Source organism: Drosophila elegans, unplaced genomic scaffold, assembly GCF_018152505.1.
Source record: "Drosophila elegans isolate 14027-0461.03 unplaced genomic scaffold, ASM1815250v1 contig_468, whole genome shotgun sequence".
Classification (NCBI taxonomy): Eukaryota; Metazoa; Arthropoda; class Insecta; order Diptera; family Drosophilidae; genus Drosophila; species Drosophila elegans.
In genome coordinates, this window is record NW_024545855.1 from 4,340,835 (window position 1) to 4,463,980 (window position 123,146).

Genomic DNA, 123,146 nt, shown 5'->3' on the forward strand with positions numbered 1-123,146 from the left:
CCCGATTCAGACTAGAAGTAATATCATAATTTTCATGTACCAATAACTCGACTAAGTGCGATCTCATGGGCAAAATTGATTTTCCCCCTTATTCTAGTTCTCCATCAAAGCCCTCCCCCTCCCCTTGTGAACTGATTTCAATTTAATTAATGATATTGAACGTCGTGTGTGCCCGTTTTGAACCTTCTCGGTTCTCGGTTCTGCCGGAGGATTTGGTAATCGAAATTATGAATGGACCATGCCACATTTGCCTCAGAAGAGATCAGCTAAAGCGAAGAGAGCCCGAGAAGAGCGTCTTCGTCTGGCCGAGTGAAATGCAAACAAAAGCCAGCACAAAGTACTCGCTTTTCCCCCAGAGAAACTCACTCAAACTCAAACTGAAACTCAAAACAAGAGTTTGGCTTTGAGTCTTTTGTGTTTGCGGCTCATTTCTTTGGCTTTCTTTGCGGGGCCGCTTTGTGTTGTGGCTTTCTTTTGAGCTCCATGGTCTACAGCAGTTTATAACGTTGCCCATTGTCAAGGCGAACGCACGCGAGCAGCGCAAAAGAAATATCAGCAGCAACTTCAGCCCAGAAGAACTCAAAACTCCTCCGAGAGCAACTTATATAACGACTGATTAGCCCAACGCTTACTTTAGTTATTCGGTCAACTCCCGACGGTCAAGTTCGCAGCGATCGCGACTTGACAAATAAAAGAAAAAATTCACAAAATATAATAAATCCGTGGCTTTGACAGGAACAACCAAAGTCAAGTGCAACATTCAATACCCACCAAATGTGCAATGTGTGTAATCAGCAAACAGTGATCATTTGCATACATGAAAAAAACTCATCTCGAAAGTGAAGCGTGACTCAGCATCGATAGCCAAAAATCTTGGAGGAACAAGACAATCCGAAAGGAAAGGATACTTTTCGGTCACTACTGAAACTACTCACGAAGTCACAGTTGCACGTTATTCTTGCTGAGTGAGTGTATATTAACTTTTACCATTTTACCATACACATGTAATGGGCAATGACAAAACAGAAATCCAGAAACAGTGATCGGCAAGAATTTGAATTCTTGTTCGAACAATCTGCTCTGGGAATAACCTTTAGTCGATTGATTACAGAATTTCCTGATCCTGGTAGAGTTCAAAATAAATAATTTAAGTGTTTTTAATAGCGGTTCACTTACCGGTATCTTTAAACATATTTTTATTGAAGGCTTTAACTCAAGTAAATTATTTCTTTTTCTAAAAAAAAAATCAAATCATTTTAACTAACATTCAAATTCTTGTCTACATTATATTTTGTTATATTTATTTTAGTGTATTAAAAAATAATTGTATTCAGCAAAAAAATACAAAAAGAATATGTAATAGTATTTTTTTGGCTAACAAAATATTATATTTAAAGGACTGGAGTGACGAGTCTTCTCTTGCTTTAGCATTCCTGTTGCAATCAACGATAATGTATACAGATTGTAATTGTGATGGCATCCATAACATTTGCATTAATTGGCAACGGATTCATTAAGTTACCATGTCTTGTGCTGTCTTTTATAGATCATCTAGAGTCCCCACAATTAAAAGCAAACACAAGTCGGGCAATTAAAATAATTAAGCTCCAGATGTGGTGTGAAATGCACAATGCAACGTGTCAGAAGAGCAGAACCCGCATCCAAAGAGTGTAGTATAAAAGATAATAGAACAGGACTGGGACTCTGATAAAAGGGCCATCTGATGATGAAGGCCCAGGTTAAAGCCAGAGAGCACAGATGAGACCACCGGTTGAAATGATCCATTGAAATTCAGCTACCGTGTTGTCTGGGGAGTTGGTATTTAAATTTGCCCGCAATAATTGCACTGGCCATCACTGGGCTTCGAAGTTCCATCTACCATCTACCATCAAGCCGAGGAAGCTAGGGAGTTGGCATCATCACGATGACATGACAGTTACAACACAGCCTTCTTTCGCCTGGCAGCTATTCATTTACTCAGCCTGCCAGTCGCCGTTGATTAGACGAAGCGTGCGCTTTAATTGCCGCCAAATGGGCAAAAAAGAAGAGAATCTCCAAGAGCCTTAGCCTTCGGCTTGGCAATTTGTCATGTACATTTAATATTCTGGGACCTGGACCTGGGCTTCCGTGCCTTGGAAAACAATTTACGTTTGTTTGTCCAGCTTGTTTGTTGCAGTTAGCGTTGATTAGCCTTCTGCAAAAAGTTCTCCCATTGCAATTACGAGCAAGCAACATCAAATGCCACAACACCAGGTAGCAAGTAGCCAGTAGAGCAGCTGTGCCTTAGAGCCATCTAGTTTCTAAAGCATCTAGCATCTAGCATCCACCATATAGCCACTCCCCACACACTTGGGTGTCAGCAAAGCAATTTCAAATGTCTGCTCAAGCGGATTTTATATGGACCCCCAGACCCACCGCATTTGGGCGTTCATTCTACTGTGAAATTGATAGATTTAATTTGACATTTGGCGCAAGTCCGCGCTTTTGATTTCTACCTTCACGGCTATATGGTTTTTTTTCTATTTCTATTCCCTCCAGTTTATAATTTACTTTTGCGGCTTGACAGTGGTCATCAATGGCTAACCAAGTTGTCGTCGAGAAGAAATCGAGAAATAGATTCTAAATAGCGAGATTGCGATTGTGCTGCTGATTGTCAGGCAGAAAAACCGCTTCCGTTTCAGTTTATCCAAGAAAATTGATTGATGGACCGCCGCTAGAGTTGTCATGGCCAAGAAATCTCTGCCAACCGCGACTATAAGCTTGCCATCTGAAAGCCTCATTTGGGTAAACGGTTTTACTGTTTGGTTTTTGGCGTGCCAAATTTCCATTTTTGTTTATTTGCGATTGTCAACTTTTGGGTCAGTTGGCTGTTGGGCCCGGCAATTAGCAGAGATTTAACCAACAATGGTCGACGGATGATGGGAAGTAACATAACTGTTTGGATTACTTTGCATTTGGGATTTTGGCACCTTTTGAGGCTAATGTCGCTTTATAATTTATACACAAGACGCAAAGAAATTGGGTTAAGAAATGATCGGAGGAAATTGGCTGATGATATCATCTAATGAGAGCAGCTTTCTACACATCAGATTTTCCCTAGAAGATTATCTAGCTGGCATAGTTTAGTACAGTTTATCCCATGATTTTTTGGTAGCTGTTTTGACAATGTGAAATATACTTATTAGGTAGAAGCTTAAGGATAGTAGCCATATCTCTAAAGGCTAATAACATGCTGCAACACAACCTGTCGTCCATCAAAATCTTAGCTTGTTTCGCTTGATTAGCTTTCATTGAAAAATGTCCGATTTGAAGACATGCAGTGTGGCTAATTTATTCAGAAGTGCTGCTCGAAATAATTTGCGATTGTGTGAAAGTATTTTGCTGCCGTTTTTGCTGTGGTAATATTTTAATTGAAAATTAATTGAAAAGTAAAAGACTTTCGCATGCAGTTGCAGCGTTGGCAGTTGCCAGAGGCTAAAATATCTGAGCCAAGTTCAGAGGCAGAGACATCGGACATTGACAATTGAGAGTTTCACTTTTCGCACACTCGAAATATCAATGAACCCAAAGTCAAATCGAAGACAATGGCAGGAGTTGGCATCGCCTCCTGCCGCCTGAAGGCAATACAAAAACCAAAAATACGAAATACGAAAGAAAAATGAACTCGAGGTGGGGATAAATGACACCAAAGTTTGGGCAAACGATTTCAGACAGAAGAAGCGTCCGTTGAAAATCAGCAAGAAATAATCGTTGAAGAATTTGACTTTCGCTTGTTTGGCTTCCTTGGCCATAAATAAAAACGTCCAAGCCCCTTCCTTCCCCCCAAAAAAAGCCTTGTGATTGTCGCCGATTAAATGCGCGAAAACGAAGCAGAGGAGGCCGAAAACGCTTTGGGTGCAACTCGAACCCATCTGGCACGACCAAATGGCAATCGCCATCGCAATGCCAATGCCAAGGCGTTTGTATTTGCTTAAACTTTGACATTTGCCAGCTGGCTGTGGCCGATGGATATGTGAATGCAGTGCCTCATACATATTTGTCTGACTGCCGCCAATGCCAGAAAGGAAAAGCGACAATTTCTGAACTGAGTGGAAAAGTAAAAGCATACTACAGGATGATGAGAATGGGACATCTGCTGACCAGAAAGAAAATTTAATCACCACAAAATAGTCAGCGATCACCAAATAGAGTAGAATAAATTAAATCATTAAGTTAATCGAAAAATAAACTGACAAAGATAAGTTTAGTCAAAAAGGTAACGAAATCTTTATTTAATAATGCTTACAGTTTAGAGATTAGGTGATTTATAACGAAGGATAACAAATTCATTTCATGCCGTCGGCCACAGCCATTACATTCATTAAACAAATGAACAGGAATAAACACGAAATAATAAAGTTGATTGGGACAATAATTAAATAAACATAACGACATCAATAAAGACAAGTGTAAGTCAATCAAGAGATTATATTCATAAAAAAATGAATGAATTCAGTAAATTTAAATTTACCTCTAATAAGTAATTAATTTACATAAGATAAGTTCCTTAAAATGGGTCCATACTCCGTTCAAGTCCTAGCCTTCTAAATATCCAATAAGTGACCCTTACCCAAGGTCACTGCAAACCGAGTAGCGCCTCTTTAGAGATAACCTCTGACTCGTGGCGAGGACTGCCCTCCCCCAAACCCTCTATAGAGTTTCTCCCCGTCCGTGTTTTCGCTTTCAAGACTTTCCGCGAAACCAAACAAATTTAATGACAATAATCCAATAAACGTTAAAGCCTGGGGATCGTGACAAAAATCTTGGCTGGGTGCACAAAAGAAAGCGCCGCAGACCGACCTACAGACCCCCCAAAACCCCTATAAGACCCATTTTTCTGTGAGGCGGAAAAAAGTCGGTGGATGCCATTGAATGCTGTTAACATTTTGACATTGCCTGCGTTTCAGATCGGGAGTGTACATAAAGAAGAGCCAAGAGATTGAAAGAAAAATTACACTAATAGGTTGAATTTTTGGTGTAAGTGGGTTGTTTTTTTTTCGTTTCTGTTTTTTGTTTTTTACCGGTACGAGAACGTGCCTGGCATTTTTTGGGCATTTCCATTGTGCTTGCCATGCATGCCTCTCCGCCTTTATGAACCACGAGCTTTTCTAGCCGCATCTACACCCGTTCAATGCCATTTTATTATTATTTCGTTGGCTGTTTTTTTCGGCCGACCTCAATAGAAAGTGTTACAGTTCAGTGTCTGTGAGGCTTAGGCTTCCGCCTGCCGTCGTACTTATTTTCTTTCATCGCCGCCAGCGGAAACCTCTTGTTAAACTTAAACTGCTGACGTCAGCGCTGAAGAGGGGGCAACTTGATACAGATCGAAAGTAAGAGTTTAAGATCTTGCAGAAATCTCGAGTTGATTAGAATGCTCGGCACTCCATCATCAAGACAATTTGCATTTTAAGACTGCCAAAAGAAAGTGGCCAAAAAGAAACGAGCATCGGGATCATCGTGCAATGCATATTTAATTGTGCAAATGTTTTCATTGCCAGTTGGCAGTTGGTAATTGGTAGAACACAGTGAAGATCGGCCAGGAACACACTTTTCGCTTGAGGATTTACATGAAGGAAGCTTCAAGCTGAGGGCTGCCAAATAAATGTGTATGGTTATACTTTAAAAACTTTGTTTTGATGATTTAAATCAATTAAAGTTCAATCGTATATATTTTAATGCATATCAAATGGTATCGCTGGTATCGGCTAAAAAATGTTTTATAAGTCTACCAAGAACTTTGTATTTTTGTTGTTCTTCAGTTGCTAGTTAAGTTATTTGGCTTTTGGCCATATTTAATTTCGTTGTTTATAGGCAAATTTTCACTGCCTCGGCTGGATTTGCAACCCCTGCCGCCTTCAACGAACAAACAACAAAAACCGCGATCGTCGACTAGGTCAACTTTCGCTAGCATGGAATGCGAAATGCAGCAGCAACGTTGCCACAACAACGACAACCACTGCCACAACACAGCACAACAACGACACTACTGTCAGCCAATAATAAAGTAAGAAGCTGGAGAAGAAGCTCTGGCTTTTTGCGGGGAAAACGAACGAAGTTCTCTGAGTGACTGAGACTCTGGCTAATAATACTTGGTTTACCAGGCCTGGCTTTTTTACTATTTATTTTTGTTGTTTTTTGTTTTTTGGTCGGGCCACGACGGCCTGGATTTCTTGGCTTCCTTCTTCTCTTCGCTTAAATAGTTGCAAATAAATTGTGTGGGTAGCGGTGGAAACTGGCAACAGCAAGTAAATTACTTCAATGTCACCTGCTGACGATTCAAACTCCAGATAAGCGCTCGACGTCAAGACGGATACACCATCCATTCCATCCGCTGCTGCTGCTGTCGTAGTAGAGCTGTAGATCTTCCTAAGTTTTCTCCTCTCTTTTAATGAAATTATCGCTGCATCTCATTGTTTGTTTGCCTTGCCTTGCCAGTGGTAAAAATTATTTATTTAGTTCTCGTTTTCACATTAAACGTTGTCACACTAAACTCAATTGCCGCAGATGCAGATGCCCAGATCTGTATCGCATCGCCTGTACTTTAAGTGGGTTTGTGGCTCAAAAACCGGCTCCATTGTTGTAAGCAAATATTTAACTAATTTGCATTTGTTTGCCTTACAGATACGACGAAGGAAGTAGACCCGATTTGAGAGGATTGAAGCCACGAGAGCAAACAGTTAAGGTATGTGCCAAATCAAATATGGCTAGGGGTTATGTCAAGTTCAGAGTGTCATTTCTTTCCCTCAGAATCGACAACGGAATGAGAATTCTATTTAAAAGCCGGCAGGATTTATGTGTACTTTTGTATTCCATCAAGTTAAGTCAAATTATTCATAGGGAAATTCACTGGAAACTCAATCGTTCTAAAGTTTTAACCCCTTAAGGCGGGGAGCGGAAGTTGGTTGTTACTTTTACAACGGGAACTATTTAAATATTCATCAAAATGAAGTGAGAACGATGAAACAGAACCGTAGAACCAGAAAAATTTAGTTTAATGGGGGAGCCAAGGTGGAAAATGGAAAACTGCAGTGCGGCACTTGTTCGGTCGTAAACTTTTATACGAACTGGGAGATCTTATCCTCTCTTCAATTGAGAGCCGTAATGGGTTTCAAATAAATTAAAGAAACCCATGGTTTTGGAAAGGAAGTTTGGATTTAGTGCGTTTAAAGTATTAAAAGAAGCCCGTAGTTAACATAATGAAGACTCAGGTGCAATTAATGCAGAGGTTCCCCGAATCGGTTGTCAACAAAGTGTAAATCGTTTAAGCCGAATTCAGCTACTGCATTCCAGTGCATATCATCGACCCAGTTTCGGGCTCTCCGCTTAAATAGCAAATAATGTGGCGTGGGTTGACTCTACACTCATGGGTATACATGTACCTCGCACCTGACTGACGTGCAGACACAGCATAAATTAGCTATCTATATAAAGCATTATGATCTGGTATAAGAATCAGGCAAGGCATAATTGTGCAATGAATATTGTTAGCCAAGAAGCCATGAATAGAGAGGGAGCCCAGTTCTGTTGCTGTTTCTGTTGCCGTTGAGTTGCATGCCGTTGGCCTGTTCCACTTTTGAGATGCAGCATTTTCGCGTTGTACGCTGCCTATCGGCAGATACAATTCCACGGCAGCGCGAATAAACTGAATAAATTGCACGCAGAGGACTAGACCAGCGGCTTTAATATTTATTGCGTTTTAAAGACGGATTCGAAATGGAAGCAGCCACAATCGCATCGCCACAAATGGCAAATGTGCCCCGAGTCATAAATCTTGGCCAGTGCAAATTATATAATGTGAGTCGTTCTATATATAAACGTGGCCAATTGGGCTACTGACTCTGTTTTTGGTGGTTATTTATGGGTCCATAGTCTCAGCTTCCTTTCCAAAAGGACTTGGTTTCTCTTCCTCTGGCAAATGGATGTAAAAAGCTACAGCAACAGAAACAGAAACACCTGAACCGGAAGTCCAGCTAAGATGCTGAGATATTGATTCTGATTGCCCGGCAGCAGCAAAAGATCAGCGGCCATCGAATGTGTGTAATGATGGTTAATAAATCAAACGGAGAATTACCTGGAATTCTGCAGACGGCAGCGGTTGTCTGTGGCGGCAGCGTTTGTCTGCTTCTGCCTCTGCCAGATTCTTCTCTCAGCTTTTTTCTGCCTTCCTGTCTTGGCCAATTCCACTCGCTGGATGCCAACAAATTAGCGCAGCGTCGGCAAAAGGCGAAATCATAAGGCTGTAAAAGCCAGTGGCCAGTGGCCAGTCATTCGGTCGGTCAGTCTATCAATCAGTCAATCCATCTGGCAAACAAACAAATCCCATTCCAGCGCCAAACTAAAATTGTTTCTGCTTCTGTTTGCTTAGGCCAGTGTCTTTTTGAGCAACACAAAACTTGTTTGTTTCCCGCGATGTTTGTTCGTTTGTTTGTTTGTTTGTTGTCTTAGCTGCCGTAAGCCGCTTTTAACCCCTTGAGTGCCATATATTTAAGTGCCTGCCATTCATCCTTTGGTCCGCCTGTACCTGTTGTGCATACAGAACTTGTTGACAAATGATTGGACGGAAAGGTATTTCAATCGCGACAAAAGGAATGGAAAATAGCATTGTGTAAATATGATTTCTAGTTGCAAGAGAGGGAAGGCTTTATAAAGCTATATCTAGCCTACAAAAGCTAAATTCCGAGATTGTATCAAAAACAAAACATATTTTAAGTGTTTTATTTTGTATCTGAATAAATAAAAGGTAATCATAAGAGATAAACCACCTTCCATTTTATAGAATACTATCACAAAAGCACAAACCAAAATAAATTGGCTATCTAAGTATTTAGTCGTCAACTCATCAATTGTGTTATCTCTAATGGGTTAATTGAATTTGTCGTCTGCCTCGTACCGCATTTAAATTGCACATTCTGTAAGCATTTCACGCCAAAACGCCAAATCGTCGAAAAGTCGCTCGCCAAATGGGTTAATGGCACATTCTAATCGGAGATATGGCTGAAAGTCGAGATCTTGGCCAGAATTCTAGCTTCGAGTCTAGATATTTAGATGGCAGCGGTTTTCCAGCAGCCAGACAGGCAACAATGTGAACGCAAATTGGCTTGAATGCAAAAAGCGTCGACAATTAGCTGCGCGGTCGGTTCAGTGGCAAAAGTGGTAAGGTGGCTCGGTGGTTCAGTGGTTCAGTGGCTTCTCCTGCATTTTCTGCAGTGGGTGGGTGGCTGTTGGCATATGCAGTTTACAGTTAGTTTGCGCCATGTTGACAGTTACGTGCGCCGACAGCTTCCACCTGCCACAGCGAACAAATGTTGCATAAATTAGCCAGCAAAACTGGAGCGACCAATTCACATTGTTGCTTGGCTGTTGGCAGTGGATGATGATGTTGATGCCACCATTCACAGCCTTTTGTACTTGCGTAATGCATTTTCACGCAATTTATAACCGTTTTTCCATCGAATCTGGGTCACACTGGGGAAGCCGGAAAAGACCCCCAACAGCAGGTGCAGCTTCAAAATTCTTGCAATTTGCATTTGATTGAGTCGTAAATTTGCAACGCACACATGGGTTGGTTAGTTGCCTGGTTGCTTGGTTGGTGGGTGAACAGCTAGCCGGGCATAAATCATACGACTGTGGGAGGCCCACAGACCGCCAAGCGACCTGGTTTCCAGTACAGGTCCAGTTTTCTGGCTCTCGATAATGATGATGCGACTTTGGCGTGCGCTTTTCAATTTGTTAAGATTTTTTACGGATAGTTTTTCCTCTTGTCGTTGTCGTCTCCCAGCAAGCCGTTTCCTTTTTCGGGGCTTTGTCGGGATTTATGTTTTAGCTGTCAGCGGTTTTTGGTTTTTGGTTATGAGGCGTCTCGGCCCCAAGAATTTCCCGAAAGAGAAAAGCCAGCGAGCCAGCGAGCCAGCGACACGTGCCGCCGCCTGAGCATTCGATTTCGAAAAACCACGCTTTTTCTGTTGTTTTTCGCCTGGCAGTTTCCATTTAATTTACGTCTGACCGGCTTTCTTTCACTTCTGCGTGCTTCTTTAAGCCAGTTTGCTAGAATTTCTAATAGCTGGCCGCCAGAGCAACTAGCATTCATTATTGTTTGCTTTTAAACGCTTTTTTATTGACTCGAATTAGCACTCAAGTAGAATTTGATGCCATCGGACAATGGAGCCGAAGAATGGCCAGGTGAAGGCCAGAATACTAGAATACTAGAATGTGGGCTGCTAGAAAGCGAAACGCACTTGGCCACACGTCCCAAAGAACTCTCTATTCTGCGGTGCGGTCCCTTCTTGGATTCTTTGCTTGCACTGGCCATAAAGTTCTGTTTGTCACGTAGTTCAAATAAAATGTGTTTTTATGATGTGATTAGTGGACGCTGTTGTGACGGACCTAAAACGTATCAACGACCGACAAAAAGTGAAAAGAATGTCAAGTGTTAATTGCCAGGCTTATGACCATAAACTGTTTTCTAGTGTTGTCTGCTCTGATGAAGATTAAGTTGTAGCCGGTGATGTGTGTTTTCCAAGAGACATGTTCGTGGTACTCCTTGGGTTGGTATTATCGCAAAGATATTTTATGTCATATGAACCATAAACGATTATGGATGACGGTTCTGGGATCTGAGTTTAACAGTAAAGGGTTTGAAAATTGTCTATTAAACACTTTTCATAGACAAATAAAATTATGTTTTATGTCATATGAACAAATTATGAGTATAAATGACCATCCTGGAATCTCAGTTTAATAGTGATGGTAAACGCTTTACTTAGAAGTAGATACTTATGTTGTATAATACAAAACAAGTTAAATTCTTATTCCTGGAGTTCTTGCTAAAGATTTCTGACTTTTCTTTATGAGCATCTTAGTGCCTGGTTTATGGTTCAACTCTGGCGAGTCTTCCAAATTTTCTGTATTTTACTGACCATTAATGATTTAAGATGGTCGTCAAACTGAATGGTGAAGGGTTTGGAAACTGTCAATCTAACTGATCTACAAAGCATACCACAGATCGTAGCTCAAACTAATCAAAATCAGCCGTCTCTGGCTAGAAGAATGCTACCCGTACATTGACTCTGCTTTCCATGCCAACTGTCGTTCTAGAGCCTTATCACAGGCATTTATCGAGTGGCTTTTGGCAGCAAACTTGTTCTGTATCGCACGAAGTTCCTTAAGCATTTCTGTGATACTTGTGCGAGAGCATTCTGAATGACATTATCTATAAGCTAAACAACGCAATTTGCATTGCTAAATGGCTGGGGATATATCCCGTCGATTCTAGGGGGAAAAAAACGCCCCGCATGGGCGGCCCAAACATAACTGAAATTCCTTTGCATGTCATGAGCATTTGTACGGGACTCCGTTACTCTGAATGTTAGATGTTAGATGGAGTTCGCTTCGATGCGGTGCGCTGAGATGTTCTTGCGGCCGTGGCCATGTATTTATGCGCTCTAAACATTGTTAGTTATGCAACAGGCAACAGGCTGCAACCAGTCCTCTCCACTTATGCAGCATGACAACAGAACAGAACAGAGAACACAAAGAAGACAACAATCATTGGCGGGCATCGATGATGGCAAGGCCTACATTTCAATGTCAGCTTGCCCAGTGCTACCAATCAAGTTGTTAACTATGCAAAAGTAGTAAATTGCGAAGCGGACAAAGCATCAGATCAGCACCACTTCGCCACTGCAGCACAATTGTTATGAAATGAACTTTAAATAACAATCAGCCAAGTGCCGTTAAATGAATGCGACATTGTTCTGCAGTTGCAGCAGCAGTTGCAGCTCCAAGCTGAGCAATATTAATTTGCGGTCTTAAGTTGAGGCTAAAATATTTGCATAATAAACGCCAACGCCTTGGCAAAGCCGGCTGTTTATCTCCGGTTACCGCTTGCCCATCGGCCAAAAGCGCATTCTCATAGTCAAAGCATTCTGATTTCCATCCCATTTTTATTAAAGGTGGTAAAGCTGATGGTGGTGCTGAGCCACTGCAGTCGCTCACCTCGTACATTTCCGAAAAGTAATGGCTCGGCCAACAGTGATAATTTATCACTGGCCAGCAGCCGGACATGCGGCAAAGCCGAACGGTACTTGCTTGGCCAACACAATGCCTGTTTCAGCCCGGTCTTTGGTCTTTGGTCTCCAGTCTCCAATCTACAGACTTCAGCGTGCAAGTCTTTGAACTGAATCGCCATTGTGCACCGGTCTCAATTTGTGCGCTCTCGGCCGACACAATCAAATTGATATTTGCTGCTATATTTAGTTTATGATAATGCCGTCGACTAGGCGACTTCAGTGCTAATATGCTGCTTCCTTCTAGTAGAGTATAGAGCACTCATTTCATGGCGGGCCACATTTATTATGCATGCTCAGGCTGTCTTACAGCTTACAATGCCTGCAGTCAGGTTCTTTGTTTTTGCACTGAGAAAGTGTTTTGTTTTTATGGCTGCAAAGTCAATTAGCATTTGGCATTTAGTTGGCATAAATTCAAATCGAACGATCTAAAATATTATGCCTTCTGTGGGAACCTGCATACGAAACTAGAGAAATTTTTATTGAATATATTCAGAGAGCTGACCTTTCGGTGAGTAAGTTAAGCAAATCGAATTCAATTTAAACGTTTTCAATTAGATTTTCATCGGCAAATGAGTTCATCTTTTGTTTTCACTTGCTGGAAAACTCAGACGGGGCAAAAAGCCATTAGCAAATTTTAATGGAAACTCTGCAGGCCGCAATCAAAGCCTCGTACATATATGGTTAGTTCGTTGCTCGAGTCTTTTGTTTATGGGCCAAGCATTAACAAGGAAGAACATCACTAGGAAGCAGCTGCGAATGGCCGGGTCTCACCTAATAACTAACCAAATTGTATCTTTCTCTTCGATTGGAATCGCTGCCGAGTAGTTTACATGATTGATAGATGGAAAAACCGCTTTCAGCTACAATGCGGCGGCTTGTTAACGTTCAATTAGTGAAATTGATAGACATATCTTATAGCTCGGCGAGGGAAAATCATCAACTGTTGAATCATAAGCCAGAAATCTGGGACTAAGAATCAGAAAAACAAAAGAACGTTTGGCTGGCCACAAATTACAGCAGCGGTTTAATTAAAATGTAGCCGGCCTTTTTTCGGAGGTTCACGGTTTCGGTCACGCTCACATGGAAATTCTAAGTGCTGTGCTGAAACCAAAAAACGTTTTTCTTATTTCCAAATCCAAAATTTCAAACTAACCGCATGCCGCACACACGCATATTTACCGTTCTTCTGGTTTGGGCCATTCTTCTCTTGGCTTTTCTGTCCACTTTGGTCAACGGCTCATTACATTTGTGGGTTAGCAGGTGAAACTGAACCGAATCGAAAGAAAAACTTGGAGGAAGGGCCAGGCCGGGCCAGAGAAAAACCGAAAAAGACGGCAGATAAGAATGGGACTGAAAGCACAGTCAATGTTTCAGCCCGCGGTGGCTTATTAAAAGCGCGTTGCGTTGCCTGTCGAGGCCTATAATTAGCATAAATTCATTCATACAACTAATTGCAAGTGGAAGTGAGCGTTCCGTAATGAGTTCGCCTCTGGTTCCTACTCTTGTCTCGTCTTCTTTTCTCTCCTCCGTATTTTTTCCCCGTTCAATCGAGCACAGGAATGGTGCACACTGCGCACCACCGAGATGATCAAGGGGTTCCAGCCAGCCTCATATTGTTTTTAGTGCAATGTCTTAAAGCATGTTATTAACATTAACGGTTCTTTCCACTCCACTCTTGTTTGGCTTTCATAATTTATGTGTGAGCTGTTGTTGTTGCAGTCGCAGTCGCAGGAGGCTGTACTGTATCCCAGGCGTGGGCGTAGCCCTGGTTTTGCATGCATCCCACCTGCCGGCGAACCCCATACCCCATGTCATAATTAATTATGTAACTAACGAAACATTAAACAAGTGCCCAGCGATAGAGCTTTAAGAAAAACAAAAAAAGTACTAAAATCATGAAAATCCGAACGAAAATCTTTTCTCACGCAGCCGCTTATTAACCGCTAAATCTTTTTCGCTGTCTCTCGGGCAAAATAATGAGCCACACTTTAGATTATCTCACAGGTGGTTCAGCAGTGAATCTCTGTTTTAAAGCGGCTTCGGCTTTGCCTTTTTTTATTGCCAGCCAGTGAAACTTACTTTTTACGCTCTAGCCGGCGATCGACAGCCGAAACGCATTAAAATATTTAACAACATGAAAATGTCTTTTTTGTTTGTCTTTTTATGAATGGGGCACACACAGCTTGAATTCACTTTCACGCCGAAATGCGGGAAAAAGTCAGTTATTCGCCAAAAAAAAAAGAAGAAAATACTGCTGTAGATCTGAGATTGCCAGCTTTAGTGTTAATTGTTTAGCGCGTTTGAAGAGAGATTGCATAATTGGATTAGCAAATTGTTATGACAGAGGCAAGGAACTAAGACGACAATATGTTTGTTATGTCAATGACTTCTTATAAAGTTGGCATATTAAACTGCTCGCAAGAAAAAATAAAAAACTGAAAGAGGGTTCAAGTTATCGCCATTTTTATACCCTTGCAGAGGGTATTATAATTTCAGTCAGAAGTTTGCAACGCAGTGAAGGAGACGTTTCCGACCCTATAAAGTATATATATTCTTGATCAGCATCACTAGGCGAGTCGATCTAGCCATGTCCGTCTGTCCGTCTGTCCGTCCGTCTGTCCGTCTGTCCGTCTGTCCGTCTGTCCGTCTGTCCGTCCGTTTATATGCAAACTAGTCTCTCAGTTTTAAAGCTATCTACATGAAACTTTCCCAAAAGTTGTCTTTCTATTGCAGGTAGTATATAAGTCGGAACGAGCCGGATCGGACAACTATAGCATATAGCTCCCATAGGAACAATCGGAAAAATAAATGAAAAAAAATTATAACTTTGCTGTTTTTTAATTTTTTGTTTAGTTCTTCGACATATAGTAATGGTTAAATATTTCCGATTTACGTTTTAAATTTCATCAAAATCGGTCGACTATAACATATAGCTCCCATAGGAACAATCGGAAAAATAAATGAAAAAAAATTATAACTTTGCTGTTTTTTAATTTTTTGTTTAGTTCTTCGAGATATAGTAATGGTTAAATATTTCAGAATTATGTTTTAAATTTCATCAAAATCGGACGACTATAGCATATAGCTCCCATAGGAACAATCGGAAAAATAAATGAAAAAAAAATTATAACTTTTCTGTTTTTTAATTTTTTGTTTAGTTCTTCGACATATAGCAATGTTTAATTATTTCAAAATTATGGTTTAAATTTTATCAAAATCGGACGTCTATAGCATATAGCTCCCATAGAAATAATAAAAATATATAAAATAACTATCTAATAATTGAGCTGCAAATCATCATAGTTTCAATGTTTTTCAGCATATACTCAAGTAAATCATAATTTAAATGTTTTCAAAAGTATTTAATTCATGCAATAGCTGCAAGGGTATATGAACTTCGGCTTGCCGAAGTTTGCTTTCTTTCTTGTTTTAAACTAGTTTTGGGTTCCATACATTAGGGAATAAATTTACCTTTAAATTTATTGTGCAGTAAAGGAAGGCAGGATATTTTTTTTGTAATTACACTAGGCTGAAAGCACCGATATAGTGTTTCTCTAAATCATTGAAACCAAAAGAATGCTTTAAAAATATATGGAGTAGTTATATGTTTCCGGTAAAGTTTTCAGTCAGTTTTCGTTTTATTATGCAGTAAAAAGCCAGTGCTAAAATTTTAATAATAATGATTATTATCACACCTGAGACTAAAAGCGCCTATATAGTATGAGTATCTGGAACATCAGAACACCTATACTTACTAGGGGAAATCTAGGCCCATGGGGTCTGGGATCTATTGGGATTTCCCCCAGCACGGTGCCACCTACGCCTCTCTATCCGTTCCGCGCACCCAAAATAGTTCCCAGACAGCGGTTTGTTTTAATATAAAGCATCACACCACTGAGGGCCTGAGCAATGTTTTTGTTCTGATTGTCGGTGGTGCAACTGTTGTATATGCACAATGGATAGAGCCAAGTTTGCTTGCGGCTTTAATTAAACGCTGCGAACACACGGCCAACAAGTCAGACAATTAAAGCTCGAACATAAAGAAACACCTGGGGCATACCTTAAATACCATCCAAGACACAGAGTTCCGTTCCGTTTTCATTCCTGGGCGAGCAAAGCCCCCGTGGAGGAACCCTAGTCGTTGGTCTTCTAAGACTAACGCCAAACTAATAAAGTGCACACCAGGAATTACATAAATTGCGCGTAATGTGAAATTAGTTGCCTAATTAACATTTAGCTTTTTCTCCCGGGGGATAACTCTGATAAATCTATGTACTCACACCGTCTAACCATTTCAATTGCAGACAAAATGTTTCTACGCCGCTGCACGTTTCTGCTACTGATCTGCCTAATTGCGAGTGACGCCGCCAGCGCCGCACGCAAAACAAAACGTCCTGTCAAGCCGGTCAAGCAGACCAATCCGCGCACCAATGTAACGCCTTCGTCGCCGGCAGTAGCACCATCTGGTGGCTCCACACCCGCCAGCACCACCAGCACCACTAGCAACACCAGCACCACGGAGGGAAACGGCGATCTGGAAGCGGCCACAGTGGGATCTGGATCTGGGGCTCCAGCTGGTGGCAGCGGAGAGCTGCCGAAGCCCCTAGTCACGCCCATCGAGCCTCAGCCGGAGGCGAAGACGGACAAGGCACCAGTCGGAGTTCAAGAAGAGGAGTGCGATCCAGATATGATTGGATTCGAGATCATTACTGGGTGAGTTTAACCCAAGGCTTTTCAAGTTTTGAGTGAGGTTTTGAGTACAGAAATATTAAATTTTTTTATTAATTCATTTGACAATGATGTAAATGTAATGCATTTACAACAAGTAGGATTCATTCAAAGTACTATATTTTTTACATTAATTAAAATGTTGTAATTTTAAATCGTGCCTTTCAATATTAACTTTAAGGATTTTATATTTCGTTAAAATATTTCAATTTGTTTTTGCCAGTGCAAGTCAACCAACCGCTTTATTAATTTAAAATATATTTTAGCTAATTATCAGAGGAACAGAATTTCTTGAGTTTTTCTTCGTTTAAAGAAGATTTTTAATTATTTAAGTTAATTCAGCAAAACCCTCTTACGTAGCACCCCTTCTTAATAATACTTTTATTATTTTACTGAGTGGGTTGATAACCTATACAATACAGTTGACCTTGTTAAATAGACATTTTCCAAAAGTAACCCGACTTTCCAAATATTGTATAATCAAAGATAAAGATGTTCCCCTGATCACCGCTACCTTTTCAAAACTGTCACAAAACAATAAAGAGTTACACAACCGCCGGCATTATAGAAACCTGATTACATTTTATGGCCACTTGTTTTCACTTTTGCTTTCCTTCTAATATTTGAATTTTTGAGCGACACAACAATAGAGAGGCCGCAAGTTCATAAGTTTTTAATGAAATGCAACTCGACAACATCTGGGCCAATTAACATTTTCATTTCCGTAAGAAGAGAAGAAAAGAAGACGAGATAGCGGTGAATCCAGCACCACCGCAGTCGAACATTGCTAACTGGCAACTGTCATATGCAAATTTGTGGTTTCCTTAGGAGTGACACTGTTCGGCAAAAACGTGACTAATCCCATGGCTTTGTTTAGAAGTCATCGCCCGCGGCAAGTTCGTTGCCAGAGTCTTTTGTTCGGCATGGACCTAAGATCGTAGAATGTCCGACCACTTTCGTTTTCATTCGCTGTGGATATCTATTAGCCGGTTCGGGGATCATAAATCATCGGGGTATCGCGGTATCGATCTCATTTATAAATCATCTCTCCACACTTTTCAGCTACGTGCTTTCGGCTCCCTCCAAAATGCTGGACACTTTGCCCGGGACTCTAATGCTCACCGACTGCTTGGAGGCCTGCCAAAATAACGAGTCCTGCAGCGCTGTCAACTACGAAACCGGATTGTGTGTGCTGTTTAAGACGACCGCCGATAAATTGCCAGGTGAGTTAGAAAGTGTGAGAATTCCGTTTTATATTTCTTCCTCTGTTTTTGTGCCAAAGAAAGCTCAATAATTCAGGCGACTCTGAGTTGTTCGTTCATTCATTCATTTACTCAATTACTGAGTTCTAGTTCATGCAGGTTGTGGCTTCGGCTGTCGTGGCCTGGGGGCATAAATCACCCGCGTGTCCGCTCTGCTTCGCGAAAAAGCAGAAAACAGAAATATACAAACGAACCTACAGCAGCACACACCTTTTGCTTTACGCACGACGCGGTTTTTGGCCCGGCCTGCAAACTAGATTTTTGCCCATTCTGCAGCCAAACTGGCTTTTGGCACAGTAACGCATAATTTCTGCAGCCTTCCCCAGTCGAATCTCGAATGTCGATGCAGTTGTCGTGGCTCAGCGCTCAGCTCCAAAAGGCTGGAGCTTTTGCCCGTTTCTCAACGCCTGTTACTTTGCAGTGAAGGGGCGTGTGCGTAAAACGCATAAAATACGCACACCACCGTTGCCGTTCCCGCTTTTCCCGCTGAAAGCACCACTTTTCATTTCGCATTTTCTGCGTTTTCTGCATTTTCAGGTTCACTTTCGCGCTCGCAGTTTCCGGTTTTCACCATCTACGCACAAAAATCGTGTTTGGGCGTGCGTCCTTGCTCAAAGGCCTGGTGCATTGATCGCGTTCAAGGTTACCGCCTCCCAGAGCACGTCAAATCTAGTCAGACGGTTCTGTCGCGACGGGACTGTTTGGAACTCTGCCTGGGCGAGACCGAATTCACATGCCGGTGAGTGTTAAAGCAATCAGAATGGATTCTAAATGTAGAATTCTAGTTTCTTATGGGTAAAACGTGATGCTAAGGATAAATACAAGTTAGATCTGTAAAGTGATTTTTGTGGGTCATTAAGAATTTATAATCTCTTCATATTTTTGAGAGAAACTTGAACTCAATGATGTAGTATCGTGCTAAGAATTGTATATCCTTTTACCACTAGCATTTTATAAAAAATAATATTATTTACTTTTTTAAGACAAATTATTCCTAAGAACTTAATTTATAAAAACGTGTTTATTTTATTTACTACTACTAACTTCTAAAGATTTGGCTGTAATGCAAACGCTTGCATAATTGTTCGCATATTCCACAATGATGTGGGCTATTTGAAAATTGAGATATTAAATATTTGATAATACTGAATTTTAATAGAAGTAATGTTACCCACAAATAATGCTTTATTATTTTACAATTTCGAGCGGCTTACCTTGCTCTCATTGCTCTCGTTTGGACTTGCGACTCTTTCCTAATATCTATCTAATATCCATTCCGCTTGCTCTCTTCCACTACATTCGCCACTCGCTTTCCGCCCTTCACTCTTCCGTCCTATACCACTCAATCCTCGCAGATCGGCCAACTACTACCGCCACTCGGGTCTCTGTGAGTTGTCCGACATGGACCGCATTACCTTGTCCGCCGGAGGAAGCGTGGAGCCCTACGATGGAGCCGACTATCTGGAGAACAACTGCGCCGAGGAGCCTAGCAAGCTGTGCGAGTTCAAGCGGATTTCGGGCAAGATCCTGAAGACAGTGGATTCGGTTTACCAGGACATCAATACCATTGACGAGTGTCGTGATCTCTGCCTGAACTCCCCTTATAGGTAAGGTATTCTCAGGGTCTAACAATTGGATTTCCGTTTGATTTAATTTGATTCCGGATAGATGCCATTCGTATGATTATAATGATACTGGGGACATGGTCTGCCGCCTGTCGCATCACAGCAGAGCTACCCTAACTGATGTAATGGATCCCTACTTGGATGTTCCCGAGGCAGCCACCTATGAACTGTCCGCGTGTTATAATGTCTCCATTGAGTGCCGTTCTGGGGAGATGATTACCAAGATAAGGACCTCTAAACTCTTCGATGGCAAGGTTTATGCCAAGGGAGCTCCCAAATCCTGCGCTGTGAATGTGAATAACTCCCTGGAGTTTGATTTTCGTATGGGTTACAATGATCTGGAGTGCAATGTCCGACAGAGTGCGTATGGCAGATACATGAACGACATTGTGATTCAGCACCACGACATGATCGTCACCTCTTCCGATCTTGGACTGGCTGTCTCCTGTCAATACGATTTGACGAACAAAACGGTACTGAATGATGTCGACCTGGGTGTAACTGGAGAGATTGAGTCATCCCTGAGTGAGGAGATCACCATTGATTCGCCCAATGTCATCATGAAGATAACCTCGCGGGATGGCAGCGACATGAAGAGGATTGCCGAGGTTGGCGATCCGCTGGCCCTCCGCTTCGAGATCGTGGAACCCAACAGCCCGTACGAGATCTTCGTCAGAGAACTGGTGGCCATGGATGGTTCCGACAGCGCTGAGATAACGTTGATCGATGCTAATGGCTGCCCCACCGACCAATACATCATGGGCACCATCCAGAAGCTGGCGCACAATCGCAAGGTGCTGCTCTCGCAGTTCGACGCCTTCAAGTTTCCTTCAAGCGAAGTGGTCCAGTTCCGCGCCTTGGTTACGCCCTGCATTCCACGTTGTGAGCCCGTGATTTGCGACAGCGAGGATGGCGCCAGTGGAGAGCTCAAGTCTCTGGTTTCCTATGGTCGCAAGAAGCGATCGGTACTGAATGGAACTGATGGTGGTAAGTGTCATATTTAGTGTCATATACAATTTCGAAATTTGTAACCTAACAATGTCGATAACATTTCGATATTTGTCGTCTTGCAATGTTGATAATACTTAGATATTTGTAACCTTTGTAATCTTACGAGATTTTTAATATTTAGATTGATAGATGAATAAAGCATTCTTACACTTTTCCCCGTTCCTTGCAGCCGAGTTCTTGCTCAGCACACGCCATCGACGTGATGTGGGCCCTGTGGATGATAACATACTGCTCATGCAGTCCATACAAATCACAGACAAGTTTGGCTTCCAGCCAGAGGATGGAACAACCACTACCCATGAAAATGACAGCGTTTCTGGTCCCCATGAGAAGGCCTATGCGGGCGTGGCCCAGGACAAGCTCACTTGCCTTAATGGCTATGGTAAGTTTGATTTTTCGTTCCGGGGGCTCTGTGAAAAAGACCAATCAAGCTCAAATCCAAATCAAAGCCAGCTTGATTTGCATAGACAAGCAAGCAGGAGCTCGTCTGCTCCTCCTTCCTGGACGACATCGTGTCGTACTCGCATCGTGAGGCGCTCAGCTTGTTCTTGGCTCGCTAATTTTTATAATGAATCAATTTTTCATCATTGCCGACTTGAGCAAGGGGCCTTAAAATGGGTTCTTCGTTGTCCAGAACGTGTTCTGTGTTATGATGTTGGGCTGTTTGACTGGCTTTTCCTTGGTGTCTCTGCTAACTCACGACCAGGTCAGTAGTTCATCCGAAGCTGTGCACCAGGATTCTGCACGCCTCGTTTTCGTGCGGCGCGAAAATCTTTCTGCACAGTTTGTTGTCCATCGGTGAGATGCTGGACTGGCTTTCCAGCTCCTGAGTTTCTACATCTCCCATGTGTCACTGCTTTTGTGGAGCAATTTCCAAGCCGCGTTGAAGCGTTAAAATGACAGCTCGTTAGACAGATGAAACTCCACTGGACCACCACCATACACCATACATCAGCCGTAATTTTCAGGGGAAATTACGCTCTGCATTTCAAGGCAGATCAGAGGCGAACAAGCCGAAGCAATTATAGCAACGCGTTGCAACGGTTCTAACCGTGCTTAAGCTCATTTGCCGCACACATTGCTCTGAAATCACCTGGCCAACTGGATGCGTGTGCACCCAGAAGATACCCAGATGAAACTTGGCCTTCGTCTTTGGCATGCAGAGCGCCAATTTAACGCCGCATCAACAACACCCTGTAATTTGTCAAAGTTTATGAGCATTTTACATTCTTCGCTGATATTTATTTAGAAATGAATCTCTTCCATTATTTCAATCACTTTAATGACTTTTAATTTACGATAGTTCAGTTCTTTAATTTCTGGTATTAATTTGGAACAAATCACTAGGAAGTTTCCTCAATTTAAATGCATATCAATTACTTTGTTTTAGAAATTGTCTAATATTTACACAATTGTGCAATATTCTATTTACGTAGATTAACAACAATTCATAACTGGCATTTTGCTTAAGAACCGACGAGTTTTACATGAAGAAGTTAGCTACCAAATTACCGATTATTTTCTTTTCACTTTGAAATGGTCTTAGTCTTTTAAAAGGCGTAATTCTTAAGCAATTTTACTTGTATACAGGCTGGCTAGTTTTTGGCATAAATCTTTCAAACGTTTACTACTTGTTGTCTATTATAATGAAACTTTGCCAAAATCAACATTTGCATTTATTTTTTTCCGTTTTAAAAGCTCTTGGAATAATTACATTTGTTACTTATCGGCAATCAATTTTCTGAGAGTCACATACATAAGGATTTTAGTGCTCTTGATACCCAGTAGCTCATGTTGGTCGTTAAAAAAACATACATGCAAATGAATCTTCAATTTAGTTTCTCTTCAAGTCACACTTCACTTTTATTCGACAACTTAAAAATGTTCACAGGCAGTGTATGTTCTAAAACGTTTTCAGATTTTCGCAATCAACATAACTTAAAATTTTTACAACTGATCAGATATGATTTTGCTTTAAGTGTGCTTAATTTTGTATACGTTTTCATTTAAAAGGGAAATCTTTAAGCAGATAGATTACTTCACTTTCATTACTGTGCAAGTTTTCTCAGCGCTTTTCTTGGCTCTTTGTTCTGGTTCGGGTTTCATCAAATTATTTACCATTTTGTGGGCGCCACAGTTCAGTTATTGCCCCCCTGAAACTCCCACAACTCCGAGGACCGTTTATAGTAATTGTTATAATTTTGTATATTTTTGTTGTTCCCTCTTTTGTTACTGTTATTGTGGTCTTCTTGTTGAGATAAAAAACCGGAGTCAAATACATAAATAAAAGACTCAAGTGCGTGCACTTTGTTATTGAAACTCATTCAAGTCATGGCGATCGCGATGGCGATGACGATGATGATGATAATGACGATGTTGTGGCTCTTGGTTTGTTTGTTGATTTGTTTTCGGTTTACTTTTTATGGTCATTTGAGGAACGAACAACCACAACATTGTTACAAAGTAATCTCTGATAGTCATCTGGCATGTCGTCGTCTCTGTTGTTGCTCTTAAATTCTGATTTCTGGACAACTGGACAAAAAACTGAACGCATGCAAGTTGAGCTGAGCACTGCAGCTCGACTTTGACTTTGACTTTGGCGGCACGGCACGGCACTTTCACCCGATTTCTACCGGCTTCGGATTCGGCTTCGGTATTTCGAATTTCCTCCACCGAGGTCCGCCGCTGGCTTATTTATGTGGCATGTTGCACTTTTAAGAACCCAGACCAGGCCAGGCCAAGCAGGCAACATGCGATGTCTAGGGTATAGAAAGTGAAGCCAAGAGAGTCCAATTCCAAGTCCGTGCCGAAATATGCAACTCATGCATTAAATTGTCGCTGTTTTATTTCTCATTGTTTTTGTTTATCTTCAACTTGTTGCTGTCAAACTTGGTCACTTGGTCACTTCGCGTCTTGGGGCCTTCAAGCTATATTCATTGCTCTTTTCGCTCCTCTAGTTTTGTTTCAATTCACGGTCGGTAAAGTGGGTCAAGTGGCGCCCACTTTTGATTTCTGTGATAACCAAGCCGATCCGAGGTCACTTCTGCCTGTTGTTCCTTGTCTTCCGCCCATTGAAGCGATCTTATCGAGAGTTTTGCTGGGTTTGCAACCAGTTTCCACCGAAATTTTTCGAACTAGATCGGTTACTCGAGATAAACAATTGATTCGACTTCCTTTTTAAAAAGTGCGCAATCTGGAGCAACATTTTTATAATGTTTTTGAAGGGTTTAGATTAAATCATTTAATTTAAAAAGTAAAACAGTTGTTTGAAGAACATGTACTATTTTGTTAAGTTGGGGTTTAGGCTTCCATTAGCACATGTTGGTATTGATAAGTTAAAAAATAAGTCATACATCAAATTATTAAAATATGTAGAAATAAAAAATATACAAAGTAAAAGTATAAAACTTGAATAGCCCTCAAACTAACTTTAAACTATGCCCTAAACTATGCACTAAATTAAAGTGCATCTTCAATGTACAGATAGTTTTACAAGTTTAAGAAATAAACTAGCACACACCTCATTGAGAAAATGTTTTAAACATGTTAACTAATGAAGTATGTTTAAATTTGTTCTTATTTGTAGGACTTATTATGGCCGGAGCCCTCTTTCTGCTGGCTCAGTTGAGCATCTTTGGGATTTGGAAGACCGTGCAGCGTCGCACCAGCAAGGAGCGCTACCTCTATCAGCACGAGCCCACGCCCACCATTACCTACGGAGCGCCCACCATGTTGTACGGACCGCCTCCGAACTCCTCCGCGGGATCCTCGTCGTCGGGAGCGTCCTACGGAGGCAGCGCCAAGGACACGCTGAGCAAACTCTACGACAGTGGCATCAACGGACGCTACGGACAGCAGTTCTAGGGAGATCTGATCTGGGTGGCTCTCGCACTTAGCTGGGAACACTTAGCTGGGAACAAACGCAATATGCCTCGAAAGCTTCAAAAGATTCGATGAGACTTGAATAGCAAATATTCGCCTAGCAGCGACACACACATGAAAATCAATGGAAACCCTAGATTAATTGCAGCCTAGAATAAGCCTACGATTAGCTTACTCTTAGTTTTTGATTTGCGAACACACACCATTTTTTATCTGTCACGAATGCGCGCTTTTAAATGGATTGGATATCGAGGTTCCAGCATTTTAAATCTGCGCATTGCCAAGCAAAGAACGGAACATTTCTACCGCTAAATTCGAATTAGTTTAGAGCTATAATCTCTCTAGCGAAAGTTAGGCTAATTATAATTATATGTTTAGTGAGAAATCTGCTTCAATGTCCTCGAGCGAATTGCATTTATAACTATTACACTATTTATTATTAACTATTGAGCTGCTGACATTTTCACACAAAGTTTGCCAAATAATTTTGTATCAAAATGTTTTGTGCCAGGCTTCTGTGCAAGGCGATATTTCCTAGTTTCCGAGGTCCCACAATTTAAAACTATTACCCTAACTATTTATTTGCTATTCGTACTTTATATTATTTATTAGCCGAAACGTAAGGCGGTGCTAATTATTAGGAGCTTCTTCAGAGCACAGGAGATGAAAATTAATAAACAAAAATTTGATAAACGAATTGTACTGATTAAGTAAAGCAATAAAGTCTACGCCTAAAAAAACATATTAATAAATAAATGTCTAAAACAAAAATAGTTGAATTTAAATTTATTTACGAAAAGGCTCATGCCATTCATTTTCTGTTGTGTTTAGGTAAGCATGTCAAAATGTATTAACGCCCAAAAACCTCTAATTTACCAAAACCCAGACCTTTTCATATTAACATTTCAGTGAGAAAACTTGGTTAACCGCTTAGCCAAATTGATGTTTGTCAAAGCGAAAGACAACCGAAGAAATTATGATAATTTCACGGCACTTTGAGCAGTGGAAAAATAAGTGGCATACGAGTATCTTTCAGTTGGGGCCGTCCAACAAAAGTGTTAATCAAATTAAGAGGCGGCATGGCAATGAGTTTAACCAGGCGTGTCATGATCTCTTTAACGCTCCAGCTACGCACGCCATTAAAACCATTCTCGATTCCCGACTCGAGTCTTGTGATGTTGTAGTGGGGCACATCATAAATTCTGAGCCACTGAAGGCGTCGATTAATCATGATCACGTTGAAATTGAAATGTGCGAAAAGCTGAGTATCGCTGCCGACGTGTGCCGCCTTTCTGAATTAAGATGTCTCCATGAGTCGGGGCTCGTCTCCTTCTTTATAACATCGATGCCTCCCGGCGCGTCCCTCTGCCACTGGAAAGGTGTCAGATACGCATGTGCGTCGTGCCCCATGTTGAATAAAACGCCCCTATTAAGCTGCAGTTAAATGAAAAATATTTTCCGAGCCGAATGTGGCACACACTGAAATAAGGTTTTTCTTTCATTTGGCTAAATTCTTTGCCATCGGAATATGAAAACATGAATGTAACAATGTTTCGTTTCTTGTTTGTGAGGTGATAAGCCAACAATAACATTAAGTTTTTTTTTCATCGCCAATCCGAATGCAATTTATTTTTCTCTTTTGCTTGACTATACACTTTTGCTTTTTTTTAAGAAAACTAAAAAAATGAATTTAACAGGATTTAACAGGAACCTTAAGAACCCGCCTAAAATATTTATAATCTTCAGAAATTGCACATACCTCCAACATAAGTTAGAGTAAACTATCGAAGCCACGAGTTGACAATTTTTATGGCCGGTTCTAGTACGCATTTGGCTTGGACACGGCTATGGAGTTTTTAGTTTGGAGTTGGGGATCGAAATGGAGTTGGTATAGCGACACAGGCGTTGCCCATTCGATCCGGACCAGCGCTGCGTGAGCTTTTTGCTTTCGGTTTTCTCACCTTTAAGCGAGCCTAGAATGAACGTGGCCAAGTGTGGGCATATTGCCGTTGACAGCTATGCAAATGCCTTGCCATTAGTCGTTGACTGTTAGCAATGGCTTCTAATTAGCGGCTTGACTTTGTGCTGGCCTGGATAGGACCAAAGGCTGGCCAGAATCGTTCCGAAATTCCAGAGACAATGGCGTGGCGACACCTACACTCGATGCCACTTTGACACTTTGACCATTGAGGAAAACGTTTGCTCGCATTTCGCCAATTTCCATACATAAAGTTCGCATTGAACACCCTCACGCTTCGTGGTCATTTGCATTTAAATGCCATTTGGCTCTGCCCTCGCATTGAGATTCGGACTGGGATTGGATGAGGATGAGGTGAAGATCTCGTCTGCAGCACTTCCCATTCGGGTTTGCTTTTCTTTTCTAGCCATGTTGGCCTGCTCACGATTTCTGCCTCTTGGCCTCTGCATTTGTTTGTTTTACAGCTGCTTGCTTTGATTGAAAAATTATGCACTTGCCATGGCAATGGGCTCCGCCAAATTTCGCCTCCAATGCGAGTAAGAAAAGAAGAAATCGAGGGAAAAGAAATTCCTAGGACGAACCATAGAGCCAAAATAAGACCGGCTGCTTAATTAAATTATTTAATGCTCTTGCTGAACGAATTTTGTGAAGCTGCATAAAAGGATCCAAATGTCCAGTTAAAAAACGAATTCAATTTGCCAAAATCTAGCCAGGAAAAAGTCCCAACAAAACAATGGTTGCAAATAAATTGACAAATTAATGAAAATCAAAAAAAAAGTATACATGATTTACTATACTCTTGTGTTACAATTATTAATATTGCAACAAAATTGCGTCCGAAAAGTTTCACACTGTTAAAAATTCACAAATTACAATTTGTAAAATATTATAACTATAATTTAGCAACTTAATTTGTTTTATTTTTTTTTTTGACCTAACCGAAATACCCAAACTACTTGTTAGTGCATCAAGACTGACTGACAAAAGTTGGAATTTAGCACTTGAAGCGACGATAGGCAAACGTTTCCCGTTTACCATTTCCCATTTTCCGATTCCAAAGTGGCAAAAGCCTGAAAGCGAGGACGGTGGCTTGTTACTTTTCATTTCGCCAACTCCTTCAGCTTGTCCTGCTCATTAGCAATTGCCCGGCATGGCGAAAAGCGAACAGCGAACAGCTGTCCCTGTTAGCCAGTTTTCACCTAATTAAGCAAACAAACGTGTGGGAAACTGGCCGCGCAGGCAGATAGATAACTTTCCCCGCCCCAGAAAAACACGCCCATGTCCTCGAAGTCGAATATCCCATATCCCAAAGGCTAATTGCCACGAACATGGGGGCTAAGTAGCCGCTGGAATGCAGCCGAAAACATTTGTCTCTAATTGCGGCTCAGCCCAATTGGGCAGGCCAAATTAAATTAAATGCAGCCGAAAACAAACAAGAGAAGCAGCGAGATCACCAGGAAAGCCAGAGAAGATGCCACGGCGGCCCACAACAATTTGTGCAAAAATACAAATTGGAACATTTGCAGAGGCGCAGGCGTGTTGTAGGCAATACTGTGAGAATTTATGGCCCTGCTCTGGGGTCACTACCGGGATAAAATCTGGTTGGTTAGCCAAGTCGGAGGAGCTGGCGGAGCCGACGCGTCGTGCGCAATGCGCATGCAAGGTAACTTGCAACTTCCAAACAAATTCGAAATGTTAAGGACATTGACCAGGAACGATCCAAGCAAAAATCAAGGTGGACAGACCGTTTGTGGCAGTCCGCGATGGAAGGCCATTAGAAATTAGAGAAATGGTTCAGTACCGTTGAGGACTGGCAGAAAAACAATTAATAATTGAAAAATGTATCTCTAGAATCTTGGGCAATTGCAATTACCGCAGGGGTCATGTCTTTTCTCCTTAAGACATTGAACTTTGACTGCCTGCGGGAAAATGTGCCCAACTGACTTACATAAAGATGATTAGCACGTGTTTATATCTCAAACCTTAACGACCCATAATAATGGTTTATCGGCAAACATTTTCTTAGACAAGGAAAATTGTATGCAAATGTTTATGATTTACTTTACTGGCTTTTCAACTAATGGTCATATTTTGCACGTTAGAGTCGTTAAACGGTAGGTGTTAGTAGTTACCTGAAATCCTGTGACTGGGTTAATAGGTAAAGTAGAATGCTCAAAAAATATGGGGAGAAAGCGTCTTAAACTGCCAATGTGATGGTTATACATTATGTCTTAATTTCCGTAATGAACGGCAGTCTAACCAACTTAATGAAGTGGTGTAGAGTAATAACAACAAAAATTGTAGGCAATAAATAAATAACAGACAACAGGATCATATGTTTGCAGTTAATTAAAAAAGTTAGTGGGATTACATGGTTGGCTGCTGCCAGCTTAAAGCGTTTAATTAAAAAATCTTTTTAAACAAGAAAGGAAGCAAACTTCGGCAAGCCGAAATTCATATACCCTTGCAGCTGTTGCAAAAATTAAATATTGTGTATGTTTAAAAGTATTGAAGCTAAGATGATTGGCAGCTCAATTATTTGTCATAGGAATTATTGATTAATTAAGCTGCAAATCATCATAGCTTCAATGTTTTTAAACATATACGCAAGTAAATCATAATTTTAATGTTTTCAAGAATATTTAGTTTTTGCAATAGTTTCAAGGACAGCTATTCAGCTTGCCGAAGTTTGCTTCCTTTCTTGTTTTTATTTATTTTTCCGATTCTTCCTATGGGAGCTATATGCTATAGTCGCAGATAGCTTTAAAGCTGAGGGACTAGTTTGCGTAGAAACGGACGCACAGGCAGACAGACGGGCTTGGCTAAATCGAATCCTAGTGATGCTGATCAAGAATATATTACTTTATAGGGTCGGAAAAGTCTCCTTCACTGCGTTGCAAACTTCTGAAATTACCCTCTGCAAGGGTATAAAAACATTTTATCACATTTGCAATAATGACTTTTTTACATAATAAGTAAATTATTAAGTTAGTCAAAAACATTTCTCTACAACCAATTCAACAATCTTTTCAAAATTAGTTTTTGTTTTTTAACTGGGTCCTTTTTGGGGCACATACTCTTTAGTTAAATGCAATAAGAAAAGATAAAACCTAATTTTAATAACACTATAACTGGGACTTTTGCTTTCCACATGCGATTGTTGCGCATTCAACGCGCCTTCTATTGCCTTCCATTTAATTTTTGGGGCTTAGTTCTGGCTGCGTGGGGGAAAATGGTATGCGGTTGGGGGCGTGCGTTAAAATTGCTCGGGTGCACAAGGAAGGCCGCCGGCTGGCCTCTCTCACGTTGCAGGACAAGAACCGCGGTAAGTGATTACGTAACCAGCGCATTCGCATTGTTTGCAGCATCTGTTTTGTGGTCCTTTGGCCATTTCAATGGATGAGTCTGCAGTCGTAGTCGAAACCGGAGTCTGCTGCCTTCTTATCAGCTAATCAATGGGCGTGAGGAAGCTGCGGCAAAATAATTTATTCACAGCCATTATGCGCTGCGAATTTATGCCACTTCCTGGTGGAACCACTACAAATAGCCTTTTAAAATGCGATAAAAATAGCGCCAAGGGGTCTGCTCTGCAGAAACACTGCAAGACAAGGAAGATCCACCAGGGCCAGGTCTTTGGGTCTCGCAGATGGGGCGTGGCCACTTGGCAATGACTTTCAAGCATGAAACCGTAAAATGGTTTTTCAATAAGCCCGAAAGGAGCATGAAGGGGGAAACTGAAAAATGAAGAGCTGGGAAACTGAGAAAATGGCGAAACAATGCGACAAATATTTGAATATGTTAATTAGTCTGTTGTGTTGTTCCTGCCGTTGCCCGTTTTCTTGGGCACGATCAGTTCTCGTTCTTCTTCTATCGCTGGACGTGCATCGGCGCAGTCTAATTTCATGTGTTGCCATCTTGTTAGCACACCGGTGAGTCGTTCGCCAGGTTAAGAGGAGCATTTCGACCTAAAATCGGAGGAGTTTGCAACCGTTTTGCATCTTCGCACCAGGCGGACTAACGAATGCAAGTGCCTTCGAGATTCATATTCATACTTATGATTGGTATGCAGGTTGGTTGGCCCACACACACACACCGTTCGTCAATAAAGCTGCCAATGAGCCCGGCTAAGAGCAACTGACAGCATCAGCCTTATAGAGTCACAGGCCACCAGCGGATCGGGATCTTTACTCCCAGATCCCCGCCCGCATTCCTCGCCAGTTGCACGCAAAGGTAATTGGGGATAGAGTGAACGGTGGGCTTCAAAGCATTTATAGCAGAGACACGTATTTTTAAAAAGTTTGGGCTCTTAAATATTAAAAATTAAACCGTCATAAATTAGAAATTTAAACTCAAGGATGGTAAAACTTCTACACAGTACTTTTTGGAAAAAAAAAATTAGACACTTTAAGGATAGCCTAAGTATTTCTGCTTTTTAAAAATTAAGCTTACATTTGCTTGAAAAATATTCCTAAGCTAAAGTAAAAACATATTTCTAAACTGCTTACAAATTGCATATAAGGGGAAGAAATGAATGGTTGGTAATTCAACCCAGAAAAATAATGACACCATAAGTTTAAGTTAAGGAATCCCTGAATAAATATGAAGTTTCTTCATAAGTCAATCGACAAAAAAAACATTTTTTTAAATTGCATTTGATTAGCATTTTTTAAGCATTTGTTGACAGTAACATGTATTTTTATGTGTTTTGTGTACTCATCTAAAAGAAGCTGAGAATTCTTATAGAAAACCGCATTTCACAAGCTAGGTTACAAAGGCGTCAAGTGATTAGAAGACGGGAATACTTTCCTTTAGAATAGCGTCCCAGAAACCGGGGTTCCACTGTCATCTTGGACCACAATCCAAACTCACCTGTGGCCATATTCCTTGCGTGCGCCGTCGCCCCAACTTTTGGCTTTAAGTTTCCTTTACCTGGCTTTGTAGGTGTTTCCAGTTTCCAGCTTGCAGTTTCCAGGGGCCACTGTTTCCAATGATGCCTTTGACAGCTACTAAATTCTGCCTGCTCGTCCAACGCACGTTCCTTGTCCAATTTTGGGCTTTTGGCCAACGGATTTTCCATCGTTTTTCCTTTTGGCCGGCGCTTATCGCTTGGCCATAAATTCATGCTGTAGGTGTCTCGATCTTTTTGCGTCTTTTTTTTTGGTTTTTTTTGAGCGGAGGTCCTCGCCTTGTGGACACGCAATGAAGTTGTTGTTCGCCGGAATTTCCCCCGCAGTGTGTAAAATGCAATTAACGGCACCTGCTGCAAGTCACAAATAGACAATTCAATGTAATTCTTTTAATTAATGAGCACAAAATATCAGTCATTGGAATAGAGCCAGCGTCGTTTCCAATGCAGTGATGATTTCGATTGCAATGGGCTTTGGACCAATCGATTGACTCAGCTATCGATATCGAAGTTTACTCCTTATCTATTATCTTATATATTCCACTTTATCTTGTTAGTTTCCCGGTACGACAGCTTCTATCCAAGAATTGCAGCGGCGCGAATAAATTTCCGGCGAGAAGAGCGTCTTGGGCTTTCGGCTGCGCGATTTCCGCCTGGTGGCAGGCGCCGCCAAGAAGAGGATCTGCTCATCCTGCCCGAACATTGGAGACTCTACCCAGTGCCAAGGAGATCTATGCCGGGCTGTCTTCCATTTGATGTGCAGCTTAGACAATAGCTGATCCTTCCAGTTCCGTGACGCTTTTCACAGCTTCTTGCACGCAGATAGATGCATAAGGCGGAAACTGGTCTCCGCCAATCCGCCCGCACCACCTGCGCAGCGTTTTAAAGCCATAACCAGATCTGGCTGGGGACACGGAGACTCCCACCCAGCTGGAGGCCAATTCCCGGCTCCCAACGACAACCAGATCTGAGTGAGACTCCTATCCAGCTGGACGTGAAGTCCGCAGAAGTTTCACCATAGTAGGACCACCATTCCTACCTGGTAAGTCTGTGAAGAAAGGCAATGGCAATGACATTCGCTCAGTAATTTTAATTACCCTGAACGTCAGAATTTATCTACGAATTCGAGCAGAAGGTAAGCCGTTTCAAGTTAGAAATTGGTGATTCCCAGCTTACTGCCAACAACGGTTATGCCCGAGGATTTGGAATCCCGGTTGGAGCTAATTAGTTAAATAGCTTGTTAATTAAATTGAGCCGTTAAATTTGAATGCAGAACATTATGAAACGAACTATTAAATAAAAATTCAAAACTCACCAGTTCCAACCGCCTTTTGGTGACCGATAGAGCTATCGATAGGTTTCAAAGAACCGGAGTCAGTGCGCTTATAATGATTATCGATGTTTTGCCAGCCCTAACAGCACCGCTGAGTGACGTGTAAGCGCAGCCAGAAAACCATTTCAATTGTTTTTACCATCTATTTAACCGAGAGTTCTGCAATAATGGGTTCGTTCCGCCGCGACAAAGACGAGGAGGAGGACGGTAAGTAGCTACTTAACGCCTGGGACCGAGTAATCCCCCAATCACCCGAGCCAAACGAGGAAAAACTCAGTTGCTGGAAGGTGCTCCGCTGGCAAAGAGACACCCTAACACACATGCACACAAACTTACTAACCCTACGAATAAAAAAAAAAAAAGAAAAATCAAGTTTTCCCCAAATTGACTGAGAAAATGAACTATTTTAATCTTGTCTCGCACAAAAAACCACACCGCGGTGATCCGTCAGCAGGACCAAGCAATGCGTACCAGAATCTGGAGAAAACTTCGGTGCTCCAGGAGACACGCACCTTCAATGAGACGCCGGTGAACGCGAGGAAGTGCATCCACATCCTGACCAAGATCCTGTACCTGATTAACCAGGGCGAGCAGCTGGTGCCGCGCGAGGCCACCGATTGCTTCTTTGCGATGACCAAGCTCTTCCAGTCCAAGGATGTGGTGTTGCGGCGCATGGTCTACCTGGGTATCAAGGAGCTGAGCTCCATTGCCGAGGACGTGATCATCGTGACCAGCTCGCTGACGAAGGACATGACCGGCAAGGAGGATCTATACCGGGCCGCCGCCATTCGAGCCCTGTGCAGCATTACGGACAGCACCATGTTGCAGGCCGTGGAGCGGTACATGAAGCAGTGCATCGTGGACAAGAATGCGGCGGTTTCGTGCGCCGCCCTGGTCAGCTCCCTTAGATTGGCCAGCACCGCCGGCGACGTGGTCAAGCGGTGGGCCAACGAGGCCCAGGAAGCCCTGAACAGCGACAACATCATGGTGCAGTACCACGCCCTGGGATTGCTCTACCACATCCGAAAGTCGGACCGCCTGGCTGTCTCGAAGTTGGTCAACAAGCTGACAAGGGGTTCGCTAAAGAGTCCTTACGCCGTATGCATGCTGGTAAGTTGTAGTAAAGAATGAAAGTGATGATAAAATCAAGTTCATTCACCCAAAAAGAAAAATTAAATAATCAGGGTTGATCGTGATTCACTATACTTTTCAAATGGTCCGGAAGCAGGATTCGATCCCACTTTATATTTTTTACTGCATACTTTTAGACACCTTCATAAATTATTTTAAAACTGTGGAGTCATGAGACAAATATTCCCAAAATTTATATTTATATGTTAAACTTCGTCAAAACTTTAATTTAATCTACCGTTTATAGCTAAAATAGTAAAGAACTAAACAACTCACCAAAACAGATTTTTTAAGTTTTGCGAACGTGAAATAACAGTTTACATTTCTTGTTTATTATTTCCCAAAATATAAGCTTTTTAAATTTAAAATGCACCACAATAATACAAATTGCAGTATTGATTTTCTTTGCTAGTCCAAGCACCCACTAACGAATGCTTTATCCATTCCATTCCCAGATCCGCATCGCCTGTAAGCTGATCGAGGAGGAGGACATTCCCTCAGAGGAGCTTTCCGACTCGCCGCTGTTCACGTTCATCGAGTCCTGTTTGCGGCACAAAAGCGAAATGGTCATCTACGAGGCTGCCCATGCCATTGTCAACCTAAAGAACACCAATCCCCGGATGCTGTCACCGGCCTTCTCCATCCTCCAGCTGTTCTGCAGCTCACCGAAGGCCACACTGCGTTTTGCGGCAGTGCGCACGCTTAATAAGGTGGCCATGACGCACCCGGCGGCGGTGACTACCTGCAATCTGGACCTGGAGGGCCTCATAACGGACTCCAATCGGTCGGTGGCCACGCTGGCCATCACCACACTGCTGAAAACGGGAGCCGAGTCCTCGGTGGAACGCCTGATGAAGCAGATCTCCACGTTTGTGGCCGAGATTTCCGACGAGTTCAAAGTGGTGGTGGTGCAGGCCATTTGCGCCCTGTGCACCAAGTATCCCCGGAAGCACACCGTGCTGATGAACTTCCTTAGCGGAATGCTGCGCGAAGAGGGCGGCCTGGAGTACAAGACCTCCATTGTGGACACCATAATCACGATAATCGAGGAGAATGTTGATGCCAAGGAGTCCGGTTTGTCCCATCTGTGCGAGTTCATCGAGGACTGCGAGCACGTTTCGCTGGCGGTGAGGATTCTCCACCTCCTGGGCAAGGAGGGACCCTTTGCAGCCACGCCTTCCAAGTACATAAGGTTCATCTATAACCGCGTGATCCTGGAGAGCCCGATTGTACGAGCTGCCGCTGTGACTGCGATGGCCCAGTTTGGAGCCTCTTGTCCGGCTCTGCTGAGCAATATACTGGTCCTGCTGGGTCGCTGCCAGATGGATCCGGATGACGAGGTGAGGGACAGGGCCACCTACTACCTGAGCATCCTGAATTCGGAACGGCCGGAGCTGTACAAGAACTACATTATCGAGCGGGAGAACTGCTCTCTGGCTCTGCTGGAGAAGTCGCTGGTCGACCATCTGAATGGCGATCTGGAGACACGCTTCGACATTTCCATTGTGCCCAAGGCGGCCATCGTGAAGCCAGTGATTGCCAACGATGTGATGCTGGTCACCAGCAGCACTCCGCGGCCACCAAAGATTACGCGCGAGGAGGAGAGCGCCGCCCGTTTGGCCCAGTTGCCAGGCATCCAAGTGCTCGGTCCCATCCACCGCAGCACCGCTCCCATCCAGCTGACCGAAAGCGAAACGGAGTACACGGTGCAGTGCATCAAACACATCTTCGGCCAGCATGTGGTCTTCCAGTTTGACTGTTTGAACACGCTGTCCGATCAATTCCTGGAGAATGTGCGTGTGGAGCTGACACTGCCGGATGGTTTCACGGCCAGGGCAGTCATTCCGTGTCCCAAGTTGCCCTACAACGAGTTACAGACCACATTCGTCATTGTGGAGTTCCCGGCCGATGCAGCCAGTTCCATAGGTGAGTAGGCTTTAATAACCTGACTAGAATAGCGAAATGACACTGATATAATTATTAAAAACTATTATTTTAGCCACGTTTGGCGCCACTCTGCGCTTTGTGGTCAAGGACTGCGATCCCAACACTGGCGAGCCAGATTCGGAGGAGGGCTATGACGACGAGTACATGCTGGAGGATCTGGAACTGACGATGGCCGATCAAATACAGAAAACCAAGAAAAACAACTTCCAGGTGGCCTGGGATGCGGCTGATAGCGAAGGTGCGCTTTAAAGTTGATGAACTCCCATTGCCATATTTTAACTGATTACTTCTTAACAGAATGGCTGCAAGCCGAGGACACCTTTGTGCTGTCGGCAGTGACCACCTTGCAGGATGCGGTCAACACAATAGTAAAGATTCTGGGACTGGGGGCTGCAAATCTCTCTGAAAAGGTACCTGAGGGCACGCACCTGCATACGTTGCTCTGTTCAGGTAAGATACCCTTGAATTTAGTATGAAACATATATCAATAAACGCGTTTCTTCGATTCAGGTACCTTTAGGGGCGGCGCTGAGGTTCTCGTCCGGGCCAAATTGGCGCTTTCCGAGGGCGTCACGCTGAATCTGACGGTACGCAGCACAGATCAGGACGTGGCGGAGCTCATAACGGCGGCCATCGGATAAGACAGCGAGCCATGCAGGAATCTTGTGTGGTTTCTGCGTGCTGTCAACATAATATAAACTCCATTACGAAGAAGAAAGCTACACTTAATCAAAAATATGATTTCTAGCATTAAGTGACTGTCTCTTTAATAATTTTAAAATCTGTGTCCACGATTCGGCAAGTGCAACTAAGCAATGTAACTGCCCGTTTGCAAAAAGCGATGCATCTTATGTATTGTACTTGTTTACTACGCCCCTATTAGCCTGTGCATCTAGCCTAAGTATGAAAACAAAATATTATAAATATATGTATATGCAATGAAAGCCGAAAGTGTTTTCTTAATGATTTTAAGATTGGTCAGTCAAGTAAATACAAATCTTTTGATTAATTGAGACCACCCGCCAAAAAGAAATTGATTTTTAACTCGTTCTTACTTTATTTTATATCGTATTTTATTTAATTATAAATAACTTAAAGTTGCAGTAACCTAGAGTAATTGTTGTTTTCCTATTTTTACAAATTTGATTTCTTTTGAATCGATTATTTTCGCTGCGTTTTCGTCTTAAATTACAAATTTATCTCTCTCGCATGCGTTTATCATATCTTGTGCTTTTGCTCTCGCATTCGATTCGTCATTTTTCACGCACTCTCATTCCAGCTATATTGAATATTTTTGTGTAAAATGTATCCGACGATGATCGTCCTTCAATCGACCAAGCAACTATTCAGTATTAATTATTTAAAATGTAAACGCACGCAAGTATAAAAAATAATATAGGTTTGTAATAACAAATAACACACTCACGCAGTTTGCAGCAATTTCACAATGATAATTTCATTTCGTTACAACTTCTTTACTCTCATCCTAAAATGTGTTGAATATGTCATTAGATATATGTGTTTTATATAGTTACGAGTGGTTGTCTGTTGTCCATTGTGTTTTGTTTTTGTTTTTTTTTTTTGTTGTTTGTGGGATTCCTGACAGGCGCAAGCTATTCGAATGGACATGTGCATCATCATCCCACCTGATCTCGCTCGATAATTTCATACAATTTCGCTTTATAATACAACTAGATTGTTTCTCAGCTTGATTTTTGCTTTCGTGTCTGGGCTTTTTTCCTGCTCGATTACTTCACATGCAGACATACATACATATTACAATTATATTACAATTAACATATTTCGTTTACACTTTTCGTTAAGGTTTGTTTTGTTTTGTTTTGCCTATTTGTTTTTTAGGAGGACATTTGCGAGTGATCCAGGAGCCCGGAGCTGAAAGTCACAACACTGCTCCGGCCCTTTAGTGGGTTACTGACTTACTGGTTACTGTTACGGGTTTCTATTTCCGGGAGCAGGACAGGACTGGTGGGGTCTTGACTATTGAGCAGCTTAAGCCTTACAATTAAGATATAGTTAATGCTTGGATATTTTATACAGTGAGTGATTGCTAGCTGGTGCTGATGGTTGATCGGTAGGTTCCGCTGATTCCGACTTCGAGTTCGATTCCCACCATCTTCAACACTTGAACTTGACCATGGGAATATGCTTGGAAGACACGCACTTGTCGCAGCACCACTCGGCAAATACCTCCTTGTTGAGCATTTGGAAGGCCGCCTCTGTCAGGCCCACACAGGTTCTGAAAGAATTAATCAAGAATACGTTTGATATATTAGGTATTAGTGGATGAATCATGATTTCATAAAACTGACTCTAATCTTATAGATATATTAGATACAGCGTAATTCCCCTGTTTATTTGAAATTAGCAAAAGGCAATTGAAAAGTCTACTCAGTCAGTTAACTAAAAATACGAAAAAATTTTCAAAAGTAACAAAAAAAATTTTTATAATTACTTACCACTCATTAATTTTCTAGGTATATGCAAGTTTTATTATATCAAGTTTGCTAATCAATGGACAAAACGTGATTTTATAAAACGAAGTCTAATCTTATCCAGGAAATTCATAAAGTATATTTCTATTTCGCTTTAATAAAATAGTTGAACTAATATTTTGACATCTGAAAACCTACCTGTGAAAGAAGAAGTTACAACCGGATTCACAAAACACGGCCTCGTCGTTGTCGTTCACCTCCTTGTGGCACATGCCACACGGATAGATGGGCGGCGCATTGGGATTCTGGGGATTGAAGACCATTGGCTGACCCGGCGGATACATTTTTCCGCCGCCCATGGTCATCGGTTTGGGGCCCACGCCCATGGGGCCGCCCATCGGCCCACCGGGGCCCATTGGTCCCATGCTACCCATCGGTCCGCCGGGGCCCATTGGACCGCCTCCGCCGCCTCCAAACATATTCGGTCCGGGTCCGCCCATCGGATTGTGGTGGTGCGGGTGCGGGTGTCCGTGGTGCGGGGACATGTGCGGGTGCGGTGGTCCGTTCATGCCACCGGGTCCGGGTCCTGGTCCCGCCACTCCGCCCATGTGGCCGTGACCCATGTGCGGGCCCGCGTTCCCGTGAGGTCCGCCCATTAGGTGCGGATTCGGTCCGCCGCCCATGTGAAGCGGCATGCCACCTGGTCCGCCGTGCATACCGGGCCCGCCCATCATGTGCGGCGGTGGTCCACCGGGATGATGGTGCGCATGGGGATGCGGGTGGTTCATCATCTGCGGATGCGGGGGACCGAGATGCGAGGGCTGCTGCGGTGGCAGCATTTGGTTCATTCCCATGCCGGACATTGGCCCGGGTCCGGGTCCGTGGCCAGGTGGGACTCCGCCCATGTGCTGCTGGTGCTGCATAGGAACTGCGTTCTGGTTCATCTGGCCCATCATGGGTCCGTTGTTGTTACTGTTGTTGTTGTTGTTCGGACCATTGGGACCGGCGGGCGACTGCAGCGGACTGGGTCCGGAGTTGGGCATGCCCGGACTGGGGCCGGCGCTGTTCAGCGAGTGGTGCGGTGACATGGCGGGCGGCGCTGGCGAGGATGTAGGCACTGACGTGGACATCGACGTGGCCGTCGACGTGGGCGTGAGCGTGGGAGTGGCGGGCGAGGGTACCGAGGAGGAGGCCACCGATACCGAGGGTCCATTCGACTGCATCGACGTCGGCACTCCCAGGCGTCCGGCAGCCGGTGAGAGGTGAGGATTTTGATTGTTGTTGCTGGCGTTGTTTGTATTGCTTCCGTTGTTGTTGCTGCCGCCGGGATTCAATCCTCCAGGATTGTTGCTATGCGCGGGGGAGATGCCACCGGGACCGACGAGGCCGCCGGGCCCAGGACCAGGGCCTGGAATAGGTCCTCCGGGCATATGACTGCCGTGGCCTGTGGGTCCATTGCCTAGCGGACTGTGCAGTGGAGGCGGGCCCATCTGCCCGTTGTTCATCGGTGGCTGCGGAGGTTGTTGTTGCTGCTGCTGCTGTTGTGGGCCGCCGGGATTTCCAGGACCAGGTCCCGAAGGCGGACCCAGCGGACTGCCAATCGGATTGCCCATTGGCGAGCCCATGGGCAGCGAGTTCATCGGCGAGTTCTGGCCAGGACCGCCCATCGGAGAGCCCTGCATGGCCCGCGGATTAGGCCCGTTGGGACCACCGCCCATGGGCGACAGACCGCCCATGCCCATGTGATGGGGTGATATGCTGGGGCCGCCCATGCCGCCCATTGGGCTCATGCCGCCCATTCCAGCCATGCCGCCCATGGGACTGCCCATGGGCACGGGTCCTCCGGGGCCTCCAGGCCGTCCGTGGTTCATGTGTGGCGGCAGTCCGACACCTGGTCCCGGTCCCATTTGATGGGGATGCATCGGGCTCATGCCGCGCATCGGCGGTGGACCACCCATGTGCGGATGTGGGCCATGTGGATGGCCCATGGGTCCGCCAGGATGATGCGGGTGCATGTGGGGATGCATATGCGGCGGAGGAGGCGGTCCGCCGCCCATGCCCATGCGGTCCTCCCAGTGCGGATGGCCCCCAGGTCCGCCGCCGCCTCCAAAATGACCACCTCCGGGTCCGCCGCCCATCTGATTCATGGCCGCCATCGCTGCCGAGCTGGACATGGCCGATACCTGGGGGCTGTCGTCGAACGGATTCGAGGCAATAATGGTGTCTCCAAAGCCGCCCATCGGCGGCGGGGGCAGCAGATCCTGCGGCGTCGGTGGCGCCTGCTGCTGCATGGAGTTCGCAGCCGCTGCTGCAGCAGCTGCCGCAGCAGCAGCCGCCGCAGCGGAATTGGCTGCACTAGAGGTTTTTCGCCGCTTCTTCGGATTGCTCGGCGCCGAGATGATGTCCGTCGGAGGCGGCGGCTTGAAGTCGGGCGGACATAGTCCGCCCGCTGGACCCGGCAATCGATATGGCGCCATACCGAGATTGTGGGTCATATTCGAGGTATTCTTCTTCCGAATGGTGGCAGCTTTTCTTCAACGGCGTGGGGCAAGAAATTCGGTTGTTAGCGGCGTCGCCAATCCCGCGCTGGAGATCTCGACGCTGGAGTGGAGGAGTGGGTTTTGGATAGAGCTTGGCCGGAGCTAAGCTGCTAGAGAGCCTTTTGCTGGACCAATTCCAATGGGCTTTAATCGGTGGGTTAAGTAGTGGTTTTGCCGGTTACCCGGCCTGCGATGGCCTGCAATTTGGGTTCCTGTGGGTATAACAAGTTGCAACTGAGTCTTGTGCACTTTCTTGACAAAGGCACCTACTCACCAAGTCATCTCCTAGCCAGGATCGTTGAGAAATTCTGGTTCCCTAGAGCAACTGGCCAAACGGACCAAACCAGGTAAACACTTTCGGCGCAACGAACGGCAACCCCGTTTCTTTTTTGGGGTTGGCAACTCTACGCTGGAAACTCAGCGTCGTGTTGTCTCGTTTCAAAAGCGCCAAGCACCTGCCGCCACTATGTTTTCAACGATTTTCGACTACTACCACTAGGATTACGTATATTTAGCACTCTGCTCACCAGTTTGCCACCGCATTGCACACTGATTTAACCCTTTTAAAGGCGCTTTTTGGCCAGCGCGCTCTTCTTCTTGCCAGCGATTTTATGTCCTCCGCTGCGTTTCCCGTTTTAATTGCAGTGTAGCGTTTAACTGTTGTTTATTTACGGGCTTTTGCTTAGTTTGGGAAGTAAAAACAACCGGCGGTTATTTGCTGGGAGAAAATATATTTGACTTCCCCAGTAATTTTGATCGCCTGTGTTTTTTGGTTGGCTTTTTGTTGATTCGATGGCCGCTACACAGCATCCACTTTTAATTAGCACCGACTTTCAGAGCGGTAAACGCACGGTTTACCGTTACGCGCATTCGGCGGTTCACTGTACCGTTATTCACCAGCAGCACCTTAACCTTTGTTTATTTTGGCAAATTTTTGCGTGCGAAGAAGCGAAATATAAATAATTTTCATCGCAAGTCCGTCAGTGGGACCGTTTGCCAACGACAAGCGAAATGCCGGAATTCCAGCGGCAGTGGCAGTGTGGCCAGAGGGTACAAAGACGCGACGGCTCTCGATTAGTGGTAAATATACAAAATCTAAATGGTTCTAAATGGTAAAAATATGCCCTTTTCCTTTAAATAATTTATGCCATTTCATTTTTTTACTTTAATTAATTATTTTAAAGGCCACTTTTCCTATCGACCATCGATAGACAGCAGTAGCTATCGGCAAACTATCAGTTCTAGGTGACGCTTATTTATTGGCGGAAAAAAGAGTTTAAAATTAGTGAATTTTTGCATATTGGGAAACAGCAGTTAAAATAGCAATGTGGAGCAACTTTGAGGCATCCTCTTTGGAGGACGAGACCATCTCCAATGTGTTCTCCTCGCGGGGAATCTTCCAGATTAGCAGCGAAGAGGAGGTGAGTCCTGATTGACCACCATCCAAAGTTAGTTTGCAAATCTCCTGTTGTTTTTGCTTAAGGTAAACAAATATCCAGATGTTTTGGCCTCCGTTCAATGTGGCAAGATGGTCATTGGCATCGATAAGAGCCTGCTCCTCCTGGAGGACGAACTTGTGGCCAAGTGCAGCTTCCTGGGATTCGGGTCCTCTATCGAGGCCATTGCCATTTCCACCAGTGGCAACCTGATTGTCTGTGGCCTCAGCGACGGCGAGGTTCACGGGGTTTTGGTCAAAGGACTCCTGCTCTTCAGCGTCGCCGTTAATCTGGAGGATGTGAGCCTCACAGGCGGCACCTTTCGGAGCATCCACCAGCTGGAGCAACGGTTCTACTTCACCTGCAAAAATGGCAGCATCTACAGGTGAGGACTCTACAGCTGGTTTCCTTGGAATGCCATTCCTTTTTAAAGCAAACAACGATTGCCCACATTGCTCCTTCAGCACCTTGTATTCATCTGCGAAGTTTCATGTACTTTAAAAACTTAACTTTCCTTTAGCTTTTATTTATTGTATTCTTAGAGTGCCTATTAGGATTGCTCAGACAACTTTCTCTTACATTTTCTAGTTTAAGTGACATTGATGAGGCCAATTTAGAGGCTATGTGCAATGTGACCCTGGCTGAAAACGAAACCACTGCTTGCGAAAAGGCCATTCTCCAGGATGTCACCATCCAGCGCATTTACAAAGGTCGATCCTCGGCCAACGTTGACTGTGCCGTGCTGCTCAAGCAGCTGGTGGCTGTTAACATCAGTGCCCAGAACAATCAGGAGGATCTGGGAGCGAATTCCGGACTGGTTATCACTGGGGATCAGGGCACGTTGAACTTCAAAAGCACTGCCAATGATGTGACCCGCATTAATTTGCCAGCTCACTTTGGCAGTCTCAAGCAGATCTTAAACTTGGAACACTATATGTGAGCGGTTTTGTGCCTTGGGTTGTCCAATGACTTAAACGTTGATAATCCCCCAGAATTGCTCTCACCAATTGTGGCCATTTGCTGGATATTTGTCCCTACACTCGCACAGTTCACATGTGTCAAACCACTGGACAGAAGAGCCTGCTTATCGAGGATCTCCTGGTGATGGAGTGCAGCGAAGAGAACATTGAGCTCCTAATGCTGACCAAACCCACGGAGGAGGGACGCTTCATAAAAATAGTGGAGTATCCATGTAGGATTATAGCACATACAGCTCATGTGATAGGAGATGAATACATTATATTTTCAATTTTCAGCACTTCATGTCAAGAACGAGGTTGAGGTACCAAATCACGCTTGGCTCGTGCGCCAGCCAAAGTGTGCAGTCAATCTGTATTATCTGGCTGCCAAGAAGGTCAACCAGAGCAGCATTCCCTCGGTGGTGGAGATGATGCTCGTTTCGGAGACGGATCCCAGCGATCGTTTCAAAAAGTTAATTGCCAAAGGGCGCCTCGAAGAAGCAGAGGTAATTAAGTAACTCCAATCTTTTAGCCTCATTATCATTATCCGTTTTTTTTTTTAACAGGAATTCGGCAAACAGTTTGAGCTGTGCCTGCAGCCCATCTATGAGGCGAAAGCGAAACGCATTCTGGTCGAGCTGTGCAACTCGAATTCCCAGAAGGAAACGGCCGAGGTCGACAAGAAGTTTCAAAATTTGCTGCAACTACTTTCGCAAGTGGAAAGTAAAGCCTTTATTAAAAGCCACCGCATGATCAACTTGAACTCGCGTCACATCCTTGAGTCCTATCTTCTTGAGGTCAAAAAGAGGCTGAGTTTCGAGGTGAGTTTTGACCAAAGGTTTAATAACAGCCTTAAAAATCATGTAACGTAAAGGATGACGAGGAGGATATGTTGGAAATCGACGAGCAACTGCATCGACTCAAAACGCTGGCCATCATAGATCCCTACGAGTGCAACACGGACTGGCAGAAGTTTGTCTACGACAACAACTTGGTAAGGATGGTCAAATCCCTGTTCAAGACAGACATGCCCACGGCTTGTCTTATTTGGCGACGCCACTCGAGCAGCATCCTTCCGCTGCTAAACGAAGACGAGCTGCGCACACTGCTGGGATTCATTCCGGGCAACACGAAGCCCTTCAACGTAGTCCAGTGGCTGTGCCAGTTCATTCCGATGGTAAGCAACACACATCCCAGCATCATGCCCTGTATTACGGACTGGAGCATCGAGATGACGCGGAATCTGCAGTACAGTCCCCACTGGCCAGATATCGGCCTGGAGTTCTGCACCAAGATTCTGGATATTTTCGAGGAAATTCAGTTCACATACTCGTAAGTAAAGTCCTGTTCTTCTTGAAAATCTTTACTTTAATAATAATTTCAGTGATGTGCGACGACAGCAGGAGCGTAATGTGGGCAAGCTGCGAGACTTGGTCAATGCTCTGCAGGATTTGTCCGTGCTGAAGACCAACTACAACATGGGATTCACACTGGACAACTATATGCAGGACTCAATCGATGCCACGGCCCTGAGCATTCTGCAGCATGTTCAGCTGGACAAGTTGCAGCGGCTGGTGAAGAACTTTATATACCCGATCTTTCAGGAGAAGGGTCGCCAGCCGCTGGACGTGATCAAGCAGTACATAGCCCAGTTGGTGGCCAGTCGCCAGTCGTCCAGCACTTGGCTAGAGCGGGCAATGGCCTGCATTGAGTTGCTGCACAATGAAAATAATCGTTTGGAGTGCGCATTGTCCGTGCTGCAGAACGCACCGGTTCCGTGGCCGGATACACTGGCTCCTCTGATCAAGCTACGCACTTCCACTCACCCCTTGGCCATGAAGATCAACGCTGAGTACGAGATCCAGGTGATCAAGATCATGAAAGTCAAGTACGGCTGGCCGGCCGACAGTTCGGACATCAACCTGGAACTATTCATGATGCGCATCGTGAAACTAAATCTTCCAGACATGCTGGAGGACATCCGCGCACTCACCAAAGCTGCGCCGGACATCTCGGTCAGTGCAAACTTTCACTGTTGCTATCAGATGGCCCGGCGAGGACAAATTGAGCTGGCTTATGAGTTCTTCAAGACGCTCAATGTGGGAAAGAACTCGAACAACGGAGTGGATGTTGTGGAAACCATTGCCAATCTCCTGGAGAACAGTTCGTCTGAATCTTTTGAGGATGAGATCAAGGTGCAGGAACATCTGAATGTCTTGGAGCTCTTCAAGTTGTTCTTGCCTCACGTGGAGTCCGTTTACGAGCGACGCTACCTAATCATCAAGCATCGCTTCCGTCTGCGGAAGTTTGGCATCCAGCTGAAGTGCAGCAACGAACTCATACCGCTGCAAAGGCGTCATGGCCTCCTGGACGAGGCCATCGAACGGATAATCGAGCGGGCCCAGGCCACACTGAGTGTGCCCGCCTTTATAGCCAGCGAAATGAGTGAACTCTGTACGGCTCTTAGTCTGTCCAAGGTGTTTGGCCTGCACCGCATTTGCCAGCGAATTGGTTGCATGCCCCTCAGCTGCGCCCTGGCCTACTACGTGATTAACTTTGTCGACTGTGAACCCTCCAATGCCAGCGAGTTTATAAACCTAGCACTCGAACTGGTGATCCAGCAAATCGAAAACGCCAAGGGCAGTAATCAGGGTGAGTCTCCTTGTATAATTCTAATTGAATGGATATCAGGAAAACCAGTTTTCATTATCATTAAATTAAGTAATGCTAAATAATATATTAATTTTAAAAAAGTAACACTAATTAAAGAAAAATTACTTTTGAGAAATGAATTTTTTTAGATTATTTTTCATTTATGTTGTAATGGTAATAAAAACTTGTTTAACTTGACTTAAAAATTATAAACACATGCAAAATAGAGCTAATGGCATGCAAAATGTAAGTCGTAACAAACAATACTTGTTTTATGAGTTTTTGCAACATCCTTGCTAGCAATGGCAATCCTATTGTTTTCCGTGAAACAAAAATTTTCAAAATTTGCATTATCGTATCCATTGATTTCTTTTTTAATGTTGCATTATCCAGAAACAGCATCGTCGCTGCTGTTGATCAATGAAAGCGATCCCCTTTGCTTTCCTTTGGCTCACGAGTTGCTCACATGCGCCCTGCTCCATGAGAGCAGTCGTCGTCGCGATCTCGTTGATCTCATCAAGTACATACGCGTGGCTATAATGCACTATCCATTGAATGCCATCAAGACGCACTACGATGGCAGGGAACAGGCCATCAACGAGCACATTTGTCGGGCTCTCGATGGGATTTCGGAAGCCCTGGGCGAAACAACTTTGAATTTCAGCAGCGCTCTCAATGGCTCTTTCGACGTGAAGTCCCTTCAGGTGCCGATAGCCACGAAGAAGCGCTATTCGGTGTCCATGTTTGACGAGGTGGAGGTGCAACCTGTCCAGCAAACGCAGCAGAAGGTGTGCTTTTAAGTTAAAGTCTTAAAAAATAACTCTTAAACGCCTTTAATATTTTTCAAGCAGAAGAGCATGGGCGGTCACCTGGCAGTTGTGAAGTTTCTGGCCCGCACTCTTTTGCTTATGGTGATCGAGACGGAGCCGAGCAACTCCCTTCTGATGCAGGTTCGCCATGGATTGGCCGAGAACATCAAGGCGGACCTCGACAGCGCACGGGCAGACTTCTTTTTGTCGCTGGAACACCTAAACAAAGCCAAGGAGCACGACGTGTGGTACGTGATGTCGCAGTATCTGCTGGAGTTCCAAAAGCAGAACTGCCGAAAGAAGCGGATAATCAACGAGGGCTTCATTACGCTGCAGCTGCGCCGTATATTCCGCAATGCGATGGGCTGCAAGGATCCAAACTTCTTGGAGCTCTTCACCATGCTCGTGGTGGACAGTGAAGGGCTGGCTCTGCTCGAAAAGCTGTCCACGGAGGTAAAGACGGATCTGCAAAAAATCAACTTCTTAACATTGTCCGCCATGTACCACGAGCACATAGAGGAGTTGGACACCGTTAAAATGATACGCGCAAAGTAAGTAGAACATAACGATTTCATAAATTCTTTTGTTCATATTTTCCATTTTCTCAGACGCTTGAAACTCTACTACTACTTGGAGTTCTGCCAGCAGGATCCCAGAATCAAAGGGAAGTTCAATGCAGATATGGACAACGTGGAGGACCTGCTGAAGGAGTTCCACAACAAACAGCTGGATGTGCAGCTATTGGAACGCATGAGCAAGGACTTTGGCTTCGACTACCAGAAAATTCTCATCACCCAGATCCTAAGCATCCTTAGTGCCCAGGAGTTGCGTTTCGAGGTCAAGAGAAATACGTTTGGGGAAGAAGAACTGGTTATGCTGAGTAGCGCCCAAGAAATGCGCGATATGTGCCAGCCGTACATTAATGAGATCAAGAACGTGGAGCTCTTCACCCTCAAGCTAAAAAAGTTCATTGAGGACGTGAGTTTAATTGGTTCATTGATTGAAGACGATATCTTACTTTGTTTTTATTTAGATAAACATTTATTTCTACGAGTTATACATGTGTGTGATCAACATACTAATGTTTTTTGATGCGGCGCCCAAAGAAATGGAGATCTGGACCAATATTCTTCACTTTCTGCGGCACAAGATGATCACCAGGAGACGGAATCGTCCGGGTCAGGTCGAGACAGACATGTGGCTCAAATCGCAAAGGGAAAATGGCGTCATGCCGAAGATATCGCGCTACCGTCTGCCTTTCAAGCCCATCGTTGAGCAACCTCTAAAGGATATTCTTGGTAAGTTCAGTTTTTATTAAGGAAATTAGAATAAAAACTCTGATTTACTTTAATCAGACAGCGAACTAAACGTGGACAACTGTCAGAGTTGGTTTCCGCTGATACAGATGTACACGGCCTTGAAGGGGTCCAAAGATAGTTCTCCGAACTGCGACTACTTCTGCATGTCGGCAGTGAAGAATTCGATTTCAGAGTACAAGTCGAAAAGTGAGTCAGAGACCTGGAGTCTGAATCCCACAAACAATGCGTTCCTGCAGTCAATTCTGCGACTGGTCGAAAATGTGCACAACCCCAACAAGGCATTCCTCATCCTGTACTTTGTGTCCAACTATGCTCGCGATGGAGCCGACCAAGTGGAAGCCTCCTACGAGTGCTGGAAGTTCGCCATGGATAAGGGCCACCTGATCAACGATCCCAAAAGTCGCGAGCAGGTGGCCAAGGTGAAGCGGCGATATCCCATCCAAAAGACCCAACACCTGCTGTACGTCTACGGCATGACCGATGAGAAGCTGTTGCGCCTGGTGGAGAATCCCAGCGAGCTAATACATGGCCTCTACCACCATGAGTTGATCCTCAAGTCCAGCAAAGTGGACATTAACGCCCTCGTCGCTGAGATTGCCAAGCTGCACGACCTCTGCCTGGCCACCATCCAGTTCCGACTGCTGCAGAAGTGGCTTTCGGTGACCATGGAGCCGGCGGATGGCACCATACTGGAGGAGACGTTCATGGAGGAGCAGAACTGGCCGGAGCAAGCGAACGGCGCAGATGGCGCCAGCAGCCAGGATGCCAGCGAGAATGTGAACAGGGCCTTCTACATACTCTCCAGTTGGCCAAAGGCGGAGGCGGTTAAATTCCTTGTGGGTTTGATCTTCAGGGATGGGTAAGGATTGATCTTTTAGTTGATAAACTGGAAAAATGGCTTATACTCCCCATAGCTCTGTGAACACCACCACCCAGCTGCAGATGTACGAGTGCTATTCCAAGCTGAACGACGGCAGCAACTCATTCACCAACACAATTAACCAGCGCCAGTTCATCAGCATCAAGTGTGTGCACGAGCTGAAGGCTCTGGGCTACAAGACGAATTTGGAGAAGTTCTCCGACGATAATTCCAATAAGATTGATATCTTGAAGATGATCTGGCAGCGCAATGCGCAGAACCCTCTATCCCTGGAGGTGATGGCCAACATATGTCTGGGCTTTGATATACACCTCCCGCAGATCTGGAATGGCATCCTCAAGCGCATGGTCAGGTTTCACATGGTGCGCGAATTGAACGCCCTGTTGGATGTACTCAGCTGCCGACCGCACTTGCTCCATCTGGATGGACTAGCCCAGGCCTGGGATTATGTGCTCTGCAATCCCCTGAAAAACGCCGTGGAGACGCGCTCTTTCGAGCAGGAGGAGCTGCTGCACAAGACGCTGCTGCGACTGCAGGGCTGTCCGGTCGTGCATGCCCTGAATCTGCTGCAGTTCGCCGAGCACTGCGTCCTGGTTCACCGACCACACATGGCCGCTGCCCTTCTGAGTTTTTGCCAAAGCTCCGAACAGCGGCAGAAAATCAAAAAGGTTTGTTTGAATACATTGTATAAGTTTAGACCTTAATTTTCATCTGCTTTTAGATGATACGTTCCCATCCGGTGGACAACCTTCGGCAGCAGATACTGGATCTGGAAGATGCCGGTCTGCTGCCGGTGGTACTGAATTTTGCCCTTAAAGAATTAAACCTCTAAGCCATTTTTTAATTACCCTTGGTCTATTCAAATAAACAAAATGATATGGTAAATTGTTTTGAATTGAAAATAGTTTGTTGTCGCTCAAAAATGTGTAATTAATTACGGAAATCACTGCAAATGAAAAGTATTTTTAGAGAAAAATATGGTATTTCCCTGATTGGCCGATTAAGCAGTTAAAAACATTTGTTTGCTAATACCTTTGGTAAAAATCGTGTTGTTTTAGTAATGTCATATGCGATTAACGATGATTTCTATATCAGGTTTTTCTAATATACTACACACATTTTAACCAGTATAATTCCTTAAATACCCAATTTATTTTTTTTTATTATTCCTTATATAAATCTTTGAAATTAAAAGTGTAAATTTAAAAGTAAAAGGCTATGGGACTCCAAATACAGATTTTAAATTAACAACCAATGCGTTGACGTCATATATATTTATCGCCTTTAACGCTGCGCGATGACGTCATATTCTTGTATCGCTTTAAACGCTACAGTGGGCACAATAGGACTAATGCTCGGTAGGCTGCGGGTCAAAAATACTTGCTTAATAGACAAACTAACTTTGATACATAATTGAAATCAAGAACCATCCTTAAATATCTTTTCGTGCAGGTCTTATTATTTTCAAAGGAGTACATAATATAATAAATAATAATAATAAATAAATGACAAGAACTTCTTATGAAATGGGCTTCTAAATTTAAATTATTTATTAAAAGTTTTATTATTTTTCTACAAATTGTTGTGCAGTCTGATATTTAGTATTTTGCGGTCCACTGTGCCAACCAGCTGTTTTGGGGACCAGCTGATATTAGTTGGGGTCAAATCGCAGACAGGTTGCACACAAAACGTTAAAGTTGAAAGAAAAGTTTAAAATTAAATAAAACCAAGATGCTGCGTTCTTTGTTGGGTGCCCAAAAGTGCTGGAACCCAATCCGCAGCAATAATCTTATGACGGTGGTCAACAAACAGGTGCCATCTTCCTTTGCAATGTGCAAGTCAGTATAACAAATAAAATCTCTATGATGGGATTTATTATATAGAATGTATCTGTATCCAACTTCAACAGACGACACTTCTCACCGCCCACACACATTAAACAATCAGCGGTGCCCAATGAATCCGGAACTATGGCAGAAAGTAAGTTTTTTTATTTCCCTGAATGCAGTCATATATGTATGTATATCTATATTAATAAATGTACCACTCCCCCAGTTAAGCAGGAGATGATGAAACGACTGGGCCTGGAACCGGGCTACAATCCCCTGCCCAAATCCAGGGAGCAGCTGCTCAAGTACCAACCCAAGCTGGAGGATCTGGCGCCAAGAGCCATGCAGGATTCCTTTACCTCGGCCATCATTCCCTTAAGCACAGATCGTACCTTGCAGGACAAATATGTGACGTTTTTGGGCAACGTGCGATTGGGCAGGCTGCTGGAGGACATGGACATGTTTGCAGGTAGCAGATTTCTAATTGTAGTTGTGTCACATTTATTGATGAGATCCAAATCCCCAGCTTGGTGCTGCCACAAGCATTTGAAACTACCCAATCTGCCGGAGGGAGTTCACCTTCCCTACACCTTTGTCACCATTCTTGTGGACCGCATCGATTTCACGAACGTTCTGGCCTCGGGCACCCAGGACATCCGTCTGTCCGGTCACGTCTCCTGGGTGGGCACCAGTTCCATTGAGGTGGTGGTGTGGCTGGAGCAGATGGTGGCCGGAAGGTACCAGAAGCTCACCCGGGCTTTGTTTCTTATGGCGGCCAGGAATGCCACCAACACGGGAGCAGCTCCTGTGAATCCCATACAACCAGCCAATGAGGAGGAGCAGTTAATCCTGGCCGGCGGCGCAGATAGGAAGAAACAGCGCCAGATTCTCTGCGCACAGTCCGTTTTTAAAGTGGAACCCAATGACCCCGAGCAGACGCTCATGTACGAACTGTACAAGAGGACCACGCCGCGCAACACTTTGGAGTTGAACAAGCGCATCCTGCCGCCCAACTGCCGCTGGATGGAGGACTCCTTCCAGATGAGCACGATCCCCTCGTTTCCGGAGCACAGGAACCACCACAACCGAGTCTTCGGGGGCTTCCTCATGCGCAGCGCCCTGGAGATTAGCTGGGCAGCAGCCTTCCTCTACTGCAAGACGCGGCCAAAACTGGAGCACATCTCGGACATCAGTTTCGAGAAGCCCGTGAGCGTGGACAGCTTCATCAAGATGACCGCCTATGTTGTGTATACCAAGCTGAACTACGTGCAGATCATGACCGTGGCCGATGTACTGGATACGCACACGGGCAGCCAGGTTACCACCAACACGTTCTACTACACCTTTTCGGCTCCGGACACGGTCACTGAGATCCTGCCACGCTCCTACCACGAAACCATGTGGTACATCCAAGGACGTCGGAAGTTCGAGGCCAGCATGGGCTTGAAATAGATGCTGGAATAATATTCCTATGATATTATGCGAGGCTACCCTACGAGATGAATGATATTACCCGTTCTGTGTTTATAAACAGCAATAAATGTATATTGTCTAATTATGTGCTTAACAAGTTTACTAACTTTTTGTTTCTTGTAAGCCTCAGCAGATGCTACTGCAACTGTGTTTAATATCTGATATGAAATAGGAATAATTCACATATTTTTTCGATTTTGATTAATACCGTAAAATTGATTGTTTAGAAATATTTGTAAAGTGTATGGCAACAAAACAAAACAAAAAATATCGAATTGGAACCAAAATAATTTTTTATATTTCAATTCCGTTCCGGATCTGGAATCAGATCGAAAAACCGTTTGACAGGGCCCTGGTTTTCAATGTATTAAAACCTAAATGCTGGCCTCATTATTTGGTACCGGAAGTTGCCGGATCTTCCTTAAGGCCAAAAACCTCTTGCAGGTGGCTATCAAAAAGTCTAGGTGAGTAGCCAATAGATTAGACCGAACAGTTTTACATTACCTGAGAAATCTATTTTCCAGCCACATCCAAAATTCGGCGGTGGCCAATAAATCCGGCACTATGGCAGAGGGTAAGTACACAGGTTTTCACTAACCTACGACTAATACTTGTTTCCTTCTTCAGTCAAGATGGAGATGTTGAAGCGTTTTGGCTTAGAACCTGGCTATATCCGGGAGCCAAAATCTAGAGAGAAGCTCCTTGAGTTCCAACCCAAGATGGAGGACCTACCAGCAAGATCTATGCAGGATTCCTTTTCTTGTGCCATTATCCCTTTGAGCACGGATCCCGTGTTGCAGGACAAGTACATCAATTTCATGGGCTTCGTGCGCCTTGGCAGGCTCCTGGAGGACATGGACTTCTTTGCTGGTAATCTCTAGTTCTGAGAAAAGCCTTAGCCTAGCCCTTATCCCCCCCAGCTTGGTGCTGCCACCAGCACCTGAAACTGCCCAATCTTCCGGAGGGAGTGCCTCTGCCCTACTCCATAGTGACCATCCTGGTGGACCGCATCGATTTCACCAATGTCCAGGCATCGGGCACCCAGGACATCCGTCTATCCGGTCACGTCTCCTGGGTGGGCACCAGTTCCATGGAGGTGGTCGTGTGGCTGGAGCAGATCGTCGATGAAGAGTACCAAAAGCTCACCCGGGCTTTGTTTCTGATGGGGGGCAGGAATGCCACCAATACGGGAGCAGCCCCTGTGAATCCCATACAGCCGGCCAATGAGGAGGAGCAGGTGATCCTGGCGGGCGGTGCAGATAGGAAGAAGCAACGTCAGGTGCTTAGTGCTCAGTCCGTCTTCAAGGTGGAACCCAATGCCCAGGAGGAGTCGCTCATGTACGAACTGTACAAGAGGACCACTCCACGGCACACTTTGGAGCTGAACAAGCGCATTCTGCCGCCCAACTGTCGCTGGATGGAGGACTCCTTCCAGATGAGCACGATTCTCTCGTTTCCGGAACACAGGAATAACCACAACCGGGTCTTCGGTGGGTTCCTTATGCGAAGTGCCCTGGAGATTAGCTGGACAGCCGCTTTTCTCTTCTGCAAGAGTCGACCCAAACTGAAGCACATTTCGGACGTTAGTTTCGTGAAGCCCATAAGCGTGGATAGCTTCATCAGGATGACCGCCTACGTGGTGTACACCAAGCTGAACTGCATACAAATTATGACCGTTGCTGATGTGTTGGACCCGTACACGGGCAACCAGGTGACCACCAACGTGTTCAACTACACATTCTGGGCTCCGGATGCGGTCTCTGAGGTGCTACCTCGATCCTACAACGAGACCATGTGGTATATCCATGGCCGCCGGAAGTTTAAAGCCAGCAGGGATTTAAATTCATAAAATTAACAGTCAAATTAGTTTAAATTTAAAGTAATAAAGAGCTATTGTATGAATTTTGTATAAGTTTCAAGAAATTTGAAGCTCAATATTTTTTTGGGTTCGAAATTTTGCAAAACCCAGCCTTGATCCAGACCACGACCTCAAGATTGACCATTGAAAAAAGATTTCAAGGTGGTACACTCCTAAAATGTTTGTGTTTTAAGTTTATTAAACATTTGTTAATTTTAAGATAAGATTTTTGAAAACAAAAATTATTTAAAAAGAGGAAAGGAGTTATTAATCTTAGCTGTAACCGAAAAAATGATTATGTACTAATTATTCATTAGGTACATGTACATCATCCATAATTTCGTGGAGATCATGACCATTCCCAATGTGCTGGAAACGCACATGATTGCTCACCCTTACACCCACTTTTCTAGATTAGATTGGAGCCCATATTGATACACAAAAGCATAATGATTTGGGTAAAACAATTCGTCTAATCCTCTCATACAATTAACTATAAAATTTTCCATATCACCATTTGTCTGGCCATCTTTACACCTCCTCTTCAGATTAGATTGTATTTTAGATTGATACACAGAAAAAATTAAGAAATGCTTAAACAAGAAAATTAAATTTTTTTATGTATCTATATAAAATTAAATATTATAACTATTATTTTCTAAATAAGGTATTAATACTTCAAATCAAAAGAAAACACTAAAAATTATTATTTTTATTTTAAAGTAGTGCAGATTTTTTTTTTCGTTCTTAACATTTTTATGTTTTTAAAACTTATTGAATTGAATTTATTATTCGATCTATTAACCTTTATCACTATTTATTTTTTTTTTTTTTTTAACCTCTCCTAAAAGGCAAATAACGTCGGATTAAAGCTTCGTTTGGTTTTAAAATATTTTCAGACAATATGAGAAATGATTTAAATGTAATCAAAATGAACTGATCACCCTTTTTCCGAGTGGAAGACAAGTACCTCTCACCAAGTGGACAGGTGATCGTCATGCGCGGGTTCTCAGCTGGCTTCTCAGCCATGTAATCGCACTTTAGCGGAAGATTTGCCAGCACTCTTTTCGGTTCTCGAATCACTCTCTATTTTGCAGTCCAAGTGACAGCACTCAAATGCAAATTCAATTGAACTGAACTGTATTACGTATTAGAAATCGGAATTTCCCATCGGTTCCCAGTAGGCGGGTCAACTAGCTCCAAATTTCAACGCGGAACACCCGGAATGATGCTGTGTCAGGTGGCCCGTGGACTTGGAACGGTGCTGGCGAGGAGGTGCCACTGTTCGACTGCCCGGGAGAGGCGTCTGGTGACCTTAATATGCCAGATGCCCAGGAGGAGCTTCTCGATGGACAAGGGGCCCAAGATATCATCGGATCATCACTCTGGCACAATGGATGATGGTGAGTTAAGATCTAAATCTACATAGATGCTAAACCCTCTTAAACACTAGTGACTCGCACTATTCGCGATCAGTCCGGCGTGGATTTGGGCTACCACACTATTCCCAAGCCCCGGGATCACCTCCTGCAGCACCAGCCTAAACGGGAAGATCTGCCGCCCAGAACCATGTCGGATTCCCACACCACTGCCGTCCTACCCCTCAGCTCCAGTGAGTCGATCCGCGAGAGCTATGTGAATCACCTGGGCAGGGTGAGATTGGGCAGGATTATGGAGGAACTAGACATGTTCGCCGTGTGGATGTGCCATCGCCATGTGAAGCTACCCAAGTTGCCCAAAGGGGTGCCACTGCCCTACACCTTTGTCACGCTGCTGGTGGACAAAGTGGAGTTCACCAATCTGGAGCGGTTGCAGGTCAACCAGGACATTGAGATCAGCGGGCACATCTCTTGGGCAGGACGCAGCTCCATGGAGATCACCATCTATGTGAAGCAGTTGGCCTATGGCGAGTACATCGATGTGACCAAGGCCATCTTTCTGATGGTAGCCAGAAATGCCACAAATACGGGACCTGCACCCATTAATCCTCTGGAGGTAGGTGATGCCACAGAGGAACTCATATGGGAGCAGGCGGAGAAGCGGCAGAAGCTGCGCAAATCCTCGGCCATGGAGTCCGTATTCAATTCCCCACCCAGGGAGCACGAGCAGACCATTATGTACGACATCCTTAAGAGAACCACGCCGATGAACAGCATGGATCTGAACAAGCGCGTGCTGCCGCCGAAATGCCGCTGGATGGAGGACTCCCTGCAGACAACGATGATTGCTCCGTTTCCGGAGAACCGAAATGCCCAGAACACCATCTTTGGGGGCTATCTAATGCGCCAGGCCGTCGAGATCAGCTTCATTACGGCCAGCATCTACCTGGGCGATCGGCCCATCCTTAAGTGCATCTCGGACATCAGCTTTATGCACCCGGTGCATGTCAACAAGTTCCTCCAGCTCACCGCCTACGTGGTCTATGCCGCCCAGAACTACATCCAGCTGATGACAGTGGCCCAGATTTGGGACGCCAAGAGTGGCAAGGTCCAGACCACCAATGTCTTCTACTTGACCTACCGCGCGGACAAGGTTCTGGATGAAGTGCTTCCGCGCTCCTACCGCGAAATGTTGTGGTATGTCCACGGCAGGAGGAAACTACTTGCCGCCCTCAATCTGCAGCCAGAGTACCCCGATCCCATCACGGTGCCCAAGGAGAGCTCAAACAGTATATCTACTTAGTGTTAATACATGCACTTAGATAAGCTCAAGGTGTAATTTAGTTTTTTTGTATTATGTTGCCCTATTTATAGAATGTATAATTTTTATCCGACCTATTAAGTTCAAATAAAACTTGATGGAATGTCGACTTCTAAGTTCATTTTTCCACATCTGGATTTAAAAAATCTTTATATACGTTCATCTACCCTGTCCTAATTCTAAAAATTTATTTTACGGTTTATAATATTTAGCTGAACTGTTTATTTAACTTTTTCAGGTTTTATAGCTCACTTATTAGGTTTTTACTGAAATCCAATTTTAACTAACAGTTTTTAAGATTAAAATACGAAGTTCAAAGTTCCGTTCTTGTTTCAAAATCTTGTCCTATCTAATTTTCAATAATCTGTAGTATATATTTCATTTTAATTACAGTCATTCCATAGTGGTATTTAGTTTTGATCAATTTTTATAGTTTAACATGGAAAACAAATAACACTTGGCACGACTAGCCTTTTTAATATTAAAGTCTGATCATTTAAGCGACTAAGAAATTCAATAAATCCAGTGTGGTCAAATGAATTAACGTAGTATGTGCCAAATCTTGTAGATTATTAGAGTTATCGGCAAATTCTAGTCGGTAAAATTCAATTCACTAAGACTACTATATGCCAAAAAAAAGGGTAGACCTTCAGAGTTTTCCGTTTTGTAAGGTTTATTTTACAAATCCTGTTTGTCTAACCAGCGGGCGCGCTTGTACAAAGTGTTTTGCTTTTAAAAATCCTTAAACTGAAGACCCAGATCCGCCGCTTAGAATCGCATGCGGTGGGGGTATTGGGAGGAGTGCAGGGCGAACATGTTCTGCAAGTACTTGGCAAAGAACTTGCCCTCGGGGTGGGCCTTGATCACCTTCAGCAGGGCGGAGTCCACCTCCTTCTGGTCCTTCTTGCGCTGCTCGTTGGGCACGAAGCGCTCCTTCTTGGCCGCGAAAATGTCGGCCTCGCCGCTCTTCTTGTCCTTCTTGGCCTTCAGGCGACGGAAGTAGGCGTCGTTCAGATGCTCGGGCACCTTGAAGGTACCCAGATCCACCTTCGAAGAGGTGCCGATCACGTAGCGCTGGGAAACGCGACGCAGCGGGCACGAGTTGAGAGCGAAGGGTCCGGTGACCAGCAGCAGTCCGGAGGCCAAGACCTTAAGCAGGACGACGCGCTTGCCCTGGTGGCGACCAGCCAGCAGGATTAGCACGGTTCCGGGCGTCAGGTTGCGGCGCGTGTTACGCTTGTGCTCGCTGAAGTTGGCCTTGGAGGGGCGCTTCTTCACGAACGTCTTGGTCGGGTAGGTGGCCTTCGACTTGTTCAGGAAGACGGTGCGCTCGCCTCCGTTCTTGGGGCCTCCGATCTTCTTCACCTTCTTGATAGGCACCTTCACCTTCTGCACGACGGGGCTCTTCTTGTCCTTCAGGCGGTACAGGGCACGACGCTTGTACATCTGCAAAAAAGGGAGAAATGGGGTTATTCATTTTTGGATTTAAGTCTGTGTAGGTACTCTTGATAGAATCTATCTGAGTTTTCAATATTTATACGTGAACTTGGAGCATTATGTTTTAAAGTAATTTGGATACCCTTACATGGTTTATTCATAGATTTTTCACTTGTTGTTTTGAGATAGTCTAAAATAAGAGTAAGTTAATTCCCATTTTTAATGGGAGAGTAAACAATTGAACATGGGTTTATTAATCTTCAATTTGTTTTGATTATTTATACGCGGATTATTTAGGGGCCATTAAATTTTGATTTCAATTGGGTAGCCTTGTTACACATTAATGTTTACGTGGTTAATTTATAGATTTTTAACTTGTTGCTATGGGATAGTATTAGATATAAGGAATTGCTTCGCATTTTGACGACAGTTTACGTACGCAATTTACAAAAATAAGAATGAACCACGAAACCAAATTTTCGAAAAGTTTATAGAACGTCTTAGGATATATCCCTGCGCATTGAAATAACACCAAATATATATCCGATCGAAGGCTACTCCATGGAAACGAGCACTATAGGAAAACCACGCTGTGCCTCTTCTTCAGGTGGAGGCGTCACAGCGCTAAGAGGAGATTTTCCCACCAATTTCCGGCCGTATTTACCTGGGCCTTGGAGTAACGCAGAATGCCGCCCTTCAGGTAGGAGTTGACGGGGTGCTTCTTGCCCTTTTTGGCCGATTTGGCCACCTTTTTAGCTTTCTCGACGGGTGCCATTGTAAAACACGTGTACACAGCACAAAAATTATTGGAAAAGGAAGGTTATGTGCTAGAGCTGGAACTGGAGCTGTCAAAATATCGATGTTCCTCGCGATAGTATCGATAACTGAGCAATGGGTGCCGGTCAACGATTGTATTGGATTATCACGACATCGATTTTTATAACAGTGGGAAATAATAAAACGTGACATATTTATTATGCTTTTATTTGCTAAAAAAATTGATTTATTTGAATATCTGAAACTCAAAAAAAAATTTTGTTAAATTTTTCCCTTAAAATAATTATTGTTTAGCGATACTATCGCAAAAGTACAGATGTTAACAAAACATATTACAAAACATTGATGGAGTCACTACGTTTTCGTGCTACCAAGATAGTTTGGTATTGGTATTGGTATTCCTATAGTTATAATTCTCTATTTCAGATAGCAAATAAATATAATCAACCTGCCTTTAGGATTACTTTAGTTTAAACAGTTTTAGCAATTTTATTGGCTTAAAACTATGAGCATTTAGAAAATGGAATAAGGCAAACCTTGTAAAGAAACGCCAAAGAATGTCTTTTAAAATTTGTTATAGCCTGATTCCATTGCCGCATTAGTGGACTTTTTAAATGTGCCTGATTCCATTGGCGCATTAGCATTTAGTTAATGCTACTCCGACATGTGAGTGGCACGAACAGCTGATCTGGGCTTGTTTACTTTTAAATTTTGGCAAATACAAAAGAAATTAATTAAAATTAATGAACATGAGTGAGTTTACTAAACTCTGTAATGCTCAGCAGGACATCCATATTGCGACCGAGACATTTGCCAACTTGAACGACAAAGAAGAGAAGCTGATTGCGTTGTTATGACGGGTTTGCAATGGAGGCTACCTCAGTTTCTAAAAAAGGCAAGGATCCCCGTAAATGTGGAAGTAATTTTATGTCAGAGATCCAGCAATAAAGCATTGTGGTACTGCAAGCAGAATTTGCAGCGTGCGCTCTAGGTTTCAGTCATTTTTTTACAAAATAGATTTTATATTCAAAAGACATCAAAAATTGCGCCAACCTTGCTTATAGAAAACAGCTGTTGTAGTGGTGGCACGAACAAAATATCGTTAAACATCGGTATTTTCCAGTATTTTTTCTAAAAACTTTCGGGGCGAATGGTTTTTAATCGCATTTAAAAATCGCATTTATTTTAAATGCGGCATTTAGCCTTATGGGATTCCCTGTGTAAATAAATGCGCATTTGGCTAAATGCGTTTTAATGCGGCAATGGAATCAGGCTATTAGACATACAAAAGGTTTGGTACACAGTTAGCGCGGTTTCAAACCATTGAGAATAAAACAAATAATAAAAACTGGGCAGCACTGGCAGCGTTTAAAGTCTTAAATAATTTAATATAAGGATACAGAAAAAGGAAAATTATAAAATGAATGCAGTGAGCAAATTCATTACAAATTTAGCGCTGTTCCAAACCATTCAAGGTTGTAATAGAATGAAATATGTGGCAGCACTGGCAACGTTTCTTTAAACGTTATCTTAAGTTTAAAACGTAAAACAATTCAATAATAATTTGTAAAAGTTACATTTTTGATATTGTATAGTTTGCACACAACTTGAAGATTTTGAAAAGGAATATGATGCATTAAAAATCAATTTCCGTACGTTTTTTGATGTTGATTTACTAATAAACTAAAAAAGGTTTACCCGAAGAATGCAGACAAATATATTCAAAACCTGACGCAAAAAAAATGTTGTTCAATTCAATTTATAACGGCATACACATTTTAAATAGATCTTTCTTAAATTCCCCCAGAAACTCCAAAATAAGACACCTTTTTCCATTTACCATTTAATAATACTTTTTTTTCCATTTATTTGTTGTAATGTGTGTACAATGATTAAAATCACGAGTTTCAGCTGTTTTTAAACAGCTTGTTTCATTTTTTCTTTACACAATGATCCATTTTGCTTAAGAATGATTCTGGTGGACACCTAAAATATAGTCTAATTGTTAATTACAGGATGTAATTGCTAATAAATTAAAATGAGTGGTTCGTCATGTACAAAATGAATTCACTTCTCGTCGTAACTAATCCTAAGTAACTAAACCTCAACCGAATATAAGCTCAAACTTCTCGATGGGAAATGAGTCATCAAGTAATGATTAAAATTAAAGATACTTTACAATAATTGAGATTTTCAATGTTGATTTATGATGTTAATCCTTGCAAATATTTAACTAACTCCGCGCTAAATACAATGTAAAATTTGCTAGTTGTTAAAATTATGAAATCTCAGCCTGTGGCAGTCGATGGTAGAAAAACTTAGTTCTAGAGTTCTTTTCACCGCTTTCACCTTTCTCTTACGCTTAATCGCTTATTTGTCAATTGCCTCTTTTACAAGTTGGACAAAGCTAAAAACGTGTTTTTTCGCCACTGAACACATGATCTTCTGTCGCTTAAATTACTTAATTGTTTTCCATTTCACTTTAACGTACGACTGTGTGTTAACATTGTTTTCGGATTATTACAGAATTGATCTTTTGGCTGGGAAGGTTGCTAAATTACAAAATCTATTGCACAATTGTTAAAGATCGAGAGTCTTTGAATATTTACAGCAAAATCGCCCGCATTTATTTACAATTGCCATGAGCTGGGGATTCTGGGGATTATGCAAATGGTGATGGTGTACTCACATTTTGCCGGAGTCGCCGCTGCACTGCATCAAAAACAAATAAAACAGGCGAGTTTGTTGTAAATATTCATGAAAACCGAATGCCCCTGTGGCGGGCAAACGCATTTTATTAAATTTTACAGACAAGAGTTTGCACATTCCTCTGCCAAAAGGTTTAAAGAAATGAAACGTATCTGAATTTGCGAATTTCAATTGTTTTTATGCTTTGCGTTAGTGCCTAATGCTCTCTATAACTTTTCGCTTGACCCTTCGTACATCTTGCTAAATGTTGCATCATAATTTCTGCTCAAGTTTGCCGCGCTTCAATCTGAATTGAACTGAATTTTGGCCTTGTCTCAACGCTGGTTTTGCTTTAAACTAGGTTTTAATTGGTAGTTCATATGGTACAACATAAGAATGGATTTCGTTTTACAAATTTGTTTAATAAGTTAAATAATATTATGTAACAAAAAAGAAGAATTAGCTCGTGTATTATATGTAAAGGTATAATATAAAAGGGGATCACTGTGGTACTCGAACTAAATCTCGATGCCTTGAAGTTGATTGATTGATTGGTTGTTCAAGTGATAAACAATTGTGTAATAATAACAAATTTACTTAGCTGCGTATGATAATGAAAGTTTGCATTGGTCGTGCTTTTGTTTGATTTTTTAGGGCGGAAATTGAGTTCGTTTTTGTTATACAGAGAAAAATCTACTAGACACACACTACATATTGTGGATTCATCTTATCGTTTTTTAATGTAGTTATTATTGTTAAGAGTTCTTAGTCAATACAGGCGGCGAATTATACTTTAGCTTTTTATAGTGTTTGTTTTATATTTTTTTTGAGCGCGGCTAAAATTAATGATTAATCTGATCTGACCTTGTTTTTGTTGATTTTCTTTGTTAAACTTATCTTTTAGGGTCGGTCTATACATAGTAAACTTTTGTACTTTTTTTTAGATTTTATGATTTTTTGTGGTTTTTTTTTTTTTTGGGTCCATTGATTCGGGGCTTTTACATTAACTGAACAAACATAGAGAACATAGTGTTAACAACATATTTAAGGGGGGTCTGTTGAAAAAGATTTTCTTTTTGTTTAGAAATGTTTTGTATGATTTTTTTGTAAGGTTTTCAAGCGCAACCAACAAAAAACTGCTGTCCCATTCCAGATGTTCGGGATTCCGGCGTGGGTTCGCAATTCTCAAATCGTATTCTCTCTCTCACTGATCTCGAATAATGATCCGGAACGGCATCAATCTTTTGTATGATGGTCCGCAGCATTCTTTTTGTTTTTTTTTTTCAAAATTTTTTCAAGTTTTGTTTTTTTTTTCACGTATTTTTTTGTCTGCCGCAAATAAATCGAAAAAATTGTGGGGGCGCTACTGTTAGGCAACTTTCTCAAAAGGGGGAGGGGCGAGGCTGCGTCCCTGCTTCCCGCCCACATTTCCGTATCTCAATAGTTTCTTAAATGTTAGAACCAGCGCTATTAAATACACATTTGTGTATATGCCAAAAGAATTATGATGCACTTTAGCAAAATATACACACTCTACCTCAACCACCACTACTACTCTTGCACGCGGAACGCTCTCACGGACACACACATCGCCTTCGAGGACCTCCATATTCCGGCTGTTTTTCCTCTTTCTCTGCTTCTGCTGGGGATATGTCTAGTGCTTCTAAAGGATCGGGGGTCCCCAGGGGTTGTGGATGTGTGCCGCGTGGGCGTCTGGTTGATGGTTCCGTTGTCCGCTGCTCCATTTGTCCAGCTTTTGTCCCTCTGCTGCTCTACTGCTGCTGGCTGGAGGCTGGATACTAACATTGTTCGAAAATTGGAATTATTGGTGAAGTGGGCCAGTCCTCCTCTTCCTCGGAGCTAATACTCTCGGTTCTGGAAAGAAAGAATGGACAAAGTCGAAAATATAAGTACAATTCCAGTCAAAACTTTTGTCATAAGAAAAAAATAACTTAATCTCATCTCTCCGAAAGCTAAAAATAATTGGAATCCAATACAAACCTATAATGATATTTAAAATTAATCAATTACATTACATTACATTATATAATATAAGAAAATTAATCTTCTAGATTGCAAAAAATAATTCAAATTAAAAACAAACGTTCTAATCTTTAATAAACCAATGTTTATGAAATCTCAAACAAAAAATGACCGCAATTTGAGCTTCAGAAAAGGCTTTGTCTGCCGTTTAGCTCTTTTTTCGTTAAATCAATTAGTTTATCTATACATATACATATATATACATATAAAAGCTAAATAACGATAACGCCCTATAATTTCTCAGACTTCAGGTTGCAATTTGAAAACAACCTTGATTGTGGCTCAATAATCGGACAAACAATTAGCAAAACGAGTTCAAGTTGAAGGCCCCCCTTTCGCAATCAAGAACCCGAAAATCAGCTGATAATTTGAAAAGCCTTTGCTCAGGTGCAATCGAAACACATATTTCGGAAAACAGTGCATTGAACTCTCTTAAATGTTTATGACGAACTTTTTGTATAACCGAAAAAACCTTGAGAACAATATCAGCGATAAGTTAGCACTTTAAGGGAAAGAAAGCAAACAGCTGAGGCGAAAAATAGAAATTCAATGACATTGAAACATGTACAGCTAAGTTCAATGCTAAAATTCAAGGACGGCCAAAGATATAGGTATAAACATATATAACGACGGATATATATATATATATTGTGCACAATCAAATACTCTTTTGGCGACCCTCGCTGCCAGCTACGTGCGTGTATTTTGTTGTTGCGTCTAGCGGGTATTTGGAAACGATAAGATTGTTGCCGAAAAAAAGGCAAAAACAAGGGCAGCGAAAACCAAAAACAAATAGCTATTATAAACACGCATATAGAATGGGCGGTTCGAAGAGGAGGCAGGCGGGCAGTGGGCGAGCCAGCCAGTCTCATGACAATTGTGTTGTTGCCACTGCGGCTGATAATGGAATCGCTAATATTCTAGAAACTTGTTTACGCCAAAAATTTCAGATCGTCATCGACACATTTGCTTACATTCGAGATTGTATGTGCGCGTGTAGGCTATGCCAGAAATCACTAAAAATAAAGAACGGTGGATCCAGGTCCGAAAATTTCTTGGGTTCTTATTACTCTAAGGCTTTAAAAAAAAACCACTGAAAGTTTAAATATGTTTTTTTTCGCTAATTTGCATATAAAGTTTTTGTTGCATACAATTTAAAAACAAAAAAGGATCGTTGTAGTCGATTTCAAGTTTTAGGCAGCAACATCTCCCGACGTTAAACAGCAACTCAAACTTTAAAATATCTAAAAACGTACATTTATGCTAATAACTTCTAAAATATTGGGTAGATTTAATAATATAACTGGCCTCTACCAGGATTGTAAACTCACCTCGAACGCAGGCCATCGTCGAGGGCATTGGATATGCCTTCCTCAATGGTGGGCAGGTCGGAGGAGAAGCGGTTGATCGGGCGCAGGACGCGCAGCGTGCGACTGGACAACTTCCAGACAAGCCGCTGCTTGTAGGGCGCCTTGTTCTGCCCGTTGTAGTGGGATAGAATGCCCGACACGATGCTGAAGCCGCAGGTGAAAACGCGATCGGGAATCTGTGGGGCAGAGGCAATACTTTACACAAGTCCCACATAATGAGAAAATAGATGCCAAAACTCACCCTCATGTACTGCTGCAGGAACAGAATGTACTCGAAGACGTGCTTCAGCTCAGGACTGCCGCGAGTGTAGGACTCCTTGATGTGGAAGTCCAGGTGCAGGCAGATAAGCACCAGCGCCAGCGTCGACGGCGTGATCACCGTGGTCTTCACGTCGCACATCAGGATCTCCAGGCGGTTCTCCAGCTCCTCCAGCTTGATCAGCTGCTGGTAGAACTTGAAGAAGTCGCCACCAATTTCCTTCGCCAAGTTGCGGAACAGGGCGTAGTAGATGCGCAGGTAGCTCACGGAAGTGATCGGTGCATGTCCCATCTGGACGCCCAGCTTGTTGGCAATCACGCCGGCCATGCGTTCCAGATCGCCAGCGGTACAACCACACTATGAAATGAATTGAAGTGAAAAAAGTAAAAACCATACTTTAGAGTGAAGACGGATTTTAAAGCACCCACCTGAGATATTGTAACCAGATCCTCGGCGGGAATGGGCTTCAAGTCCAGCTGCTTGATGGCCAGATGGAACGAGGCCACGCTCATGCAGGCCATGTGCTTCGGCTTGACGGCCATGCGATCCAGAAAGCGGTCCACCAGGCTCATGGCCGAAAACAGGACGTCGGAGGGCAGCTCGTACCACATCTTCAGGCAGCGCAGTACGTAAGCGGATCCATCTCGTCCTCCGGCAGTCACCTCACGCTGTGGGATGAAATAAGTGGGCTATTTGGTTAGATGCTTTTATATGAGGAATGCATAGTTTGCACCTCAAATTCTTTACTAGACTTACCCTCGACTCCTTGGGCAGCAACAGCACCGTGTGGAACTTGTCCTGCAGAGCGTCGTACTCCTTAAGGGTCTCGTACAACTCATCCGAGGTGAGGGCGTGCAGCTGATCCTCAAGCTTCTTCGAGGACGAAGAAGGCTCGCCATTATTGTTGGCTCCTCCGACGGCACCTCCTGCCGCCTCGGACTCCAGATCCTCCAGTTGTTGTTGTTTCTCGTACTTCTGATATTCCAAGCCAGCAGCACCCGGTGTCCCATACCGGCCCTCGTCCGCAATCCTCATCCAATCAGTTGGCATCTCTGCATTGCGGTTAATGCCGTTGGCCAGCTTGCCCCCACTAGTGGCACCACCCGATATACCCGATCCACTCGAACCACCCGCTACAGCTACAGATCCCACTGCGGATCCAGCAGCAGCAGCGGCGGCAGCCTGGGCCGAAGTCGAGGGCTGCTCGTCGTCGACCAGAATGTCATTGATGCTGTGGGCGTCCATGGTGAGTCCGTTGTTGTTGTGGGCTGGGCTGTGTCCGGATCCTGGGTTGATGGTGGCTGGGTGGTCCTGGGGCAAGGCTAGGCCGGGCATTACCAACGACGACATCGATGTCCTCTGCTGCATCAACTGCTCCTGCTGCCGCGCCGCCTGCAACTGGCAATAGTAGGCGATATCCTGCTCCCGTTGGTACTGGTAGTGCTGGTATTGCTCGTACTCGTATTGCTGTTGCAGGTGCAACTGTTGCTGCTGCTGCTGCTGCTGTTGCAGAGTGCTCTCCAACTCACAATCAACTTCGGCGGCGTATTCGGCGGCAGCAGAGGAGTAGCGTACAGGGACAGACATTGTGAGGGCTGGCCTAGTACCTGTGTTATGGTTTTTAAGGTTGTAGATTAAGCAACACTTTCTGGTGACAAAAGTGTCGGGAAATTGCAAAAAGAAAACTACTAGGCCCAGATAGAAATCGCAAGGAGGAGAAGTGGGAAGGAGAAGGATTCTTCCTTTCGTTCTCGCAGTCCTTGACAAATTTTGTTTGCTTTTATTTTCAGCTAAACACGGATCTCACACTTCCCAATTGGGCCGATATCAACGAGTTTTTCGAAGGAAACTCTCAATCTTTCGCTCAAGATCCGTGTAGGTTTAGAACTAAACTCGCGCTTCAGGGAATCCAAAAAAAGACCACAGGGACTCTCTACCGAAACGGCACCGAAAATAAAATTAATCTGTTTGCTACTTGTGCTGCACACACCGGTCGCAGAACTCAGAGATCTGATTTGTTCAAAAACTCTGGCTGATTTTTCAAAAATTTCAGCAGCTCAGTGACCTTAATGCAATTCTTTCAACGATTGGCAAACGGGAAACAAACAAAAGACACCCTCTACAATGGTTTATAGACGACGACAGAATTGCGGGCAGTGTACCAAAGGACAATTCGACAATAGCTACTCCAAAGATTTTGATTTCAATGGCGGTTAGCTTTCAGTCGACTATTTAGTTTGCCTGGCGTACGCTGATCTCACAATTGTCGCGCTAATGATATGGAAAATGTACTCAGAAACTCAAGCCAAATGAATTTCTGTGCAAAGCGCTTAAAATTATGGTTTATTAAGTGTTCGCTCAGTGCTTTTCACGATAATAAACTCTTGCGCTTGGCTAATTTTGAATTTTAGCTCTTTATGATAATGTTTATATGCTTTGGTTTTTTGTTTGGCTAAATTCAAATAAAACTTACGAGCTGCAAAAGTTGTTTGTGTGTGGGCACAGAGAAATTAAAATGTTAATACAGTGTGTTTCAAAATAAAGTCAATGGATGGATGGTATGCAAATAAATTTATTGTGTGCAAGTGCAATGCACTTTCTTCCCTCTTTTTTTGTTTTTAAATATTTATATCGTGTTCAATGCGTTTAACGAACTTTTTGGTTTCAGCTAAAATACACCCGTACCCAAATTGAGCTATAAACCTGACGACATTGGAATTCATTTTATGTTGGGCAGTGCTCAACTCAAATCGCCCGGCCGACCTTACTCAGTGACACATTTTTATTCAAATCGCAACCACAAGGTTGTCATAGGAGGGGGATCTGGGATTCTATGTAGCGCCTCAAGGCAAGCCACGTAAATAGATCGAGACACTCGTCCATTTGCAAGAAATCAAAGCATGAATAGAATCCGACAACGAACATATTTGTGTCTTAAATGTTCAGACGCAAACGATTAAACAAAAAACGTTTAAAAGACCACCGTATTATTTAACGACCTTGTTATTTTCGATTTATAATTTTTAGTCGTAATCAAAGCATTGAACTTACTTCCCTGGTTGAACATTATCAAACTCGTCGGAAATAAAAGAAATTTTGAAATGTTCACAAGATTTCATTATGAAACCTTTCCTAATCGAATTTATTTCACTCTTTGGCCCTAACAAACAATCTTGAAAGAGTAAGCAACAACATTTTAGATCGGTTCAACTTTAGTTCCTAAGTGCTTCTATATCACTTCACACTTCCGCTAGACAAGAGATGTTCCCAAAAGCCCGCGATTAAAACTTGAGAAAATGTAAGGCCCAACACAGAGGAAAAACAAATCTACATATAGACACTTGATCAAACATTTATAATGCGCCGCCATTTTGTGTGCTAGTTTAATGCGACCAAAGGAAAACCTCAGTCATTTTATGCTTTCTCCTCTTTCCGAAACCAAAACAAAAACTTCACATAGTGTAAACAGTTGGATGATATATGTATGACATAAACCCAGCTAAACCAAAAACTCGAGAAACTAAGAAATGACTAAGAAAGCCCCGACAATTGCCTCCAGATGTGATCGGAAAGTCAGAGATTCCAAGTATCTGGCAGTGATGTGGGATCGCCTTAGTTATTTTTAAACGTACCAAGGAGGAAATCGAATTGTAGAAAATTACAAGAATTATCTAGCGACTGGCGCCAAAGGTTTCGTTTTGTTTGATTTCGATCTTCCTCAATATGCATACGAAAATAACTACAAACAAGGGGAAAAACCCTAGTTTTTGTAGGCATACTTTCATTTAACAATAAAAACACTAAAATAAAAAATCTTAAGCTTACTGATTCGGACTTTAAGAATGCTAAATAAAACGAAAATTTGTTGACAGTGGCTTTACTCATAATAAGGTCGAAAACAAATTTTTGACCGCGCCCTGAATCATCTTGTATTGCCCCAAATATAATGATTCAGATGCGGGCTATGTGACACATAGGGTTAGTGAGTTGAAACGTCGTTCAAAAATACCTTCAGCAACACTTCTGCATGAACAGAAAATACGTTTTCTTGTGTTTTTACTGATCAGTTCTATTTTTAAAGACCGAGACCAAAACAACCAATAACAATAACCGTATAAAACTAGCTACGGACCCACAATTCAAGGTCGCCCACCCACAAAAACTCGTTTCAAGGGACGGGGGGAAATCCACAAAAAATGTTCGACTTCAAAGCTGCTGAGTAAGCGTACACACATACATATGGAGACCAAAGCTTACAAATCTTTAAAATAAAATCAGAAAAAAGCTTCTGTCAAAAAAGTGATAACGGTGAGGCGGAGAGGTTAAAGTTCAACTTTTACGCTTTGCTGACCATCAAAGCAATAAAGAAATGCATAACAATGGGCAACATAACTAAAACTAACATAACATAAAACTGTGTTATGTCTAGGAAAGTCTAAATCAAAATATCAAAAAGCGATAAGATATTTAGGTATACGTTTTGAAGATTAGTTGAAATGCCAACATCCGATGATTGTTTTTCTATTTGGCGACCATAACAGAATTTTTGTTTGTGGTTTCACGGTACAGGAAATATAGAAAAATAACAAAGGTGGTCATAATAAAAGCGTACATTTTTTTTATCACATAAAAAAGGCAAACTTTAGCCAGACAAAAAGTTATCGCACTTTTGATCTTAGCCAAGGCTTTCTGTCCGACTGCAGGTGCCTTTAAAATAGTGTTATGTATGCCAGATTTCTCAACTGAATTATTTCTTAGCGCTTTTTTTTGTCAGTTGTCGAGTTGTTTTTAGTTGTTTTCTTTTTTGGCTTGCGCTCTGCTGACGCAAAAAGGCACGTACGCACACATGCAGCAGATACAAAAAGTATCTGTGTTGCCATATTTTTAATGTTGTTAAAAATACCAGAAGAAGCACACACAAATTTCACTTTTTGACTATTTTCGTAACAGACGATAGGCGGCAGGGGTGTGACCATTTACCTGGGACAGGTGAGAAATATTTTCATAGCTTCTCTTTGTCTTTATTTAGGCACCACCGTAAATCCCTTGACTGCAATTGAAAGTTAAGGTACGGGTGTAGCGGAGAGACGTTTTCAAAATGAAAGCGGAAAGCGGATCATAAACAAAAAAGGCACTACTAAGAGCAAAATATTTTCTACAGCAAACGCATAATCGGTCAATTGTTTTTAATTCGTACGCTTTGCTTTTCCTTCCGTGTACCTAGTTTTTTTTGTGAACGAACGAATGGATTGTACATTTATCATCGTCATCGGCTGATGAAGGTCAACAAATGACAGCCAAAGAGAGAGTGTGATCGCTGTAGATTGCGGGAAAGAGAGGGCCAGAGAGATCGAGTGGAGACCAGCTTCATATAGAAGAAATAGAAACGTGACTGGAGACAGGCTTCCAAGGGAGGAGAGTGGAAGAACAAGATCTTGGATGCAATACCATTTCATTTGTTTTTCTAGTTGTTTCATAACCGATTTTTTTAATTTGAGTTATTTTTCATATTACCGATCTGTTAAAAAGATCATAACATTTTGTCGCTTTCCATAATAAATCAATTGATACAGATCATATAAAAAGGGATTCTTGTCTTACCAAATACACATTTTATTGGCACTTTAAAATTATTTCCACTTAATAGAGCGCCTTTAGTTTGTAAAAACCATTGTCAACCCCTAAGCAACCTGCCTGTTCGCCTTTTTCGTGTGTGTAAAAGAGGTGCAAAGAACTTTGACTTTGCCATAAGCTATAATTAACGGAACAAGGGAATCGCCCCGCCAGTTTTTGATTAGGGGTGACTCTTTAGAGCAACCCCAAAAAGCGTTCGAATCCACCCCGGCGACAGCACAGAATTTTGGAATTTAAATAGTGACCGAACACAAGTGGAGTGGGGGAAATACAATGAAAAGATCTTGCAGCAGCTGCAGTGGCATGTGCTACCAAAGATACGATGCAAGGAAATTTATCTCCCGATATCCCCAGAAAACAAAAGAAACTTTATGTTTTTCGGTAAAGAAAAGTAACAGACCTTAAACGGAAACGACAATAGATAGAGAAACGAGCAGCGGGCATTGTACTCGGGTATACGGCGATTGGAAATTGTGCCGCTCTATCAGGCGATCGACCTTTGCCAAGCCTGTTTTTTGTGTAGTGTTTTTTTCATTTCACTGACTTTTCTAGTTTCCAGTTGTTGTATATGGATTTTGAACACTTATCAGTCTATCGCTAGTCTCGCATATCTGTCAATGGGGACTTGCGATTTGCATTTCGCCAATTATCTATCGATCGTGTGAATCGACGCTTTACCAAATTGCAATGCATTCCGGCCCCCTCGGACTTTTCATTATCAACTGTGCTGCAGTGTAAGAATTTCCCTAACGTAAAGTGAACGTGACCAAAGTCGGAGTCACTGAAATGACGAGTGGAGCGTCTGAGGAGCGTGCCCAAATAAAATGATAAGCGAGTGCTAATCTTAGGGAACACAGTCTTGGGTCAAAGTCCCAAACATTAACAAGGGACGGAGAAGGTATACCAAAAAGTTGGTGATTCTAAGATAATTACATCGAGAATTTAATAGAGGATAGTGATTATCTATTTTAAAAGCCTGGTTTACAATCGGCACGACTTTAAGCCTTGAAGCCTCACAATAATTATTTAATAATACCTATCAGCATAATTGCTTAGTCAGGATAACTTGAACCAGAGTTTTAACAAAGAGTTTCCCATGGGTATCACTGAATCACAACGTACTCCTCTTGGATTTCTCTATGCGTAATTGCAGAGAAAATTCTTCGATAAAGAGTCCATTGTATTTACCATCGTAATGCTAGACTCCAGGGCTCGCATTTGAGCCAATTTATGGGCTACACATTAATATCCAAGGTTCTAAAGTGACATTTAGATAAGTAACTGATACGTTGCAATCCCAGAAATGACTTACAGCGGGGGACTCTCTTATCAGAGAAGTGGCGAACATTTCGTAACATTCCATGACGTAAGTAGCAAGGTTCGATAAAGCGATTTGATCCTATCGCCATTGTCAGATACCCACAAAACCCATATAAATGCTAACACAGAAAAAGCAGCTGCAGTGCGAAAAAAATCAAAGAGAGAGAACAGCTGCAAGCAGAAATATTGGAATTTTTCATCACCTTTCATAAAATTGAATTAGAAAAGGGTGGGACTCGAATAGTCGCCTGGCACGAGCTGAAAATAGAGGGGTTTACCAGGAAGGGGGTTTAAAAACGGTTCAGTTGAGTGCTTTTTCAGGGGGGCTTGAAATCTCCCGGAATCGGATTCATTGTAGAATTGGTATACACCACGGTTTTTTGGGATGGTTTCCTATCGTTCGAGTGAGTTTGGGCATTACATTTCACTTTAGGCTGGCGCCTTGCTTGCGGATACACGAATTTTATGGAAGACTGAAAACTAAAAAACAGGTAGAAAGTATACAACTTCTGGTAAAAGGAACCTTTTTTGACCACAAATTGTGTTATTTTCAATGTTGATACTAAGATTGAATTGATGTTTTTGTACTTAAAACAATAAAATTTTATTTTTATAAAGATCAAATAAGTAAATTGGCAACCAGCAATTTGTTTCAAGAATTTGTTATTTTTGAAATAAGGAAGCTATTTATAGTTGGACTTTGGTCAACTAAGGGTTAAAGCTAAATTCTTCCCTTTTCTTTCGTTTTTTCTCCTCCATTCCACACAGAAGATAGACAAAGAATTGAAAACACCTTTTTACATGAAACAAGTGTGAAGAGGAATAAATAAAACAACGGTATAAAAGCAACACCCACACACCCTCACCTTGTATTTGATAAGTATGTGTGCGTGGGGGTCGTTTTATGCGATGTATTTATTTTGTATTTTTTGGAGGCTATGGAAAATATGAAAATCAACAAATTAAGCAATTCTGTGTGTGTGTCTGCGGCTGCGCAACAAATTGAAATCAACAAATATGACCCAGAAAACAAAATAAAAGCGCTGAAGGTGAAATCAGCAATCAGCCAAAGGAGAAACGGCGGACAAGACGGAATGCAATAACACTAGTTCTCTGTTTCAGAAACAAGTTGCTTTATAAAATAAGCTTAAGTGTTTTTGAAACCAAAACAAGTAGTTGTTTTCGTCGTACATACATATTTTATTTTTTGGCTGACGCAATTTCAAGCCCGCGCACGCACACTCTTAAACATATCGAGTTGCTGCGGTGGTGTGTGTTTGTACATGAAGCAAAAATCCAAATGGGAACACAGCACACACACTCAAAAGTCTTTGTTTGCAACCCGTGCGTGTGTGTGCTGTGATGGAACTTTGGAAGTGAAACACAAGGATTTTGGGGGAAAACAAAAAAAAAAGAAGGAGCTGTAATGTACAATTAACGTAAAATGGAAATAATGCAGATATGCAAATAAGGGGAGGTAATTTTAGTTTTTCTAGGCGGAAAAAGTGTATTTTAAAGCTGATAGCCAAACAAAGGCACAAACACACATACAAATGTATGTTGTACAGCTTGCATAAAAAGCACAGTCCCACAAACACACACATAGTTCCCCTCTCTTTCTATATCTCGCTCGCTCACTCCCCCAGCAATGAATTAAGAATAGCGGACCCCAAAAACCACTCTCTCGCTCATACATACAAACACCAACCAAACAGCTGTGTAACGAACTGGAAGTGGAACAAACACGTAAATTAACAAATTATGTATGTATGCCTCAATATATCATTCTGTTTTCAACAACAAAATCATCTGATGAATGAAAAAAACAAAATAACTAAAGCCTTGACTTTCTTTTTGCAATTAAAAGACTTTTTGTTTAAAATAAATTGCATTTTGCTTACGTTTTTACAGCCATTTTGTTGTTTTTGTGTTGCGCAGGAATGTTGAGATGAATTGTTTAGTTAAGAATTTTGGCTTTTATTGCACTCGAAGACAAGTAAATATATTGGCTGGCAGCTTTTCGAGCTTATTTATTTTTTTTTTTTTTAAGCAATAGTTCGCTATAAAAACTTGTGGTTTGCCATTTAAGCTATTTGTTAACTAATTTGTACTGCGTTTTTATCACAATTTGAACTCTGTTTTTTTTAGGCTGACATTTTCTCCTTGGTTTTCTCGTTTGCGGATCGATTTTTCCCACACACACCAGGCTAAAAGTGCTTGGGGCTTTTCTCCATCAGCTGTGCATCGTAGCTACTTTTCGTATATTTTCCTTTTCCTGCTTTAGCAAAGCTTTGTACTTTCGAAAAGCATAGAATTTTGCACTAAGTCCTTTAACAAATTTAATTCTCTAGTTCTAGGCAAACACACACACTGAAACACTCGCGCTCACTAAAAACGGTACTTCTTCTTTGATTTGTTTTTTTTCGAATGACTGTTTTTGTCGATTGACGATTTTTTAGTGTTACCAGATGATGAAATGTCGTTTACCCATAATACTCGATGAGAGATGTGTACCTATCATATCGATAGGTACCACCGATTGTTTCGGATTATGACTATCACGATAGTTATAAACATTAATTTATAAATAACAAATGTTAACCATATCAAAAGCTCAAAACGACGTTGTGGAAATAGTAACAAAGGAAAAATGAGCAGAAAATTAAAATTTTTTGAACATTCAATCATTTTAAAATCATTTTTTTTAGGTACTTTAAATATTAATGTTTAATATTATATTATTATATACTTATATTTTAAGATCATTTCAAAGCTGAAGGACCATAGATATTTGGATTTAGTTATATTTTTTGCCGGTTGCATAAGCTGTTAAAGCCGTAAAGTTATCGAATTGAAATAAGCTTGCTTATAATTGGAAAAGCGCAAATATGGAAATCATAAATTGCTTTTAAATTTTTCAGCAGCTTTCATGTGAAAATAATTTCAATAAACATCATGAAAGTAAGAAGGAACAATGTACACATACAAAGTTCCTTAAAACATAAGTCATTTGTTCTTCAATTGCTTTGCCAACGATTTAAAAAAGTTATTAGGATAGACTTTTATTGAAGGGGTGAAAATTCAATAAATTAAGTATTTAACTGTTTTTAATTGTGAAGCAGGAAAGTAAAGTGTTCAAAATATGTTCCTGGATGTTTTTCAGGAGGCAACCCGAAACTTACTACATATTTCACAATCAATGCTTATGCCAAAAACACTCGAACACATGTACATACATACATATGTATGTACATAATACATATGCATGTATTTATTTACCCTCACGAAACTGAATTGAGATTAAAGATTCAAAGACGCAGTTTGATAAGATTTTTATAACCAAAGAAACTACGCAGCAAGTTGTTTTTGGTGTGGAGTTGTCAAAGTAACGAGGAAAATGCATTTGCCGGCGAAAGGGAAAATCATTACTGTTGCCAAGTGAAATTTTATATGGTGGATGGAGGGGTGAAAATGTTGGAGGGGGTGGTCTATTTCAGGGCCCTGCACACACACGCACGCACTTCTAGAAACAACCTGTCACGCAAATGGGAATTTTGAATGCGTGTTGTTGCTATGAAAATTATAAAGGAACCTATTTAAAATAAGATTTAATATGTACTTAAATAAACTTGTTGCACTTGCTATAATCCAAAATTTTCCCTAATTTCAAAGACAGAAACTTTCCTGAATTTCATCACACACACTCATGCATCTGTAGAAAAAACGCGTGGCGATTGATTTTTAGCCTTTAAAAAAGTTCGTTATACGCATGGAACAGTACGCGAAATGAATGTAGGTCTGTATAAAATATCTCAGGACACTTACCCGGATGCCTCTGCGTTTTAATCAGTATCTGCTTTTCTTTCCTTCTTTTTTCCAAAATATATAAACTTATTCTCAAATTAAATTTTCGAGAACTGACCAAATCTTTGTATTTTAAAAATACCCCAATGAGTTTTTAAGGCTTTTGTGATCTGGCAACGCCGTGCTTTGGTATATTTGCAAAACGGTCACTTTACACAGCCGCAACAAAATAAAGGAGGAAAAAAGGCGAATTGGGTGGAAAACTGGATTTTGAGAGGCAGAAAATTCTACTTGTGTGTTTCTAAAGCAGCTAGTAAAGTGAAAATCATGAAAATCGTTAAAAACTGTGAAAACAAATCTTTAGCAAGGATTTAAAAAGGAAACTTCTTGTTCGGTGTGTTTGAGCAGTGCGTGTGGCTGTATGCGAAGGAGGAGGAAAGACTGAGAAGAGCAGAGTTTTTCGCAAGGAAATTACGCCAACTTTGTGGGAGTTCAAGTCTTTAAGCGTTGGTGTTAGTGTGGTGTGTGTGTGCAACACCCCCCAAGCCCACGCACACATAGTCAGCCAACCGCCGTTTGTTTTGTGCTCACATTCGCGTGCCGTCTTTGTTTGGTTTTCTCTTCCCCCCTTTCGTCGCGTGCTTAACTCCGCCGGCTTTGATTACGATTACGCCCCCCACTCCCACTGGCACTCTCATCTGTATCCATATCCGCCGAATCCGGATCCAGCAACAACGCCGCCGTGGATGCCCATGCACGTTCTCTGGGCCTCGCCCAGGAATTTGGAATGGGCGGCGGCCCAGGGGCGGGTCCGCCCGCCCACATGTACGGCGCCGTAGCCCCGCAGGACAGTAAGTTGCCGATCTCTATTAACCCTCATGTGTGCACCATACAGTCACTTTATTTTACAGTAGGTACCACACTAGTGCAACACCGCTAATGTTTATAATTTCATTTTGGCAAAATGTGAAAAAAATTGTGTAAATGATAAGAATCACCTAAGAATCACGTTATAGAAACTCTACAAATGTGTCATTGTTAAAAAACAATTAACTTTTTTTTAATAAAAATGTTAAACTTTCAAATATATAAACATAGCTGTTATCAAAGTTATTCCGAGCATCAATCGAATACCTTAATAAATAATACTAATTACTCCCTCATCCGCAGTAATTGTCCGGGACATGGTGCAGATGCCGCCACCACCTCCCTCAAACGCCCCCACATCGGCGGACGCCTGCCTGAGCATCGTTCACTCGCTAATGTGCCACCGACAGGGCGGAGAGAGCGAGGGATTCGCCAAGCGGGCCATCGAGTCGCTGGTAAAGAAGCTCAAGGAGAAGCGCGACGAACTGGACTCCCTGATCACGGCCATCACCACAAATGGAGCCCATCCCAGCAAGTGCGTGACGATCCAGCGCACCCTCGACGGTCGACTGCAGGTGAGATGGATTTAAAAAAAAAAAGTGGATAAGTGACTCGACTACCTGATAGTAGGTACTCTTCTTATCGGAGATGAGTGTCCGGGTTGTTTGTCCCCGATTTCCCGGTTTTCTGATAACGATACTAGGTAACTTATGGCGGGAAGTTGGGTGAATCAATCTTTTAATTTTAATGAACTATGAGGAGGCTCAAATAGTCTTTTTGGAAAGCCAATTTTAATTGCAACTACTGAATAATATAATCAAAAAACTAATGCCTTCTCCATTTTACACTCCAGGTCGCCGGTCGCAAGGGCTTTCCGCACGTGATATATGCCCGGATTTGGCGCTGGCCGGACCTGCACAAAAACGAGCTCAAGCACGTCAAGTACTGCGCCTTCGCCTTCGATCTCAAGTGCGACTCGGTATGCGTGAATCCCTACCACTACGAGCGCGTCGTCTCCCCGGGCATCGACCTTTCCGGCTTGAGCCTGCAGTCGGGCCCCAGTCGCCTGGTAAAGGACGAATACTCGGCGGGTCCGCTGGTGGGCGGCATGGACATAGATGGCAACGATATCGGCACCATACAACACCACCCCACGCAAATGGTGGGTCCCGGCGGCTACGGATATCCACAGGGACCCGCTGAATATGGTAGGGCTACCGTTCCTTACTGACTTTGTTTGGGAATTTTTTAATAGGGAATGAAAAGCTTTAAGTAGATTGGTGGAGAAATCTTATTCTAATATTTTCTATTCTTTCATTAATCTTGTTATGTCGGTTTATATTTTAATAATTCAATTTCGAACACAAAGTTATGGGAAGTTATTGCAGCATTTATAATAATTATTTTATGATTTCTTGCTTTCATTAATTTTCCTTTTTCAATATATTTGTTTACCTTTGTTTCTTTTTGGTCGTTTTCTGTTGACTTTGGGTAGTTAACGATGCCAATCCCATGAGTGCAATGTTTCCTAGCGGGCGCACAATACCAAAAATCGAGCCGCAGGATGGTGTTGCTGGGTCGCGTAGCTCCTGGATGGTGCCACCTCCCCCGCGGCTTGGTCAGCCCCCTCAGCAACAACAACAACAACAGCAGCAGCCGCAGCAACAACAACCCCCGCAGCCCCCTCAGCAGCAGCAGCCCCAATCGCAGGCAGCTGCTCATCCGCTTTGTAAGGATTATTATATGAGTTAACTTAATTTTCACAAAAAACCCCCCTTTCTGGGAACAAATTCATTGATTATTTCTTAATTACAATTAATTCAAATTTTTTCTGTATTAAAATTTGTAAGGAGACTTATTTGAGAATAATTGAAATTCCCCACAATGTGGTAAAAATCGTACTTTCCGATCATTTTTATACACCTTCATATAAGTGGGACCAACTGCATTAATTGATCTGGTGGAAAACGACTAATTTCACTTTATTTATTTAACAATTGTTTCCTTAAATTTGTTTCAGCTGTACCTCATGGAATGTCGAGCATGTCTGGCCCCATGAATCCCGGTCCAGTGATGGCTCCTCCACCTCCTCCGCAACAGGCTCAGAATCCTCAGGGCAATGGGGTGCACCATGCCCAGGCCAATTCGCCCACTGATCCCGCCTCCGCTATGGCCATGCAGCAGCAACAACAGCAGCAACAACAGCAACAGCAGACGGGCGGAGTACCCAATGGGGCGGTCAATGCCAGCGGTGGGGCCCCCACTGGAGGTCAGTACTACGGCCAGCCGCAACCAGGAAGTCAGATGCAAGGTACCGGTGCAGGTGTACCAAATCCTCCACCCGTCCATGCCCAGCAAAATGGCTATGTGTCGCAGGCGGTATCCGCAGGCACAGCCTCCGTTGGAGGAGGCGGTGTCTTTGGAGCGGCGCAGCCCACCCCGCAGCAGCAACAGCAGAATCAGACTGGAGTACAGGCCAGTGCTGGGTCTACTGGTAGTCAGGCCGGCGGAGGGGGTGGATCGGCGGGCACTTGGACAGGACCCAACACCCTGACCTACACACAGTCCATGCAGCCCCCCGATCCTCGTTCTCTACCAGGTGGATTCTGTAAGTACATTTTATACACATATATAACTGTTTGGATTCTAAATTGGATGGATTCCAGGGAACTCAACGCTGCCAGGTGACCTTGGCTCGCCGCAACAGACGCCTCCACAGCAACAACAACAACAGCAGCAACAGCCACGCCTCCTGTCGCGCCAGCCGCCTCCGGAATACTGGTGCTCCATAGCCTACTTCGAGCTGGACACACAGGTGGGCGAGACCTTTAAGGTGCCGTCGGCCAAACCGAATGTCATTATCGATGGCTATGTGGATCCCTCGGGAGGCAATCGATTCTGCCTGGGCGCACTCAGCAATGTTCATCGCACCGAGCAATCGGAACGTGCCAGGTGAGTGGCTAACTATGGTTGAGATTAACTGGAGGACTAATTGGAGCACTTTGTGCAGGCTGCACATCGGCAAGGGCGTACAATTGGATCTGCGTGGCGAGGGCGACGTGTGGCTCCGCTGCCTCAGCGACAACTCTGTGTTCGTACAAAGCTATTACCTGGATCGCGAGGCGGGACGCACACCTGGCGATGCAGTGCACAAGATTTACCCGGCGGCGTGCATCAAGGTGGGCTTTGTATAAGGAATCCCCTATGTGAATAATAATTGTGTTTTTGCGACAGGTGTTCGACCTGCGCCAGTGCCACCAACAAATGCACTCGCTGGCCACGAATGCTCAGGCAGCAGCAGCAGCTCAGGCGGCAGCCGTGGCCGGAGTGGCCAATCAGCAGATGGGAGGAGGCGGGAGGAGTAAGTTTTCCGTACTATCGGTTCATTCCAAAGCCAACTAATCACTTGAACCTCGGTTTTTCAGGCATGACTGCAGCAGCTGGAATTGGCGTAGATGATCTGCGCCGATTGTGCATCCTGCGACTCAGCTTCGTCAAGGGCTGGGGACCTGACTATCCGCGCCAGTCGATCAAGGAGACGCCCTGCTGGATTGAGGTGCATCTGCATCGAGCCCTCCAGTTGCTGGACGAGGTGCTCCACGCCATGCCCATCGATGGACCACGAGCCTCTGCCTAATTCGTATTTATTATCGTATCGGCCCACATTTACGTTAAGGACTCAGAGCGGCAGCTATTTGCGGATTTCGGATTTTTGGTTTTTCATTTGCAATTCTGATTACGATTATGTTTGCCTTTGATTATTCAATAATGATTTTTATAAAAAATTGAAACAAGTTAGCAGTCTTAAGTATGCAGCTGTAAAGCACTAAGCATCTAGTTTTATGTACTATATTTAGATATACCCACACGCCACACTCCGGAAATAATTGACAAGCGGCAAGTGTTAGTTGCCCGTTTCCTGCCACGCAAATCACGACAAGACGCATACACACAGCATTACAATCATCCAAGCCACAAGGCGAAACAAAAGAAACATCGATGCACCCATAAATACATACATATGATGTAAAATGCAACATAAGTAAGGCAAGCGAAACAAGTAGTTGTATCATAAGTGTAATAAACAGAGCTAAATCTAAAGATTCTGAAATGGTTTATTGCATTTGGGATTCTTAGTCATAATAATTTGAAAATTCTTATGCAGAACAAATTATTTTTTACTAGTGATTTTTGAGTGATGACTTCAAATAACTTATTTCTGATCAATGATGAAAATGTATCATCTGAAATTATACGATTTTGATTGGATAAAAAAAATTCACCAGGAGTTCAATTTATAGGGGTCCCGAAATATATGTTTCTGAAATTGCTAATTTCCCAAGCCTATCTTATTTTTATGATCTTTAGAAGCAGGGGAACTAAAAGTTTATGGATTTTATACGTATAAGAGCTTAAAAATGTCGTTAAGATTCTTGTTAGAATTCTGGTATTTGATCATTTTTTCTATATTAGTTGGGTTGAGATTCTCTAAAGAAAAGCAAAGGTATTACGAGTTTAAGTGTAGGACATTCCATTAAAACCAAGGCGAATGCTTTACATAAAACAACAATTTATAGTTAAAAATAGTTTGGTTATATATTTAAATGCATATTGTAACCCTAGTAGCTTTCGATTTGTAGTTGAACCTGTTGGTCCAGCCAGCTGATCCAATCTGGGGTAATTTGGCGTTCCAAAGTGACCTCGTGAAAAACTTCTACCCTACTCGTTTCCACAAATTTAAAAGTTTCGAATAAATGCATGGAAATGGTGTTGTCCATGTCGATCTTGACTTCGAATTTGTCCAGTTTCAGCTGTGATTGGGATTGTGCGTATTTCAGCATGATGAGCATGGCTTCCCGTCCGAATCCCTTACCCCTCGCATCCGGTTCGGCAATCATAATCTCCGCCTCCGCCACCTGGCGATCATTTAGATCCGGATCTGGGCGAAGGAAGAGATTCGTATCACCCACCATGGCTAATATTTCGTCATGATCACGGGCATAGATGTCAGCATCCAGTATTATAAAAGTAAGTTTGTCGCTGTCCTCGCGCCAACTTTTCTGCATTTCGTATTCCTCGTCCAAAGTCAATTCCTCTGAAGCGGTCAACTGCCTCAAAGTATCGTTGCTCATCCATTTGTGGTATTTTTCAACGTGGCGGGATTCGTAGGGCACCAGTATGATCCTGCGACCCAGTATTTTAATCTGCTCGTTTAAGTGCATCCTGTATTTACTTGTGGTGATTTTTGTTTACATTAAATGGGGCTGTTTCGGTTTTTTTTTATTTCGCCCAGTTTGAATTAGGGGGATTCCTGAAACTGAATCATTCACCTCTATGGTAGGCAATCTACATAGTGACGAATCGCACGGGAAGTGCGGTTTCCGCAGAAAGGAAAATCTGCTTTGATAGTTCGAGCAATCCTTATTATTTATCTTTATATACTAAATGGGTCAGGAAAAATTTAGTTAAAAACAAAAAATGAAACTTACAAAATTTTAGCTGGTAAAATTGGTGAAGCAATTGTTAATAATCTTGTCGTATACTCGTCGATCAATCCAATACTCCATACTAAAACTTCAGCAGTTCTGCTGAATTTTCAGCAATTCAAAGATTCAGTCATATCGGGAATATCCAAATTATAATTCATATCCCCAAAAATGTATTATTTTAAAATTAAGTTTAAAGAAGTCTTGAAATTTAAATTTGCCTAACCTGTAATGAGAAATACAAATAATGATTTAAAAGAAATACATAGATTTTTTTACTAAAAACAAAACTATTTAAGTTTTAAGCCATGCTGTTTATTCTTAAAACAGATTGAGATTTTAAAAACTAATAAATACTTAATATTTGGTATGAAACAGAACTAATTCTGTTTTCGGGAATAGCCCTAATTCAGACCATGCAGCTGGTGGCGTTGCCATGTAATCTGAACACATCTGGCAACGCCGAGTGTCCACTAACATGTAAAAAACGAAATTGCAGACAATTAAGTTTTATAATGACGCCTCGTAATTGCCGCACCTGCGGCAAGTTCATCTTCTGTTCGACGCCTAAGAATCTCTTTCAGGAGCCCGATTCTGTAACGCTGCACCAGATCGAGGTTCTAACGGGATTGTTTGTGAGTGTGGTTTTAATATCCGTAGATTGTTTTTCGGGTCTCCAGCATTTTCCCAACTAAAATGTGGATTATTTATAGTTAGTGAAGGGATCAAAGGACGAGCTACCCGCCTTTATATGCGCATTCTGTGAACTGGACCTGCGGGTTGCGGTTTCTTTCAGGGAGCGCGTGATTCTCACCCAGAAACAGCTGCAAAACAGCCCCAGTAATGTGAATGTTCTTCTTGTTCAAAGGGAAGATCTCAAGTTTGTGGAAGAAATCCCAGAAATCGAGCTTATAAACGAGGAGCTTCTGGAGGAACTTCCGTTGGAGGAGAAGGAACAGTCCCAGGAGGGGCTGCCCCAGGAAAAGATCGAGGATCAGATAGTGCTCCGTAGAATGCCCACCAAGACCACATTCACTGCTGGCACATCCGTGAAGTTTGCAGACACAAGTCGCCAAATGCCGCGCACCCAATGGGACAAGCTCACCGAGGACGAGGTTGTGGCCCTCAAAAGGGAGCGTCGCAAAAGGGAGTGCATCTGCGAGCAATGCGGTCGCCATTTCTCCTGTCCCAGCAACTTTAAACTGCACCTGCTGCGCCATACGGGCGTGAAGGAATTCGCCTGCGACCATTGTTCCCAAAGGTTCTATACGGCCACCCTGCTAAGGCGCCACCAGGAGCTGCACACGGGCACTTCTCCATATCCGTGCCGCTACTGCGACGCATCCTTCAACAACTCCAGCGGACGCACCCAGCACGAGCGAATGTAAGGGCTAGATTCGTTTCTAAAGGTTATTAATTCTTCTAAAGGTTGTTAATTCTTGGCAGATTGCTACGATTAATCGGTTCTATTTGGCATGCAATTCCACGATATCTATTCGATTTGGCTGTCTTATAGCACATATACCTTCCTTCCTTTAGAGAACCACTCCATTTATGATCTTAAAATCTGGTTTAATTTAAAACTGTATTTTTATTAAAACTATTGTTAAGTTCCCAATTAATTATCTTGTATAGTGATAGGGCATTTCCGTCTTTAAGAGATCCATTTAATTGCTTTTCTGAAATACAGCTTAATTTTGAACTATGTTTTTTACTTAAACAATTGTTAAGAGATCCATTTAATTTATTATCTAAAAATCTAGTTTAATTTTAACTACATTTTTAATGTTAAATAATTATAGCCTTTTACAACTTTTGTAACAATCTTAAATTAATCTTCACTGATATTTTCAGTCGCCATACGAATATCAAGCCGTTCAAGTGCACCGAATGTGATAAAAGCTTCGCAATGAGCGGCAAACTCCGGACACATATGCTCAGTCACACCGGAGTTCGAGCCTTCCAGTGAGAATCACAGTTTTACTTGGATTTCAAATATGTTAATAGTAATATATTGTGCTATTTTTTCAGCTGCGAGTCTTGCAAAGTCTCCTTTGTCCGGCGCTCCCATCTGCTAGTTCACTTCCGTTCCAAGGGCCACGCCCACAATTCGAGCGCTCAGGAGGATGCGGACAAGCCTCTGGAACTTGACCTAAACACGGTGCTAGAAAGCGTTAACTAATCAATTCTAATTTCCCCATGGGGACATTAAGTTAATGTAGCTAAGTTTGGTTTAGTTTCGATCATGAAATGAATGTAGATCGATAGGCTTATTGGAAAATGCGTATATGTTGCCTTGCATTTATTAATAGGTAAATGCCCATCAGGAAACCTCTGACGATTTCCATTTTATGGAGCAGATGGAAAATTTTAAGGAAAACAGGATCTTATGATCTCTTATCCCTTAATACCGACATTACTGAGATTATAATAAGAGCTTTTCTGCCGACAAATTGGATTTTGATCTGAATAACTTTTTTTCGGATTATGGTCACAATAAAAAACGTAAATAATAACTTAAACTAATATTAATTGCAGAGATAGTCTGACTTCTTATATATTAAAATATAACACAACATAACACACATAACAACAAAACACAATTTAAATAATGTAATGTGAATAATTTATTGAAGCTCTGACTCTTTTTTATACATGTTCAACTTTGACCTTTATTTTTTATCTTTCAATTTAATAAGCTCGTTGAAAAGTAATGTTTACATACAGATTTTGAATTTCCCGCCACTTTTGCCTTGATAGTGCTGCCACGTGACCGAAAAAAGAAAATGAATAAATGTTCAGATTTGCTCAAAATCTAGTATTTTTCTCAACCTTGAACTTGGCCACTTTATTTTATAGTAACCAACTTAGAGGCGTTCATAAATTGCGAAAATCTTTCTCAAAACAAATAAACGTAAAAAAGTAACTAAAGCAGCATAATTATATATCTTAGGACCAACTGCACTCCTCCGGAAGATAAATATACCCGTACATTGAAATCCAACCTGAAAAAGTGCTTATATGTGGCGTATGTTTTTGCAAACTTTGCATGCGGTGTTTTTTCTGTCTGTTTGGTATTGCTAAAATAAGTAGAGTTTATAACATGAGTTTATAGTATATTTGTGCAGCTTTTGCTTTGGCATTTTGTCCAACACACCAGGCAGAATCCATCGCGAAAGACGCAGCAAATTAGCAACGTTTGTAAATCGCGAAAGTGCTCGGAGTCTCAGACTTTTTTGGCGGGGGCTTCTGGCTTAACCAATGTGGCACTTCCAATGAGAAATCAATTGCAAGACGTTGGATGCTCTCAGTATTGGTTATTGGCAAGATTGGCCCCGAGACAGCAGTATTCTAGGCACTTGGATACCAATCCAATAGTTCCGATCAGTCCGACTTTAATACCCTCCCGATTTAGACTTAGCCATACACAATGGCGGAGAATCCCGATTCTGGGCAGGATCGCAAGCGGCCACGGCTGGAGGACGAGGAGCAGGAGCTCAAGGTTGCCGGCTTTTCGCTGAGCGCCATCGAGGAAATGCGTCAGACCCGGGACAACGAGCTCCAGAACGAGCCCATGGACCAGCAGCTCCGTCAGTTCCAAGTTCTTGATGAAGTTGGCTCTGGCAGCGACGAGGATGAGGAGTCAGGTGAGTAGGGATCGAACCTAAGAAATTACAATAAAATAATTTTTACATCTACTACATGTTCATTGCGATGTAAACTTTTTTTGAGGAAAAATCATTACGACTAACCAACAATTTTAACATATGTATATATTAATGTCGAAACTTCCGTTACTTCTATACTAAGAATTTAAGTTCAAGAAAAATGTTGTTTTAAAAGGTTTTTTTTATTTTTTACGTTTCCTCTTGTTTTTGTTTGCTACCAAATTTTAATGAAAGGAATGCTTAACGATTTTTTTCTTTAAAAAAATTCGATTAAATGAAATAAAAAATATATAGGTCTTATAACATGGAGCTTTTTTACATTTTATTATGTTCTGCCTGTACAGAAGCGTTATCTCGAGATCTTAGGGACCTATCATTGTGTAAATATGGGAGGCTGATAAAAGAGGCAACCGTCAGGAAAACCATGAAACACCAGCTTCAGTTTACCTTCAGATTCTTGAAAGGCAGGTGTTGGCAGATCTTTGTGGGCTTCTCCATGCGCATGATACCCATTATCCGACTGGCTTGTCCAGCTAGTTCAGGTACAATCGGTGTAGAAATAAGTATCAATCAATTAATAGGAACATGTTCTGTAACTTAAGAAACAAGTTTGAGTTGCTTAACTCTTTACATTTTCTATAACTAATAAAGCTTAAGTCAGGATAAAACAAAATCTATAACTAGTATGGAAATCGAACTTTCTAGATGTCATTCCAACTCCAATCTTACAAGGTACACTCTAAGAACCTAAGTAGGGTGACGACGGGTTTCGCATTTCCCAGACAAACAGACGGCTTATCTAAATAGTTACTGTATCTCCTTACATGGCAACCAGACGACACCAGCGAGCGGCAGGTTGGAAGGTACGGAGAGGGAGGCGACGAGGAGGAGGAGGCGGCGGAGGGCGACGGCGATGAATTTGATTCCTCGGAGTTTGATGACGAGGAGATCGAGAACCTGCTGGATGAGAAGCTGCCCGACGAGTTGCGTGAATCCAAGCAGCCCAAATATGAGCAGCGTTTCAAGACTGTGCTCGAAGGTAAGTGATCTCTACTTACCCAAGGATACAAGACGGCAAACTCTTTCCTTTCGCAGAGAAGCGCCTGAACCATTTTGAAGTGCTGCCGGAGGGCTGGGTACAGGTGACCCACAACAGTGGCATGCCGCTCTTCCTGCACCGAAAAACCCGCGTCTGTTGTGCCTCCCGACCTTATTTCCTCGGCACGGGAAGTGCCCGCAAGCATGCCGTGCCCTTGGCAGCAGTTCCTTGCCTTAACTACAGGCGAGCTTTGGACGAGGAGTCGGAAGTGGAGCAGCAGAAACCAGATGGAGCCGCTACAGCAGCTGTGTGTCCCATAACCGGTGCTACAGCCCCACCGGCAGAGCCCATGGATGTGGAGGGAAAGGAGAATAACGAAGGTAGTTCCGATCCCAAATCCCAGCCAGAAAACCTAACTGCTCTAATGCCAGCTGCCAAAATCGTCACGGTTAACGAGAATACCCAGAAAGAATCCATAACGCCAGAACAACTAAATAACTACTGTCAAAAGTTGTTTAAATTTAAGGTTATCCGTGTGCTGCGCTTTCGGAGCTGGAATGCCCGTCGCAAGTTCACAAAAAACCGCAAGCACATCAAGAATATCCAACGGCCCACACTGCCCGATGGCACTAAACTAATTAAATTCCCCATTTTGGCGGCTGCCGGCGAGGGATCAACCACTTCGCGCGCTCGAAAGGAGTGGATCATGAACCCCAACGGCAAGAGCTTCGTCTGCATCCTACACGAGTATGTGCAGCATGCTCTGAAAACTCAGCCAACTTATGAGTTCAAGGAGCTGCAGAATGCCGCCACTCCCTATTCTGCCACCGTGTCGGTGAATAATCTCAAGTACGGAACGGGCTATGGCACCAGCAAAAAGCAGGCCAAGTCGGAGGCGGCACGTGAAACTCTGGAAATACTCATTCCGGATGTCAAGGATAAAATCACAGGCAATAACAAGGACCAAAAGAGTGGCACCGCTAAGAAGGCCCAAAGCGATCTGTCTGTAAGCAAGATAGTTAGTTGTCTTAGCTTGAGTTCTTTAAGACTTACTTTCTATTATCATTATTTTATCGATCAAAAGTTTATTTCAAATGTTCTTTAAGGTTTCTTAAGCCAATATCTTATAACAAAGCTATTTTAATGCAACTCCTTGAAGGTTTTCGATGACATCCGCATTGAGGATCCACGAGTCACCGAATTTTGCAATAAGACGACGGAACCTTCTCCCAACGCCATTCTGCTGACTTGTTTACAGCGCAACTACGGCAGCGATGTTCAGATCAACCAGGAGATCAATCGCACTGCAAACAACAAGAATGAGTTTACCATGACCGTGGGCAAACACACAGCCAAAGTGGTTTGCAAAAACAAGCGGGAAGGCAAACAATTGGCCTCACAGGCTATCCTTCAGGTGGGAAATGATTAGATCTACTAAAACTATGTTTACAGTACCCTTTGTACTTTAGATCCTGCATCCACACATCCAGACCTGGGGTTCTTTGCTGCGTCTGTATGGCAACAATTCAATAAAAACCTTCAAAGAGAAGAAGCTAGAGGAGCAGGAGATTACCGTGCTGCAAAGCAAGGCGGCTGTGAATCAGCCCAACTACGCCATTCTGGACAAACTCAAAACCGAGATGCTCAAGCTGTGCGCCAAGCAGGAAAGTGTGCTAACCATGGGTTCCTTTGTGCCGCCCAGCGATGTCGATCTGCCCACTTCCTCGGGGTCAAATCTGAACAACGTCGAACTCTGATCAGGGGACATAAATTCTCTCTTTCTAACTGCGATTCTGTAGTACCGCATGACAACGTCCTAGTTACCCAGTTCCATTTTCCGAATGCTTATGCCAACAACGACGAGTTCTCTATGGACATATGAAATGATTTCAAATTGGCCCGGCCTTTATCATAAAAGCAATAGTGGCGAGCCAATCTGAACAGGCCAATAATGAGCAATTAATTATCAAAAGGCTTTAACAAGTGGCCAAAAATAATGAACAATTGCTGATCAAGTGGCTTTACGTTGAGGTAAATCCATAATTAAATTTGCCAAATATAAGTAGCTCATTTTTGCAGTAGCAAAGAAGAGGGGTTAAAATATCATATTATACAAATAAGCTTAAATAAAATAAATTTAAAAAATCGCTCAATGTTTTAAGAGATTCTCTAGACTAATATTTAATTAGATTTAAATTTAAAAATTCTAAGGTTTTATTATATTAAGCTTGTGCTTATCATTGCGTTTTAAGGTTAAAACATTTCATTTGTATGCGAGTTATAATTAACAGTTTGATTTAAACTTAAAATTTCAACATAAAAATTCAATAAAACTCAAATTCAAAATTTTATTAATTCTCGGTAGACAAGCTTAGCAATTATCTCTTATTTTGTTCACCTTATTTTACCGTACATCTTATTCCGTTTCCATTATTTAAAAAGCCCTAATATCATTGACCTTTAACCAATTTGGCAGAATGTTTAAAAAGTCGTATAAAATAAAAAATGGAATATTTACGTGGCCATTAGGGGGTGGTGGGGTGTTTTTGGGGTAGCGAGTCTTCAGGTGAGTGTATGTAAATATTTAAAACGCAGGGCAGAGTGTAGGTTTGTAGGTGTGTGTGCGTGCAATTATTTAAAAGACGATGCAGTCATAAATTATGCTACATTTTCATTTCATTCTAACGTTTCCTTTTTTATAGCATTCCAACGAGCGTGGCGCACAGACATATTTATATGGGAGAAAGCAGAGTGAGAGTCGAGAAAGCCGAGAGAGAAAGTGAAGAGAGCGGCGCAGGCGCAGATTGGCGGATTTTGCGCAGCAGCCCTGCTGCGAGATGAACTGTAGCGAAACACGACTTGGCAATTCGCAACCCGTATCTGTATCTCCAGTACGGATTCTTCGCGTGGCGAGAAAACCACTTTCCGGCGCTTCTTCCTTCAGGACTTTGTCTGCGATTTACAATTAAATCACAGCAACTCGGGACAGACTGAAAAAAACGGAGAGAAAAAACGGAAAGGGAATCCGGGGAGTTACAAGCAAAAAAAACACCAACTGCGGTGGAGAGCCAAATCATTTTTATTGACATTCATCTTAGTTGCTGTCGCCCGTCGCCTGTCGCTGTCACTGTCGCTTTTTCCCTCGGTCCACCCCAAAACCCACTCTAAAACCATCTAAAGTCCCCCGATTCCCGGTGCTTCTCGTGTGTCGCGTGTTGCAAGTGCGTGGGTCTCCCATCAAAAATCACTGGATATATCAAGCGGTACGACACGCGCGCTGTTTTTGATTTTTCGCTTAACGGCACAGAAATTGGGTCTCGCCAGAAAGCAGTCAAAATCGGTTGAAAGAAAAATTTACGGCAAAAATATACGGAAAATCGGGTACACACACACACACGCACCTATTGTGCTGTATTTAATGCATTTGGCCCTGTTTGGCCTAAGCAATTCGGAGATATGTAAATTATGCCAAATTCTATTAGAATTTTTTTCAACTCCAGTGAATTGGTAAACAGCAGCTACTCGGGGAGAAGGAGAAGCGGAACGCAGGACGCGGGACTAAACCAGCAGCAATAGGGACAGGAGCAACAGCAGCAGCAGCAGCAACAACAAAAAAAAGGTAAGCGGTAGCGCACTAGGCGCCAAGTGTCAGCAGAGAATGCTGGAAAATTCAATAATCCGCCGCAGGGCGCCCAATTGTCCCCCATACACACGGTCCTCCCCGTCTCCCTCCAAAAAAAAAACCCACTCCATGCTTCTCATCTGGGCGCATACCGAATGAATAAATACACGGACAAAAATATTGTTAATGCTATTAAGTGCGCGGTGAGTAATAACCGGCATCACATCTTTTAGTTATTTATTTTGTTATTATTAGTTATTATTATTATTTTTTTTTGTTTTTATTAGTTAACACAGGTTTTATGAGCTACTAATTACAACAGGATATTTTAAACCTTCATCTCATTGTTTTACAATATTTCAATAATTTCCATTATACTACAGTGCGTTTTAAATGCTTTTTAATGAGCAGGTTTGAGTGAATATTGAGTTGTACTTAAACAATAGGGCTAAGTATTTCTCCTTGTGCAGGGACATATTGAAAATTTGCTCGACTCTGTCGTAGTCTGTTGCGTCCAAAAGTAGGTTGACTTCGGTCTGGCTGGGTTTTTGGGATTGAGTTTACTCTGTTTTGCGTTTTGCGATGGCTTTTGTTGCTTCGCTTTGTTGCCGATTGCCGCTCGATATTCATTTAGTTTCAGTTTCTGTTGCTTTTTCGGTGTCGTTTTCACTTTCAGCTAATTTTGGCGAAATGAAGATAATAGAAGTAAATAAGTGCGCTGCGAAAATGTTTACTTGAAAGACCACCGCTGCTGCGGGACAAGTGTCCTTTGAAGTTTTGATAAGCATACCTAGGTAATGTTGCCGTCCCAGGACCCCAGGGCGTCCACTGAAGAGATCCCCCTTTGCCAAACAAAGAGACTTCTAGGAAACACCTGTATTATGGACCCTTCTTAATATATTTTCTTTTCTTCTGACTACCGCCCAGTTAGCCTGCTTTTCTTGCATTCATCAATATTAAAAAAACATTTTTTTTCTTTAAGTTTTGTTCGATTACGCTTCCATTAGATCTAAAAACTTGGGCCTCAACAAAGGTTTCTTGCTCATTTACACTCAGTAAATGTCTTCAAAATCTCATTTTTGTTGCTGCACCTGGCTATTCCTAAAATAGAATGATCTTTTACAGCATTTTTATGCCACAAGCTTTAAATTTCATTAATTTGATCAATTAAAGCCTTTAAAGAAATATTAAAAAATGTACAACTATTTTTGTTTAATTGATTATCTGCAAAGTTTCAGCGTTTAATTGGCTTCCTAATTGGGGAAAACCCATACTGCCTTAGACTTCTACAAATATAAAAATCTAACAGTGCCAGATGAATGCAAAAAATGTTGCAAAACAAACAGTACGCCAATGTTTTTCCTGTACCATTTAAAATGCGAAAACTTATTCGTCGAGGCAAACAAAGTTTCAAAGAAAGCACCGCACCTTAGCTTTGTTTTTAATAATGCTCACATTCCCCCAAAGTTTGTTTTAATTAATATTCCATAATGCTAAATAGACGAAACCAGACAAACAAGCAAGCCAACGAAAATATTTATATAAACCTGAAAGTTAGTTACCAGGCTGGAGCCAAAAATCCCAGGGACGGGAAAACTTGACAGGGATTTTCCCTTTTCCCCCCTTCTCAAAGCATCAGAGAATTTTTTGGCTCCGTGTTGCAATGGCAACGAGCTGGGAAAGATGGCACCGCAAGGTGTCCTTTGATGTCTGATAAGCAACTCCCAGCAATCTGACACCTTTGGCTCAATGGATGACCGACGCGTCACCCATTTTCCTTTCCCATTTTCCACTTCCCAAAAAACAACAACCAACCACAGAGAAATCTGAAAAGCGAGAGAAGCGGTGCCAATACTTAATAATGCAAATACCCACAAAAACTTTGATTGTGGAGGGGGAGGGGTTGGCGAAAATTCCAAAAGGGGCTTATCAAATTCTTAGGATGGCTTTGCCCAGAAATAGAAAAGTAAGCCAGAAAAATCGCATTCACTCAGTGGCCGGCAATTTGATGTGGTAACAAATTATCACTGCCCGGGAAAATCAATAAACATTAATCTTGTGGCGATTTTGTCTATATCCCGCACATTATTTGCATAGTTAATGGCCAGGTCTGCGGGGGCCGTTGGCCATTCAACCGACAGCCGGTGGATTTTAGTCGAGTGGATGGCCAATTGTTATTAAAATTATTGCCCGCCGGCAGTGCTGATTATGCTCACTTGTAGTTATGATTTGGGGAATCGATTTCTGGGAAATATTTGTGAACTCCTTTTGTTTACTTAGCTGGAAAATTTGGACGGATTCATTTGCACTTGCATTTGTATAATTAAAACTGATGTAGAACTCTGGGACCCCCGAGGCGTATTTCCGATTGTACGAGAGTGTTTGGTTTTGGTTTCCTGGGAAAAGCCAAGGTGTTGCTGGGTGGCAGGAAAGACTCCAATTAACATCTTCGAGCAGACCTCAAGGACTCCACTGAGACGTAGATTGAATCTCGTGTGTTCAACATGGCGTATACATAATGTATAAATGAGTTTTCTTAGAGGTTGCTTGACATGTAAGTTGGCCATTAAAAGGGAAATGAAATGGTTCTGCTAATAGACGCAAGGGATTTCTTTTTGATTGGTCTTTGGCTGAAGGCTCCCCCTTCCAAATTTTCATTTCCATATTGATTTCGTGGGGGAGGTCTCCTGACCCGCAAAAAGCAATCTCATCGAAGGCAACTTTATCCCATGAAATTAAAATTTAATTTCAATTAACTTATCACATCGTTGCCAGCATCCGACACCCGAAACCCGACACCAATCAGGATTCCACGCCTTTGCCTTCGCATCAACACATTGAACGCCCGGCTAATCTACCACAAAATACCTCGAGATGGGGCATCCGAATGCCCCTTTTTGCCTTTCCCTCTGTCGCTCTGTCACCTTGCCAACTTACCAACTTGCCACCTTGAAAATTTCATAATTAAACGTTGCCCAACGTTGCCGACTTAGACCAGGCCAAAACCCAGACGAAACTGGGGGCATAGCCCTGGGTGACATCTTCGAGAATTCTAATTAAATCATCCCCGAGAACTTTTGAGGACTTTCTGTGTTGATTCATGTTCCATGTGGCAGCTGCTCCAAGTTTGCCCGGGAACCCAAAAAAAAAAAAAAAAAAATAGATGAGCAAAATCCGAAAAATAAAATAGAAAACTTTGCTTGCTATCCTGGGCAAGGAATTTCCCTTGATTTCTATTTGTTGTTCTCCTGGCATTTTTCTTCACCCTTCACCATTCCTCCACCTCAGTTCGCTTCTTAGCCATTTACCGGTTCGTGTTATATGCCGACTAATCTGTGGTGTTTGCTTTTGGCTTCTTCAGACTCTTCTGCTGCTCCAGTGGTTCTGTTTCGGTTCTGGCCAGGATCCCGATTCCGATCCCGATCCCGATCCCTCTCCCAGCATAATTCAAACTGGTCAGGATGGGGTGTGGAAAATGGGGTTCGAGTTTCAGTATCTTTTTGCCATACAGAGAAAAAAGCCATAACCAAGTTTCTGATATATTGTACATTATATTGTACATTACAAAATAAGTTGCCAGCAACTAAAACAAATTTTATTCATTCGAAATTTCTTGAGAAAGTTTTTATTTTATTTTGGCATACATTTTAAATCCCACATCCCTTATATTTTTTCTCTGTGCAAACCCAGACAAACTTACTCACATGCTTGTGGATGTGTTCAAGATTCATAGACTCATAAATCTTTGAGTATTGAAAAACCATTTTTGCCTATAAGAACTCATGCCGAAAAGTTTATCCGGCGTACACGCTTTCCGGCTGAAGGGTGTACGGATAGGGTGGCTAGGTGGTGGTTTGGGTAGTATGCTTTGGGGGACTACCGATTGGGGGACCGGGAAACATTCGCAAACTTGGCTTGAGGTGAAAGCAAACAACGTGACGCCGGACAACGAGCACCAATGACGGTGAACAACACTGAATGGCAATTTAGCCAGAACTTCAAATGGTTGGAGGGGTTCCGCTGCCTGTTCCAGTGGGTGGTGCGGTGTTTCGGTGGGTTGTGGGTGGCTCCACTGGGTGGGTGGTGCTATAGATTAAGCATGCCCAGCATCGATGCTATCGGCCGTTCTGCAAAAATCCACCAAAATAATAATGTTATGTACATTTGTTGTGGACCTTGGTTTTTGGTCAATGGTCTTTGGTCAAGGCTTTAAGCACAGCCCCCTCCACAAACACACAAACACATTGCCACTATAGCTCCATATGCTCCAAGCTGGCTAACACACACATAAACATATCCAACGAAGCGTTCGAATCGAGAGAGGGATATTCATGAAATGGAATAACTAATGACTTTATGCTAGGAGCGTGTTTTGTTAATTGCATTTGATGGCAGAGCAAGATGGAGATGAAGGAAGAGCGAGAGAGGGAGAGATGGCTCTATTCACACTTGAGAAAAAATATAACATATAAAAAAACATACTTTTAAAATAAAATTTTTTATGTCATTCTAAAACATGCGTTTAATGTTTATTCGGTCAATGTCTATCGACACATCAAAAATGTTTTTAATCAAACCATTATTTTAGAAGTTATTAGCATAAATGTATATTTAAGATATTTGAAAATTCGAGATTTTGTTGGCTTTTGGCAGATAGCGCCCCCTAACTCCGGTTTTTAACGGGTATCTATAGCGTTCCTTCTTTTCATGTTCTAAAGGCCAATTCTATTTTTTGACTGGACAATAAACCCCAATTTTTTGCTGAGTGCATGGGCTCGCAAAAACTTGGCTCTCCGGCTGGGGAGGCATTAACTGCGGATGGCAAAAAATTGTGGCACACACTCGGTTTCCTGTTGTGGCAACGAAACTTAACGAAATTAGAGGAAGCCAACCAGTGGCAACAGAAGCAGAGGAGGAACAACAACAGTTGACGCAGACCGCGCTAATGAAACCGCAGTTGAAGTGGCTAAAAGGGGGTCAAAATGGGCTGAGACGGGAATGCGAATGCGAACGAGTGGAAATGCTTACTCAAGTTACCCGCAGTTACAGTTTTGTATCTCCCAAGAAAATGATGGCGACAATTTGCCAATGGCAGCGATAAGTTTTCCCAGTTATTTTCGAGGAATAGGAATATCATATATGTGCTTTGTTGTCTGATTGCCCCGCCAAAAGGGTTACCCTAAAGTCCTATCTTCAGGTCGCCAAATTAAACCAATTGGTTTTGTGGCTTCTCGGTGAAATGGAAACCTGGGAAGGAGAAATTTAAGTGGGGTCAAAACATCCCCAATTTCGCAGATGGATCAATGCTTGACTGGCTGCGAATCAGTTAATTAATTAATCTTACACACATACACACACAAAAATCAATCATTCGCTGAAGGTTCTTGCTAATTAAGCGAAATATTATTGAAGATCAATGTCAAAGCATTTGTATTTGCTTTGTTTTTTATGCCGCGTCTAGACAAATGCATTAATGCGTAAAATCAGATACTATATTTAGCCTAGTAAAATCCTGAACTGAATTCAGTAGTTTAGGAAACTAAGATATGATTTTGCTGAATAACATAAGTTTAATAAAGTGGAATTCTTGTTGCCTCATCCACTAAACAAATTATTGGTATGTTCTAGTGCTTATCAGTAAAACAGTTTTGCACCAATTAGCAGACTTATTAACTCGGCTTTCAACTTTAGTATGTCCCCTTCCTTTCCTTTCAATGGCTCAATCTCCACTTCTTTTCATAATCATCTCGGCAACTAATGTGCACTTGAAATTAATTGGCCAGCTGTTAGCCTTTGCGGCAGTGATTCACTGAGCAACTTGTTTTTTTCCATTCGGCCACCTCAATTATGAGAAAATAAATACTTAACTGCACTTCAATTAGTCCGGAAAAAAATGTAAATATGGCGCGTTGAGTTTATTCTTGTAGTGAGCATGTATATATTTTGAGGTAAAATTCACTTTAAAGTCAAAGCTCGTATTGGTCAAGTTGAGTAGCTTTCTGAATGCCGGGACTTGGTGACCACTTAATTATACGTACACTTGTATTCTCGTCCATCCCTTTACTTTTTCTACCCCATTCGTAGCCAAACGAATGCACAGCCAACAAAAAAGGTTCTCCAAATCAAATATCTTTTTTTATGGAACAAATCTGTTTAATTCTGGCAAAAACTTTATTCAAATGATTTATTCTTAATGTGAAATAGTTTGTTTTCTGGCTTGCATTTTCATATTTATATTAGATATTAAATTTGATTTATAATTAAAAGATTTTTAAAAATTTAATCTGTAAATATATGAATAAATTAATATTTTTAAAGTTCAATATTATGGTTTAACCTTTCTAGATATTTTCTGAGTAGATGCGAGACATAAGTCCCGACTCCTGACTTCCTATCGTTCAATTTGCGTACTTAAATTTATTTCACTCTAATTACGAAGGTTTTCCATTTAAAATTTCATGCTTCGCTCGCAGCTCTTCGCTTCTGCCTGCCGATTTTCCTCCTTTTTTCCCACATTTTCCACCACTGGCTGGCCACGTTGTCCAGGACCACTTCATCTGCTTAATGTCAGTTATTTTCATTACCCCCGTCGTCCAGGACATCGACATCTTCATCGCGCGTTGTCAGGCTGGGCGGCTCCTCATTTTATTATCATTTTGCCAGGATGTTCTCACATTACAGCCTGTGTTTTTGGTAGGTAAATATTTTGACTATAAACTGTATTAAGGTATTCATAAATTGCCTGCCGCTTAACCCCAGCAAATATTGGACATCCAATTTGGTAATTCGGGGGAGTTGGAAATTGAGCAGCGGAAGGCAAAAAGCAAATGGCCTATTGGAAAATTCGTTAACGGATCGGATGGCATAAAAATGTCTCGCAGCGAAGTAAGCTGCGATGTTTATGAGCAGCAAGCCAAGATCCGCAAATTGGGCCCTGAATTTGGCGGGGGATAGCTTAGGGTAGGATTTTGGGGCTACACACGCATCATTATGGAGCCAAAGTGACGCGCTCGCGATGCTCATCAAATACCAGCCAAACGGTGTAAACTGCCTCATTGAAACAGACAGCTCCGCAACCCCACTCACCTGCCATAGAAACCGCTCCCACTTTTTTCCGGGCAAAAACAGGATAACAGTGGTGGGGCACAACTGTGATTCAGCCCAACACAAGAATTAGTTTATAATTACTGCAGTAGAACTCGCATTTCGCCCTTGTGGTTAATTGGTACCCTTGTGTGCTCAGGGATCCAATCCAGCTCTTATTAAGCTCCGGTTTAGTAAGGGGCTTCCCCCAGTCACTGGAGCAAAAGAATCGAAGTACACGGAGTTATAATCTCATAAGCTCCTTACCCTGCGCTTTTCTTACACGTCTGGGATAATTGTAGAAGGGAAGTCCAGGGGCTTAGAAGATAATAACCGGAAAAGGGCTGTTATAAACAAAAGTTAAGGTTCTAAAATACAAAATGGTTTCTGAAATATTCAAAAAGTTTGGCAGTTAAACGGATGAACTCAAATTGCTTTACTTAAATTAAAGTTTCATATAACGTATATTATGGTACAAAATAAAATATTAATTACGCGTTTGCTTTTAATAAAACAAATAACAAATATGTTGCGTAAATTAAATCTATTTACCTCAATGGTCCATAGTTATATACGATTTAAAAAAAATTGGTATTAGATTAAAGAGCTTTAAAATCCGTATAAATAAACGATCAAAAGTCACAGGTCATGTAAAATATTCCTTTTACAATTGGCAAGTAAGCAGTTAGCAGTGATTGAATCACTGTCTGCGACTGTTCACGCATCGCCAGAGTGGTGACATTCCCCGCAGCATTGGGCAACGATTAGGTGCGTACCCGGGCCAGAGATCCGGAGTCTAGAGGGATGGAGGCCCCGACCACCGCGAAACCAACACGCAATGCAGTCACATTTGAAACACTGAGAAGAAAGATGTTCACTTTTGATAACCTAATGAAATATGAAAATATGACTTTTATAACAATTAAGCTCATATTTTGTGTTGTACGCGAATTTTTAAGCAGGCTTTCGTGATTTGGGTTAAATACATGAAATAGGACATAAATCAAAATAGTATTTTTCCAATTTCTTTGGTGTTACATACATATTATAACATATTAAATGTGTAATAAGATTGTTCGCGAATTCTTAAACAAGTTTTTCCTTCAGTGAAGACGGCGATGACGACGGCAACGCAATTGGTTTTTTGGAAGACAACAAAGAAAGCGAACCACGATTGGGTGGAGTTGGGCGAAAGCGAAGAAAGCTTTAGGTGTTGGGGTTTTCTGGGGTCGGGGGCTTACACGAGGCTGCCAAAGACGTGCGTGGCTGAGATTTGTTTCATCCGCGCACTTCCTGCGCTTTGCAAACTTTTTGCTCTCCCTGCTAATGTCCTGTCTTTGTACGGGTGTGAGTTCTACTGTGGGCAAGTGTGTGTTTGTGTGTGTGTGCGGGTTTTACAACCACAACCTGTGGGGCGGGCAGAAAAAATAAAAATGGGAAAATGGGTGGCACACACAAAAAAGGAAGGAATAAAAGGAGCAGAGGCCGGGCGAAATCGTTGCCTTTTTTATGTGACCATTTCCATTGCGACTGCGACTGCGTTCGTGTTCATTAACGTTGCTATTACATTTTAACACACCGAATCGGAATGTGTCCTGGCAGCGTCCTTGCCACGCCCCTGCCTCCGCCTCCCCTCGTTAGCTTTTACTTTCAGTTGTTTTGTTTGCTGTTGCTTCTACTGTTGTAAGAATGTTGAAATATCCTGTTTAACTTTATTTCATTTTTCCACAGCATCCTACACGTGGCTTCCCATCCATTTACCGCCCACTTCCGGTGGGTGTGCGTGTGTGTGTGTTTGTGTGTTTGTGTGTGCCTTAGTTGGCATGCATAAATTTGTACGTTTGTTTGTGTCTTATCAGGTCATTTATGTGCGCAGGGAAAGGCCTGAGCGGCACCCCACCATTCTCGCATTTTCCCATTTTTCTCCCGTCTGCACTCGCATTACTCGTGTTATTTGCATGTTATAGAAAAATATCAATTTGCGTACCTCCGACGCCGATGGTAGACGGTCGGTCGTTTAACATTTTCCGCTTTTTACAGGCCCTTGTCCTTTGTCCTTTTCGGCCGCCTTAATTTGCCGGAGACACAGGGCCCCAACACACACACACAAAAGTCAGAGATACGCGAGTGTATCTCGAATGTTGTGCAAATGTTTTCCTTTTTCCCCCCATTTCCCAGTTTTTTGGACATTTGAATATGAATTTATATCAATGTGTCTGGGCCCCGTTGCGTATACGCAATTTATATAATTCGTGACGCTATTTGCATAACTATATTGTCCATACTTCAGCTGCCGAGTGCCTCGCGTGATAATGCAAATTTCTCCTCTCGTCCACTTCGTTTCTATTTGGCTCGGAATTTATCACTTTACAGCTGGCCCCAACTTAGCCATTAGTGGCAGTGGAAGCTGAGCTGGCAGGCAGATGAAGTCCAAGCAAATAAGGTGAAATGCAGCTTGGACTTATGCCCACGAGTCACGTAACTTCCTGTCGGCGCCACAGTCGCCTTGGTTACTGGTTAGTGGATTCAGGATCCAGGATCCTGGCTCTAAGCTGACTTCAAGTTATGAGCCACCAAGTTCAGAAAGACACTTCGCTGCGGATTCATAAATTTAATGCTTAGCAGCAGTTCACCACCCCCCTACTGACCACCCAGCCCGCCAATAACTTTCCTGATAATATCTGGGAGTCCCCCGGCAGCACTCGCTCTTTATGCCCATCCATTGCTATCTCTTTCCAAGCTGCACTGCGAGAAAATACAAACAGGTCAGGTATGTTGTTGAAAATGTATAGTTAATGTATAGTTTTTAACAAAATCTTATAAAAAATAACATAACATGTTATGTGTATGTATGTGCTAGGATTAGTTTTTCGTAAAAGATTTGACGAGCAAGAGTTGTTGACGATATTTTACTGTGTAGCTTTGTCGTTAGCACATTTCATGTTGCATACTTTTATGTGTTACAGATTTTTCGGCGCGACCCCGGCTCTAATGAGCAGAAGCAGCAGTAGCAGCAACTATAACCACATCATCAACTTTTCGCCCAACTATGTGTCGTATACGTAATATGTGTGAATAGCAGAACAGGGCGAATAAGAAGTGCACTGAGTGTGGCGTGTGGAGGGAAGCAAGGTGATGGGAAGGGAAAAGTTGTGTCAGTGGCCAAAGCACTCACCCACATTTGCGCACACAATTTTTTATGGTTAGTTAACTAAATTTACTTTACTGCCTCCCAAACAGTCGGGAAATATAGGAGAACGGAGGCAACGAGGCCCAAGCAGAGTGAGACAGACTATGCCAATATAGCAGCAATATTGAAAACTGATCAACCTGATTGAATTGCCAGCCACTGAAATAGAAACTAATGAATCGCCCGAGACTTGGGCAACCCAAACGTACGCATACGAATAGTATGTAAAATAAAACCAATTTCTTGGGAAAGCCTTGCCGTAAATATCAACTTCCAGAGGCTGCATATACGCAGCGTTGATTGGGAGGGTATTGTATGCGATTACGAATACATAAATTCATTAATAATGCTCTCGCACATTATGCTGTTCGTCCCAGACGAGCTTTAAAGTGCGTTATATCCCAGTACTCACTGCTGCCAGACATCCGGCCAAAAAAAGCCGGGCTCAGCGGGATCAACGGAGTACAGTAAGTACTCCTGACAGCCTCAAAGGGCTAAGGAATCGAATCATTGAGCAGAACTGTTGAGCAGAGATGTCACTTTGTCATTTATCAGGACAGATTTGGTCTTTTTTAAGTGGTTCTGCCTTGAGGGAAGGATTTTACCTGTTCAAGGGACACAAACTTTTTATTCGGAGGATACAAATTACTTGAACTTCATACTTTCTTCGTCAGTTCGCCAAATTTGTGCTTTCTTACACTTCATATTTTTTGTTTTTAAGTGTAATTTACGCTTTCCACCTCATGCCTATGAATTACACTGTTCTTACAATATGAATTAAATTAAAAGCCAAACATCTTTTGAATTAAGCTACTAGGCAATGAATGTGTTTAAAATGTTTAATTTATGTTTAGTTATGCAAACTTAACAGTTCTTTGTAAGTATAAAGGATTCTAATATCTATTGCCGAGATCAGCTTTTAAAACAATTTAAAGTGAAACAACTCATATTGACTTGTTAATAATATATTTTCTTGTTTTTCTTTTCCTTGCAGACTGTTTGCGCACTTCCTTTGAGTCATCACTGCCGTTAAGCACTGTAAGTAAGCCTTGATTTTACTGTAGAACATACTTATTTATTTATGTGCGAATGATTGTGTGTGTGCAGCACCCACATAAGCTGCCAAGTATTTACTGAGGATATTTAGCAAACATTTACTGTCGCCAAATATTGCAAAGGCGAAGTGGGAAAGACAGACGACGATGTGACACGGAGATGGCATTGGGTTCTTTTTGGCGATACTTGCCTATCTCCCCTTATCGATATTTGCGAAATAATAAAAAAAGTACGGAGAATCAGGCTCAGTTGTCATGCTGGTTCCTATGTATATATGTATATACATATTTAGAAGATACCCACTCCAATTCGCCCACGAGCTCAACAGCTCAATCTGCTCCGATTTTGAATGGCGCTGGTACCGAGTGGATCCCAGATGGGAAGCAGAGTCATGAAAAATTACACAGGGCATTTTGTTCGCCTGTCGCCTAGGCTATTGAGATATTCCAATTTTTGAAGTGTCAAAAATATCCTCTTATGTATAGAAATACATACGGACATATAATACATACATACACAAGAATTTGTAAGCAGATAATGACAGTATTTGGCCTCCGCTTCTTTCATGGAGTCGGCAAAAATAAGAAAGAAAGAATGAAATTGATAATTCCTTGGCGCAAAACTTTATGGCCAAAGGAAAAAAAAGACGAAAGGGGCGAAGAGAGGAGAAAGTTAAAATCAACATATCGATTTTTGTGCGAAAATGGGCGTGTCGCCACCCACGACCGCAACTACCCACGAGATATCAGTTCACAAAGCCGATTCTGACGTGTGTGTCTTGTATCTTTGCCATTTTTTCAGCTTTTACTCGTTTTTCTGTAGTTGTAAATGTTTGCCAACTGGCGGACAGGGCATTTGCTTGTTCACAACTTTTATTTATTTATGGTTTGTTATTTATTTATTTCCTTTCGCATTTATTTTGCAAAAGATTTTGCCTAGATACGAGTGCTCCTTTCTGCTCTTAATGGGTCTTGCGTACATTTTCAACTGCTGGGCTGGTGTTCTTTTTTTTAACTTTGTTAAATTTACTGCACAGCAATCAGTTCCAGTTCAAGATTTTGCTTAAATTTCAGAAACTGGGTATTGTTCACTATTTTTTTTTTTTTTTTTTTTTTGTTTTTTTATCTATTTCTCTACATTTTTCTTTGACAGGAATTTATTTTGATATCTGGCAGTTGCCCCTAATTTGTTTTATGCTAAATTTCAATTGGGTTCGCTGGCTTCTGTCCTTTATTAGGTTTATTAAGTTTGGTTATACCTCTGACAACTTGTTTGGTTGTGATTGTCGTTTTATTTTCTTCAAATTTTTATTTTCCCAAGTTTTGACTAGATTTTATTTCAATTGAAAGAGAGGGAGTGTTGAACTTGTTAAATTTGATTATTTTTTTGACTAAGTTAATTTACATAGAAACATTTATTACGTTAAATAATATTTAAATGAGTTAATCTACTCTAAAAATATTTATTTCAAGCTGATAAAGTGACAAAAAAAGAGAAGAAATGAAAATGAATTTGTTATTGATTTAAATGAGATTGTTTTGATTTTAATTATAGGAATTAAAAACATAAAATTGATTTGTTTTATTTTCTGAGCATACTCACAGGAAATAGTAATTTTGAAAAACCTTCTTCACTTGCTGCCTATATTCATTTTGACTTTATTAAATTTGTTTAAATCTTTCCATTCTGCCCCGACCTGACCTGCACCAAAATCGGTTCCCATTTCATGAAGCTGCAAAATGTTGCAAATTTGTTAACCCTTTCGGGATTGCTGCCTTTGATTTGCTCCGTTCAACTTTTGCCAACTGTATAAAGTTTCAATTTGTTTGTCCTTTGTCCTTTGGCCAGTTTCAGTTTTCTGTTTTGCTTTGGCTTGCTTTTTCCGTTTCTGTTTTGGCGCATCCCTGCACACGCCACATTCTTTTCACCCTGTACCCCCCCGAAATGGCAATTTAACAATGAAAAATTAAAAGAAAATTCAAAGTTTTTCTTTCTCTGCAAAAGAGGCTTATATCCCGTATCGTTTCGGATCGGGGGGTCTACCTAAGTAATTACAGTTGAATGGTGGCTACAAACAAAGGGAACGAGATGCAAAATAAATGGTGTGTGCAAAGAAGATAGAAACGTTTGGTGTGTTTCCGTTTTTTTGGTGGAAAAGGGGTTTTCCTGCTAATATTTAACAACGAGCCCCATTTGTCATTGGAATTTATTCTCCTTTTTTTTTTGGCTAGTACTGTCAAGTGTTTCGCTGTGTTTTTTTTGGGTGGAGCGCGCTGTATCGGACACTGAAAGCTCTTCAATATTACATGACAACTTGGATAGTTTGATTCGCTGCATAATTCAATTTATGGGTGGAATTATAAACGTTTTGCATAACAAGGAGCATTTGCATGCCCCAATAAGTAGGCAACATAAATAATTTTTCACTTTGCCCACTAACACATGTGCGGGCACAGTGAAAGCTCTCTTAAAATATCATTAGCGTACAAACAGACGCACATCTGAGACCTGACCTCCGACCTCCAGTCCCTGAAAACCGGGCCACCCGCTTTGACAAGATTTAAAGCATTTTTCATGTTGCTTTTTGCCACTTTGCTTTCGCTTATGTCAACTGGGTATGGCTAACAAATACATACATAAATCCACCCGAGGGCTTCCTTCAGTAGTAACATGGAAATTTGCTCGTTTTCCTTTTGGTTTTCCCGCAGCATCCACAAACCACCGTCAACCACCCACCGTTTTAACCGTTGCACGCATCTTTTATGTGTGTTTTGTTGCTGCTGCAAAATTTACAACGGAACCAAAAAGTTATGAAACTCATTAAAACACGAAACTAATTCAAACACCCCGGGCCTAATTGCCAACTCCAGCCTAAGCCGAAAGCAAATGGAGAGTCCTTCGAGGAGGAAGAAGTAGTAGGCAGGAGGGCCTTCGCCTCGGTCTGCTGCCTGAACGATTCGCTGGCGAATCCAAAAATTATTTAGCGTTAATTTCCATAGAAAAATGTGCGCGTCAACAGAAATTAAGTGTCCCAGCTAATTTAACACAGCGCTGGGTCAGCGCTCCCGCTTTCTCGCTAGTCTCTTTCCTTTGTCCTCTCTCTTTTCAGCCCATACGCAAAGAAAATAAAAAAAAGTTCCATAAAATTATTATAAAATGTTTTAATAAGTGTATTACTTTTGTTTCAATTTATAAAAGAAATATTTTTAAATTAATTCATTCCATAGTAATAAAATTCAAGTATTTTTTTTAGTTTTTGAAAAAAAATGCAAATTTTGTGATTCATATTAAAAAAATTTAACTTTCTACTCTAATTTTGTAATTAGTTAATTCATTTTTAAGTTTTTCGATTACAATTAACTAAGGCTAACTACCTAATTTCTCTGAGTGTATTGCCTGCTTTTTGCTCTTGCAGCGCACCGCAGCTGGTGGGCCGCAGATGCCAGCGACGCGTTAGAATACTTACAATTTTAATTTGAATAATTTTGCAGGCTCTAAACGAAAATTACCCTCGCATTATTTTTTTCGCCGTTGCCCTGGCTTATTATTTTTTCCCTATTACTTTCCGCCCGCTGACATTCCATAGCATCGCCTCGCTCCAGTCTCACCGACTTGGCGCTATATAGCTATAGCTTATTTTTTGTGCATAAGCATTTTGAAAGATTAAACTTGGCACACTTGAATGTTATTACACGTACCACGAGCCAGTGCGCCAGCGCTCCAACACTTTCATTTATTATTATTTTTTATGCCCCAGCTCGAACCCGAACCAGAAACCTAAAAAAAGAGTCCTAACCCTGGCCACATTGTCGCCCCCATCCATTCTCCCTCCCATCCATTCACCATTCTCCATCAGCCAGCCATACAGAAAAATCACACATCGTTAGCTCAGCAGTTTTTCCCTTTTGGTGTTTCCTTTTTTTTGTGCTTTTCATATTTTCCTCGCTTTTCCAGTGTGCGTCGGTGCCCTTGTCCCAGTGGCTAGAAGAACTCGCAGCTCGGAAACTTGGGTCCCATAACGCGGCATTTATTTTGCGCTCCTCCTGTAGAATTGTGCTTCCATAAAAATTGCTTTGCTTGCTTCTCAGTTCAGTCGCTCAGTTCGACCCTGGAAGTCCTTGCTTTCAGCCAGAAGATGCTGCATAGAAGGAGTCCTGTCCTGCCTGTCCTGTCCTGTCTGTCCTTCGTCCTGTTTGAGTTCTGTGGAAACATTCGAGCAAGCAGTTCTATACATTCGTATAGACACACAATCTGGAAGCCAGAATTAGATGGAAAACATGCCCTATAAGCCCTTTCCGAAAGTCCTTTGATTGATCTAATTTTGGATTATCTGGCAGAAACCCTTTAAACTTTAAAAGTTGTATGGCAAAACGTAGGAAAATACTTATCCCATGAATCAATAAACTTTTCATTCAACATTTGCCAGATTCAGTTTAAATTCTAAACATTGAATTAGTAATAGAAATTATTCTGGTTTTGATTAAACTACACAAATTTTACCTAAGGCATTTCAATGTGTGCATTATAAATTCATCAGAAATCAGTTACCTTACGATTAATTTATTCATTGTGTTGCATAGCTGGTTAATTTTAAATACCATAAAGAATAATAAATAGCCAGAAGAGTAAAACGATGTTAGCCCCTTTAAAAATTGTTCTTACATTTACTGAACTGAAATAAATTTTCTATTTGGTTATATTATTTTGGCCAATCCATAATATTTACAATTGCTAATGGTTTTCAAAGTCAATATTAAGAGCACTGTTTTTTTTATGAACTTCACAAAGGATCAGGGATTAGTCCTGCTTATGGTACCAGTAATACTCTTTTTCCGTTCAGGATGTATAGTATGAAGAAGAGCTCATTCAAACATCTGAAAATACGCATACGCCACGTAGACAGCGGCAGCTTTATGCTCAAAGGTTTTAATCTGTGTGTGTGTGTGTGTGAGTATGCCACTGTGCGTGCCTTTGTGAGCTCAAAGTTTTCTTATTTAATTCAGTGAACTGTAAAATGTGCTGAAATGTTAGATTATTGCTTTTCACCCAGCCGGCGACTAGTGCTTTTGGCCAGCGCCATTTTTTTCCTATTTTCCTATTTTCCCCCCGACTTTCCCGCAATCTTCCTTTTCCACTTTGTGCCCATCCGTTTTTTGTGTGTTATTGTTGGCGTCGCGGCTGTTTCCCTCTCCAACAGCTCTGCTGCCCCCGCCAATTTCTAACTGCACTCCTTTTCACGAAGATAATGCGTTGATAACCCCGCCAAAGGAAAACCCCCAGAAAAGGCACGCAAAGGGAACAAAATTGGCCAATTTGCTTACACACAAAGTAAGAAAACGAGCAGAAAAGAGTAGAAAAAACAGAAAAAAACAGCAGCAAACGTATGAAAGAATTTGAAGAAAGTTTCCCAGAGTGAGTTGGCTGGAAGACCTTTTCGGGCTTGACGAAATGGCCATGAAAGGTTAACGGGACACGTGTCTTGGCCCTCTACCGAATGCACAATAAGGGATAAGGATACAGCTAGCTAAGGGTAAGCCGGGTTTTCCATTTTGACACTCAATGGGTCAACCCAAAAGGATGTTGTTATTTATCAACAAAATTAATTAAGAATAATATTTGGAAATTAGCAAGAGTATCAATCTGAAGAGTATTCCTGTCTATTTAAGCCGTCATTCTAAAGAACATATCCTTACATATAAATGGACTGGAGTGAAATATTAAGCCAATGCCAGAGTATCGCAAATGGTATAATAGGATTGTGTATTGTTCGTCACAAAACCTAGTTAAATTTTAATCTAATTTGCTTAAATGACTCGAAAGTAAAGACTGAAACAGTATTTTGTATACCCATCGATCTTACCTGCTAAGCGTGCCGCTCGATTCATCACCTATCCGTCCCCTTGGCTTTATCCACAGTTGACTGCTCCGACGGCGTCCCTTCATGAAAAATTCCGTGCATGCATTGACCAAATTTTTCTTAGTCCAATAATCTTAATGACGAAACTTAAAATTTACGTGAGCTGCCTTGAATTATTCGCGCCCGCCATCGTGGCAGGAGATTACCTGTTACCAGCTGACAGTCCGCCCCTGATTCCCGTCCTTTTTGGCCGCCTTGTTTGCATAAAGATATGCCATGTATTAAAAGTCCACCAAAAATGCGGTTCTGGGGTTCACAGGTTCAGGGATTCAGGGATTCAGGGATTCAGGGATTCAGGCGTTCATGGGATAAGCGTGGTAAAATGGGGGATGCTCCAAAGACGCAGCTATGTACATCAATGTGAGCGCGACAAGGAGCTCTGCAAATTGGGGTCGACAGCATCGACAATGGAGGCGGCAAACAAAGTGTTGAGCAGATTGGCTTTTCGACGGACGGCCCTGCTCGAATACCGATGAATGTTGCACTGGAAAAAACAGTAATCTTGTCAATTTCATAGAAATTTTGTTGTACTTTTAAACTGTATAATTAGTTAATTATAAATTCTTGTATTAGTGTAATGATAACACTAATCTTTTTTTAAATCAAAACTTTAAAATTTGTCATAAAATAATACTGTTCATTTTCTCGCAGTGATTTAAATGCAGCTGCTCAAAATTGGCGTTCAAGATGCGCAAAAAATGTAAAGGTTAAAGATACCTACAAACATAAAGATGGAGGATGGCCTCCAAGTGATTTTAATTTTGGCCATATTTAAACTGCATTTATGTGGCTCCGCTGAGAACTTGCTTTTGCTTAAAACTTGTTTGGAAATAAATTCAGACATACCGAAATCCCTCGTTACCAATTAGTATTCAAACAATGCAGACTTTCTCCGAAATGCAGTGCCTGAAATTGGCATTTAAGATGGGTGTCGGTCCTTGCCATCAGCACACCCCCTCCTCATCCTCCGCCCACTCAATGGAAAGCTGGCTGCTTATGTCCTTGCCTTCTGTCTGTCTATCTGTCTGGGTTTTCCTTGCTTTTCCTCGGGCTTTCCGCTGCTCTGCTCGTTCGTGCCTAACGAGCTGCACTCCAAAAGCATCGCGGAATAGAGCTCCCGGCAAAAGTCGTTGGAGATGGCGATGTCGATGGAATGGATAACCAAGTTGCCGGATGGCTCGTTGATTCCGAGAGAAGGAGCGCCCCCTTTGCCTTGCCCACTGATTGTTAGCCTTGTTGTTTCGCCACAGATTGTTGATGTTCGATTTAATTTCAGCCCTTGCTGATTTTTGCGTTATTTATTTTATTATAATACCCTTTACATTTAACGGCGCGATAAGGCATATTGACTTTGACATTAATTGCTGGCCCGGCCAGATCCTTGGAGTCGCGCAGGCAGTTCCTCGAGGCAGTTTCCTGCCACTTGAGCACGCATTTTATTGACGGTCATTAACGTCAGCATCAAGAGTCCCACCGAACGTTGTGCAAAATGGTTGGTTTTCGTCCTTCGTGGGCGGCAAAGTGCGGATGTGGTGACAGGTGGCAGAATGGGCGGTGCGACTGCGATGTGGCTTAATTGCTGATTTGTTGTCTTGCCTGCGTAGCCATTCGGGTAATTGCATTCGTGCGGTAAATATTCGAGACGCCAGTGGAGCCCATTAAATTTAATCACCTTAAAACTAATTCGAGGAAGTCAACTAATTACGCCTGGCTGCGGAGATAGAGATGACAACGAAGCCACGGCAGATTGGCTAAACGTGTTGATAGTTTCGAATTGTTTCGTTTGAGCAGGGACAATCCAGTGGTCAGACTGGCCAGTGGGATATTGGGTATATGATATTTTCCAAATACACACCACACCCACCCGGCCACATTATAATAATAATCAAACAATGGCAATGGCAAAACAATGAAGTTTTATTTTCATAGCCAGCAATTTAGCCAGGATCCCAAGTAGCTTTGCCAAATGGCTTCGGCCATTTACTATCCCACCCTCTCAAGTAGCCGAAAGTGAGTGTGGGTATTTGCGGGCAGCATTTGTGTGCACTTCTTGTCCGCTAATCCTTAAACCTGGCCAGGGTGAAGCCATATAGTCTCAAGGATCCCCATGAATAGCTTACAGACGCAAACACAGAACTAAATCTGAGGTACTAATTTCTACGCATACAAATTGGATTAAACATATTCGTTGAATTTGTATAATCGTTTGGCAATTAAAAATGCATATTTAAATGCATATTTATAGATTAAATCTGCAATATTTAGAGGACGTGTGGTTCTACGGTTTTTTAAAAACTGGGAAAAAACTAACACAAAAAGGGATAGCACTAAATTCCGTGAGGTTAAGGGAAAAGTACATTTTTTTTGATTTTCAGATTTTCTTTTGAGTGCATTTGCTTTTCCAAGCATTTCTGCTGCAACGTTGCCGCTTTTCCGTTTCCCCGTCCACATTGGCAGCTAGTTGAGTGTCTTAAGCAGTCGCAAACACGCTCATAAATATTCATATAACAGGGGAGTATTTGCAATTGCTTTGGCTGCTCCCCCTTTCTCCCGGTCACTTTCTCTTTGTCTTTGAGTTTGTGGAGCCGGGGGCCCTACCTCTACTTTGACATTGCAAATATGTGCAGACAATGAGGATAGATATAGTGTATAGTGTCTATGTGCCCGTGTCCTTGTGCGCCCACATGTCCTTAAGCTGCTTCCGATGCGCACACGTGCCTAATCAAATGCCAAATTAAAATGATCTAGAGCTGTGTGTTTATTTTTAGTCCCCCATGCCCGCCCTTTCAGCCCAAAAACGCCGGAGAAAGTAACTTCGATTCGCATTTGCCTGTAATCTGGCGAAATCTCCTGAAGACTTCCAGGGATTAGCTTACTAAATGCCAACAATACGAGTGTTTTGTGCTTGTGTTGGCTGGGCCTTTACAATTTAACGCACTGCCAAGTTCAAATACACAAAAGGCGGCCCACAAAAAAAAGCAAACCCAACAAAGTTAGGGAGGTAGGTGGACCCGCCCTCTCACGCCTCCGTTAACAATAATTTACGCAACTTTGCTCCTCTTTTGTAAAAATAAATATATATATATATAACTTACAAAAGCGCCACAGGGGAACGGCGAACATAACCCCAGACATTGGGGCACATTTCGTAGTAAAAGAGCGTTATATTACCAAATAAGTAAGGGGGATGGGAGACGGGGGATGCCGAATTCCCAAGGACTGGCTTGCAAAACAATAACCCTACTGTCGAAAACGAAAAACATTTATCAAAAATACCAGAGCGAACGGAACGGTACCGAAAGCGAAACCGAAAGCAAGAGCCGAACAGAACTGAAAACTGAAAACCAAAGCGAACCGCAGGACTCTGGCTTTTCAAAGTGGAACAAAACAGTCATTGTTCAATATTTTATTATCGTAATTTAATATTTCGCCAGGCGTCATGTCAACACTGCCATCGTCGTCGCCGTCTCTTTTGTCCTGGCGGACACTTATTTTTTCCACGCACTGTTTAATATTTATTAAAAAGTCATGTGTGTACGCTGCATCGCCGGGGAATTACAATATTTCCCCCCGGTGGCGACAAATGAACGAGCCGAAGCCGCTTAGCCCCAGATTGGGGCACAATCTACGACTCTGAGTGGGTGTGTGTGTCCTTTGGGGTGTAGCTCAATTGCGTTCAACAGCTATATTTGTAAACCCACGAAAATTGCGCTTAACATGAAACAGTTGAGCGACTTAATGCCACACTGCGTATAAACCATGAAGAAATAGGCAACCCTTGGTTTTCAAAAGCGTAGAGATTGTTGAATTGATGACATTTTAAAAGTTCAATTGATTTAGAACAGCTTAATTTGGCGATTAAGTTAGTTTGGGGAACTCACCAAAATCTATTATTGTAAAACTGGACAAAAGTCTTAGTGAAATTTTAATTCAGATGCAAAAAAGTTTTTTATCAAATAATATTTAACCAAGAAAATCAAATTAACTTTAAAGTAGTTAATTTAAATTATTGCAGTGAGGTGGAAACCCTAGCTTTGCCAGTGTATGTATATCGTATGTGCGTGGTTGCCTTATAAGATAATTTCTTTCAGGACTCGTTCCTCGTCAGAAGCCCGAAAACAGCTGTCGACAGGCAGCCGTACTCGTACTCGCACTCCCAACTCCACTGTCATCCGCAAAAGCCTACTTTCACAGCCCGTCTCATCCGCTTGCCTGTAATTTCCTTTCACGTCTTTGAAATTTTGCATTTGTTTCATCGAAGGCCTTCATTACATTATATAGAACTGACAAGTGATGCGGAATTGAGAGTTGGCGCTGCACAGTGGGACAAATTAGAGGTAGATTAAGGACAAGAGCCATCACAACTTTTTTATTTGTGATGTATTACATTAGTTAATTAAATTCAATGTTATTTAGTGAACAATCGCAAACAATAATACACTCATTAATATTCTAGACTTTAATTCAAAGATTAAATAGCTGAACACGAATTAATTAACTTTAGTTTGTTAATTAATGTTAGCTTTTAAATAATTTGTATTTAATTAAATCAATTTAAACTTATTGGACTGCTTTACAAGTTTCGGAATTCAAATATTTAATAATTTATAAAAAACTCATAATTAATTATATTTGTTATTTAAGTCTAATACATTATAAATTGTCCGTTATATTCTTTAGTTTTATTTCTGGTTGTTGGATCTGATTAGCTTATGTGGTAGTAAAAAACCAACTCAATTTTTTGTTCTTTTACAACAAATAGAACAAAAAATTTGGCATTGAAGGTAATTTCTTTTGTTATTTTAAAATCTGCAAAGTGAAAAGGATAAAGCAAACAAGAATGCAATAAAGATAAGACTGTGACCTTTCTTAATTCAATTTGGTTGATTTTGCTTCGTTCATAAATATGAAAACATAAAAGATTAATAAGGAAATATGGAGGGATGTGATTACCTTTGCTTGTTTATGTGAAACGACAGCCAAAGAAATTAGTACAAAATCAGAAAAAGGAATCAATGATTAACGGAAGGCCCGTTTCGAGAGATTTTTAATTCCATGTTTCAACGCGTAATCCTATCATTTCGATTGATTAAAAAATGAATGATTCCAGCGAGCAGTCACTTTGTTTGCTCTGAATAATTAAGCGATTTTTGCGCCTTCGCCACGCTTACTGCCTGGCGAATATATCCACTCAACTTTTACCCAATTAAGTGTTTACTTAAACTGAAAATCAATGTTTATGCCTCATTTACCAATCTTCTGCCCATTGTACGTCCAAGAACAACTGAGGAGAGTCCTGCGAGTACAAGGACGTGGTCGTCGGATGTTGGGCTGTCGGGGATCCTTCGACAGTCACGAAAACGAATGCATGAGCCGCTCTGCCTGTCATTTAGTATGTAAATTGAGATAAATCGTTTCTCGTGCCTGCCACACCAGCACATAAGCCGACAGCCCTGTACTTACACACATACTTGGTATATATATAGCTTGTTACATATTACATACTATACATACATACGTATGTATCAGCCCTCAAAGCACATAAGGCAAAGTGTAAGTAACACGTCCTTATGCCGACAACAACAATGGCGACGGCTCCAAGACCAACACACCAACACCAGCAACAACAATACACCAATTGATGTGCGGCGAGCGCGGCATACGGTGCGTATGAGTTATTTCCACAGTCGAGCTCCGTTTTTAATATTAAAAAAAGGCGGCAGCAGCAGCAACCAGGAAGCCCGCGCAGGCGGTGGGCGTTGCCAGGACTTGAGCGTGACGAGCTTTGATGTTTAAATGACTGCAACGGCTGTGCTGCTGTGGCTGCGGTGGTGCAGCACGATGTCTGTGGGGCACGGCCTCCATTGGTGCCGCACGCCACTTGAAGCCCTAAGTGCATAATTGACTTAATTAGCCACCAAAACGGCGTTAGTGCAGCAGCAGCAAAACTAGCGGCAGAAGCCAGCCGCTGAGGTACAGTTCGCAGTTTGTGTGGTCGATGCTCCTTGGAGGTTGTAGGCGCAAGGCTCAAGGACTCCAAAGTTCCGAGTAACGCTGCGCTCCCCAGCACACGAGACCCCAGCCAGAGGTCTGACACTCGCAAAAAAATTGCAGTCTGAGCTAAAAACCTATAAATTCAAGGGCTCGTCGAATTTATAAAGAAACCGAACTAAAATATAGAAATAAATTCCAAAGCATTATGTAAAAAACAAGTAGTCTTTAAAAATTATGCATGTTTAACAATTAATACGTTTTCATACTTAGTAACAGTTTTGAAACTAGAAAAAATGTTTAGATACAAGATAATGACTTTAATTTGTTCCTTTTCGTAAGCACTTTAAGTATATAGGAAAAAACTTAAGGCATCAAGTGATGAAGGGTATGAATTTAAATCATTACCTGCTCACTTAGCAAGTTTTTATGATTACAAGAGACTGATTACGGCAACAGAAATTTCAGACAAGGATGAATTATTATTATTATTATTTAAATTGGCATTTCATATCGGTTTCACTAGAGAAGTTTTCTTTGTACGACAAATACCTATATTGTTTTGTAATAACCTAGGTGCAATGTATTTTCCGAGTGCACTATCGCCTTTCGGCTGGCTTTCGTTGTTGGCAAACTGATTAATCGCTAAGCGCTTGGTAAGCACTTTGTATTCTGGCCTCCCTTGTTCGTCGAATTCCCTGGCTTTGGATGGGGAAAACCCCTCCTTTTCGGTTGTTCCACGTTTCAGAACACAAATCACGAGAACTACACGCGCCCATTTAATGCGCTTATAAATTTGTTTTCGCTCTGCAAATTTACTTGGCCTCCGCCTGTGCAAATCACCATCAGCCAGTACACCAGTACACCCCTTCTATTCGATATCACCCATTTAGAACCCATTTTCTGTCCCCATTGTCCTCAATCCCCCTTTGGCTGTCGAATGGTGGCTTGTTTTGGTGCTGTTGCGTAAAAGTTATCGATTATTTATTCAGAAACGCAACAAATGCAACAAAACTTGGCCAAATTTTACGTGGTAATAATTTTCGGGAGCTGGGCTGTTAGCATCAGATAGTGTCTTTTGTACAGTGTTAACTATACAAGTTAATGGGTCCTTGAACTATATTATTTTTGCTTTTGTTTCACAAATTTGGCAATCTGCCATTTGACAAAAGCTTTTGGTTACTTTAGAAAATTGAACAAATTTAATGTTGTACTTTGTTGTTGGTAAAAACACTTTAGAACTTTTTTGTCACGGAAATAAAGAAAATTATGTTGAGTACTCTAAATTTAATTTTAGATTGTTTGTTTTTGTACGGTATTAAAGGACTTTTTATTTCTGTTTAATTCGTTGTATTGGTTTAAAATTACTCAAATAATACTTAAATTGGCAAGAGAAAAAACGAAGAACTACACATTTTTCAAATCTCAACTCTCAACTCTCTTAAATGTTTTCCATGACTTATCTGTCCATTAAACCACCTTTTTACTACACCTCCTCACTTTCAACTTCATTACGCAGTTTTCCTCATCGACATCTTCTTGTTCGTATGAAACCATTTTGGCATTAACTCATCGCCAACAGTTTCATTCGCATCGCAGCCTTTGACCTCACTAATTAATTGGCAACTAAATTTAATTTCATTTTGCCTTAACTTGCATTCATTATCTTGCCGTGCCAGGCATCACTGTACTTGAGGCCGACGCCACTACGTGATAAGTGCGATTCATTTAGAAGCACACTCACTTTCCCAGCTTTAACCCCGCCCCCTGCCGTCCCCTCCGACCCCTTTTTTGTGCGCCCGAATCCATTTATGCACGTCTATGAAGCACCTCGCCGCCCTCTTTTTTCCACCCATTTTCCCCACTTTTCATAGGCATAGGACGTTTCACGGGAGCCATGTTTTCCCGGCCGTTTTTGCTGTGCGTTGTTGGTTTCTGTTTATTTGTCTGGATATGTGGGTCGGTAATTGCTTTGCAAAGAAATAGAGCATAACAAATGTTACGTGGCGAAAGTTTATACTCCTCCGGCAATTGAGGCAGCCGAGCAAAATGGGAAAGCGACCGCCGAAAATTGCGAAAATAGAGCAAATGAACCCACTAAGCTGTGTCTGTGTAATCGAAGTTTCACTTAGCAAATCAACGAAGTTTGCACATACCGCTTACACCACCTAGCTGAACCAAATTAGCGTTCCACGCGCACACACGCACAGATTGGAAAAAAGGGAAAATATATATACACCACCGACAACCAGGCATCGCAACAATTTGCAAAGTGAATTAACATGCCAACATCCTTAGCAGGCAAGCGACAACCAACTAACCAAGCGAAGTCCACTCTAACCCATCCCAGTGTTGCCGAGTTAAGCTTTAAATAAACAACTAGAGTAGTGGCAAAAAAATGTAGCTATTTTACAACGTGTTTTGTAAACATAAGAATTAAAAAACCTAGGTAAGACAAAGTCGCCATTTTATTATTAAATCTATATTTATCATGTGAATATTGGCTTTCTGGAAGATCGGATTCCAAGAAAAATAAATTAAAGTGAAATCAGGCGTATGAGATACATTTTCCCTCCAATCAAAGCAGGAGTTGACGGGAAACATTGATGAACCGCCAGCACTGTCCGTGAAAACCGCCCATTCCATCTCCATAAAACCATCACCGTCCCCATACCGCCTGCCATCTGGTATCCCCACTATCCGCTCGCCTGTGCAACACGTTAAAGTTTTAATTTGGCCATTGACGTCACAATCAGTGATCGGCCATGGCAAAGAAATTTGGGAGTATTATCTCCAGTGCTCCACTCGCAAAACAGCATGTTGTGGGGAAATTGAGGTTCTGGAGCGAGAGACTGGCTAATTGTTGTGCGTCCAGTGTGTCCGAAAAGGCAGTAGAAAATTATAATTTGCATTTATAATTTTATTGACAGTAAAATGTATTTAATTTCGGGGGACCGATGGAAGGAAAAGAGCTGGCTGTTGACTGCTGGCTACTGCCATTCAAGTCAATGTTTGCTTGACTCTGCCAGCATCCTCATCATCGTCAACATCATCAACTTCAACGGCAGGAACAACAATAAAGTCACCAGCAGCCCAGCAGTGTCGAAATGCGGCATAAAAAATTAAAAAATCTGCAAAATATTTCGACAGCTTTTTGGACGATTCGGGCGACGGCAAAATGGCAAACGACGGACAGACACCAGCGGAAACGGCTGACGAGCGCTTAAAAGCGGACTTTCCGGGGAATTTGGGGTAATATGATGGCGATGGGGAGGCAGGAAAATGAACGCGAAAATGAAAGGCTAGCGTAAAACTCGAAAATCCTCTTAATAATTCATAAAACTTTTGAAAACTACTTAACTCTTAAAACTACTAACTGAATCAAACTAAACTAAAGCGGCTACAAATGCTGGGGCTGCAAAGGATGCTCCGCCAGAAAGGTGCCACCACCAATCTCCATCACACAGGGAAAAAATTACTTTCAAAATAAGTGATCTAATTCCAATTAAATTATACTTAACTGAATAATTTAGTTTCAGTAACATGTTACTTAACTGTTAAGTAGTATAAAAAAAATAATTCTTTTACGAAAAAAGACAAAGTTTTGCGACCTAAAATACGAAAATCGTTTATCGATTAGTTATAGTTCACTATAATTTCTCTCAGTGCAGCTTCCCACTTGAGCTTTTGAGCTGCAGCTTCAGCTGTTGAAAATGCGAGCCGCTGGCGACCAACAAAACTTTAGCAAGTTTGTCGCTCGAGCGAAACTGGGTCCAGGACATGGATGACTTGCAAAGGATTGGGAAAGGAATGGGGTAGCTGAAGCATCAGCAGCAGCAGTTCATCATATTTACAGCTTTCACTAATTTATTTTGCACAGCCCATGAAAAATGCAGCGACTGCGTCAGTGACGCCCTGATGTCCTTCGCCATCAACTGGGTTTCCTTTTCAGATTTTCAGAGACCAGGACCAAGACTGCCCGTCTGAGATTGCGTATTTATAAGCCAATTTCCAAGCGTCTTACAAATCCCTTTTCGCCCTGGCAGAAGTTGAAACTTGGCCAACTTTCGGGGGCCATTCAAAATTTGTGAATGTAACCCCTAGTCTAATTGTTAAATCTCGAAAGCCTTCGAAATGTGTGTGTGTGGAGGTCGGCCGGTTATGAATGCAGAGTTGGCAATTCATAAAGCAGAATTCCATGTTGGCGAAAATAAATTGAGCGATTTGAGTAACAAAACTGAATTCCAAATGAAGAAGCCAAAAAACTTCACTCACTATCAAGTACATTTTGCAGCTCCAGTAATTTGTATACTATTTCCGGGTTGATCATCCTTCTTTTCACCTTTTCATCGGGTTGTTGGTCTTTCCGCGGATATCATCAAAGCTCAAAGTTGATGTTTATTGCTTTCTGGCCCGCCTTTTCCCATTTTCACGCAGTTTTCCACGTTTCCCCACTCAATCTCGCTGTGTGTCAGTGTTTGGCCTTTTCCCATCCTAATTGGGTTAGTTGGTTTGCACTTTGCTGGCAAGTAATTAACACAAGTTCTCGATGCTAAAAGAAGCCAAAAAGAAGTGGAATCATTGAGATTGGACATTGAGTAAGGGCTCTCAGGATTGCATATCTGACGGACTTATGATTATGATTGCTTTCGATACAAAGTCGAGCAAATGCGAATGGGGCTTATACCACAGATGTATGCAAAGTAACCATAAATACGTGGCAAAGCTGATTGCTGCTTTTTAAGCTGGTGCTTATAAGCATTTATCGATATTAAATCCCCACGTGCCGTATAGTATTAGATAAAATAGTATAGTATTATTTAAAATCTCACAAACGATTTTAACAAAGTTGAAAAATATTTAGAGTAATTAAATCACTCTGATTATTTTAAATATTTTATAGTGGAAAGTTAATGCGATTTATTTTTTTTAAAGGGTTGCTACCCAGAGATGTCTATTCAATAGCAAATGACGCCAATAGATTATTGCGCTCGGTTTTTGTGTGGAAAGCAGAAAGGTCCTTTTATTCGCCATAGGAGAAATATCCGATTAAACATTTAATTAGCTGTTAAATGAACCCTTTGTGGGCCCTAGCCGCTGTCATCATTAAGTATCATCATCGTCACTGGGCCCGGTTTTTCCCCAGTCAGCTCCTATTTCTTTTATTTTCATTTGCACTCTCAATCGGACGAATGGATTTTCAAACGTTTGACACATAAAACCTTTTTGTAGCTCATTAAAACCGGCAATGTCGCCCATTGTGGGCGTGGCAAGTGTGAGTTAATTACACAACATGCACACAAACTCACAAACACATACAGATGCGCAGAACGGACATAGGGAAAACAAAGGTGATGGTCGATTGAATGGAAAAGGGTTCGGTTACCAAAGTGGAGTCAAAGTGGATGGGTGAATTTGGATTGCTTATCCATTCCAAGTCCAAGTGGTAAATCGAGCACCCAATGGACGTATTAGACCAGTTGGCTGCTGGACCAACGGAATAAAAAGAGAAATAAAAGTTAAATAAAAATGTCGGAGCACAACTTTTCACACAATCGCCGGTCGGATTCGAGCCGCCCAACTCCTCCTTTCCCGTTTTTCTGGAGCACTTTGTTGGTAACTTGCAAATCGCCAAATGATCCAAGGAACCTTAACTGCCGGCCGCTGAGGGAATGCAAATGCTGCCGCCGAATGTCTTTAGCTCGTGCTTCTGTTGTTTTCATCCTCGATTTAAATTCATCAGAGATGCTTCTTCAATTCCATAAAAATATATGAAATATATATCGATATAAATATTTAGATAAAGAAGAATGGGCTTCCCATTTCGTTTATGAATTCTTAATAAAGCTTGCTCTTTTCTGAAATGCAGGTTAGAAAATGTATGAGCTTTGTAATAATGGTTTAGTTTTTAGAATTTTAAGATGTATTGATCATGTTTTGAAGAATCAAAATAGAATAGAGTCAAGACATTATTATAGCAAACGAGATTAAAAGAGCATTTTTTAAATAAGGACACCAATTTTAATTTAATAAAATGACGGTTATGTAAAATTTTAATTTATCCATGTTAGCCATTAAGAACAGAGCACAGGCCAAACTTACATCACTGCTCCAGCTGCTGTCTCTGTCTCGGGGTATCCTTTCTGTATCCTTTTTAATATGCAGGCGCTTAAAAACCGCTTAATATTCTTCCGCATTGCTTTGGCCGCATTCAGAGGCTGCGGTTGGAGACGGCCCGAGTTTCTGACGGGCTGGGCTGGGAAAATGGGTAAAATAGTTGGAAGCGGGCTGATGGGTGCAACTAATTTACGGGCTGGCCAGGACACAAAGGACCCACATTCACATCCCACTGAACGGCAGCATCTGGCGGCATCCAAGTAAATGAATATATGAGTATATGCGAACGGAATAGCTGCAGTTCCTTTTAGCAAACGGCAAGTCAACATCCTTTTTGGTTATTCAAGGCATTGTTGTTGCAGTTGCAGGAGTAGGAGCAGTAGCCACAGGAGCATTTTGTTTGCTTAACACACTTCGCTCAAAGGACGCAACGCAGCAGGATGTGGCTGCTGTGCAGCTGTGGTAATAGATCGCCGGCCTCGTCTTTTCTTATCTGCCGGGACGCAACATTTGTCGCCCTGCCTTCTTCGGCGCTCCTCCATCTTTTGATTATTCTTCCTGTTGCTCAGTGCTGCCATGCTGCCAGACCATCAGCTTTTTATATTTTGAGAATATTTGTACGCAAAGCATCGCAGAACATGCCTGTCCTTGATTGATTGCCTGTCTTCGTTTTAAGTTTAGTTTTTAAAGGATACTTTATATTTAAAAGGGATTTAAAGGAATCACACTGCATGTGCATTAGGGCAGAACTTAACAGTTTAAAGCTTGGAAGAAATTATATTATTCCAGTTATTATTATTATTCAAGTTTTCTTATAAATTAAAAAAAAATGAAATCATAGGTTGTTGTGAACAGCCATCTAAATAAAGCTTAACTTTATTATGCAACTGATTGAAGTAATCTAAAGTAAAACTAGTTTTTGCGAACATATTTCTCTAGGACAACGAAAAACGTGGGTCCTTAAATATACTTTTTTTATGCTTTTTATTTCTAAATCCTTTAAAGACTCTTAAAATATTTTTTTTAAAAACCAATTTAGTTTTGAATTGTATTTTGTTACTGAAAATTAAGCAGCACTGCGACTGTTTTCTGTTGCATCTTACCAATTTCTTCAGCCCATTTCCGGCGCTGCAATTGCTCCTTGGCGCTTCCCTATTGTTTGCATTGTAATAGTCCCTGGCGCTACTCCCGTTGGTGGTGCTTCTGATTGTGGTGCTGGGCAGAATATGAGCACCGCTGCCGCCGCTCGTCACCATCATCATCATCCTGGTATCCTGGAATCCTGACATTCTGGCATCCTTCTGCCCGTTTGTGTGTGCCATTGCGGTGCAACACAAATATACTGATGGCTTGCAGAGTGTGCTCTGTGTGCACAATATACAGGACATGGCATACGCATACAAATCCGGGGAATACCCTTACCCGCCGCCTGCCCCCGAAAATTGTGTTCTGAGGTCATGTCGCTGGCGTCGCCATTTGCAACAGCAACAACAATGCAACAATAAGGGCAGCCACTGACGACTATGATGTCTGGCGAGGCTACACTCTTCTCACTCGGCTGGGCGGCATCAACTCGAATGGTTTCGCAGTTGTAAAGCTGCCAAGAGCAGACCGGCATGCGCAGCTGCAGCAGAAACAGCAACAGCAAACACGAGCAGCATACAGCGTCCAACAGCAACAACTGGAGTTATAGGTACAGCTGCTGCCCAAAACGGAATTGCAGCAAAACCACCAGGACGACGATGACAGGGATGGCAAACAATTGTAAGCTCTGACAGCCAAACAATAGTGGCAACAACAACAACATGCCACCAGCAACACGACATTTGCGAAATGTTGATCTGCGGTCTAGGTTGAAATTGAGATACTCTCCTCGCCAAAGGAAACAAATAATAATTGGTGATTTTTGGGGTAGGCTTAAAGTGGGTTTCAATCAATTAAGTCCATCAATCAAATTGACACAGCTCATATCATGGCTTAAATGGTAAGAGTACAGTGTTATGAATCAGGGAGACATGTTCTTCGATGTTGACATGTACAGACATACTCTTTGCTTTCTTTTTACTTCAACAGCCAATTTATATTTAATTTTTATTATAAAAAAAAAACTCTAGTATTGGAAAATTCAACTGAAAACTGAGAATGCATGTCTCCATCTTTCAAAGCACCTATAAATCTATATGTTCATTTACTCCATTCACTCATTTAAATTTCCAATTAAATCAAGTAGAGGGAAACAACTTTGCTATTTATAGCTGTCAGTAGGCGAATTCAATCGATACCGCCTTTTCTATTAACACAGAAATGGTAAATGGTAAGTTTCCAATGAAGCCAACAGGGCGGCTACTCGTTATTGTTGACTAACTGTTAAATAACTGTTTGCACGCACTGTTGCATTTCGAGTTGATTTGAAACTGAAACGAAATGAAAATATAATGAATGGGTACCTAATGCTGAAGTCCGGCTGCCAGTGAAGCGAAGGGCAGTTACGGCTCATTTCAATTGCAGGTTCGAATTGATTAGAAGTTGCCAGCGAAATTAGAAGCCTGCCAGGAAAGACAATAGTTTCAGTCGAGCCTGTTAGTCGGGTATTATTTATGCGGCGTTACAAAGGAGGTATCTCGTAGCCCAGGTGGAGTAAACTCATAGCCTCGCATTATAGGAAGACTTGCAGATGTCTGATTACGGACCGATTTTATTGATTCGCCAGGGGGCCAATCCATTGTTTTGCGTTCAATAATATGGGAGATAGCTGAATGTAGGAGCAACTTCATCCTTCTACACATGAGAATAAATTCTTGGATTGTTGATCAATGCCATAATTATTTTTAAATTCTTAGTAAGAATTCATCTATCTGTTCATTTGTAACTAATTAAAGTTAGAAAAATTGCTTAATTCAGTTTTGCTTTAAATGAACCCAAAAAGTAAATATTTTATTTTTCGCAAAATTGGCTTGCCC

At 42.1% G+C, this 123,146-nt stretch overlaps 13 protein-coding genes across 19 annotated transcripts; 9 read left to right on the forward strand and 4 right to left on the reverse strand.

Annotated features, from left to right (window-relative positions):
* The first annotated feature begins 516 nt into the window (after positions 1-516).
* On the forward strand, positions 517-25,386 carry LOC108143021. Its single transcript, XM_017267212.1, has 9 exons — positions 517-965; positions 6,661-6,721; positions 16,412-16,820; positions 17,898-18,058; positions 18,635-18,836; positions 19,453-19,704; positions 19,766-20,709; positions 20,903-21,115; positions 24,320-25,386. The coding sequence occupies exons 3-9, from the start codon at positions 16,417-16,419 to the stop codon at positions 24,595-24,597; spliced, it is 2,454 nt and encodes an 817-aa protein (XP_017122701.1). The 5' UTR covers positions 517-965; positions 6,661-6,721; positions 16,412-16,416; the 3' UTR covers positions 24,598-25,386.
* A 7,508-nt stretch (positions 25,387-32,894) lies between these two features.
* On the forward strand, positions 32,895-36,854 carry LOC108142998 (coatomer subunit gamma). 3 transcript variants are annotated; one of them, XM_017267178.2, is made up of 6 exons: positions 32,895-33,039; positions 33,284-33,942; positions 34,419-35,889; positions 35,963-36,148; positions 36,208-36,360; positions 36,421-36,854. In XM_017267178.2, the coding sequence occupies exons 1-6, from the start codon at positions 33,000-33,002 to the stop codon at positions 36,549-36,551; spliced, it is 2,640 nt and encodes an 879-aa protein (XP_017122667.1). In that variant the 5' UTR covers positions 32,895-32,999; the 3' UTR covers positions 36,552-36,854. The 3 variants fall into 3 exon arrangements, with proteins under 3 accessions (XP_017122667.1, XP_017122668.1, XP_017122665.1); XM_017267179.2 differs by having other exon boundaries at positions 33,287-33,942; XM_017267176.2 differs by lacking the exon at positions 32,895-33,039 and having other exon boundaries at positions 33,214-33,942.
* A 111-nt stretch (positions 36,855-36,965) lies between these two features.
* On the reverse strand, positions 36,966-41,915 carry LOC108142999 (protein pygopus). Its single transcript, XM_017267180.2, has 3 exons — positions 41,178-41,915; positions 38,562-41,115; positions 36,966-38,167 (listed from the first exon to the last, which is right to left on the reverse strand). The coding sequence occupies exons 2-3, from the start codon at positions 40,856-40,858 to the stop codon at positions 38,047-38,049; spliced, it is 2,418 nt and encodes an 805-aa protein (XP_017122669.1). The 5' UTR covers positions 40,859-41,115; positions 41,178-41,915; the 3' UTR covers positions 36,966-38,046.
* A 202-nt stretch (positions 41,916-42,117) lies between these two features.
* On the forward strand, positions 42,118-49,843 carry LOC108143036. Its single transcript, XM_017267234.2, has 15 exons — positions 42,118-42,324; positions 42,387-42,724; positions 42,928-43,275; positions 43,332-43,531; positions 43,596-43,804; positions 43,865-44,119; positions 44,173-44,630; positions 44,683-45,950; positions 46,344-46,738; positions 46,802-47,310; positions 47,368-47,737; positions 47,793-48,057; positions 48,115-48,937; positions 48,993-49,626; positions 49,680-49,843. Exons 1-15 carry the CDS (start codon positions 42,229-42,231, stop codon positions 49,788-49,790), a joined length of 6,279 nt encoding a protein of 2,092 aa, XP_017122723.1. The 5' UTR covers positions 42,118-42,228; the 3' UTR covers positions 49,791-49,843.
* A 753-nt stretch (positions 49,844-50,596) lies between these two features.
* On the forward strand, positions 50,597-52,345 carry LOC108143075 (acyl-coenzyme A thioesterase 9, mitochondrial). The gene is made up of 4 exons (XM_017267291.2): positions 50,597-50,796; positions 50,868-50,938; positions 51,014-51,256; positions 51,314-52,345. The coding sequence occupies exons 1-4, from the start codon at positions 50,690-50,692 to the stop codon at positions 52,237-52,239; spliced, it is 1,347 nt and encodes a 448-aa protein (XP_017122780.1). The 5' UTR covers positions 50,597-50,689; the 3' UTR covers positions 52,240-52,345.
* A 112-nt stretch (positions 52,346-52,457) lies between these two features.
* Positions 52,458-54,162, forward strand: LOC108143073 (acyl-coenzyme A thioesterase 9, mitochondrial-like). Its single transcript, XM_017267290.2, has 4 exons — positions 52,458-52,724; positions 52,785-52,834; positions 52,888-53,130; positions 53,181-54,162. Exons 1-4 carry the CDS (start codon positions 52,639-52,641, stop codon positions 54,107-54,109), a joined length of 1,308 nt encoding a protein of 435 aa, XP_017122779.1. The 5' UTR covers positions 52,458-52,638; the 3' UTR covers positions 54,110-54,162.
* A 1,022-nt stretch (positions 54,163-55,184) lies between these two features.
* On the forward strand, positions 55,185-56,934 carry LOC108143050 (acyl-coenzyme A thioesterase 9, mitochondrial). The gene is made up of 2 exons (XM_017267259.2): positions 55,185-55,521; positions 55,572-56,934. Exons 1-2 carry the CDS (start codon positions 55,344-55,346, stop codon positions 56,798-56,800), a joined length of 1,407 nt encoding a protein of 468 aa, XP_017122748.1. The 5' UTR covers positions 55,185-55,343; the 3' UTR covers positions 56,801-56,934.
* Positions 56,935-57,473: 539 nt separating this feature from the next.
* LOC108143051 (60S ribosomal protein L6) lies at positions 57,474-59,082 on the reverse strand. The gene is made up of 2 exons (XM_017267260.2): positions 58,920-59,082; positions 57,474-58,264 (listed from the first exon to the last, which is right to left on the reverse strand). Exons 1-2 carry the CDS (start codon positions 59,028-59,030, stop codon positions 57,587-57,589), a joined length of 789 nt encoding a protein of 262 aa, XP_017122749.1. The 5' UTR covers positions 59,031-59,082; the 3' UTR covers positions 57,474-57,586.
* Positions 59,083-61,773: 2,691 nt separating this feature from the next.
* Positions 61,774-76,271, reverse strand: LOC108142961 (cyclin G). 2 transcript variants are annotated; one of them, XM_017267105.2, is made up of 6 exons: positions 76,172-76,271; positions 66,149-66,999; positions 65,821-66,060; positions 65,375-65,749; positions 65,095-65,309; positions 61,774-63,595 (listed from the first exon to the last, which is right to left on the reverse strand). In XM_017267105.2, the coding sequence occupies exons 2-6, from the start codon at positions 66,977-66,979 to the stop codon at positions 63,520-63,522; spliced, it is 1,737 nt and encodes a 578-aa protein (XP_017122594.1). In that variant the 5' UTR covers positions 66,980-66,999; positions 76,172-76,271; the 3' UTR covers positions 61,774-63,519. The 2 variants fall into 2 exon arrangements, with proteins under 2 accessions (XP_017122594.1, XP_017122595.1); XM_017267106.2 differs by lacking the exon at positions 76,172-76,271 and adding an exon at positions 74,248-74,852.
* An 82-nt stretch (positions 76,272-76,353) lies between these two features.
* Positions 76,354-81,118, forward strand: LOC108142960 (mothers against decapentaplegic homolog 4). 2 transcript variants are annotated; one of them, XM_017267103.2, is made up of 9 exons: positions 76,355-77,001; positions 77,321-77,592; positions 77,871-78,225; positions 78,513-78,746; positions 79,038-79,625; positions 79,684-79,969; positions 80,028-80,196; positions 80,252-80,378; positions 80,443-81,118. In XM_017267103.2, exons 1-9 carry the CDS (start codon positions 76,938-76,940, stop codon positions 80,652-80,654), a joined length of 2,307 nt encoding a protein of 768 aa, XP_017122592.1. In that variant the 5' UTR covers positions 76,355-76,937; the 3' UTR covers positions 80,655-81,118. The 2 variants fall into 2 exon arrangements, with proteins under 2 accessions (XP_017122593.1, XP_017122592.1); XM_017267104.2 differs by lacking the exon at positions 78,513-78,746 and having other exon boundaries at positions 76,354-77,001.
* A 469-nt stretch (positions 81,119-81,587) lies between these two features.
* On the reverse strand, positions 81,588-82,312 carry LOC108142962 (N-acetyltransferase 9-like protein). Its single transcript, XM_017267108.2, has one exon. The coding sequence runs from the start codon at positions 82,237-82,239 to the stop codon at positions 81,637-81,639; it is 603 nt and encodes a 200-aa protein (XP_017122597.1). The 5' UTR covers positions 82,240-82,312; the 3' UTR covers positions 81,588-81,636.
* A 653-nt stretch (positions 82,313-82,965) lies between these two features.
* Positions 82,966-85,317, forward strand: LOC108143008 (transcription factor Ouib). Of its 2 annotated transcripts, XM_017267196.2 has the most exons (4): positions 82,966-83,138; positions 83,217-83,887; positions 84,358-84,468; positions 84,535-85,317. In XM_017267196.2, exons 1-4 carry the CDS (start codon positions 83,019-83,021, stop codon positions 84,683-84,685), a joined length of 1,053 nt encoding a protein of 350 aa, XP_017122685.1. In that variant the 5' UTR covers positions 82,966-83,018; the 3' UTR covers positions 84,686-85,317. The 2 variants fall into 2 exon arrangements, with proteins under 2 accessions (XP_017122685.1, XP_017122686.1); XM_017267197.1 differs by lacking the exons at positions 84,358-84,468; positions 84,535-85,317 and adding an exon at positions 83,950-84,205.
* Positions 85,318-85,371: 54 nt separating this feature from the next.
* Positions 85,372-89,357, forward strand: LOC108143007 (microprocessor complex subunit DGCR8). Of its 2 annotated transcripts, XM_017267192.2 has the most exons (6): positions 85,385-85,425; positions 85,919-86,150; positions 87,007-87,210; positions 87,267-88,216; positions 88,370-88,624; positions 88,680-88,967. In XM_017267192.2, the coding sequence occupies exons 2-6, from the start codon at positions 85,934-85,936 to the stop codon at positions 88,965-88,967; spliced, it is 1,914 nt and encodes a 637-aa protein (XP_017122681.1). In that variant the 5' UTR covers positions 85,385-85,425; positions 85,919-85,933. The 2 variants fall into 2 exon arrangements, with proteins under 2 accessions (XP_017122683.1, XP_017122681.1); XM_017267194.2 differs by having other exon boundaries at positions 85,372-86,150; positions 88,680-89,357.
* The last annotated feature ends 33,789 nt before the right edge of the window (positions 89,358-123,146 follow it).

Coding starts and splice junctions, on each gene's coding strand:
- LOC108143050 (XM_017267259.2), top strand. CDS start 55,344: ATGATGCTGTGTCAGGTGGCCCGTGGACTTGGAACGGTGCTGGCGAGG. Junction 55,522..55,571: donor CTCTGGCACAATGGATGATG/GTGAGTTAAGAT, acceptor CTTAAACACTAG/TGACTCGCACTATTCGCGAT.
- LOC108143008 (XM_017267196.2), top strand. CDS start 83,019: ATGACGCCTCGTAATTGCCGCACCTGCGGCAAGTTCATCTTCTGTTCG. Junction 83,888..84,357: donor CGCACCCAGCACGAGCGAAT/GTAAGGGCTAGA, acceptor TGATATTTTCAG/TCGCCATACGAATATCAAGC. Junction 84,469..84,534: donor ACCGGAGTTCGAGCCTTCCA/GTGAGAATCACA, acceptor CTATTTTTTCAG/CTGCGAGTCTTGCAAAGTCT.
- LOC108142999 (XM_017267180.2), bottom strand. CDS start 40,858: ATGACCCACAATCTCGGTATGGCGCCATATCGATTGCCGGGTCCAGCG. Junction 38,168..38,561: donor TGTAACTTCTTCTTTCACAG/GTAGGTTTTCAG, acceptor TAATTCTTTCAG/AACCTGTGTGGGCCTGACAG.
- LOC108142960 (XM_017267103.2), top strand. CDS start 76,938: ATGGGCGGCGGCCCAGGGGCGGGTCCGCCCGCCCACATGTACGGCGCC. Junction 79,970..80,027: donor GAGCAATCGGAACGTGCCAG/GTGAGTGGCTAA, acceptor CACTTTGTGCAG/GCTGCACATCGGCAAGGGCG. Junction 80,197..80,251: donor ACCCGGCGGCGTGCATCAAG/GTGGGCTTTGTA, acceptor TTTTTGCGACAG/GTGTTCGACCTGCGCCAGTG.
- LOC108143051 (XM_017267260.2), bottom strand. CDS start 59,030: ATGGCACCCGTCGAGAAAGCTAAAAAGGTGGCCAAATCGGCCAAAAAG. Junction 58,265..58,919: donor TGCGTTACTCCAAGGCCCAG/GTAAATACGGCC, acceptor CCTTTTTTGCAG/ATGTACAAGCGTCGTGCCCT.
- LOC108143073 (XM_017267290.2), top strand. CDS start 52,639: ATGCTGGCCTCATTATTTGGTACCGGAAGTTGCCGGATCTTCCTTAAG. Junction 52,725..52,784: donor GTGGCTATCAAAAAGTCTAG/GTGAGTAGCCAA, acceptor TCTATTTTCCAG/CCACATCCAAAATTCGGCGG. Junction 53,131..53,180: donor GGACATGGACTTCTTTGCTG/GTAATCTCTAGT, acceptor TATCCCCCCCAG/CTTGGTGCTGCCACCAGCAC.
- LOC108142962 (XM_017267108.2), bottom strand. CDS start 82,239: ATGCACTTAAACGAGCAGATTAAAATACTGGGTCGCAGGATCATACTG.
- LOC108143007 (XM_017267194.2), top strand. CDS start 85,934: ATGGCGGAGAATCCCGATTCTGGGCAGGATCGCAAGCGGCCACGGCTG. Junction 86,151..87,006: donor CGACGAGGATGAGGAGTCAG/GTGAGTAGGGAT, acceptor CATGGCAACCAG/ACGACACCAGCGAGCGGCAG. Junction 88,625..88,679: donor CCTCACAGGCTATCCTTCAG/GTGGGAAATGAT, acceptor TTTGTACTTTAG/ATCCTGCATCCACACATCCA.
- LOC108143021 (XM_017267212.1), top strand. CDS start 16,417: ATGTTTCTACGCCGCTGCACGTTTCTGCTACTGATCTGCCTAATTGCG. Junction 18,837..19,452: donor GAGACCGAATTCACATGCCG/GTGAGTGTTAAA, acceptor CAATCCTCGCAG/ATCGGCCAACTACTACCGCC. Junction 20,710..20,902: donor ACTGAATGGAACTGATGGTG/GTAAGTGTCATA, acceptor CGTTCCTTGCAG/CCGAGTTCTTGCTCAGCACA.
- LOC108142961 (XM_017267105.2), bottom strand. CDS start 66,979: ATGTCTGTCCCTGTACGCTACTCCTCTGCTGCCGCCGAATACGCCGCC. Junction 65,750..65,820: donor ATCTGGTTACAATATCTCAG/GTGGGTGCTTTA, acceptor TTCATTTCATAG/TGTGGTTGTACCGCTGGCGA. Junction 65,310..65,374: donor TCCTGCAGCAGTACATGAGG/GTGAGTTTTGGC, acceptor TCTGCCCCACAG/ATTCCCGATCGCGTTTTCAC.
- LOC108143075 (XM_017267291.2), top strand. CDS start 50,690: ATGCTGCGTTCTTTGTTGGGTGCCCAAAAGTGCTGGAACCCAATCCGC. Junction 50,939..51,013: donor ATCCGGAACTATGGCAGAAA/GTAAGTTTTTTT, acceptor CCACTCCCCCAG/TTAAGCAGGAGATGATGAAA. Junction 51,257..51,313: donor GGACATGGACATGTTTGCAG/GTAGCAGATTTC, acceptor CCAAATCCCCAG/CTTGGTGCTGCCACAAGCAT.
- LOC108143036 (XM_017267234.2), top strand. CDS start 42,229: ATGTGGAGCAACTTTGAGGCATCCTCTTTGGAGGACGAGACCATCTCC. Junction 44,120..44,172: donor AAAAGAGGCTGAGTTTCGAG/GTGAGTTTTGAC, acceptor TGTAACGTAAAG/GATGACGAGGAGGATATGTT. Junction 49,627..49,679: donor AGCGGCAGAAAATCAAAAAG/GTTTGTTTGAAT, acceptor ATCTGCTTTTAG/ATGATACGTTCCCATCCGGT.
- LOC108142998 (XM_017267176.2), top strand. CDS start 33,229: ATGAACTATTTTAATCTTGTCTCGCACAAAAAACCACACCGCGGTGAT. Junction 33,943..34,418: donor CTTACGCCGTATGCATGCTG/GTAAGTTGTAGT, acceptor TTCCATTCCCAG/ATCCGCATCGCCTGTAAGCT. Junction 35,890..35,962: donor CGATGCAGCCAGTTCCATAG/GTGAGTAGGCTT, acceptor CTATTATTTTAG/CCACGTTTGGCGCCACTCTG.